Below are 144179 nucleotides of genomic sequence, written 5' to 3'. Positions count from 1 at the left end.
AATGAGGAAAAGGGATCGTATAACTTGTAAGGATTGCAAAGTTATACCGGGAGAGAGCTTGGCTAATCAACATCACTTGTTGGTGATGGATGTACATATCAAAAGAGTGAGAAAAAAGAACAAGACTTGGAAGTGCCCAAGGACTAGGTGGTGGAATCTAAAAGGAGAAAAACAAGCCATTTTCAAAGAGAAAGTAATCACCCAGTGTGTGTGGGATAGAGAGGGGGAAGCTAGCCAAAGGTGGGATTCCATGGCTAGTTGTATCCGAAAAGTAGCAAAAGAGGTATTAGGAGAGTCCAAGGGCTTTGCTCCACATCAAAAGGAATCTTGGTGGTGGAATGAGGACGTACAAACAAAGGTGAAGGCTAAGAAGGAATGTTGTAAAGCCTTATATAATGATAGGACTGATGAAAATGGTGAAAGGTGTAGAAGAGTGAAGCAAGAGGCGAAGAAAGTTGTGAGAGAAGCTAAGTTAACAACTTATGACGATATGTATAAGCGACTAGATACCAAAGAAGGAGAGTTGGATATCTATAAACTAGCTAGAGTAAGGGAAAAGAAGACAAGGGACCTAAACCAAGTGAGGTGCATCAAGGATGAGGATGGAAAGGTTCTTGCTACAGAGAACGCGGTCAAAGATAGATAGAGAGGTTATTTTCATAATATTTTCAATGAAGGACATGAAAGGAGTACTTCTTTAGGGGAGTTGAGTAACTCAGAAGAGTGTAGAAACTACTCCTTTTATCGTCGAATCAGGAAGGAAGAAGTGGTTGCAGCTTTGAAGAAGATGAAGCATAGAAAAACAGTGGGCCCAGACGATATACTGATTGAAGTGTGGAAAGTCTTGGGAGAGACAGCTATAGCATGGCTCACTGACCTTTTCAATAGGATTTTAAAAACTAAGAAGATGCTAAATGAGTGGCGAAAGAGCACTTTGGTGCCTATCTACAAGAATAAGGGCGACGTACAAAATTGCATGAACCATAGGGGTATTAAGCTAATGAGTCATACAATGAATCTCTAGGAGAGAGTCATTGAGCATAGATTGAGGCAAGAGACACGGGTTTCGGACAACCAATTCGGGTTCATGCCAGGGCGCTCAACCATGGAGGCAATCTATCTCTTACGAAGATTGATGGAAAGATATAGAGATGGGAAAAAGGATTTACACATGGTCTTTATAGATTTGGAAAAAGCGTATGATAGGGTCCTAAGAGACATTCTTTGGAGGATTTTAAAGAAGAAATGAGTACGAGTAGCATATATCCAAGCTATAAAGGATATGTATGAAGGAGCAAAGACTGCCTTAAGAACACATGAAGGACAAATCGAAAACTTCCCCATAACTGTAGGATTACATCAAGGCTCATCCTTAAGTCTTTACCTTTTTGCGTTGGTAATGGATGAGTTAACAGGACATATTCAAGATGATATTCCTTGGTGTATGCTTTTCGCAGACGATATAGTGTTGATAAATGAAACTCAGGAAGGGGTAAATGCGAAGCTTAACCTTTGGAGGGAAGTGTTGGAATCTAAAGGTCTTCGCCTAAGCCGATCAAAGACAGAATATATGGAGTGCAAGTTCAATGCAAATGGAGGCCAAAATGAGTTAGGGGTAAGGATCGGAGATCAGGAAATACTAAAGAGCGACCGTTTTCACTACCTATGATCTATCTTGCAAAAGAACGGAGAATTAGATGAAGATGTCAACCATAGAATACAAGTTGGATGGATGAAGTGGAAGAGTGCATCCGGTGTGTTGTGTGACCGCCATATGCCACTGAAGCTCAAGGGAAAATTTTATAGGATGGCAATAAGGCTGGCGACGCTGCATGGCACAGAATGTTGGGCGGTAAAGCATCAACACGCATACAAAATGGGTGTAGCGGAGATGAGGATGCTTCGTTGGATGTGTGGGCACACGGGAAATGATAAGATTAGGAATGAGGATATCCGAGGTAAAGTAGGAGTAGCTGAAATTGTAAGAAAGCTGAGAGAAAATCGGTTATGGTGGTTTGGACATGTGCAAAGAAGGCCTACTGACGCTCCGGTTAGAAGGCCTACAGAGGTTCAGGGCCGAAATGGGTAGAGAAAGACCTAGGAAAACTTTGGAAGAGACTCTAAGAAAAGACTTAGAGTACTTGGATCTAACGGAGGACATGACACAGGACCGAGCACAATGGCGTTCTAAGATTCATATAGCCGACCCCACTCAATGACTTGGATTTTTCAAGTCTCCAACCGAGAAGTTTTCCTCACTCGGGAAATTAAGGGAACACTACCTCAAGCTACATGCTCCACTCACAAAGCTTCAACATACAAGCTTCAACAAAAGAAAAATTCAAAAAACTTAGTGAAGAAGGCTTTGGTGTATTTAACATAATACGTTAAAATGAAGCAAAGCTTATTTATTGATATCTCCGATAAGTTACAAATATGTACATATACATGAGTCAAAATAAACAAACAAGAGGGAGCCTTCACAAAGGTTGCTTAGGAGAAGTCTCAACAGTCAGTAAAGCCTTAGAAAGAGAAGGCACCGGAGGGGGATCATTCGGAGCCTCAGTACTGGACAGAACCCTAGAAGGAGGAGGTATCAGAGGTTGATCATTTGGAGCTTCATTAGGCGGTACAGCCCCAGAAGACGAAGGTAATAAATGCCTTTGGAACAAACCCACAAACCTCTGATGATCAAGTAAAATCTGACCATCAGATTCCTTCATCTGGTCAAGCTTCCTCTTCATGTTTGTAGCATAGTCATGTGCGAGCCGGTGCAACTATTTATTCTCATGTTTGAGCCCTCTAATCTCCTGTTTGAGACTTATCACTTCAGCCGCCAATGATTCAACTTGGCGGGTTCGAGCAAATAGGCGTTGGGCCATATTAGACACAGAACCTGCACACTGAACACTGAGAGCCAGAGATTCCTTAACAGCTAACTCATCAGACCGTTTGGAAAATAGTCTGTTATCTTTGAAAGTGAGAAGGTTCCTGGCCATCACCGCAACGGTCATATCATTCTTCATCACGGAACCCCCAACGGTAAGAGGACTAGTAAGGGATAAGAAGGATGGGCACCATATGTTGTCTGGAGAAGGCGTGGCTGCCTCTTCAACAAGGTTCAAGTCAAAACGACGGTCGGAGGGGCCAGACATTTTCAAAGGTGTTGAAGAGAGAAGAGGTCGGACAAATCAAGATCTTAAAAGTGCAAGAAGAGAGCTTCTACTGATGGAGATTCAAGTGTGCTTTGGAACTTAATGCCAGCCTTTATAAAAATCTGCACTCAACGAAGCTTTAGAATCGAAGAGGCGTCTGCTCAGAAATCGAAAAGGCGTTTGCTTTCTCAAAAGTTGGGCTACTTAGAGACAACGAGAGCCGATCTCAGAAATCGAAGAGGCGTTTGCTTTCTCAAAGGCTGGGCTGCTCAAATACCACGAAGGCCGATCTCAGAAATCGAAGAGGCACTTGCTTTCTCAAAAGCTGGGCTGCTTAGAGGCCACGAGGGCCGATCTCAAAAATCGAGAAGGCACCTGCTTTTCAACCTTGTCAGCACCTGTCACATGCACACTCAGCTTTGCGAAAATTACGGGCATTCTGTCGAAGATTTCTGGTAAAGTAGAAAGCATGTGAATCTTACTGTTCAATCATCCACTTTCCACACGCAACATCAGCTCATGGGTACCACAGATAACTTTGCCAAATATCTCTGACAAAGTTTAGACACGTAAAGCTTACAGCTCCCATTACATCGCTATGACCAAGAAGGGTAAAAGAATAGCAAAGAAACAGCACTAACAAAGTTTAGACACATAAATTTTGAAGGTCTAGCTACCATATTATTACCCATAAGGGTAAAGGAACAGCACTACTACTGGATAATTGGAAAGTCCTTGTGTGTCAACCTTTGTGCTCTATGGCGAGGTAGACTAGCAAACATGCCCAACCTTTACTCACATTCGAGAAAACACTCCCAACAAGATTGCTTGCTCCAAAATCGAAGAGGCACCGCCCTCCGAATCTCGAGAGCCAGACTCCCAACATGATTACTTTCTCAAAAATCACAGAGACACCGCTCTCTGAATGTCGAGAGCCAGACTCCCAGCAGGATTGCTTTCTCAAAAATCGAAGAGGCACCGTTCTCTGAATCTCGAGAGCCAAATCCCCTACAGGATTGCTTGTTCGAAAACCGAAGAGGCACCGCTTTCTTAACTTCGAGAGCCAGATCTCCTTGGATAAAGCTTGTCTGTAATCTTCACACGCAACATCAGCTTTCCAGATACCACAGACCATTTTTTCAAAGTGCTCTGATAGAGTTAAAACACGTGATGCTGGCAACTCCCACTACCGTGCTATGACCAAGCAGGGTAAAGGAATAACATTACTACTTGTTGTTAGGGAGACTCCTATATATGTCAACCTCCATCCTCAACGGATAGGCAGACCTGCAAAAATGATCAACCCTTCCTCATATCTGAGAGGGCACTCCCAACGAAGCCTCTCGAAATACTCAGCTTTCTTTCCCCCCCCCCCCCGATAATACCTCTACAAACAAGCTACACCAGAGCAAGAATATCTCATATCATCAGGGTTAAAAGCAAAAGTATCCCATATCATGCTTTTTCCCTGTCTTTTCCTTTAGCCTTGTTCTTACCTGCAAGACGAGGAGAAAGAGAGTAATCAGTCAGCACTTGGAATCAAGCTTCCAGTCAGGAACTGACTGCCTGGAACCCCTTACCTGATTACTTACCTGGCATTGCTCTCGAGTACTCATCTTCAACATCTTATGCTTCCAGAGAAGATACCACATCTGCCTGAGGAACAGATAGGGCAAGTGAGAAAGATACAAGGAAGCATGTGGAGAAAAGCGTAACAGAACACGTGCCGATACATCCACTACTTTGTCAACAGCAAAAGTATCCCATATCAGCAGGGTTGAACGTATTCTAGATTTGATGGACTTGTTTTGACCATCAAATTCTTCAGTCGGCCTTATACTCTAGAGGAAACCAGAAAACCCTTCAGCCCAGTTCAAGAATAAGCCTGTGGAAAGTTACTTCTTCAAAAGTAAAAGTATATCATATCATCTCTTCTCCTTTTTCTTCTCTTTATCCTTCATGCTGTCTGCAAGATAGGGAAAATGAGAACAATCAGCCAGAACTTGAAATCAAACTTCTGATCTGGGACTGATTGCTTGGAGCTTTGATTGCTTACCTTGTATGTCACCTCTTTCAGCAGATCCCCTAGCTCGGCGACTTAGGGGACTCATACTACATGGTTTGTATCGTGTTTGACCAAGCCTGAAACTACAAGTAAGCTTCAAGTGAAATTGATACATTACCTTGTGCATCTCCACCAGTTAAAGATACCACCCTTGGATGGAGGAAGAGTACTTCCAGAAAAGATGTCACATCTACCTATGAGACAAATAAGGCAAGTGAAGACGATCCCACACTTTGGTACTTAGAAGTTTCATGATTACGTGATCATTCTCCGACAATATTTCCTAATGTCATTTGTACTAAATCTTTCACTTGTACTCACTAAAGGAGAGCTTAAACCTATGTACTTGTGTAAACCCTTCACAATTAATAAGAACTCCTCTACTCCGTGGACGTAGCCAATCTGGGTGAACCACGTACATCTTGTGTTTGCTTTCCTGTCTCTATCCATTTACATACTTATCCACATTAATGACCGAAGTAATCTAGCGAAGATCACAAACTTAATACTTTCTGTTGTACCAAAGTCCTCACTGATTTTGTGCATCAACAATCCTTAAGTCCTTACCTTTTTGCATTGGTAATGGATAAGTTAACAGGACATATTCAAGATGATATTCCTTGGTGCATGCTTTTCGTAAACGATATAGTGTTGATAGATGAAACTCAGGAAGGGGTAAATGCGAAACTTAACCTTTGAAGAGAAATGTTGGAATCTAAAGGTCTTCGCCTAAGCTGATCAAAGACATAATATATGGAGCGCAAGTTCAGTGCAAATAGAGGCCAAAATGAGTTAGGGGTGAGGATCGGTGATCAGGAAATACCAAAGAGCAACCGTTTTCACTACCTAGGATCTATCTTGCAAAGGAACAGAGAATTAGATGGAGATCTCAACCATAGAATACAAGCTGGATGGATGAAGTGGAAGAGTGCATCCGGTGTGTTGTGTGACCGTCGTAGGCCACTAAAACTCAAGGGAAAATTTTATAGGACGGAAATAAGGCCGGCGATGTTGTATGGCACAGAATGTTGGGCGGTGAAGCATCAACACGTACACAAAATGGGTGTAGCGGAGATGAGGATGCTTCGTTGGATGTGTGGGCACACGAGAAAGGATAAGATTAGGAATGAGAATATCCGAGGTAAAGTAGGAATGAAGGTATCCGAGGTAAAGTAGGAGTAGCCGAAATTGAAGGAAAGATGAAAGAAAATCGGTTACGGTGGTTTGGACATATGCAAAGAATGCCTACTGACGCTCTGGTTCGAAGATGTGACTACGGGACAGAGGTTCAGGGCCGAAGAGGTAGAGGAAGACCTAGGAAAACTTTGGAAGAGACCCTAAGAAAAGACTTAGAGTACTTGGATCTAACGGAGGACATGACACAAAACCGAGCGCAATGGCGTTCTAGGATTCATATAGCCGACCCCACTTAGTGGGAAAAGGCTTTGTTGTTGTTGTTGTTGTTGTTGTATTGTTATAAGGTCGAGGAGTGTAGCTGTAAAAGATCATCAAAATCGGAGCTAAAGTAACCGTTAAATTGTGATTTGTCGTTTATAACCGTTGAAAACTTTTGTTTTGTTACCTAATCTCTTAATGTTTGTTTTTTGTGATTTTTTACGTATGCAATCTTGGAGTGTGTACAAACAAGTTTGACGGTTGCATCGTTGAAAAACGCTTTGTAGAATGCGTATCGCATCAAAACAGTAGATTAAATAAACACTTAGTTAATTTTATACTTTCATTAAGTATAAAATAAGATTTTGTGGTATCTAGTAGTGTAAAATATTTTAAATTGAAGATCAAATTATTCATTACATTCTTATAGGGTCGAGGAGTGTAGCTGTAAAAAAATCATTAAAATCGAAGCTAAAATAACCATTAAATTGTGAATTTTTGTTTATAACCGTCGAAAACTTTTGTTCCGTTACGTAATCTCTGAATGTTTGTTTTTTACAATTTTTTATGTATGCAATATCGGAGCGTGTACAAATAAGTTTGATGGTTGGATCGTTGAAAAAAGTTTTGTAGAATGCATATCTCCGTTAGATTTGCCTAAATTTTGAAGTGGGAAAAGTAATTTGTGCTAAATTTTTATTTATATTTTTCGAGCATTGATTAGACAATATTTAGTTTGTGTGATAACATTTTCATTGTACAATTATCTTTTTGTTTCTTTATCGCATATTTTACATGGATTATTATCTATTAAACCAAAAGTGTTGTTGATGCACAAAATTAGTGAGGACTTTGGTACAACAGCAATTGTTAAGGAAGCAAACACAAGTTGTATGTGGTTCACCGAGATTGGCTACGTCCATGGAGTAGAGGAGTTCTCATTAATTGTGAAGGGTTTACACAAGTACATAGGTTCAAGCTCTCCTTTAATGAGTACTAGTGAATGATTTAGTACAAATGACATTAGGAAAAATTATGGGAGAATGATCTTCTTTTATAGAAGAGAGTTTCTAGCTTTGTTCTGACATTGACACATGTCGTGTTGTGATTAGCTTCTGATGTTGACACATGTCGTGTTATGATTGGCTTCTGATGTCGACACATGTCGTGCTATGATTGGCCTCCTGGTTGGAGGGAAACTCTTATGGGTCCTTGACGGTATAACGTTAACTGGTGCTTAGTAGTTTCGAGATTGGTAAAGAATGGTACAAATAGTGCTTCCTTAAGTTCCCGAGTGAGGGAAGCTTCTCGATTGGGGACTTGCAAGATCCAAGCCACTGAGTAATCATGAAACTTTTAAGTACCGAAGTGTGGTATCATTTTCACTTGCCTTTTCTGTCTCATAGGTAGATGTGACATCTTCTTTGGAAGTACCTTTCCTCTATCCAGGGGTGGTATCGTTAACCGGTGGAAATGCACAAGGTAATGTATCAATTTTTTAAGCTTACTTGTAGTTTTAGGTTTGGTCAAGCGCGATACAAACGATGTAGTAGGAGTCCCCCAAGTCGTCGAGCTAGGAGATTTGCCGAAAGAGGTGACAGACAAGGTAAGCAATTAGTCCTATATCAGAAGTTTGATTTCGAGTTCCGGCTTATTGTTCTGATTCTCCCTATCTTGCAGGCAGCAAGAAGGATAAAGAGAAGAAAAAGGAGAATAGATGATATGAGATACTTTTGCTTTTAAAGAAGTAACTTTCTACAGACTTATTCTTGAACTGGGCTGGAGGGTTTTCTGGTTTCCTATAAGGCCGACTCAAGAATTTGAAGGTCAAAACAAGTCTATCAAATCTAGAGTACGTTCGACCCTGATGATATGGGATACTTTTACTGTTGACAAAGTAGTGGATGTGGCATGGCGAGGCTTTGCTCTTTGGCGACGGCGTTAGCGAAAGGTTGTTGAAGATTCTCGAGCTAATCGGATAGGGTAACGATGTCGACCTTGGATTTAACTTAGACTCTTCCATCTGGAATATGCGGTTCTGTAGGAAGGGCGTCGTGCTATAGTGATCTGTTCCAACTCATCGTTGAACCTTCTACTTCAATCTTTTGCATCACATAAGTCGTGCGCAACCTTTGCATTTGAATGGTACTTCTTAGCGACTCATCCATGCTTGGCAGCTTCGATGTAAAGAACCAATATTGTATCAACTGTTCTAAGGTATTTACCGAAAGAATTTGCGACCTTGACAACAGTTGAGGATGAGTACTCAAGAGCAATGTTAGGCAAGCAACCATGCAAAGATTCCGGGCAATCAGTTCTAGATCAGAAGTTTGATTTCAGGTTCCGACTGATTGCGTTCGTTCTCCTTGTCCTGTAATTAAAATCAAGGGCAAAGGAAAAGACAGGGAAAAAGCATGATTTGGGATACTCTTGCTTTTAACCCTGATGATATGAGATACTCTTGCTCTGGTGTGGCTTGTTTGCAGAGGTATTATCGGGGGGAAAAGAAGCTGAGTATTTCGATAGCCTCTGCTGAGGGTGCCCTCTCGGATGTGAAGAAAAGTTGAGCATTTTTTTTATTTGCAGGTCTGCTTGGCTATGGAGGATGGAGGTTGACGCACATAGGGACTTACCTGTTATCAAGCAGTGGTGTTGTTCCTTTACCCTTGTGGGTAATGGTAGGGTAGCTGGACCTTCAAAATTTATATGTCTAAACTTTGTCAAAGATCTTTGGCAAAGTTATCTATGGTACTCGATGAGCTGATGTTGCGTGTGGGGATTGTCGACATATTTTACTCAGGAAAATCTGCTTCTCGAAATCCGAAAAGTGGTGCCTCTTTGATTTTTAAACAAACGACCATGATGCCCTTTCTTTTATAGGGGCACCAATTGTGTACAAAAAGTATGTTCAGAGAGTTATTGCCTGTAGGAATTTCCCCTTATTTTCGTACTTTAGAGATTTGTTGGACCTCATTTCTCCTTCATCATTTCTGAAAATGTCTGGCCCATCTGACCGCCGTTTTGACTTGAACTCTGGTGAAGAGGCAGCCATTCCTCCTCAAGACAACATATGGTGTCCATCATTCTTATCCCCTACTAGTCATCTTACCGTTGGGAACTCTGTGATGAAGAATGATATGACCACTGCAGTGGTGGCCAGGAACCTTCTCACTCCTAAAGATAACAGACTACTTTCCAAACAGTCTGATAAGTTGGCTGTGGTAGCCCAAAACTCCTCCTTCATATATATTTGTTATGATAGTTGTTAGGCCCAAAAAAGAGGAGGCCTAGGCCCTTTTTTTTTTTTTTTGAATTTTCGGAATATATATATATATATATATATATATATATATATATTTAAGCTTTATAGGTGAAGCTTTGTATGTGAAACTTTTGTGTTAAAGCTTTGTAGGTGAAGCTTTGGAGTTGAAGCTTTTGTAGGTGAAGCTTTAGAGTTGAAGCTTTGTAGGTGAAGCTTTTGTGTTGAAGCTTTGTAAGTGAAGCTTCGGAGTTGAAGCTTTTGTAGGTGAAGCTTTTGTGTTGAAGCTTTGTAGGTGAAGCTTTTGTGTTGAAGCTTTGTAGGTGAAGCTTTGGAGTTAAAGCTTTTGTAGGTGAAGCTTTAGAGTTAAAGATTTTGTAGGTGAAGCTTTTGTGTTGAAGCTTTGTAGGTGAAGCTTTAGAGTTAAAGCTTTTGTAGGTGAGGCTTTTGTGTTGAAGCTTTGTAGGTGAAGCTTTGGAGATGAAGCTTTGTAGGTGAAGCTTTTGTGTTGAAGCTTGTAGGTGAAGCTTTATAGGTGAAGCTTTTGTGTTGAAACTTTGTAGGTGAAGCTTTATAGGTGAAGCTTTTGTGTTGAAAACTTTGTAGGTGAAGCTTTGGTGTTGAAGCTTTTGTTGGCACCATAAATTGGTTTTACTTCACACTGTCTTGATCAAGAGTGTGTTTTGCTTCACACTGTCTTGATCAAGAGTGTGTTTTGCTTCACACTGTCTTGATCAAGAGTGTGTGAAGCTTTTGAGAATTGTAGTTGCCCTCCATTGATGAAGATCTTGTTGGCACCATAAATTGATTTTGCTTCATACTATCTTGATCAAGAGTGTGTGAAACTTTTGAGAATTGTGGTTAAACTCCTTTAATGAAGCTCTTGTTGGCACCATAAATTGGTTTTGCTTCACACTGTCTTGATCAAGAGTGTGTGAAGCTTTTGAGAATTATAGTTGCCCTCCATTGATGAAGCTCTTGTTGGCACCATAAATTAGTTTTGCTTCACACTGTCTTGATCAAGAGTGTGTGAAGCTTTTGAGAATTGTGGTTGAACTCCTTTGATGAAGCTCTTGTTGGCACCTTAAATTGGTTTTGCTTCACACTGTCTTGATCAAGAGTGTGTGAAGCTTTTGAGAATTGTAGTTGTCCTCCATTGATGAAGCTTTTGATTTCCACCATAAATTTGTTTTGCTTCACACTATCTTGATCTAGAGTGTGTGAAACTTTTGAGAATTTGTAGTTATCCTCTATTGATGAAGCTTTTGTTGGCACCATAAATTGGTTTTGCTTCACACTGTCTTGATCAAGAGTGTGTGAAGCTTTTGAGAAATGTGGTTGAACTCCTTTAATGAAGCTTTTGTTGGCACCATAAATTGGTTTTGCTTCACACTGTCTTGATCAAAAATGTGTGAAGCTTTTGAGAATTGTAGTTGCCCTCTATTGATGAAGCTTTTGATTTCCACCATAAATTGGTTTTGCTTCACACTATCTTGATCAAGAGTGTGTGAAGCTTTTGAGAGTTTGTAGTTGTCCTCCATTGATGAAGCTTTGTTGAATTTCCCAATTTCCCTTTTTCGAATTTTTTTTTTTTTTTTTTTTTTGGGAAAACTGGAAATTTGAAAATGTAGGAAAGACAACTTATACAGGCCACACCTTGTAGTAGTCGAAGGTTTGGATGAACCATATAAATTGAATTTGCTTCGAACATTCTTAATGAAGAGTGTGTGAAGCTTTCTACGAGTTGTAATGTTTGCATTGTTACATAGGAGAAACGTCTGAAGCAGATGCAAGAGGGCTGAATAGCTTGATCTTCGTATGCCATGCACTGAAGTTATTGTTGGCTTGCAATAAGACTTTGTTGGTGACTATAACTCTTGTTGGGCATAAGTGCTCCCCTAGTTGAGTTGTAAAGCTTGAGGGTTTTTTATTATTTGTGAATGTTAGGAGTTCACATGTACAAGTTGTACCACTCGTCTTCTAGTTGGTGGAATGAATGGTGAGTTGCTTTCATCACCTGGTTGGTGGTACAAAGCTGAGTTCCTTCATCACATTTCATCACCTGGTTGGTGGTACGAAGATCAATTCCTTCTTCACCTAGTTGGTGATAAGAGTGGTAAGTTGCCAAATAATATTAGAGTACGGGTTGTATATTTCATGCCAAATGGTCTTCATTACATAGGATGTCGAACGGCTGAAACTTAACACTTGTACAATGTGAGTTTACTTGTAATAATACTTCAAGCGATCAGCGTTCCATGGATGGCTAAGGGTCTTGCCATTGGAGCTTCTAAGCTTGTAGGAGCCAAGGCGATTGATGCCAACAACTTCAAACGGTCTATCCCAGTTTAGACTAAGTGCTCCTTCATTCGGGACTCTGTCGCAGAGTAATCTTTTCTTCAATACCCAATCCCCCACTTTGAAAGAACGAGGTTTGACCCTTGAGTCATAGTAGTTGGAGATGCGCTGCTTGTAGGCAACATTCCTCAAGTGAGCCTAGATGTCTTTTAAAGTTACAGGTTCCTTGATGTTGAGGATTGTTTGGATTTTCTCGAGATTAGTTCAATGCCTCATTGGCTAATCATGAAGCCCAAGAATTTGCCAGAGCCTATGTCAAAGGCACATTTGTTGTTGTGGTTCAACCTCATTCGATACCTCTTCAGAATGGTGAAAGTTTCAGATAGGTTAGTGATGTGTTGGTCATCATGTTTGCTCTGACTAGCATATCATCAACGTAAACTTCCACGTTCTTCCCAATATGTTCAGCAAACATTAATTGACTAGTCTTTGATAAGTCGCCCCTGCATTCTTTAGGCCGAAGGGTATGACTTTATAGCAATATAGTCCCATGTCAGTAGTGAAGGCTGTGTGTTCTTGGTCTGGAGGGCTCATGAGGATTTGGTTGTATCTTGAGTAAGCATCCATGAAGCTCAGGAGTTCACACCCTGCTGTAGAATCTATAAGTCTGTCAATGAGAGGGAGAGGAAAGCTATCATTCAGGCATCCTTTGTTTAGGTCGGTGTAGTCGACACACATTTTTCACAAGACTTTTTAGAGCAGGAGACTTTCTTTAGTCGGATTTTTCTTAACAAGGACCACATTTGCTACCCATGTTGGGTAATTGACTTCGCGGACAAAGCCTATGCCTTTGAGTTTTTCAACTTCTGCCTTCATTGCTTCGTATTGTTTAACGTCATAAGATCTTTGCTTCTGTCTCACCGACTTGGTCTTGGGGTTAATACTCAAACGATGACAAATGATATCGGGAGAGATGTCTAGCATGTCCTCGTATGACCAAGCGAATACCTTAGTGTTCTCTTGCACAAAAGAGATCAATGCCAACCGAATGGGTGGTGACAAGGTGGTGCCAATCTTCACCATACGATCTGGAAAATCTTTTGAGACAGAAACCTTCTTCAACTCTTCAGCGGGTTGTGCTTGTTGGGTGAAAGAGTCGTCTCGAAGATCGTCGGGTTGACGATTGCCACCGTGAATATCCAAGTTGGCTTCGTCCAGGCTGGTCTTTATGACTTGGTCATGTATAGAAAGGGTTTCTTTGGGCACAGGCAGGTGTTGTTGCTTGACTGAAGTATTGTAATATGATTGTGCACTAAGTTGATCTCCTCTGATGTAACCATTGCCATAGGGGGTTAGAAATTTCATCAACAACATATGTGTGAATACCATGGCCTTGAGATCATTTATGCATGTGCGTCCAAAGATGACACTGTATGTCGTTGGGCAATCAACCACCAAGAAGTTAGTGTTAATGGTAGCTGTGTAAGGGCTTATACCAAAGGTGAAAGGTAAGTGTATGCTCCCTAAAGGTTGCACGATAGCACCGGAGAAGCTTATCATAGGAGAAACCGAGCGATCAAGCAAGTGTTCAGCTATATTAAGTGCCATGAAAGCTTCAGCAAACATGATATTGACCGAAGCCCCCGTGTCTAACAGGATTTGTCGTACTTCAAAGTTGGCTATGTGAGCTTCCACGATCAGTGGGTCATTGTAAGGGTAGATGATACCTCTTTCTTCCTCGGGGTATAAACATATTGGATCCCAGTTAGGTTTTTGATACTTGCCTCCCCTGATGTTTTCCACGTGAAACACTTGGTGTCCAGGCCTTAAAGCTCGTTCACTATTTTTCATGGCTCTATTGGAAGATTAAGATATCGGTGTGTCGCCGCTTATGGAATATATCACATTCACTTGGCGTTGGTTACGATTATCCCTTGAAGGGTGAAGGAGGAATTGATCAATTTTTCCTTCACGCACCAAAGCTTCAATATGATCACAAAGGGTGATACATTTCTCGCCGTCATGGCCTTTATGCTCGTGGTAGCAGCAAAACGTGCCCTTGTTCTTCGTGGGCTTGTAACCCGACTGCTTTGGCATTGGCTCCCTGATATTGATATGTCTGTTGACTTGGAGAAGTATTAAGTAAGGTAGGGGGAGGCACCGCTGCCGTTTGGAAGGTTGAGGTCTTCTCATTTGGGTGGGTCTGGCTTCCACTCCCCACTTACTGATAGGGGATGGTTGTTGGGGGTTTTCCTTGGTATGTCCTCGCCTCGGCAGAGGCATGGTTGTAAGCATGTGCCATAACCTCAGAGTAAGTCTTCCAAGTGTTGGCATTGATCATGTACTTAAAGAAACAGTCACGTAAGCCTGCCGTGTAGGTTTTGAGGGCAGTCTTATCGTCTGCCTCGGCACAACAGGAATACTCATGGCTGAAGCGGCCAGCATACATACGTAATGACTTGTCTGGCTTCTAGCAAATAATGTACAAGTCATCCGCAGAGTGTGAGCGATCGGTCTGGAAAATGTGTTGAGAAACAAACAGTTTCCTCAATTCCTCAAATAAGTCTACCGTCTCAGGTGGAAGACAGCAATACTAGTTTAGAGCTCCGTCAGAGAGGGTGGAGGGGAAGAAAAGACATCACTATTTGTCGGTGTACATCCGATATGCCATGGTGGACTCAAAGAGGTTAAGGTGTTCAATCGTGTCCTCATTTCCAGTATAGAGTTGTAAGCCAAACTTCTGCTTTGTCTTTGCTTGAAGGGGGGTGTCGAGGATCCTCTTTATAAGAGGGCCAGGCCTAGGTTGGTTCCAATCATGTATCTCAGCTTGTCATTCGGCCTTCAACTTGTTTACTTCCTTAAGGAGCTGTGGGACAAGAGGGTCCTGAATGAAGTCATGTACCAATAGAGCTTTCTTTCATAAATCTCCATCTCCTCTTAGAAGTAGGAAGGTTTGATCAAGAGCATGTGATTTTTCCCTGGACTCGCCGTACTGACTTCCAAGGTATGTCTGTCAGAACATATCTGAGTCCCATATACCTTCGTGTTTCTCTATGACTTGTTGCCCCTTCCCTAAATTGGTAGCCGGCCTGGGACATGGGAGGGGACCGAGTCTTTTAGAGACCCTTAGGTCATTGATCTTCAAGCTTACATGGATGAGATTGTCTCGATGTTGCTTTAGGAAGTCTCAACAATCACAAAAGACGGCTTTCGATCATTCCACTTCTTCTGTAAGGAGGTGCTTTCCTCCACTCCTCCTGCTTCGGGTCAACGCAGCTGGGTTGAGATAAGTCTCATGTTGGTCGCCATTTCGATAAGTAGCTCGCTCCTCAATAGGAATACCCATGTTGAGGGCAAATGACCCTCGGTGTTAGGGGGCACCCAGTTGATGGTTGACTTCCACAAGGGTGATGAGCTCGTGTGTTTTAGTATATCTAGCCTCATGGAGCATCTCGAATACCTTGTCATACTGCTCTTGAAGGATCTCATTCTTCATCGCTATCTTATTGTTCTGAGCCTCCAGCTCATCGACTTTAGCCTGAAGAGCAAACTTTTTTTATTCCTTCTTTCATTGCTTCACACCAGGTGCGAGAAGGGTGTCATTCTGCGTGCTGTGGCTTCCTTTGCTCCCCATGTTGGAGAGGGATGCCTAGTCAAAAGAGAGTGTACGAATGGTGGAAACCAGCTTGACAAAGCTAAAGATAGTAGGAATAAGTACGATTCCCACAGACGGCGCCAAATGTTAATACACAAAATCAGTGAGGACTTTGGTACAACAGAAAGTGTTAAGTTTGTGACCTTCGCTAGATTGCTCCGGTCACTAGTGTAGATAAGTATGTAAATAGATAAACACAGGGAAGCAAACACAAGATGTACGTGGTTCACCCAAATTGGCTACGTCCACGGAGTAAAGGAGTTCTCATTAATTGTGAAAGGTTTACACAAGTACATAGGTTCAAGCTCTTCTTTAGTGAGTACTAGTGAATTATTTAGTATAAATGACATTAGAAAATATTGTGGGAGAATGATCTCCTTTTATAGAAAAGCGTTTCTAGCTTTGTTCTGACATTGACACGTGTCGTGTTGTGATTGGCTTCTGATGTTGACACGTGTCGTGCTATGATTGGCTTCTGATGTCGACACATGTCATGCTATGATTGGCCTCCTGGTTGGAGAGAAACTCTTCTGGGTCCTTGACGGTATAATGTTGATCGATGCTCGGTAGTTTCGAGATTGGTCAAGTATGTTACAAACAAGTGTAAAAATTATCGATTAAACCAAACAATTATTTATTTAATTTTTAAAAACATATTCTATTTAAATACATATTATTTATTTATTTATTAAACCAAACAATTATTATTTTATTTTTTAAAATCGTAACAAAATTTTGGGGGGGAATTTAAAATTTTTAGAGGGAATTTTGGGGGGATTTTTGTCTCCATTTTTTTTCTGTCGGTTATAACTGACAGTAATAAAAGGTTTAGGTTGGTTTTTATTTTAATAAAAACCGACAGTAATGAAAATATTCCAAAGTAAAACCCTTTCATCTCTTCCTTGCGCCGGTTCTTCTCCCTTCCCCATTTTCTCATTTTCACTTTCTGTTCTCTCCTCATTTACTCCCAAATTTCAACCGTACCCTCATTTATATAATCTCCATTGAGATTTTTCTTTCTAGATTCTCAACTGCGGACTGCTCTGCATGCTCAGCACAAATCCAAGACATTCACTAAGCCTGTTGTATATATATTCAGTATATATATTTAGTGATTTTCTGAAGAGTAAAAACGTTTTAGATTTGAATATATGGCACTGATGCTCTAGGAGGATTCATCTTCAATGGTGGTGCTCTGTCTTTGCATCTGAGTATATTTGTTTCGTAAAAAAGTTAAGGTTTCGGTCTCGGTCTTCCAATTCCAGTGAGATGGCGCATTGTGTACCTTGCTGTCGACCACAATCCTCTTTGTTTGATCTCCAGAGTTCCAGCCATTTAAGGTAAGCAATTTCATATTTAATAAAACGAATTAGGGATCACAGGCTTTTGTTAAAATTTGTTTGTAGTTAGTAGTTACCCGGCCGAAGGGTGATTGAAAAACTTGAATAATTTTGTGTTCTTTGTTTCAGTGGGTTGGATGCTATCGATGGTGGTGCTACGAGCGGATGTAGTAGCTCAGAACGGTTAGCACAACATTATGGTGTTGATGCTACTCAAGAAACCTCAAATACGGGGCAATAAGGGACAGCCCATCCCATGAACTCGTTGGACTCAAACGACCCTATGATGGAGGGTAGAAACGGGTGAGGGTTCGAGTTGGATAGTCTAGTCAGGACCTGGATTTCCCAACGGGCACAGCGCTCGACGTCTAGCTTGGAACGGAGGGCAGACTTGTCGACGACTTTGAGAGCGAACGGGCGACGGGCGGAGGGGTTAGACGACGAGTCGTGGACTAAGAAAACGGTGCTCATTGCTCCCTTGCCTAAGACTTTAAGGGCCCTTAGGTTTTCGAGATCAGATTGAGCTCCTACGAGGTTTCAGATGGTGAATGCTATGGAAAATGCAGAAAGTGATTTATATATTTTTTTTATTAATATATTTTATGTCGGTTTTATCCGACAATAATGCTTTTATTTATTCTTATTAATAAATTGTTTGTCGGTTATATACGATAAGAGTTTTGGCAGTTTTAGTATTTTCTGTCGGTTTTATCCGACATAAATTCTCTTATTTATTTATTATAACTATATATCATGTCGGTTATATCCGATACAATTTCTGTCGGTTTTAGAGTATTTTCTTTCGGAAAATTCATTTCCTGACGCTGGCAATTCTGTTGCTTATTATATCCGTCACTGCATCCATTTTCTATCGGATTTTGCTTAAAATCTGACAATAATATACATTTCTTGTCGGTTTTTGGACCGCCAGTTATAGATAATTTTGTAGTAGTGAGTGTTTGAGTTGTGAAGATATTCTAGGGCTTGAGAATGCCTTGAATATAAAATAATGAAATCTTGTATATGTTAGGCGTTGGGGGAAAGGTTGAATATACAATTGGGCCTCGGGGGAAGTACCTATATAAGAAAGTGGAAAGTAAGAATTTAATTCTGAAAATTTGAGCTTAAGGGCTGAACAGGAGTTAACTCATATTCTAAGGTATTTGGAACAAGTGGTATAAGCATGTAGGATGTGCAGGCTTTGGTGCCTTAAGTAGGTGATAGCGGGATTAGAAGGGAGTGAGTACATTCATGCATCTCATTTGCATATATATTTAAGCATTCGAAAGAACTATTACATTCTAACTATTATTTAATTGGTACTTTATGTCGTGAAGTAATTTGTGCACTATTTTATTCCGCTACGTATTTGATAAATCATATGTGGTAAACTCAAGCTTTTATTATGTAAGATTTTGTTTTATGGTGTACTGTATTTCAATTATAAATATTATTTTTTTCATCATGTCTTGGTTATAGAATTCATTTCTATAGCTAAGACATGACTCACACCCTAACTCATGAATAGTTCTCATTCGCTGGCCGAGACATGACAATATTAGAAAACAGAGACACATGTATCTTTAGGTTTTGAATTTTTTAAAGATAACTTAAGAACAAGAAGATAAGTGTTTTAAAAAATTAATCTCCTACAAGATAAAGTACTTCAAGAATTTTTATGTATATAGAAAATAATTTTTTTATATATAATTAATTTTTTATACTCCTAATCCTTACAATTATCCTATCTTATTCCTCCAAAATTTCTCATTTGGAGGGAAAACCTGCATTGACTGGTGATACAAGGAGAGCATTGTGCAAGAATAAAAATGAGCATGCTCAACCCACCAACCCACCCCCTCCCCCCCCCCCCCCCCGGCGACGTGACCATCTCCAATTAAAAACTAAAATTTTTAACCCAAAAAATTTAGGTTTTAACCAAGAAACAATTTTTCCCCTCCAACCCTTTTGGGTTAAATTTATAACCTGAGATTATTAAAGAATAAATATAGGATAATTTTGTTTCTTAAAGTAACTCTAAAAAAAATTATGTAGACTATCCTAATTTAATTTTATGAACATTTTACCCTGAAAATTTTTAGATTTCGATAAATATTAAAAAATCACTAAACCAACACCATGAAACTCGTGAAACACTATAAAAGAATATGAAACACATAAAATAAATTTTTTTAATTATTTTAGCCGTTGAATTTAAATTTGGACCGTTGGATCTTTTTTTTTTACCGTTAAATTTAATTATATTAGATCTTAATCGTTGGATTCAATAAATTTATAAATATAAAGCTAAAAGAAAAACATATATGGTAGGCCATTCCCACTAACCCAAGGGGAATATTGGCTCAAATTTGCCCCAGAAATGAGTTTTGGGTTAAAACTCATATTTTTCCCTAAGGGTTGGAGCAAGTTGGAGTAAATTTAGAACCTAAAATTTGAGTTTTACTCCAAGGGTTGGAGTAGGTCTTGGTGTAGATACTATTGTTTGTTAAAAAAAAACTCTTGTAAAAATGAGCATCCCTCTTATACACCAACAAACAAAAGAGAGAAAAAACCAAGTTTTTGTTTAACCCCTATCCTCCGTGAGATTACCCATCTCCTCCGTGAGATTACCCATCTCCTCCGTGAGAACCTTTTTCTCCCTTCTCCCTTTTGAGAGTATCCATGTAACATCCCACATCGCCCAGGGGAGTGGATCTTGTAAGCCTTATATGTATATTCCCATCTCTACTTAGCACGAGGCATTTTGGGAGCTCACTGGCTTTGGGTTCCATCGGAACCCTGAAGTTAAGCGAGTTCGTGTGAGAGCAATCCCAGGATGGGTGACCCACTAGGAAGTTCTCATGTAAGTTCCCAGAAACAAAACCGTGAGGGCGTGGTAGGGGCCTAAAGCGGACAATATCGTGCTACGGTGGAGTCGAGCTAGGGATGTGGTGGGGGCCCGAGCCGGGATGTAACAATCGATCTACTCTATTAGAACTTCTCCCCCTGTGGGAGTTCTTCTTCCTCAGTGAAGCTTCTCTCTCCCCTACAAGACTTTCTCTCTCCTCAGTGAAAAAGCAAACTGCCTCTCCTGCTAATCAAAGGAAAATCCTTCTTTCGGTCCTTGTTTTTCTTCTGTTGTCTTCAATTGTTATGCAGATGGTTGTAGCCTAGTAACCCATATGAGATAATTTGATAATTCACTTCAAATCTCTGCAATTGTCCACTCATTTTTGTTAATCTATAACTGCAAAGTTCTAGGGTTTTCTATGTTCTTGATTTTCTCGGTATCCTGGCCTTTGATTTATTGGGAGATAGTATCAGAATTTTTAAATGATGGGTATGCGTTTAATCAACATTTTTAGAGGTGTGAAGGTTGGTATTGGATGATTTTGACTCTCTGCCTTCTCAATCCTTATTATTTTTAAGCATGAATATAGTTGTGTGGAACTTCAGAGGCTCTGGCTGCACCAAATTTCATAATAATATTACTAATTTAAAGCAGAACCACAAAATGGAGAATCTTGCGACGTAATACCAAATTTTTCCATCTTACCATGATTGTGAGAAAAAAGAGAAATAAAATTGAGGGACTAAAGAATGACCAAGGTGAATGGATTGCAGACCCTGATGACCTGAAGAGTATTGTTGTGTAGTACTTTCAAACACTCTTCTATCATGGGCAATGGTCTAGACAGGTTACTTCTTTACCTAAACTCTTTCCTTCTATTCATTTGGACAATATTGGATCACTTAATAGAGAGATTGACCATGTTGAAGTTAAGGATAGCCTTTTCAGTATTGGAGGTACTAAAGCACTAGGTATAAATGGGTTTCCTGCTTGATTTTATCAAGTTCAATAGGGCAGATGTGCAAGTGATATTGTTGATATGGTTAAAACATCATTTCATACTTATACATTGCCTCATGGTTTGAATAGTACTTTGATCACTCTTGTGCCTAAAATTGAGAACCCTCAGATGATGCTGAACTTTAGACCAATTAGTATATGTTTCACTTTATATAAAGTCATAACTAAGATTATTGTAGCTAGGCTTAGGCCTCTTCTCCCTGAATTGATAATCCCAAATCATGCTAGTATTGTGCCTGGCAGACATATAATGGATAATATTCTCATTGCGCAAGTGATTCATTATAAGTTTAGAAAGTCCAAGGGTAAGAAAGGTTTTTTAGCTTGGAAAATTGATTTGTCCAAGGTTTATAATCGCTTAAATTGGAGTTTTATCAGTAGTGTGCTCTATGAGATTAGTTTGCCTAAAAGTTTAATTCATCTTATTATGGACTACATTTCTTCTGTTAAATATCAGGTATGTGTTAATGGTGAATTAACAGAGAGTTTTAAGCCTAGTAATGGTATCAAGCAAGGCAATCCTTTGTCCCCTTATATTTTGTACTTTGTATTGAGAAGCTATCTCACATTATTACTAATGAAGTCAATTCTGGTCAATGGAAATCTGTCAAAGCTGCTCAGTTTGGTCCTGGTGTCTCTCACCTTTTTTTCACATATGATCTTATGCTCTTTGTAGATGCAACCCCAAAAACAAGCTAGGGTGATGAAGAGATGTATTGACAAATTATGCTTAACATCTGGCCAAGCGGTTAACTTTGAGAAATCTATTTGTATTGTTCTCCTAATACTTGTGCAAATGAGGCTAGAGAAATTAGCGTTATTTGTGGTATTCCTTTGTCTGATAATCTTGGAAATTATTTGAGGATGCCATTGATCCAATCTAGAGCCCCTAAGTCAACGTACAAGGGTGTGATTGATAAAGTTCAGGGTAGACTTTCTTCTTAAAAGAGTAATGTCCTTTTAGTGGCTGAAAGAACCACCTTAATTCTCTATGTTGGGTTAGGTTTTGTCTTTAAATTTTTGAGCTTCGGGTCATAACCCGCCCACCCATGTGAAACAAGGGTGCAATTTGGTTTATTAATTCTCAGACCCGTCGGTACCCAACCCACCCTCAAGTACTTAGCACCTCAATTTACTACTTGGCTTCTTCATCCTATAATCACCTGCAATCTCGTATTAGAAGTTTGCACAGTGCTTCCATGATTTTTGTTGCTCAATTCATTGATTATCAAATCAAATCCATCTCTTTCTCCTTATTACTGCCAGCAAAAGAGCCAACTTTAGATTAATCGTACATATTGCCATATTTAATATAATCTCTCAAACTTTCTCTTAATTCCTCTCTGTGTTGCTGTCGTCCATGTCCAATGCTGTTACCCACAAACCATGAAACTTTCGGACAAATTGCACAACCCAATAAACCATCCAACCTACCCGCATATTGACAAGTTGGCAGGCTCAGTCTCTCTTGTCTGTGGCTCGGTCACTTTGGATCGGTCAATGGCTAAAGGCTCAACCCGTACTGCTCCGATTGATGCCTAGCCTACCTTAATCCAAGTTGTCACCTCTGCAATACATGTGTATTCTATGCAAACCACTATACTTCCGGCAAGTGTTTGTGCACATTTGGATAAGTTGAACAGAAACTTCTTTTGAGGGGACTCTGAGCAGAAAAAGAAAATTCATTTATGTCAATGGCAGAGATGAATCAAGCTTTGTTGGCTAAAATTGGACGGAGAATTCATGCTAAAGATACAGGTCTCTGGGCAAAAATCTATAAGGAGAAATACTTGCAAATGAGCTCTATTTTGGATACTAAATTACATGAGAAGTCTGACTGCTCCTACACTTGAAAGGATTTTTTTATGGAACTGATTTGTTGCGCAAAGGAATGAAATGGAGAACTGGGAAAGGTGATGGTGTCAAATTTTGGAAATGCCCTTGAGTGTTGAATGCTCCTTTAATTAATTATATTGATGCTAATAACTTTCCTGAGGAAGACTTTCCAATCTCTTCTATCTTTCGTGATGGTTGGTGGGACGTCAGTAAGTTAAGATTTGCTCTTCTAGAAAACTTGGTCCAAAAAATAATCAATTGGCCTGCTAGGACTATTGGTGTTGTAAAGGACAAACTTATATGAGGATGCACTTCATATGGAACTTTCACCATAAAGAGGGCCTATAAAGTGTTATATGATTGTGAAATAAGGCTTGCTTTTGATTGGGATTTGGACTCTCAAAATGCCCCCAAACTTAAATTCTTCCTCTGGCTCATTGGTCAAACTAAGTTACTTACTAATGAGCAAAGAACCAAAAGAAACCTAACTGTAGATTCCTCTTGCAATCTTTGTTCTTGGCCTTTGGAGACCATTCTTCATTTTCTAAAGGAATGTAGCAGAGCTCATTCTACGGATTCCACCTCAATTGCGCAATACTTTTAATTTGGACTTCAAGGCATGGTTGATGGCAAATGTGACATCCAAGGCAATGTGGTCTGACAAGATAGCATGGAATTGTCTGTTTGTCTTTGCTTGCTGGTATATTTGGAAATGGAAGAACCACCAGATCTTTGAATTGGATTTTTCTCTTCATAGTGATCCTAAAAAGGTTATTGCTGGAGCTGCCTTTGAATGGATGAATTCCCTTCTAAAAATTGAAAAACTACCTTCTCGAGTACATGTTATGTTGAAGTGGGAGCCTCCTACTTTTGGTTGGCACAAGGTGAATGTAGATGGATCTAGAAAAATAATTTCGAACAAGATCAGTGCTGGAGGAATTCTTTGTGACCAAAATGACGATTACTTGGGAGGTTTCTCTATTAATCTAGGGCAAGGGCAGATTCTAGATGCTGAAGTTTGGGGTATTGTATTTCGAACCCCAGCTTGCTATTGAAAAAGGCATATTTAAGTTAATCATTGAGATGAACTCTTCCTCTGCTGTATTATTGTTGAACCAGTCTGCCTGCATATGCTGTATTATTGTTAAACCAGTCTATGCAAGATACTTTTCACCCTCGTTGCTACCCTTTTGAAGAGTTGCAAGGATTTGATGAGACGAATTGCGCATTGTGAGCTAAAGCATATTTTTAGGGAATTGAACTGTGTTGCAGATCAACTAGCCAAATGGAGGTACAATTTGGACCTTTGGTTGTATTCTTTTCAATTTCCTCCCCCACGACTTATGCAATATCTAATAGATGATCTTGTAGGTGCCCATATGGACCGCTCTGTTATTATTAATGCTATGTATTAGTTTCATCTGGGGTGTCTTCATCCCCTTTATTCACCAAAAAATAAAGATTTGCATCAATGAATTCAACAAAAGTCTCAGCTCTCTATCAACCAATCAGCATTATCAAACACTCTTAAAGGTCAGCATATTATTTGTCAGATGAGACGGACAAACCAGCAAAATATTCCTAATTAAAAAAAAGTATTGTATGAGAGATTAATCCAATATCAAGAGAAAGTGAGTATGACTAGAGAAATGACTCTAATTATTTATTATGAATTTAATGTATTATTTATGTCATGTCTTTTATCAATTATTACTTTATATAGTCGCTGGACCTTATAGCTTTTAAGAAAACTTGCTATTTTATGCATTTCGCGAGGTTATTATCCAGTACATCGGCCTTAGTTGGATCCAGAGGATTTTATTATGTAATCGAGGTTTTATAGTAGTGCAAATTGAATTGAATACAACTAACTCGACCCAAATTTACAATGTTTTCGAATAAAACTTAAACAGATTGCTCAGATTCATTTAATTTAGCGAATGACTAAATGTTAATTTGACAGCAGGTGTGATAAAGTCTGATTTTCTCTTCCTATAGCTTATATGATTTTTTTGCTATAATAATAATAATATTTGTAGGATACATTCTTAAAAAAGAAATCAATTAAACAAATTTTCTTGATTCATAATTGATACGTTAATGGAACACACATAACAAAATCAATTAGAAAATTAATTGACAACACATTTTTTTCATATGTCAAAATTGGCAGCAAAAATTTCTATGTCAATCCATGTAGAAAGAGAAAATGGATTAGAAAATCAATTGATACTTTTTCTACCTTCAAATTTAATTGATTAGGCTGCGTGTCTCTTAACTTTGAATTTAATATTTCCGTTAGAGATGCTTTTAAGTTTTTTTTTTTTTTTTTTTTTTGCCCATTGTACTAATAACTGCGATAAATTTTACCTGAATTTATAGTTTGAAATGTCAAACTCAGCCATAATCAGAAAAAATCAAATTGATGGGATCCAATATCGTCCTAAGACCAAGAAAGTGGTTGTATTTGATATCTCCCATCCTCCCAAATCCCCAAGTTTTTGGTGTCAACAATTACACACTTTTAACACGCCATAAAAAATAGAGAACTTTAACAAAAAGCTCTCGGTATTGTTCATTTTACCCTTTAATTTGTCATTATCATTAAAACTCAAATTTTTCAAACCCTTTTCATTAATTTTCCTTAAAAAATATTCAGTCACCCACTAATCAATATAGCAGGAAGAAATAAAATAAAATAAAATTCAAACCAACGCAACACGCGACTGATACTGCGTTTGAAAACAACTCCCTGATTACTCACAGTGAAATAAGAGCGTGCTGTTCACGCGCGTGATGTATGATTCTCAACTGTCATAAGCTTCTCGTAACAAACCGAAGCCCAGAAGCCCAAACCCGAGGCCCAGTACGACAAGAACCCGAACTTCAAAAAGTTCTATTTCTGGGAGACCCCATCCGTTGGATGATGTCAAACAGTCTTCTTACTAGACGGTCGCGATCATCCCCACCTATTTGAATTCAAAAAAATGAAACGTTAGGATTCCGAACCTCAGGTTCGGATTCGAATTACATTTAGCCCGAAAGCCAAGAACCCCAAGAATGCTGCATTTTCCATACTAGACTTTCTGCAGAGTGTAGATTCTCTCTGCTATTCTCTATCTTCCCCCCTCTCTCTCTCTAGATTCTTGGTTTTCGGGGTTTTACAGAAAAACCCAGAAATATTATCGAGTATGTTATTGAATTCTCTCTCTCTGTATCATAAACTTTTGTGGGTTTTTTTCTTTTGGAAATGTTATGTGGTTGAATGTTTTTTTTTCCCGTAATTTGCAGGAAAGAAGAAATGGAGGACAGTGCAAGAACTGGATTGCATGATTTTGCAAGGGCTTCAAGAAAAGCAGAAGAAGCAGGTACGTTGAAACGTTAATTCATCTGCATTTCGATTTTTCAATTCGTTTGTTTGCTTGGTCAGGTCAGGATTGAAATTTTCATTTCGAATTTTCAAGAAAAAAGGATTTAAATTTGGAATTGTTTGTGGAATTAACTAATAGCAATCGGGTCGCGTTTCCAAGATTTGTACAAATTTCATCAACTAATTGTAATTCGGTTGTGTTTGAGTCAATTGAATTGTGGATTAATTTCTTGGATTGTAAATTCCGAAGATCAAGGATTTTATAATATTTTCTCTCCATAAATGTTCAGAAAACAAACCGGGACGTAATTATTGATTTTTTTCAAGAATTGTTCAAAAAATTTTACTTTCTTTAATTTCTGAATTTGGTAACTTCGACAGCTTGGAGGCGATTCCAAGCCGTTGAATGGCTTGAAAGCCTGGTAGGTCCACTCGGCGTACCAAAACAGCCATCGGAGAGAGACTTCATTTCTTGCTTGAGAAATGGTCTGATCCTGTGCAATGCTATCAACAAGATTCAACCAGGAGCAGTGCCCAAGGTATCACGTTTCAATCTCAGACTTTTTTTTTTTTTTTTTTCTGTTTGGTTGACGAAGCAAAGAACGTAGAGTAAAATGATATATAAGCAAAGTTTCTTTCTAGTTCTATCCAGTTCTAACTACTGTACCTCTTTTTTTAATTTATAATCATTACTACTTAAGGTTGTGGAGAGCCAAATGCCTTTGCAATCGTTAAGTCGGGAATCTCAAGCATTGCCTGCCTATCAGTACTTTGAGAATGTCCGTAACTTTCTGGTCGCTGTGGAAGAGTTGATGCTGCCTGCTTTTGAAGCTTCCGACCTCGAAAGGGTAAATCACTTGCTCATGTCTGTATTTTATGTATATGTCAACACTACTGCATTTTCACATTGTATGTGTTCATATTTGTCATCTCAGGAAGCAATGGAGGCAGGGTCAGCAGCCAAGGTTGTCGACTGTGTTTTATCCCTTAAATCGTATTATGAGTGGAAGCAGATGAGCAATGGGAATGGATTTACTAAATATGTGAAATCTCCCCTAGTTATGGTTTCTGCCAATAGACTGCATTCAAGGGCCTCAACTGTAGTCCCATCAGATTCTTGCAGGCACTTGGATATGTCTGCCGTATGTGAGAGACAACCACCTGTAGAGGGTGACAACCAGAAAGTTGAAGGTTTTATTGATTTCTCTTTCTTGAGAACTTTGTATATGGAGTTTAGTTTATATCCATACCCGGACTGGAAACTTTTAACAGAAATTACTTAAATTAATAACATATGCATAATGTTGATATTTGTTATGATCATCAATGAGGGAACATAGATATTTTTAGTAGAAATATTGAACATCGAACAAATAATAATATAATTAATCAGCAAACTCATTAATTGATGTAGCAGCATATAGTAGGATTTCACAAGAAACCTAGACTATTGGTACATTAATTTATTTTCACGTTGTGCTATGAAAAGATTACCTTGGATTGTGGACTACGTAGATTAGAAAGTTAATGAGAATTTCCTCTAAGCCAAGTATGGTATTTAGTGAAACCTGTATATGCCATGGTTACTTCTAGATGCCCCAAATAAAGTATCAGTATTGAATATATAACCTCAAAGAAGTAATGTATCATCATGTAAGTGTTCATTGATGTAGCTGTAGATTCGAGGTTTAGGGTTCTATTCAAGTTTTGATGTAATTTCTTTTCCAGGATGGTTGGCTATATAGTACATTAGCTGTATGTTTTGTGGTTATTTCAGATGGTAAGGGTTAAAGATAATGGATCATTATTGAATGATACATGTTCTATCTGTTGGTATGTATGTTTCACATCTGCTCCGAAAGGCCATCATTTTATATGGAATCCACAGCTTGGTATCTAGCATATTTGTAATGGTATTCAGTTTCTCTCTCTAACTCTTGTCTTTCTGTTAATTGTGCTGTAGTGGATTCCGTAGAATCTGTTGTCAAGTTACTTTTTGACTCTATGGTTGACGTAAAGGAAAACATTGATGACAACGTTCTTGCTTCCTACCATAGTGGAGATGTGGTAATGATCCCTCTCTCTCTCTCTCTCTCTCTTTTTATCCTTCTAAGTTTTGAAATAAAGAATGTTACTCTGATACAGTTAACAAATACTGGAATATGGATTAAATTTGAAGTCAACTTTCATCTATTTTAACCAACTTCTTCTGTGCAGAATGCAGTCAGCCTCTTACGAAGAATCATGAAAAGTTGTTTGGAGCAACATCTACAGAAGAAGTTTCCAGAGGTTTGTTTGATTTGAGTGTTACGAGATTCTTCAATTCTTTTCAGTTCGTAAATAAATTGCTAAGGTATGATGATGTATTAATCTTGTGAAACAGAGAGTCAAATAAAATGTAGAGGATATCCCCTGTTATTTCCTCTTTTCATAATGATAATACATAATGGGTGAAATTTAAGATGAAGTTGCTGTCTAGGAGGTCTTTCGGGGATATTGTTGATATCTAAATGGGATTTCCTTCTGCATCAACTAATGTGCATAATCTTGTGACTTCTTTTATGAACTTAGTATAGCTATTTGAAATGGTTAAGTTTATGTTCCTTTAGATCAGACCTCCTCCCCCTTCCCCAAATCCTGCTCACTCTACACTATGCCAATGTTTTTACTTACATGAAGTTGCTCTTAACTCAATACTATTCTTTTGTACAAACAGTTAAACTCTAAATTAGAAGAACCTTTGAAAGAAAAAAGGAGATCAACTGGCCTTTCAACAGCTATGCCTCTAGAGGAGTCATCTGCTCCTGGAAATTCCGGAGTATGCACCTTTGTCTGTTTTGGTTTTGCCCCTGATGCTTTATGGTATTGGATATTGCACTCAGATTTTTGAATTCCTACTAAATTCTGAAGTGTCCTTATCTTTTCTTTCAAATAGTGCTGCAGAGCTTGTTTAAGAAAGGGTAACTGCAACCACAGACTTCTATTCCAAACGCAAGAGAAAGAACTTGTGGTATGTGTTTATAATGTTAACTGTCTTCTAAATCTATTAAATTTTCAGTACAAAGTTTGCTTATATGAATCTCCATCATAATACAACACTAAAGCCCACAATGTAGTAATAGAAGAGCTCCGGGTCGGTCAAATAAAAATTCAATTTAAGTGAAATTACAGTTAGTTTATTATATAATTTTCTCCAGCAATAATAATATGGAAATGGTAATGTATGATTTTCAATTTCCAGGAACTCAAGGCCTTGTGGTTAAGTGCAAAACGGGACTTTGAAGACTTACAGACACAACTGAATAGTGATTTGAAACACTTGGGTATGTGCTGATGGAAGAATGTCCTAATGCTGTGCATTTTTACAAAGCTATATATGCACATAAATTTCTTAAAAGTTAATTCTGTTTGTGCTCTTTGTGGTTTCAGTTAATCAGGTGCAGGAGCTGTCAACTGCAGCACTCGGGTATTACAAGGTGGTGAAAGAGAATCAAAAGCTATACAACATGGTTCAGGATTTGAAAGGTTGCTACTTTTCCCAAACAAAAATGTTAGCTATGCTATCATATTTTTAGCCAACTACAAAAAATTGTTATCTGATCTTGGTTGAAACGTCTTCAGGTAATATTCGAGTTTACTGCCGGATTAGGCCTTCCTTCAGTTCTGAATCTGGAAATGTAATAAGTTTCATTGGAGAGGACGGGTCACTTGTGATCTCGGACCCTGCAAAACCCCAAAAGGATGGAAGGAAAGTCTTCCAGTTCAACCGAGTGTTTGGTCCAACTGCTAGGCAAGGTAGTATTACATCAAAACTTTTTTTTTTTTTTTAAATCTATTTTCATCATCGATCTGTTGCATACTGACTCTATTATACATTCATTTACAGATGAGGTCTTTAAGGACACTCAACCACTGATCAGGTCTGTGATGGATGGTTACAATGTATGCATTTTTGCTTATGGTCAAACTGGATCCGGTAAAACACATACCATGGTAAGATACAAGCCTGAGATTTCAGTTTGATAAATCTTTTGTAATGTTTAGGCTTATGTAGGAGGGAAGGAGTGATTTATTATTGGTTCTCATCTGCTTGCAAGCGTTTTTGTATATTATAAGAATGACACATCAGATTTGTGTATATACATTTTGTATCTTAACACAAGTTTTTATATTTTTACAGAGTGGTCCATCAGGAGGGTCAGCTGCGGATATGGGGATTAATTATCTAGCTCTCAGCGATTTGTTCCAGATGTCAAACAAAAGGAAGGATATCATAGATTATGAAATTCATGTCCAAATGGTCGAAATTTACAATGAACAAGTACGAGACCTTCTTGCAGAAGATTCATCCACTGCCAAATTAGAGATACGGAGCTGTGCTGGTGATAATGGCTTGAGTATCCCAGGTGCTACAATGCATTCAGTGAAGTCTACTACTGATGTCTTGAACCTCATGAAATTTGGTGAGATGAATCGTATGGTCAGTTCAACCGCAATCAATAGCCGCAGCAGCCGTTCCCATAGGTCAGTTTTTAGGACCTGTGGCTTTCTTATAACAAATTTTCTTATCATGCCATATCAGTTATTTTGTGCCCACTGATAGTCTTTGGTGTGTCTCTGCAGTGTCCTAACAGTCCATGTGCATGGAAAAGATACTTCCGGAGGTACTCTACGTAGTTGCCTTCATTTGGTTGACCTTGCAGGAAGCGAAAGAGTGGACAAATCTGAAGTTACAGGAGATAGGCTGAAAGAGGCACAGTATATCAACAAGTCTCTTTCATGTTTAGGAGATGTTATCGCAGCCTTGGCTCAGAAGAATTCTCACATCCCTTACAGAAACAGCAAACTCACACTTCTGTTGCAAGACTCCTTAGGTTTGTAATTTCTTGAATATTCAGCATTTCTGTCTATTATTCAGTCTTGTTATATTGGATTTCGAGCAATATCATGCCACATTGGGTGAGGAATTTGGTTAACTGTTTGCTTGGATTTGAAATGATGCCACAATATGATTGGTCAAATGGAACACTTTGAGGCTTGTTCTCGAGGAGTTTAACAATTAAATTTTGATATACTATGCACTGAACTAACTCAACCTTCTCTTTGGCTATGTACTTCAGGTGGACATGCTAAAACTTTAATGCTTGCTCATGTTAGTCCAGAAGAAGATTCCTTCAGTGAAACTATCAGTACCTTGAAGTTTGCACAAAGGGTTTCCACCGTTGAACTCGGTGCTGCTCATTCAAACAAGGAGAGTGGTGAGGTTATGAAACTCAAAGAACAGGTGAACAAATTTTATTAATTTGGTTTTTTCTGCCTAAATTTCACAAATCTGTTTTACTCTCTATACTTGGATTGGTCAATTGTTCTATCTAAATTCATCCTGAAACTTTAGAGTATTAGCAAAACATTATAATTGTTTATGCTTATGAATTAACACTTTTGTCGTGTTTCAAACTTTTCAGATTGAGAGTCTTAAGAAGGCATTAGCAAACAAAGAAGGTCAATGTGTGCCAAGAACAATGACTGAGAGAACTCCCCAACGTCTGAGAAGATTAAGCATTGAAAGTTGCAGCACTGTGAAAACCGAGAAGGCAAAAACCCCTTATATTCCAACTCGTTTGAGGAGATTGAGCTTGGAAGGTCCAAGATCAATTAAGAAGGATAATCTGCATATATCGCATGACATGGGGAAAATCCTAACATCTGAGGCAGTGACAGTGCAGGAATATGGTCAACTTCAAAGTGCAGCGGCAGTCACTACCCCATTGGGCCATTTCAGTAATGAGGATTCCACATTAGAAGTGTTTTGTCCCAAGGCTCCTCAATGTCCAACCAGCACTACCTACGGGAAGCAAGTGTTGGAACCAGGTAGTAGAACACAAGTTCCTTCCCTTCTAAAACCAACAACACCTGAACCTCGTCCCAGGAATCTTCTAAGTCCAGCAAGTGCTACATATCAGAAGCGAGTGTTGGAACCAGGTAGTAGAACCCAAGTTCCTCCTCCTCAGCGACCAACGACACCTGAGCCTCAGACCAAGGCTCCTCGTAGCCCAAAGATGGCTCCTCGCAGCCCAAGGATGGGTAGCTATCAGAAGCAAGGGTTAAAAGCAGATAACAAGACACAAGTTCGTCCCTTTCAGCTACCAACAACACCCGAACCAAAAAAGCATTCCAGAAATGAGGTACAGATTGTCATGCAAAGTAAGGTCACTCTTTCTACAGATTACCTGACACCTAATTTGACAAGTAGCACAAGTGGAAAAGGGTCTCAGATAAGGAAATCCCTGCGGACAATTGGAAAACTGATCAATGGCTCTGAGAAGAGGTGGGCGAAACTCATGTTTGAATTTTGTTCTCCTGATAGTCTAGGACGTTTCGCTATTTTTCAGTTTCTATACATTATATATGTTTTACATTGTTATGATGCCTCAAACATGACATACACGTATGAACATAAATCCCCACTAAATTTGCAGGAACCAGCAAAGTTTGGTGGAAGCACAGTCAAGTGTTAAATGCGCAACCAATATAAATGATGCAAATTCACCGGTAACAAATAGTGCAAGAACTCTGAGGCGGCAATCACTAACAGGCATTCCGCCACCAGGGTATGACAGACGATCATCTCTAGGAGGGAAGCCAACCGAAACTAGTACGTAAAGCTTATACAAGCTTCATTACATTCTAGAACAATCTTACCAGGTTAGAGCTTTCATATTCATCTATGATTTGAGTTTCTTATGGTGTTTCCTTTTGCAGGTGCAAAGGACAACAGAAATGCCAAAACACCTCCGCCAGTCCGTTCATCAACAAAAAGTAACAAGCGGTGGCTATAGATCATTTGATGCAAAGTGAAAATTTATGTGGTGCTTTGACTCGAAGCATTGGAATTCCGTCATAATCTGGCAATCGCCCGAAAGAGACTCGGTAACGCTTTGGCTCAAAGCATACTGAATTGTGTGTAGCATTCTGAGAATGCTTCAATGGACCCGAGTAAATGGGAAGCTAACATGATCTACTTCACTTGAGATCCCAATTTTGGCTACCAAATGGTTCATATATTGTCAAGTGATGATCCTCTTTGTAATTGTTGGATCCACATTGTGAATTTCTGTTAATGAAAGTGGTTCATTTTCCAAGTTCTCGTCTTCCTCGGTTCACTATTATTTGATTTAGGGAAATGATAACCCTCTCACACATCCATGTTTTTAGGCCCATTTGATAACTATTTCCTTTTTGTTTTAGTTTTCACTTTTAGGAAGAGGAAAAATAAAATGAAGAAAAGACGGGCGAGCAAAGGTGAAGGAAGAATGGTGGGAAGGAGGCAGAAGAAATGTACGTGAAAGAATACACTAAAAATGAAAACTAAAATTAAATTTGAATCGGTTTATCTTTTCTATATTCGTTCAGTAGTCTCTCCTCCCTCCTTCTCTCCACCCTTCATTCACTATTTCAATCCTCATTCCTTCATACACATTCCCTTTATGTGGTCAAGTGAAACGAACATCAACACTTTGTTGTTGTTTTCATTATTGTGGTCAAGTGGCACGACTCCTCCAAGAATTTACAAGCTTTAGTAATTTTCAAGATGATTTTCTTGGGCAACACTACTTCCAATATGTGTTTCCTTTAATTTTGGTTGCAACTTGGAACTAGATTTTTGCACAATGTGGAATATAATACTTCCTTCTTGAATGTGAAAAAGGGGCCAAAGCCCATGTGGTATAACACTTCCATAATGTGTATTGTATACCTTTTGGGGATTTGGACATGTGCACTTGAATTAGTATAAGTCTTCAAAATACTTGACATCTTTAAAAACCCAAGAGAAAAGGCATGATCTAGGTATCGAGATTAATATTTTATATCATGTGATTTAGATAGTGTGCTCTTTCCCTATAGTGGGGAGGGGAGGATTTAAACTTGAAACGAAGTGGATTTAGAAGAAAGAAAGAAAGAAAGAAAAAGAAAGAAAAAAAAAACTCTAGCAACCAGTACAATTCACACTTACAACGAGCACGTACTTGTATCCTAATTCTATATTTGTATGAACTGAGGAGGGGATCAACTCTTCACCTACCTCCATCTAGCTTCAATTATGCATTGAAAATTTCCTTGATTATTGTTATTAGACTTTATGTTTAAATATCGTAGATGACTAGTCCAAAACCAATTTATTCTCGCACCTATTAGTGTAAATATATCCCTGTATCAAAAAACTCAAACTCCTTAACTAACTGACATTGTATTTACTACTCAGACAAAATTCTATTATCAATTCCTGTAACAAGTCTCTAATTTTAAATCGACCTGCGATAATAAAAAAAAACTATTTATCAAGTCTATGTAATAAAGTCTGTTTGCAATCACAATCCAAATCGAAAATTTTGATAAATGGAGAGCCTAAATAAAATTCGGAAACTTGTATAGGAGATGTGAAATGATGCAAGGTTATCTGTAAAATAAAAAAAAATACAAGTAATGCTATTCATACCATGTTTTTATACTACATTTTTATGTTAACTTAGGTGGTGGTATCTGATATGGACAACCACATCATTTGAAAAATTTGCAAAACCCAAGAAAATGAAAGAGAATGACTTCTCATATACTATAATCATCATTTAATTAACTAATTTTTCTTAATTATTAATTTATTAAATAATGAACTAAATTTAAAAATATAATTAATTCAAATGATGTAGCTGTCCATATCAAATACCATCTAAAATGGTATGAAAATGTTGCACAAAAACATGATATGAATAGCATTACCGAAAAAATACACACAATGGCTAGTATTTAGTCAGGGCAATCTGATCCTCCTGTACGAGAAACTTTTCTAGGTAGCAGGAACACCAACTCACTGGTGACAGTTGGTGTTCCAGACCAATGAGCATCAAACACCTAGCCTTTTTCCTTTTAGTGATAGCTGGATTAATTTTTTTTTTTCAACTTTCAATTTCAGCCCTGTATAACTTATATAAAAAAAAAACTTAAATAAAAACAAAAAAACAGTTTACCCAGATTCCGATCCTCTGCACCCAACACCCTCACCCCCACCCATCCCTCTTTGCTTCTCACGGCCTCACCTGGTTCTCTCTCTCCCTTTCCCTTTCTTTCTCCTTTTCTCTTCCATTTTTTCTTTCGCCTCCTCTCTTTTACGCCGGATAAGGACATACTGTTGGAATATGAGTATAAAAACATGATTGTGGATTAGCTATTATATTGAATGAATTTTGAATGGAAAAGTCTTGATAAAGTGTTTGTGTAAATCCTATTTCTTGTAGGATTATGAGTGGTTTTAGTGTTCCTTTGGGAAAAGGTTTTGGATCCTTCTCGGATTGATCTTGTGCACTCATTGTGCAAAAGGGTTTCTGTTTTAGAGTCCAACACTAATTCTAATAGGAGAATGTGTTGGATTAATGCTGTATATAACCACAATCACTGCTCTTGCAAAGATACGGCTCATATTGTGTTGAATACCTATTGTTCAAAGAGCTCTCTAGTTTTGCTAAAGAGGAGAAGATTGTCTGGTGGTGAAGCTGCTATGGCTTCTTCGAGTTCAAGTTCTGCAGGTATGTTTTGATTGGTTTAATGCTGAGATTTATGGTTATGTTGTTCACATTGTTTGTTGGTAGTATTGGTGATTTATTGGCATATCTATGATCTGGCATGTTATTCTTACATGTGGTATCAGAGCCTGGACAGATTATTGCCATTAAGTTCGAAATTTTGTACAACAATTTGGACAAGAAACCATAATCTTAAAACCCAGAAACGCATAACCTGTTTTTGAGCATAACAGTAAAAAACGACACCGTTTTAAAAAAAAAAAAAATTTAAATTTATACCGTTATGATCGCCGGGTTTGCGTCTTTTGCTTTGCCTTGCATCTTTTCTTTTCATGGTCTCTGGGTATATGGCGATTCAATGAATGATTCTCTCTGATTCTTCTCGTGTCAATTTCATTCATTGATTTCTCCAAACAGGTATGTCTGCAATCTTGAAACTTGAATTTAGGTTAAAAAGCTTATTTGAACTAGAGAACACCGTATATATGCAAATTTGTTAGCATCTCGCCAATTTGAATCAAAATTATCTAAATGGATAAACTAAAGAATTATTTTAATGTTTCCGCTGCTAATTTGTTTTGGGTTTATTGAATTTTTTGATTTTCAATGCATGTGGTGTGATATTTGAATATCATCCCTTTCGAGCATGATTCTTGAATACAATCTTCTGTGAGTTGTTTACTCTATACATGGTTGTCTTTATTAAAGTTTGAGACCATGTGTATGACAAAATTGACTCATTATGAGGATTACATAGTGAAATAGATGGAAATCATGAATCCCGAAAAGATTCAATGTGATGATTTCATTGTTATCTTCTGCAGTTTCACTAAAAACAATGAATTTGGCTGCTGTACCTATACTCACTGGTGGGAGCAATTACAAAAAATGGAGAAGGGAAATGGAATTGCTCTTGACATTAAATGAGTATGATATAGCACTTGATACACCACAACCTGCGCCTCTTACTGATAAGAGTTCAAAGGCTGAGAAGGTTGAGTTCGAAAGATGGACAAGAGCTAATAAAGTGGCATTATCCATTTTGGAGAGCGGGATGACGGACACTGTTCGTGGAGGTATCAAAAGGTGTGATCTAGCAAAAGATTATTTCAAAGCTATTGAGAGCAAATTCAAGGAATCACAAAAGGCTGAGATTGCTCAGTATATGACCCTTCTCACAACTTACAAATTTGAAGGTGGTGGTTCAGTCAGAGATCACATTATGAGGATGACCGATGCGGCTGAGAAGCTTAATTCATTAGACATGAATATTTGTGAAAAGCAGCTAGTGTTCATGATTCTGCAAGCGCTTCCTTTGAAGTTCAGTCAATTAAAAGTCTCTTACAACACTCAAGATAAGTCATGGACAGTGGATGAACTGATATCTCAATGTGTTCAAGAGGAAAATCGACAGAAGCAAGACAAAGGAAAGGAAGCTGAGACCATCAATTTTGTGCAGACTTCTAAAAGGAGGGATCTCAATGCAAATTCTGGTAAATCTCCTCAATTCAAACATCCTGATAAATCTTTTGTGTCTGCTAAGAATTCCCATTCCTCTAAATCTAATAATCTTAAAGTTAAAACTAAAAACATTGAAAAGGTTAGGTGTCATCATTGCAAAACTAAAGGTCATTATAGAAAAGATTGTGAAATATTCAAAGAATGGCTTAGGGCTAAAGGTAGAACTAATGTATATGTCTGTGAGGAATCAAATCTCATTGAAATTCCGGCAAATTCCTGGTGGTTTGATATTGGTGCATCTGTGCATATAACCAATTCACTGCATGGTTTTGAAAAACAAAAACAAACAAATGATTATAACGTTTTTGTTGGTGAAGGAACCAGAGTTGTAGTTGAATCGATAGGGAAAGTGAAACTAAAATTGGCTTCTGAATTTGTGTTGGAACTGTCCAATGTTTTATATGTGCCTGCAATGAGAAGAAGTTTAATCTCTGCATCTAAGTTAGTAGCTGAAGGTGTTATTTTCATAGGTGATAAAGAATGCATCAAATTTTTTCGTAGGGGAGCCTTGATAGGAAAAGCAGTTTTGCATGATCAGTTATGGAAAATGCAGTGCACATTGTTGGACAATGAGTTAAGTGTTTTAAATACGACTGCCAAAAGAATGCAAAATTTTGACAACTCTTATATGTTGTGGCATAAAAGACTAGGACATATTTCGAAGGACAGGATCATGCAATTATCAAAATTAAATTTCATACTTGCTTTAGATTTTCATAATGCATCTGAATGCATTGACTGTATGAAGGGTAAAACCACCAACTTTAGGAAAATGGATGCCAATAGAAGTAAAAATTTGCTTGAGATTATACACACCGATGTTTGTGGACCTTTTCCTATCAAAACTATTTGTGGAAATTCATACTTTGTGAGTTTTATAGATGATTTCTCCAGACATGGTTACATATTTCTAATAAAAGAAAAGTCAGCAGTCCTTGAGTGTTTCAAAATTTTTAAATGTGAGGTAGAAAAACAACTAAACCTAGTGATTAAGATTGTTAGATCAGATAGAGGAGGGGAATACTTTGGCAGGCACACAGAAGCAGGACAACAAAAGGGTCATTTTGCACGGTTTCTTGAGCAGCAAGGTATTGTGGCCCAGTATACTACTCCGGGAACACCCCAACATAATGGAGTGGCTGAGAGAAGAAACCGAACCTTGATGGGAATGGTTAGAAGTCTCATTTCAAGATCTAAGCTGCCTGGTTTTCTGTGGGGAGAAGCATTGAGGACATCAAACTATGTGTTGAACCGAGTGCCTACAAAATCAGTGCCAAAAACACCTTTTGAGCTATGGACTGGCAGAACACCAAGTTTTCATCATTTTCATGTGTGGGGTTGCAAAGCAGAAGCTAGGTTTTACAACCCAAATGAAAGGAAGCTCGATTCTAGAACCAGTTCATGCTACTTTGTGGGATATTCAGAGAAATCGAAGGGTTTCAAGTTTTATTGTCCTCGAGCACAGACAAGAATTCAAGAGACTCACAATGCAGTTTTCTTAGAAGACCAAGATGTATCAGACTTAGTGCATGACACTTCTGAGTTTGAAGAATCAGAACAACTCGTTGGCTCGGTTCCAATGGCCTACAACCATATTTCAGTGTTGCCTAGAAATCAGACAGAGGAAGAAGATCTTGATGAAGAGATGACACATGAAATAGTTGCTGAAATACAAAATGAACATGGAGATACCTTTTCTGCACGAAATATACCCCTAAGTGCTCCAAGTTCTCCCATTGAGAAAGATACATGTCCAGTAAATGATCAATTGAATCTGAGGAAATCAAGTAGAGCCAAGAAACCTGCAATTTCAGCCGATTATGTCTATCTCCAGGAGGCAGAATTTGACATAGGTGATATAGATGATCCAGCCACTTATCAACAAGCAATTCAATGTTCTCAAGCTGCATTATGGAAGAAAGCAATGATGGAAGAGCTAGATTCCATGGCCAAGAACAAAGTATGGACCCTTGTGAACTCCAATTCAAATGCTAAACCAATAGGTTGCAAGTGGGTCTACAAAACTAAAAGGGATGCTGCAGGGAGCATAGAGAGATACAAGGCTCGGTTAGTAGCCAAAGGCTTTACTCAGAGAGAAGGGATTGATTACAATGACACGTTTTCACCTGTTTCTTCCAAAGATTCTATGAGGATCATCATGGCTTTGACATCTCATTTTGATCTGGAGCTACACCAGATGGATGTTAAAACCGCTTTTTTGAATGGTGATTTAGAGGAAGACATATACATGGTCCAACCTCCTGGATTTTCTGAAAGGGGGAAAGATAATATGGTCTGCAAGCTAAACAAGTCAATTTATGGACTTAAACAAGCATCTAGGCAGTGGTTCCTCAAATTTGATCAGGTAGTTACTGCTCATGGTTTTGTTGAGAACAAGATGGATGATTGCATATATTTAAAACACAAAGGATCAAAGTTCATTTTTCTGGTCCTATACGTTGATGATATTCTGCTTGCAAGTTCCGATATGCAATTACTTCGAGAGACGAAGACTGTTCTGAGTACCAATTTTGAAATGAAGGATTTAGGGGAAGCACATTATGTTCTGGGGATTGAGATAATAAGAGACAGGAAAAGAAAGCTTCTGGGGCTGTCTCAAAAGGGATACATTGAAAGGGTATTGAACAGATTTAATATGGAGAAATGCAATAAGGCAGATGTTCCAGTTAATAAAGGTGACAAGTTTTCTAGAGATCAATGTCCCAAGAATGAGAATGACGTCGAATTGATGAAGTTGAAGCCTTATGCCTCATTAGTTGGAAGCATTATGTATGCTAATATTTGTACGAGGCCTGATTTAGCATTCATTGTTGGAATGTTAGGAAGGTTTCAATCAAATCCAGGAGAATCTCATTGGGTGGCTGCAAAGAAAGTATTACGATACATGCAGAGAACAAAAGCTTATCAATTAGTTTATGGCAGAGATGATTCCTTAGAATTGGTTGGGTTTACAGATTCAGATCTTGCTGGGGACGTAGATGAGAGGAAATCAACTGGGGGATACATCTTTATGCTAAATGGTGGTGCTATCTCCTGGAAAAGTGCTAAGCAAACAATAGTGTCTACTTCTACAATGGAGGCTGAATTCGTTGCGTGTTTTGAAGGAATGAAACAGGCAGTATGGTTGAGAAACTTTGTGGCTGAGATGAGAATTGTTGACTCAGTTAAAAGGCCTTTAAAGATGTTTTGTGACAATAATGCTGCAGTGTTTTTCTCCAAGAACAATAAGAGAACTTCGGCTTCAAGACTAATGGATGTGAAGTTTCTTAAAGTTAGAGAAATGGTGAAGAAAGGAGAGATAGAAATTCTACATTTATCTACAGAGAAGATGATTGCAGATCCTCTTACTAAAGCTTTGCCAAACAATGTGTTTAAAGCACATGTTACTAGAATGGGAATTTTAGAAGCTTTTGACAAGTGGGAGTAATTGTGACCAGATTTGAGATGGCTTTGGAACTGTAGTGTTGCTTATGTTACTGCGGTAGGAGATTTCCTGAGTTAAGTTAGTTATGGTATACTAATATCTTGTCTTAGTTAGTATTTCAGTTTGTTTTTGGTTTTGATTTATATGAATTCAATTTTTCCGTATTGTGATTAATTGATTCAGATAGTTAGCATTGCAATAAAATAGTTTGAGTTTGCTAGTAAATCAGTTTGTGATTTTACTGAAGTATACTTTGGAACTGTTTAGTATATTGTTCTGTTATGGATGGTTGTCGTTTAAGCTGAAATTTTAACTGTGATTGAGTTGAAATTGGTTTAAATGAGTGGGAGTAATGAATTTTGGCATTACTGAGATTGTTGTCGTATAACTACAAAAATGCAAAATTGGATATGTTGTGATTCTTGGATAAAGTCTGAGATTGTACAGATAGAGTCCTGGAGTTCCATATTTTGATATGCATAGGTAATGTTGTATACGAGGTTAGAAGCCTTATTCTGGACTTAGTGATCACTTCCATGATTCATTTAGTTAATCATTGTGTCTTTATACTCAAGTGGGAGAATGTTGGAATATGAGTATAAAAACATGATTGTGGATTAGCTATTATATTGAATGAATTTTGAATGGAAAAGTCTTGATAAAGTGTTTGTGTAAATCCTATTTCTTGTAGGATTATGAGTGGTTTTAGTGTTCCTTTGGGAAAAGGTTTTGGATCCTTCTCGGATTGATCTTGTGCACTCATTGTGCAAAAGGGTTTCTGTTTTAGAGTCCAACACTAATTCTAATAGGAGAATGTGTTGGATTAATGCTGTATATAACCACAATCACTGCTCTTGCAAAGATACGGCTCATATTGTGTTGAATACCTATTGTTCAAAGAGCTCTCTAGTTTTGCTAAAGAGGAGAAGATTGTCTGGTGGTGAAGCTGCTATGGCTTCTTCGAGTTCAAGTTCTGCAGGTATGTTTTGATTGGTTTAATGCTGAGATTTATGGTTATGTTGTTCACATTGTTTGTTGGTAGTATTGGTGATTTATTGGCATATCTATGATCTGGCATGTTATTCTTACACATACAGGAGGTCAGCGACCTTACTAATTCTTAGATCGGAGATAGCAGATTTAAGAATTGCAGTTGCCGTTGACCATCTTGGGTCTCAGGCCGAAATAGGAGAAGGAGAAAACGGAGGGAAGATGAGAGAGAAAACGAGGAAGTAAGTGAGGAGCAAGGTATAAAATATCGATGATATCGGAAATATCGGTACTCCAAAAACACGGAAATTTCGATGGAAATATCGGGATATTATCAATATCTATAAAAATTGAATAAAAACCACCGAAATTGTAAGAAAAACTTGGAAATTTTTATTGAAACTTTGCAGGATGTTTATTTAGTCAATTATCTATTAGTTTATCATCAAAAATTAGAAGGAAATATATTGCATGATAGATATAACTGATTTAAATTAATTATATAGCGAGCTAGCAAATATTGTGAGTGTAGAAAATATGTAGTAATTAATGAAATAAGTTTAAACACACAATAATCATTTATATATAATGAATTAGTACAATATTTTACACTTTAAACATTGCATGGTAAGATACATGAGTGATTTAGCAAGGTCTAAAATATCGATAATATTGGAAATATCGGTAGTCCAAAAAAATATCGGTAGTCCAAAAACACGGAAATTTTGATGGAAATATCAGGATATTATGGATATTTTAGACCATGGTGAGGAGAGACCGGATGTCGCCGATGAATTCACTGACCCTCGCTGGAGGTGGGTGGTTGCTGGTATGGCAGCGGCATGGAGGGTTTTATGTGTTTGCTGATCTGAGTTACTGAGAGTTTTTCATATTAGGGTTAGATTAGGAATTGTATTGACATAGGACTAACATTTGGCATTTTTTTGTTTCAAACAAAAAAAAAGAAGAAATAGCTAGGTGTCAAATTGTTATTTGTTGGGAATGCCAACTCATTTAGTGTGCCGGGAATGCCACTGAAACTCCTTAACTAACTGACATTGTATTTATTATTTAGACAAAATTCTATTAACAATTTCTGTAACGAGTCTCTAATATTAAATCGACTTGCGATAATAAAAAAACTATTAATCGAGTCTGTAATAAAGTATGTTAGCAATCAAAATCCAAATCAAAACTTTTGATACATGGAGAGGCCTAAATAAAATTTGGAAACTTGTATTTAGTCAGGGCAATCTGATCCTTCTATACAATGTCAATTGCAAATTGTATGTGGTCCCCCCTGTATCTGCCACCTTGTGCAGTGTGTGGCATATCAGCTTTTCTGCCATTGACAAGGATTGTCTGCCCTCCACTTCCTACGTTCTTTCCGTGTTTTTCTGTTTGTGTGGTCACGATTAAGTCACGTCAATATTTTATATTATTATTCATTTTTATCTTATTATATTTATAAAAAAAATAATATAAAATATTAACGTGACTTAACTGTGACCACAGAAAATAAGTGGGCACCGAAAGTGGAGGGCAAACAATTCTTGTCCTTCTGCCATACTTCTACAAGGGTGTGTTTGGAAGCAACCCAATATTTATTCTTATCATAAAATAGGACTATGTTTTTATAATTAATTACTTTAGAAAAGAGAAACGATACACATAATTTTTTTTACATGTTCACAGATTTTTGTAGTGGTAGTTTAAATTTACATTAAAGTATGTCATTGACTATTACTGGGCATAATTAATTACGAATACCATCGTAGCGATATCTTAGTTCGATATTATAAGTCTATCGTCATAGTAATATTTTTGTTTGATATTATAAGTCTTCTTTATAAGTAAATAAAAGAAGTCCAAATTAGATTATTAGTTCTCGTGGTGATATAAAATTTAAAAGATGGTTTATGTGGTAAAAAAAATTAAGATATAAACTTTTGTAGTGAAGTTTGTTAAGAGTTAGGTCTAAAGATAAAAATTTCGTCAATTCTCCGTTAATTGTTAACACGAGAGAATCATGTTATGATGCTAATTTTATCTTTTTATGTCAAAATGGCCTCAATCTCAATGCAGTCATTTTTGTGCACAATGAAAGATGAATTTGCTCATCAGGGTAAAAGATAAAAAGCAGTTGGAAAAGCTGCATGGCCATTTTCAGTTCCAAGAAGAAACACCAGTATAACGTTCCCATAGCTTTGGCACTTGGTTTGGATGGATGCAATAATGCATTCTACTGACTATATTCGCAGGCATGGTGAATATCTACGACATATATATACATACATACATATATATATATATATATATATATATATATATATATGAATAACTCAAAAAAATAGATAGAGATCCCAGTTTTCATTATTGTTTCACATGTGATGATGAACTTGTTCGGTTGTTTAGCAAACAGAAAAACAATCATACACATGCTCGTATAGTGACGTAGCCACATCAATACAATTATATTGTCAAACTGTAAATCTGAATCTCGTGTTTATATGAAAAAATTGTCACATAAATACTTATATTATTAATTTGTAAATCTGAATCACGTGTTCATATGGGTATCGACTTGATCAAGGGCTCAAATCAATTCAACAACATAAGCATTTGATGTTGTCAGATTGGAAGACGAGAATCTTCTTATTTAGTCAATATTCTTAAGAAAATTAGCAAAAATGTAAAAGGAAGATTAGACAGTAAAATCTGGCAGTTTTGCTAACCTTGCTTAAGAAAATTTGTATGCAGAAACATTTGTTTAGGGATGCAGACAGAAGGGATTACAGGCTGCCTAACGCTGGAAGTATGGTGGGCTTAAATGCATAAAGATGTGTAGTTTCCAGTCAATGTTTTTGGCCGAATAAATGCATGTGCCAATCGTAGTAGATGCAAACCAATAATATTAAGGATCATTTCTCTTGCAGAAAATATAACTAGGGAACATGGTTAAATTCATAAATAGAATTGGTCTCCAGAGTTTAGACAAATAGGAGCTTTGATCTCGAGTATTGATCTTTAAATTTATCATTACATGGAGCAACGGTTCTTACGTATGATACTGTTAAATCTTTCATCCAAATTAAAAGGTTTAAAAAACTACCATAAGAGACGAAAGAAAATTGCACTTATAGACCAACAGACATATCCACAAAAGAAAATTGCAGAAAGAAACAAAAATTGGAGTCTTGAATTTTCAGCAAAAGTAGACATCAAAGAATAAGAAGTCCAATTAGTTTACAAAAATCACTTAAAAGGGAAAAAAGCTGCTTTTGAGGCAGAAAATTAAATAGTAAAAGTAAAAGGGAGCAAGAAGAAAAGAAAAAAGTTGCTCAAAAACATCTTGAGTATTTACCAAAATCAAGTGTCTTTGTGCAATTCTTAATGTACATAGGTCACATTTATGTCCAACAATAATCTTCCTAGTAGCCATTTTATGCCATCTACAACCCTCAAAATGATTTATGTAAGGTAAAAAATGTAAGTAAAACCATCAGAACTACCGTGATTGAAGATGGGGGTGATAGTTCAACCTGTGGAAGATGTAGCCGTAAGCACGAACCAATCGCTTTCGAAATCTTCCGAGGTCTAATCTCACAGTTTGGCCATCAAGATAGATTTTCTTTGTGTATTCCCATCCCATTTTGTTTACACTCTCTGGATCCCTAAGAACAGGATCATCCTTATCATATTTGGCGTATAACGAGCTCTCCCGGGTTAGAATTTGGTAGCCGATGTATTTTAAGCCGAGCTTCCTTGCAGGTTCCCCATAATACTCCTTCGCTGCCCACTCAGTGCCAAGGGGAACAACTTGGATAAACACAGACCCAGGCTTCATGAACATAAAGTGTGTCATGGCAGCACCATGAACCCCAATCATCACATCACTCGCATTAAGGGCCCGATAAATCTTTGCTAACTCTGTCGTGCGGTCAGGTCTCAAAACGTTAACTTCAAACCCAATTTGCGCGGCCATTCTCACCATTAAATTCTCATTTGTTATCGCTCTTGATCCATTTCGAGATATGATGACCAGTTTAGGCTTCTTGAACTGATCTTCTTGCACTGCACTCTCAGGTTCGAAAGAGCTTTTAGATGCCAAAGATGCAGAAAGCTTTTCCTGTGCTTCCCGTTCCTCGTCTTCAATAAGACTTTTAATTCGAGGCCAGTAGGCTCGGTCTAGAAGATTTCGAAAGTCAACAATGCTCACATTTCCCTCCATCAGTGAAGAATCCACAGTGAGCTCGTCGTGAATCCTCAAACCAACTGTGACCTCTGGGAAGCAATGAGTTCTTGTATCTCCACTAAAGTCTATAGGCGGATAATCTGATAGTTGAGAAACAATGTCACCATATTTCGTCACCCACCAATTATGGTAATCGAGAATAACAAAAACAACCTTCTTGTTGAAACGCTGGGAAGTAATGAACAATGGCATAATCCCATCATTAAATTCATGATAGACATTACCGGTATATCCCCCGGTTGAGAAAAACACTGCCGGAACATCGTGCTGCACATCACACCGGTGGTGCATGCCTAGAGTGTCTTTCTTCGCAATGAGCTGTAATTCATCAATGGTGTCCATGACACTTGTTTCCCATTTCCGTGTATACGGTTTGACCTTTTCATGCTCTAGTTCCCCTGTTCCATCTTCTTCATTTTCCTCAACAACATCAGAAACACGATTTTGGAAGCTACTTCCTTCTGTAGATCGGTAGAGGAAGATAGTGGAGGAAGCAGACTGTGTTCTTACATCCCCTTTCATTACACAAATATCTGAACGAATATTGCTTCGATCGCAACATATAGTTCCTGAAGGCACAGGGACAACTTTTAACTCATTTGTATTAACAAAATAAACATCAATTATCAAAAGCATTTGAAGTTTATGATGGGATTACAATCTCTCATCAAAATCAAAACACATAAGACAGAGAGAGAGTTCAAAAAACTCCGTACTAGATTTTATAAACCTATCAATATATTTTCTATCCTTCCCCATTTTTGTTCATTAATTTCTCCTTGTTTCCATTCCTTCCCCTTTATTTTTCATGAACCAAATTGGGCCTAAGCGAATGCTAAATCAAAACCCGACTTCAGACTTGGACGTAGCTAAGTTGGCTAGAGCAGCGTGCTATCGCTCTGGACCCAAGCTCGAGTGCCCTTCCGCTTCCCCTTACTATAAATTAGATTAGAATATCGCTCCAATAAAAGTGAAGACCTTTAGCAGTATATCAATTCTATTTGACAATACAAGATCAAAAGAGAAAGCGAAAGGCAGCGCACTCACCGTTAGAGATTGAAGAACACAAGGGAACATTTACATCCATATCTTCCACAGGTGTTGAATCTGCAAAAACCCAAAAAACAACACCACCGTCATACACATGCAGGAAGATAAGAACAAAGAAAAGAACATAAAAAGATGAGAGAGAAAGTTACAAAGGAGAGAGAAAGTGGTGGTGGAGCTGAAAAGATGAGGGGCTAAGATGAAGCTGCAAGAGAGGAAAGAGATGAAGAGGAGATAGAGAAGCTTGGGACTTGTTCTCTTGTAATAGTAACCAGAGTTTGCAAACTCCATTAGAAAGGTGGTGGTCTGTGATTCTTCATCTTCCTCTGCGGCTGCACAAGGCTTTTCAACTTTTCTCCACTGGTGGTGCTGGTGCCGCTGATACCGCGCCATTATTTCTTATGCACAACAAAAAAGCTTTGATCTTTATTTTTCCTGTCCCCTGCTTTTCTGCTTTCTGCGTTTTGTAGAGAGAGAGAGAGAGAGAGAGAGAGGAGAAAGAGAGTTTGATGGAGTGGGAACAAAACCCAGATGAGGAAATGGAGAGAGATTTTCAAATAGCAGGGAAAGCAATGCTATTTTCTTGGATTCCTCCTATATGTTTTAAGGAGAGAGATGGGAGATGGGTTTTGCGTTTTGGGTTTTTTATATGTTGAGTTTTGAGAATAATTCTCACGTTAATAAAAAGAGCGACCTTGCATAAACTTATAATAAATTGAACTATTTTTTATATTATTGATTGATTTTATGGTCGCTCAATTTTCTTCGTTGAGAAGGTGCTTGCTTCTTGCTTTCTAGAGAGAGAAAGACGAGTTGATGGAGGTGAGAAATGGAAAGAAGCTGTCAAAGGCTTAAATTGAGGGAGTCGGTCTCTGCAAAGTTTGGTATTTTCTATTTTAAATTAATATTGAAATTAGTAATTTAATATAATTAAATTAAATTTGGCAGTCAAATGCGTGTAACGAGCAGCTGCGGCTTCAGACTTGCGATGTAAAGAGATCTGTGCTTATTTTTTTTTTTCCTTCGTTCCTCCTCGATTGGCTGCGGCTACTCTTTTTTTCTGGCACTTCGTGTAACTCGTTCTCCGACGCGCTTTGTAACACGCGCCTTGGAGAGCTGTTTCCAAGTTGGCAAACTGGCCGCTGCTGCAAGCGTAAGACTCGGCAATCAAGATCTGACTGACCTCCTGCTAACATTTTGATTAAGTGATTGGTAACGAATTTTAGGTTGTACTTTATATAGTTTGTCTTAAGTGTAATTTTTGACACTAATAATACATATTATTGTAGTTAAAGAGATATTTAAATACCTTTATGTGCCTTTTCAGTCTAAAAAAAAAAAGTAAATTATATTTAGCACTTCAAAAATTTCATTCTTTTTTTCACAAAGTATTTTCTTTTCTAATTATAAAAAATTTGAAATACCAAATGAAATTTTTGAAATACTAATAATAATTCCCTAACAAAACAATTAACTGATCCGTTTTATAAAAAAGAAAAATGATCTGACCTCCTGCTTAGAACATGGTAGGATTGGCCACTAAGGAAAGAATTTTGCAGATAAACAAACATCATGGTTGCACGTTTGGACTTACATTAGAATAAGACCACGACACGTTTAAAAATAATAAAAAACAGCAATTAATTAAAATGATTCACTTATGTTATGTTGTTTGTTTGTTCAAATATCCGCGATATAATAATAATAATAATAATAATAATATAATCACATCATAAACATAGATTATTTCACCAACCAGATATTAAAGTGAATCAACTTAATAAAAGCTTATACAAATCAAATAAAGACCATACAATAATGTTGAAATTTTCAGGTCGACGAGCTGAGGGTTCATCCAACAACACCGATACTGTCCCCACTTAACCACCTGCACAATCCTCAGATGTGAGGTTTTATTACAAAAAGCCTCGGTGTTAGTTAGAGTGGGGTAATTCTATTTAAAGTGCTTTCTCTCTTCTCTTTTGGCCGATGTGGGACAATCAGTTCCAACAAATAATGATATAATCACGACATTATAAAAGATTATTTCAGCAAATTCATATCAAAGTGAATCATTTCAATAAAAACCAATACATAAAGATGGCTCTTTGCTTATCTTAGTAGCAATTGATTAGTGATTTTTTTACCTTTTATTTGTCACTTTAACCAACTCTCTTCAGATTTCCAATGTTCTAATTTTTTCTAATTTTTTGTATCTTTTGTTTTTATTGTACACACATATATATTTGTAAGAGCTGTTCGATTCTTATGCATGGAATATTTAGTATTAATTTATTGATTGCTTATTCTGCTCAATATCGTTGTATAAAAAAAAAAAACAAAAAAACAAAATGAGATTAGCTTATGTCCGACGCAAAGATTATGGTGCTGTGTGACAGCATAAATGCAGCTCCTCTAAATGGATTTGTGTCCTACAATAACTAATAAAGCTTTTTATGCAAACTTCGTATGCCTTTAATAGGCTCATTACTAATAGCTATTGACTAATATGAGCTTTTAGGGCAATTAGCTGAAATTATCAATTTTGAACATTAGATTGTAGAAATGATCAATTTTACAATATCGTTGTGATATCATCGTTATGCCATCAATATATGATAAAAATATTGTCGTTATAAAAAAACTAATCATTTCTATAACCAAATGTCAAAAACTAATAATTGTAGTTAGGCTTGGCAATTTATGACACGACCCGTTAACCCGACACAACAAGACAAGAAATTAACAGGTTATCGGGTCGACATGATAACGAATCAGGTCGTTATCGGGCAACCCGATAAGCACTTGTTAAGATAACGGGTTGGTCTGAGTACATACGTAGGTAACCCGATACACGATAAGCAAAATATTAATTTTATAATTTTATACCCCCTAAAAATACTATAATAATTATATATATCATATATATATTATATTATACATATCATATATATATATATATATATATATATATTAAATTTAGAAAATTTGGAAACAAAATGAGGTAATATATTTTTGGGTAAAAGACTGTTTACTACCCTAATGTTTCGTGGTTTTCAACATTTAGTACATCAAGTTTTTTTCGTCTCAGAGTCATACCTAAAGTGTAAATTTTGGGACAGTCTCATACATCCGTTAGTCAAACTGTTAAGTTTTTCGTTAACTGTGACGTGGCGCACTGAGTGGACGCCACGTGTCATCCACGTTTTTTTTTTTTTTTCTTTTTTCTTTCTTTTCTTTTCTTCTTCTTCCTTCTTCTTCTTCTTCCTCCGACTGCAACTTTCACGATAAGCAAAATATTAATTTTATAATTTTATACCCCCTAAAAATACTATAATAATTATATATATCATATATATATTATATTATACATATCATATATATATATATATATATATATATATTAAATTTAGAAAATTTGGAAACAAAATGAGGTAATATATTTTTGGGTAAAAGACTGTTTACTATCCTAATGTTTCGTGGTTTTCAACATTTAGTACATCAAGTTTTTTTCGTCTCAGAGTCATACCTAAAGTGTAAATTTTGGGACAGTCTCATACATCCGTTAGTCAAACTGTTAAGTTTTTCGTTAACTGTGACGTGGCGCACTGAGTGGGCGCCACGTGTCATCCACGTTTTTTTTTTTTTTTTTTTTTTTCTTTCTTTTCTTTTCTTCTTCTTCCTTCTTCTTCTTCTTCTTCCTCCGACTGCAACTTTCACGATAAGCAAAATATTAATTTTATAATTTTATACCCCCTAAAAATACTATAATAATTATATATATCATATATATATATTATATTATACATATCATATATATATATATATATATATTAAATTTAGAAAATTTGGAAACAAAATGAGGTAATATATTTTTGGGTAAAAGACTGTTTACTATCCTAATGTTTCGTGGTTTTCAACATTTAGTACATCAAGTTTTTTTCGTCTCAGAGTCATACCTAAAGTGTAAATTTTGGGACAGTCTCATACATCCGTTAGTCAAACTGTTAAGTTTTTCGTTAACTGTGACGTGGCGCACTGAGTGGGCGCCACGTGTCATCCACGTTTTTTTTTTTTTTTTTTTTTTTCTTTCTTTTCTTTTCTTCTTCTTCCTTCTTCTTCTTCTTCTTCCTCCGACTGCAACTTTCACGATAAGCAAAATATTAATTTTATAATTTTATACCCCCTAAAAATACTATAATAATTATATATATCATATATATATATTATATTATACATATCATATATATATATATATATATATTAAATTTAGAAAATTTGGAAACAAAATGAGGTAATATATTTTTTGGTAAAAGACTGTTTACTACCCTAATGTTTCGTGGTTTTCAACATTTAGTACATCAAGTTTTTTTCGTCTCAGAGTCATACCTAAAGTGTAAATTTTGGGACAGTCTCATACATCCGTTAGTCAAACTGTTAAGTTTTTCGTTAACTGTGACGTGGTGCACTGAGTGGGCGCCACGTGTCATCCACGTTTTTTGTTTTTTTTTTTTTTTTTTGCTTCTTCCTTTTGCTTCTTCCTTCCTTCCTCCTTCCTTTCCCTTTCTTTCCTTCTTCTTCCTTCTTCTTCCTCCGAAATTTGGGGAATGATTTTTTTTTTTTCTTTCTTCTTCTTCTTCATCTTCTTCCTCAAAAAAAAAAAAAAAAAAAAAAAAAAAACACTTTCATCTTCCCCCAAATTCGGAGGAAGAAGAAGAAGAAGAACGAAGAAGGGGAAGGAAGAAGGAGAAGAAGGAGGAAGAAAAAAAAAATTGAATCTGGGCAGATTCGGAGGAAGAAGAAGAAGAAGAAGAAGAAGAAGAAGGAAGGAGGAAAGAGAAAGAAGAAGAAGAAGAAGAGGAAGAAAAGATAAAAGTGTTTTTTTTTTTTTTTGAGGAAGAAGAAGAAAGAAAGAAAAAAAAAAAAAACAAACTTCCCCAGATTTCGGAGGAAGAAGAAGAAGAAGAAGAAGGAGAAGGAAGAAGAAGGAAGAAGGGGAAGGAAGAAGGAGGAAGAAAAAGAAAGAAAAAAAAAAAAAATATTCCCCAGATTTCGGAGGAAGAAGAAGGAAGAAGAAGGAAGAAGGGGAAGAAAGGGAAAGGAAGGAGGAAGGAAGGAGGAAGGAAGGAAGAAGGAAAAGGAAGAAGCAAAAAAAAAAAAAAAAAAACAGAAAGTTGCAGTCGGAGGAAGAAGAAGAAGAAGGAAGAAGAAGAAAAGAAAAGAAAGAAAAAAGGAAAAAAAAAAAAAAACGTGGATGACACGTGGCGCCCACTCAGTGCGCCACGTCACAGTTAACGAAAAACTTAACAGTTTGACTAACGGATGTATGAGACTGTCCCAAAATTTACACTTTAGGTATGACTCTGAGACGAAAAAAACATGATGTACTAAATGTTGAAAACCACGAAACATGAGGGTAGTAAACAGTCTTTTACCCTATATTTTTATATGGTATAGCATTATTGTTTTATTTTTTTTCATAATTATTTTGGTAAACTTCTCATAATTTGAATGGTTTATAATGTTTGGTTTTTCTATACTTAATTTATACAAAAGAGAGTTTTGAACCTTACTGAAAAAATCATCAACATAACTCATGATAGCAATAGATCAAGCTAAAGTTCCAAAAGAAAACTAATGAAAAAAGCTTCAAAACTTTTAGTTTTAACCAAAAATCATCCTATAACTTTATTTAATGATAAGAACAAGAGAAAGAAAACCAAAAAAAAAAAAAAAAAAAACCTAACTAAAGGCGAGTGCAAAAAGCACCCAACCAATCCTTTAGTTGCATAACCATTTGACATAATCCTAGCATATTTTATTCTTCTAAAATTAAAATTTCAAATTGAAATGGGTTCCATTCGATTCAAAACCACATCTGGGGCTGTATGGTTAGGAAGGAGTCGATCAGGTGTGGGGCAACATCATTAACAACATCTTTGGACTCATCACCCATTTTTCTAGTAATGGTATTGAGCTATTAACCATGCATGACTTTAACGGCATGGACGTTAATCTCTATCATGTTTTTTTTTTTTTAAATCTTTTTATTGCATTCTGGTGAAAGAACTTGAAAATCTGGGACAAGCATCTACCGTTAAGTTTCATAAACAATGTAGTATCGTTAAATTTCATAAACAATGTTGTGCCGTTAAATTTCATAAACAGTGTAGTACCATTAAGTTTCATAAACAATGTAATAAGTTTCATAAACAGTGTAGTAAGTTTCATAAACAATGTAGTGAGTTTTCATAAATAGTGTAGTAAGTTTCATAAACAGTTTGTGCGAGGGTGGTGTACTTGAGATGCATTTCCTCTAGCTCTAGAAAAGGACATCATATGGACTGAATTAAAGGGGTCGATCATCCTAAAATTAGGATTCAATGTTCGGGTCCGCACGTCAGTTTTTTTTAAATATTAAAATTATGTCTTTTTTTCATTAAAATTTAAGTTTTTTTGTCATTTTTATTAAAATTTAAGAGCTTTTCATTAAAATTTAAGTCTTTTTCATTAAAGAAAGTTATAGCATGATTTTTTTTATTAAAATAAACTTAGTCCAAGCCTTCTTCATGAAAGTTCTCAAGTTCCAATACAATTTCCCCATGATGATTGATGAAAATTGAAGGATTTTGTAAAAGGAATAACATGCAAGTTTTGAGTTTTATTGGCAAGGTTTTAACTTCTGAGAAAGGTTTCACAACCTTGAAAAGAAAAACTCATTTATTTTGCATATCCTTGCACATTTGATATTTTGTAGTAGACTAGTAGTGTATTGGTGTTTTTTTATTAGGTTCTTATTTTGGAGTGTAGATGTAGTACTTAACGACAAATGTATTTTTATGTTTTGAAGTAATATTTATGTGGTAATGTGGTATGTGCAAATTTAAGAAAAAAAAAATTAATGGGTCATAACAGGTCGGGTCATTTTACTCGTTGGGTAAAGTGACTCGACTTGTTAATGACTAGTTAAGATAACGAGTATGACACGATACAACTCGTTAAGATAACAAGTGTGGTTCACATTTGGGCTAGCAATGGGCTAGCAATAATGTGGTTCACATTTGCCTTTGGCGAAAATCGAACCTAAGACCTCTCACTTACAAGTAAAGAGGAATACCATTAGACCGTAGTACTAAAGAGGATCCCTATATGAAACCCCATCCCAATTAATTGTAATTTCATTTTAACAAGAATTATGAGATTACGATTTTGTCCCCTATCCTTTACCCAATTCGGTTTCCCTTTTTGGATTTCCTATAAATTCTCCCTCTCTTTTTGGCTACCATGTGACAACTCCCCAACCCCCATCTCTTTTCTCTCTCATTCTCTCTTCTCCCTTAAGTCACTCTCTCAGTTATTTCTCTCGCGTACAAACCCTATATCCCTCTCCCCGAACTACACACACACCCAAAGTTGACAAACAACTGCGATGACGATACCACCATCACCACCGGTGTCGACTTTCTCTCCATTATCCTCTGTGAAGCACAGAGAGCCCATGAAGTACATCAGCAAGCCCGTGGTTTTCAAGCCCAAAATTTGGCCGACTCCGGCCACCTCACAGTGTGTTATAGGTATGAACATCTTCCTCTCTTTCATAACCTTAATTCTAAGGCTAGATCGTAGGGTCTATTGGAGCACCGAAGTTGATTGGAGCTCGAGAAGTTCCGGTCTTCTCCCTCACCGAAACTAGGTCAGACCCAACCCAAATCCTTGCAAACTGAATCCCCTAGCCTAGAGTTTTGGGCCAGGCTTTCAAGCCCAAAGCCTGTGGAACCCTAAACCCAACCCACTAAACCTAAACCTAAATTGGGCCTTTGGGCCGTGTAGAACCAGGGCTTTCGGCCCACTGAGCCCAACCTAAATACAATCCCCTGGGTCGGGTTACAAGCCCAAAACCTTTAAGCCTAGTCTTTTTGAGGCCTTTGGGCCATGCAAACTAGGGCATTTGGCCCGTTGAACTTAAGCCCAAACCTAATAGGCCCAAGCCTAGGAACCAAGCCTAAGCCCAAGCCCAGAATCAGATCCAACCCAACCTAGTCGGATCCCAGGAACCTAGTTTGAGCATGGGTGCGAGTGAAGGGTTGCCGGTGCTGACGCGTGAAGCACACGCGCCGCTGTGGACTTTTCTAATGACCCATCTCGGCACGTGGCCGCCAAGGAAGCCACCTTACGGCGACGTGTGAGGGTACTCGATGTCCCTTGTTATATTTTTCGACGTCCTGAATTTGTTTATGACGTTCATTTTTCGAAATTCAATCGTTATGGTAAAGTTTTATAAATTGGACCTTTTATATGCTTATGTGCGATTATTAGCGATGATTCCGTCCACGGCTCTTCGACGACGGAGTATATGTGAGTGGACCCCTTCTAAAATGCATATTTTGCTATTAAAAATGCATTCATGAAAAGCACGATTTAATGGTTACGTTTTATGATTAAATTAGATTTTACTTTTTATGAGATATCATACTTTACTGAGAATATTTTGGAATACCATGCTTTATGGATTTTATGTTCTTTGTGGTATATATGATGGATGACTATATACTATGAAGATATTTTGAAATATGATGTTTGAGCTACTGAGCTCTGTTGAGATATATGTACTTCTGTTGGAAAGATTGTATTAAATGTTTTTGTGCTCATCTAGTAGTCACTATTCTGCCTACGAGCGTATGTTCTGCCTATTGATGTAAGTTTCTGCCATTGGGTGATTGTCCTACCTATGGGCGTATGTTTTGCTTATGGACGTATATCCTGCCAACGGGTGATTGTCTTACCTACGGGCGTATGTTCTGCCTACGAGTGATTGTCTTGCCTACGAGCGTGTGTCCTGTCTACGAGCGATTGTTCTGCCTATAGGCACGTGATGGAGAGCCTTCGGGCGATTTGATACCACTATTTAGCACATTATATATGATATATATTTTATGAAGGGTTTTATGGCATGCTAGGGTTTTCGGAAAACCTATCACATATTATATTATTAGTTTTGTTTGTACCATATTTGACCAATTCCGAAACTACTGAGCACCAATCAACGTTATACCGTTAAGGACCTAGAAGAGTTTCCCTCCAACCAGAAGGCCAATCACAGCGCGACACGTGTCGAAATCAGAAGCCAATCATAGCGCGACAATTGTCAACATCAGAAGCCAATCACAACATGTCAGAATGAAACTAGAAACTCTCTTCTATAAATAGAGATCATTCTCTCACAATATTTCCTAATGTCATTTGTACTAAATCATTCACTAGTACTCACTAAAGGAGAGCTTGAACCTATGTACTTGTGTAAACCCTTCACAATTATTGAGAACTCCTCTACTCCGTGGACGTAGCCAATCTGGGTGAACCACGTACATCTTGTGTTTGCTTCCATGTCTCTATCTATTTACATACTTATCCACACTAGTGACCGGAGCAATCTAGCGAAGGTTACAAACTTAACACTTTCTGTTGTACCAAAGTCCTCACTGATTTTGTGCATCAATATTTGGCGCCGTCTGTGGGAAGCGACACTTATTCCCACTCTCTTCAGCTTTGTCAAGGTGGTTTCCACCATTCGTACACTCTCTTTTGACCAGGCATCCCTCTCCAACATGGGGAGCGAAGGAAGCCACAACACACAGAATGACACCCTTCTTGCACCTAGTGCGAAGCAACGAAAGAAGGAATGAAAGAAGGTTGCTCTTCAAGCTAAAGTCGATGAGCTAGAAGCTCAGAACAATAAGATAGCAATGAAGAATGAGGTCCTCTAGGAGCAGTATGAGAAGCTCTTTGAGACGCTCCACAAAACTAGGCGTACTCAAACACGCGAGCTCGTTGCCCCTGTGGACATCAACCATCATCTGGGTGCCCCCCAACACGGAGGGTCACCTTCTTTCGACATGGGTATCCCTGATGAGGAGTGAGCTAGTCATCAAAACATTGATCAACATAAGACTTCTCTCAACCCAGATGCTTCGACCCAAAGCAAGAGAAGTGGAGGAAGACACATTCTTGCAGAAGGGTTGGAAAGATCGAAAGCCGTTTATCGCAACTGTCGAAGCTTCCTAAAACAACGTTGAGAGAATCCCCTCCACATATGCTCGAAAATCAATGATCCAAGAATTTCTGAAAGACCCAATCTCATCCCACGACCTAGGCCAGCTGCCAATCTAGAGAAGGAACGACAGGTCCCAGAGGAACATGAAGGTACAAGAGACTTTGAAGTGTTCCGACAGACTCGCCCTAGAAGTCAGTACGGCGAGTCCAAGGAAAAACCACACGCTCTTGCTCAAACTCTCCTACTTCTAAGAGACGACGGAGACTTACAAAAGAAAATTCCAGTGGTACCTGACTCCACCCAGGACTCCCTTGTCCTACAGCCCCTTGAGGAAGTAAACAAGTTGAAGGCCGAACGTCAGGCCGAGATACCTAACTAGAACCAACCCAGGCTTGACCCTCTCACAAAGAGGATCCTTGACACCCCCATTCAAGAGAAGACAAAACAAAAGCTTGGTTTACAACTCTATACTGGAAGGGATGACCAAATTGAACACCTTAACCTCTTTGAGTCCACCATGGCATATCGGATGCACACCGACGAAGAGCGATGTCTTATTTTCCCCTCCACCCTCTCTGGCGGACCACTAAACTAGTATTGCCGTCTTCCACCTGAGACAGTAGACTCATTTGAGGAACTGAGGAAATTGTTTGTCTCTCAACACATGTTCCAGACCGATCACTTGCATTTTGCAGATGACTTGTACACTATTCTCCAGAAGCTGGATGAGTTACTATGAGAGTATGCCTGTAGCTTCAGCCATGAGTATTCTCGCTGTGTTAAGGCAGATGACAAGATTGCCCTGAAGGCCTTCGCGGTAGGCCTACATGATTGTTTCTTCAAGTACATGATTAATGCCAACACTTGGAAGACTTACTCTGAGGTGATGGCACATGCTTACAACCACGCCTCTGCTGAAGCAAGGACATACCAAGGGAACACTCATATGGTTAACCCTTATCAACAAGTGGGAAGTGGAACTCAAGTTCTACCAAATGAGGAGATCTTGGCCATTCAGACACCCATTGCATCATCTCCTGCCTCATTTAACTACTCACTAAGTCACCAAACGTATCTGTCTCTTGGTAAAAGGAATGATTTTTACTCTCAACAAGCCCATTACAACAAGAGGGATAAAAGTTCATATTAAGACAACCAGTGGTGAACGTACTGTCGACTATTATGACTATGGGGCCAAGCCTCACTCTTTTACAGTGGAGAACTAGGTACTGAAGGAAATGCTATTATAAGAAGGCATACACATTACAAATGTTTTGACTCTCAACCGCTTGAGATCTTTTGTCACACAAGCCATCCGGAAAATATTTAAAGAAAAGGGAATTCAGACAACTTCTTCTGTGTCTTTTACGTTTCTAGCACTGGAACATTTGGTCTACGATGACCTACCCTTATATTCCAACTCAGAGCTTCAACATGCGTACTTTGACACAAAGTATGTGATACTAAGGGTTACAACCAACATGGTTCATATATCAAAAGCATGGATCCCTTCATGCATAGCAAAACATTCATAAGCATCACTCATATCAATCAACATAAACATCATACATTCCAACACATTCATACATAAACATCATACATTCCAACATATCTATACATAAGCCAACTGTGCTTTGAAAGGGTTCAACATACTTTGTGTCATTTGACACTTGCTACAATGTGCCTAAACACCTTACCCTTATTCTCACCAACCAGGTGATAAAATGTAAAGAAGGAACTCATCTTCATGCCACCAACCAAGTGATGAAATGTACAACCCATACTCTCCTTCATGCCACCAACCAGGTGATGAAATGTACAACCCGTACTCTAATATCATTTGGCAACTTGCCACTCATGCCACCAACCAGGTAATGAAATGTACAACCCGTACTCTCCTTCATGCCACTAACCAGGTGATGAAATGTACGACCCGTACTCTAATATCATTTGGCAACTTGCCATTCATGCCACCAACCAGGTGATGAAATGTACAACCCGTACTCTAATATCATTTGGCAACTTGCCACTCATGCCACCAACCAGGTGAAGAATGAACTCATCTTCATACCATCAACTAGGTGATGAAATGTACAACCCGTACTCTTTTTCATGCCACCAACTAGGTGATGAAATGTACAACCCGTACTCTAATATCATTTGGCAACTTGCCATTCATGCCACCAACCAGGTGAAGAAGGAACTCATCCTCGTGCCACCAACCAGGTGATGAAATGTGATGAAAGATGATGAAGGAACTCACATTCGTACCACCAACCAAGTGATGAAAGCAACTCACCATTCATTCCACTTACCAGAAGACGAGTGTTACAACTTGTACATGTGAACTCCTAGCATTCACAAATAACCAAAAACCCTCAAGCTTGACAACTCAACTAGGGGAGCACTTATGCCCCACAAGAGTTATTATCACCAACAAAATCTTATTGCAAGCCAATAACAACTTCAGTGCATGGCATACGAAGATTAAGCTATTCAGCCCTCTTGCATCTGCTTCAGACATTTCCCCTCTGTAACAATGCAAACACTACAACTCGTAGAAAGCTTCACACACTCTTGATCAAGACAGTGTGAAGCAAAACCAATTTATGGTGCTAACAAGAGTTTTATCAATGGAAGGTAACCACAATTCTCAAAAGCTTTACACTCTTGATTAAGACAGTGTGAAGTAAAACCAATTTATGGTGCCAACAAAAGCTTCATCAATGGAGGGCAACCACAATTCTCAAAAGTTTCACACACTTTTAATCAAGATAGTATGAAACAAAACCAATTTATGGTGCCAACAAGAGCTTCATCAAAGGAGGGCAACCACAATTCTCAAAAGCTTCACATGCTCTTGATCAAGACAGTGTGAAGCAAAACCAATTTATGGTGGCAACAAGAGCTTTATCAAAGGCGTTCAACCACAATTCTGAAAAGCTTCACACACTCTTGATCAAGACAGTGTGAAACAAAACCAATTTATGGTGCCAACAAGAGCTTTATCAATGGAGGGCAACCATAATTCTCAAAAGCTTCACACACTCTTGATCAAGACAATGTGAAGCAAAACCAATTTATGGTGCCAACAAGAGCTTCATCAAATGATTCTCAAAAGCTTCACACACTCTTGATCAAGACAATATGAAGCAAAACCAATTTATGGTGCCAACAAGAGCTTCATCAATGGAGGGCAACCACAATTCTCAAAAGCTTCACACACTCTTGATCAAGACAGTGTGAAGCAAAACCAATTTATGGTGCCAACAAAAACTTCATCAAAGGAGTTCAACCACAATTCTCAAAAGCTTCACACTTTTGATCAAGACAGTGTGAAGCAAAACCAATTTATGGTGCCAACAAAAGCTTCATCAATGGAGGGCAACTACAATTCTCAAACGTTCAAAGCAAATTCAAGACTGTTCGAAGCAAATTCAATTTATATGGTTCATCCAAACCTTCGACCACTACAAGGTGTGGCTTGCATCACAATCTCTTGCTCAACAGTGTGGAAGCAAAATTTGTATATGTTGTCTCTCCCACATTTTCAAATTTCTAGTTTCCCAAAAAAAAAAAAAAAAAAAAAAAAAAAAAAAAAAAAAGGGAAATTCAACAAAGCTTCATCAATGGAGGACAACTACAAATTCTCAAAAGCTTCACACTATCTTGATCAAGATAGTGTGAAGCAAAATCAATTCATGGTACCCAATAAAAGCTTCAACTCCAAAGCTTCACAAACAAAAGCTTCATCAATGGAAGACAACTACAAATTCTCAAAAGCTTTACACTATCTTAATCAAGATAGTGTGAAGCAAAATCAATTCATGGTACCCAACAAAGCTTCACTCATAAAAGCTTCACCAACAAAAGCTTCATCAATGGAGGACAACTACAAATTCTCAAAAGCTTCACACTATCTTGATCAAGATAGTGTGAAGCAAAACCAATTCATGGTACCCAACAAAAGCTTTAACTCCAAAGCTTCACCTACAAAAGTTTCACCCACAATAGCTTCACCTACAAAAGCTTAAAGCTTCACCCACAAAAGCTTCATCCACCACAAAAGCTTCACCCATAAAAGCTTCACCAACAAAAGTTTCACCCATAAAAGCTTCCCCCACTACAAAAGCTTTACCCACAAAAGCTTCACCCACAAAAGCTTCTCCCACCACAAAAGCTTCACCCACAAAAGCTTCACCAACAAAAGATTCACCCACAAAAGCTTCCCCCACCACAAAAGCTTCACCCACAAAAACTTCACCCACTACAAAAGCTTCACACATAAAAGCTTCACCAACAAAAGCTTCACCCACCATAAAAGCTTCACCCACAAAAGCTTCACATACAAAGCTTCAACACAAAAGTTTCACCTACAAAAGCTTCACACTATCTTGATCAAGATAGTGTGAAGCAAAATCAATTCATGGTACCCAACAAAGCTTCAACCTCAAAGCTTCACCTACAAAGCTTCAACCTCAAAGCTTCACCTACAAAGCTTAAAAAATATATATATATATATATATATATATATATTTTTTTTTTTTCTAAAATTCGAAAATTAAAAAATTAAAAAATTCTAAATTTCGAAAAAAAAAAAATTTCCCTAGGCCTCATCTTCTTTGGGCCTAACTTTCATAACACATATATATGAAGGAGGAGTTTTGGGCTACCACTTAGAAAGGAAAATGGTGAAGTTTTGTTACTTTAGAAGCTTGGCTACTAGTAAGACACCTTATTTGTCAACTTCCTCGACCGGAGACTTGGAGAACTCCTACCATATGTTATTGCACCTTGATACTCGAAAGTCTTACGACCACTTAGTGACTTGGATTTTTCAAGTCTCCAAACGAGAAGTTTTCCTCAGTCGGGAAATTAAGGGAGCACTACCTCAACCTACATGCTTCACTCACAAAGCTTCAACATACAAGCTTCAACAAAAGGAAAATTTCAAAGAACTTAGTGAAGAAGGCCTTGGTGTATTTAACACAATACGTTGAAATGAAGCAAAGCTTGTTTATTGATATCTCCGATAAGTTACAAATATGTACATATACATGAATCAAAATAAACAAACAAGAGGGAACCTTCACAAAGGTTGCTCAGGAGAAGTCTTAACAGTTGGCAGAGCCCCAAAAAGAGGAGGCACCAGAGGGTGATTATTCGGAGCCTCAGTACTAGGCAAAACCCCAAAAGGAGGAGGCACCGAAGGTTGATCATTTGGAGCTTCATTACCCGGTACAGCCCTAGAAGACAAATGCAATAAATGCCTTTGGAACAAACCCACAAACCTCTGATGATCAAGTAAAATCTGACCATCAGATTCTTGCAGCTGGTCGAGCTTCCTCTTCATGTTTGTAGCATAGTCATGTGCGAGCCTGTGCAACTGTTTATTCTCATGCTTGAGCCTTCTTATCTCTATTTGAGACTTATCACTTCAGTCGCCAATGATTCAACTTGGCGGGTTCGAGCAAATAGGCGTGGGGCCATATTAGATACAGAACCTGCACACTGAACATTGAGAGCCAGAGAATCCTTAACAGCCAACTCATCATACCGTTTGGAAAGTAGTCTGTTATCTTTGGGAGTGAGAAGGTTCTTGGCCACCACTGCAGCGGTCATATCATTCTTTATCACATAGTCCCCAACGGTAAGATGACTAGTAGGGGATAAGAAAGATGGGCACCATATGTTGTCTTGAGAAGGCATGGCTACCTCTTCACCAAAGTTCAAGTCAAAACGACGGTCAGATGGGCCAGACATTCTCAGAAATGATGAAGGAAATAAATCTCTGAAGTAAGGGGAAAATTCTTACAAGCAATAACTCTCTGAATGTACTTCTTGCACATAATTGGTGTCCTTATAAAAGAAAGGGCAACAGGGTCGTTGGTTCAAAAATCGAAGAGGCACCACTCTCCGGATTCCAAAGAGGCACCACTTTCCACACGTAACATCAGCTCCTCGGGTACCACAGATAACTTTGCCAAAGATCTCTGAAAAAATTTAGACACATAAATTTTGAAGGACCAGCTACCCTACTATTACCCACAAGGGTAAAAGAACAGCACCACTGCTTGATAACTAGAAAGTCCCAATGTGTGTCAACCTCCGTGCTCTGTGGCAAAGCAGACTGGCAAAAATACCCAACCTTTACTCACATTCGAGAAAACACTCCCAACAAGATTGCTTGCTAAAAGATCGATGAGGCACAACTCTCCGAATCTCGAAAGCCAAACTCCCAACAGTATTACGTGCTCAAAAATCGAAGAGGCACCACCATTCGAATCTTGAGAGCCAGACTTCCAACAGGATTACTTTCTCAAAAATCGAAGAAACACTGCTCTCCGAATCTCGAGAGCCAGACTCCCAACATGATTACTTTCTCAAAAATTGAAGAGACACTGCTTTCCGAATCACAAGAGTCAGACTCCTAACAGGATTGTTTTCTCAAAAATTGAAGAGGCACCGCTCTCCGAATCTCGAGAGCCAAACTCCCAAAAAAATTACGTGCCTAAAAATCGAAGAGGCATCGCCCTCCGAATCTCGAGAGCCAGACTCCCAACAGAATTACGTGCTCAAAAATTGAAGAGGCATCACCCTCCGAATCTCGAGACCCAGACTCCCAACAGGATTACTTTCTAAAAAATCGAAGAGACACTGCTTTTCGAATCTCAAAAGTCAGGCTCCCAACAGGATTTCTTTCTCAAAAATCGAAGAGGCACCGTTATCTGAATCTCCAGAGCCAGATCCCCGACAGGATTGCTTGTTCAAAAATTGAAGAGGCACCGCTCTCCGAACTTCGAGAGCCAGATTTCCTTGGATAAAGCTTGTCTGCAATCTTCACACGCAACATCAGCTTTCCAGATACCATATACCACTTTTTCAAAGTGCTCTGACAAAGTTAAAACACGTGAAGCTTGCAGCTCCTACGACATTGCTATGACCAAGAAGGGTAAAAGAATAGCACTACTACTTGTTGTTAGGGAGACTCCTATATATGTCGACCTCCATCCTCCACAGCCAGGCAAACCTACAAATAAAAAAAAAATGCTCAACTTTTCTTCACATCCGAGAGGGCACTCTCAGCAGAATCTCTCGAAATACTCAGCTTCTTTTCCTCCTGATAATACCTCTACAAACAAGCCACACCAGAGCAAGAATATCTCATATCATCAGGGTTAAAAGCAAGAGTATCCCATATCATGCTTTTTCCCTATCTTTTCCTTTAGCCTTGTTTGTACTTGTAAGACAAGGAGAAATAGAGCAATCAGTCAGCACTTGGAATCAAATTTCCAATCAGGAACTGACTGCCTGGAACCCCTTGCCTGATTACTTACTTGACCTTGCTCTCGAGTACTCATCTTCAACATCTTATGCTTCCAGAGAAGATACCACATCTGCCTGAGGAACAGATAGGGCAAGTGAGAAAGATACAAGGAAGCATGTGGAAACAAGCGTAACATAACGCGTGCCGATACATTCACTACTTTGTCAACAGCAAAAGTATCCCATATCACCAGGGTCGAACGTACTCTAGATTTGATGGACTTGTTTTGACCCTCAAATTCTTGAGTCGGCCTTATACTCTGGAGGAAACCAGAAAACCCTCCAGCCCAGTTCAAGAATAAGTCTGTGGAAAGTTACTTCTTCAAAAGAAAAAGTATCTCATATCATCTCTTCTCCATTTGCTTCTCCTTATCCTTGTTGCTGTTTACGACACAAGGGGAAGGAGAACAATCAACCGGAAGCCGAAATCGAACCTCCAATCCATGTTGCTTGCTTGGAAGTCTAATTGCTTACCTTGTCTGTTACCTCCTTCGGAAAATCTCCTAGCTCGGCGACTTAGGGGACTCCTACTATAGGGTTTGTATCGCACTTGACCAAGCCCGAAACTACAAGTAAGCTTCAAGTGAAATTGATACATTACCTTGTGCATTTTTATCGGTTAAAGATGCCACCCCTGGATGGAGGAAAAGTACTTCCAGAGAAGATGCCACATCTACATATGAGACAGATAAGGCAAATGAAAATGATACCACACTTCGGTACTTAGAAGTTTCGTGATTACTTAATGGCTTGGATCTTGCAAGTCCCCAACCGAGGAGCTTTCCTCACTCGGGAACTTAGGGGAACACTGTTTATACCATACTTGACTAATCCCGAAACTACTGAGCACCAGTTAACGTTATACCGTTAAGGACCCAGAAGAGTTTCCCTCCAACCAAGAGGCCAATCACAACGCGACACGTGTCGACATCAGAAGCCAATCATAGCGCGACACGTGTCAACATCAGAAGCCAATCACAACATGTCAGAATGAAACTAGAAACTCTCTTCTATAAATAGAGATCATTCTCTCACAATATTTCCTAATGTCATTTGTACTAAATCATTCACTAGTACTCACTAAAGGAGAGCTTGAACCTATGTACTTGTGTAAACCCTTCACAATTAATGAGAACTCCTCTACTCGTGGACGTAGCCAATCTGGGTGAACCACATACATCTTGTGTTTGCTTCCCTGTCTTTATTCATTTACATACTTATCCACACTAGTGACCGGAGCAATCTAGCGAAGGTTACAAACTTAACACTTTCTGTTGTACCAAAGTCCTCACTGATTTTGTGCATCAACAAGTTTTCATGAACTTTGGGGGTTAGTACGTTGTGGAATAACTATGTTTGTACTACTTATATATCAACTTGGTCCATTCATGTTTGTTTTGCGCCCCCTAAGGACATAGGAACAAGGCGTACCATTGAAGCTACGAGGCATTCCCCTACCAGTGACATCGTGTCATCTTCTCTGCTTTTGACATCACTTGTAATAGCAATTTATGTACATCTTCCTTTTGTATTCTGAATTAGATGTATGCTCTGAACATGTCATGCATTATCATTATCATTTTCTTAACGGCTGAATATTATTATATTATTTGGTTAAGGTTGTATTTGAATATTAAATTTATATGCATATTTCACATGTTCTCGGTATATGCACATTAAATGGCTTGCGTCACAATTGGGGTGTCGGCCAGCACGTGGCCCGCTGTCCCTCGGACATCGGGATCGGGACGTGTCAGATTGGTATCATAGCATACTTAGCACCTAATTCTTCCATTTGGTAATCATAAGCTTTCTTGTGGCCATAATCTTCGTCCTTCTAAATCTTATTTGCCTCTTATCAGAATCATGGATCCTGTTGGTGGGAATATACCTTGACGACCTCATTCTAGTCTAATGAGAGGAATTCAGCAGTTGACCTTCGCGCTACGAAATGCTTTTCCAGGTAGTAACATGCCGAGTTGTACATATATGGACATTGCTCATAGCCACGACATTACGGAACTTAATGTAGTTGGAGAGTGTGAGGAGGCTGAGGATTGGTTGGAAAAGATGGAAGACACCTTAGAGAGTATAAGATGCCCAACGTCTGAATGGGTGAACACTGTTGGTTACTTCCTTTAGGATAATGCGAGATACTAATGGAAGTTAGTGATAGTCTCTCGCCCTATGTAATTCTTTGATGACTTGGGCTACATTTAGGAGACTTTTTAGTGCACACTTTTTGAGCCCCGGTTATCAGTTGAGGAAAAGAGACATGAATTCCTAGAGTTTCTCCAGGGCAATCTGAGTATTACAGAGTTTGATAGCACTTTTCCGCACTTGTTGAGACACCATGAGGGAACCTATGGGAACCAGCGTGAGATGATGATACAACTGCATATTGCTATGAATAGTTACATTTGTGAGCTTTTAGCTACACAGAGGTATGCCTCCTACGAGGAGATGATTGAGGCGACCTTGAGGGTCGAACAGACGAGGTCAAGCAAACTTAGCAGAATCAGCTTCGAAACCAGAATCAGTCGCAAAACCAGAACCAGCCTTGGAGTCAGCGGGGTCGCGAATTCCAATCCCGGAGTATGAGGGAGCCTTCTACTTCTTCTCATTCCTTCGGCCCTAGACACTCTCAGTCGTTAAAGCGACATGGTTAGAGTTCAGGATCATCTAGTAAGGGCTCAGGCAGTAAGTCGATGAGGCAATCATTCAACCACTTTAATCCAAGTGCGAATTCCACTTACACACTAAATTAAGATATGTGGAAGACATGTGAATTCCACTTACACACTAAATTAAGATTTTAGTGTTTTGAAAGTACAAATTCATTTTTCTCCTTGTTCATTTGACAAATTGTGAGATCCCGTATTTTAGATATATATATTTATTGTATTTAAAAGAGTTTTTAAGGTTTTCCCTTTAGTACATTACGTACATGTGTGTTTTATACATAAGTAGATGTATGTATACATATTGTAGAGATTAGATTGGCGTGAGGTGGATTAAGTTTGGATGTGGCACATGCTAGAACTTGAGGAAGAAGTAAGCTGCTTTTCGAATACTCTAATTGCTGAGTCTTGGTAGCTATGATTTGTGTGGTGGCTAATTTGGTTTGTAGCTATCTTGATTAGGTTTTTGTAAGCACTCTAAGATGGTGAGTATTGATACCTAGAGGCACTGAGGTGGGTGTCATTAATTGGAGGTGTAAAGCTACAAGCAGAAGGTGGCAGTATGTCATGGTTGTAGACTTTCCACCTGAGTACTATAGCTGCTGACTGTTGTTCTCTTTTTGGCCTTCCATTTGACACCTGTAAATAAGTTTTAAGCCTATCCTGTTAAAATATATTTTACTAGTATTTGATTTATTGATCAAGTCTTGGAGCCGTCCTATTTCACTATAAATAGGAGTAGTGCCTTATCATTTTTTTTCAAAACGTGAGTGCACTGATGAATGCTAGGGTTCGCATGCAATGCATGCTTTGCAGCTCATGTGTTTGTGTTTGTATATATATATATATATATATATATATATATATATATATATGTTTAGAGAGAGAGAGAGAGAGAGAGAGAGGACAGAAGAGATAACACATAGAAGGAAGGGATTAAGAAATCAAATAGAATCAGAGAGAAGGGTGCTGAAATATTCGTATTTATCTTCCTGCTTGGGATGTCAGCCTGCAGCAGGGTAATGATTCGCAGCTCTCTTTGTTCTTTGCTTAGCTATTTTATGTAGTAAATCGTTGTCTTTCATGGTTACTTTTAGGCAGAAATTGCAAAACAAGTTTTATATGCAAGGGTTTTATATAATGCTGCCTATTTGATGCAAAACTATTCTATATAACGTATACCTATTTTTACAACTACAGCCTTTTGGTTTCAAGTATGGTATGATTAGTTTGTGTTAACTACATTGTAAAGATGAAGAAAATGAAGAACTGTGTATGAAGATTTACAGAAAAGGAAATTACAGAGAAAATAGAAAGGTCAGAAAGGTCTGAAAGATAAGAAGAAAAGTGCTGATTGTATTGAATGAATTGTAAAGTGTGATTACAAAGCTTTATAGAGTAACATTTCTTAAAGACTAAACTACCCTTCCTTATCTAGTTAATAGATCCTAACTATCAGATTCTAACCACCTACATCCAATTACAACTACCTCAACCACATAGGTTGACATGGCAGCAAGCATTCCCAACCATATATGCTGACATGGCAGCAGCCATTGCTTCATCCATCATATGTCTACACTTATCAGTTTGTTCACTATATAGTACTGGATAATGCAAAGCCTATTTTGATTTAAAGTGTTGGTCTATTTGTAATACCCTTATAAAACGACTTTTACAATTCCAACTCGGTTGGAGTATTATTTTGAAAAATAGTTCACACTGATACATATCAGGAATATATATATATATATATATATATATATATATATATATATATATATATATGTATATATGTATAATATGACAAAGCTTTTATGCAATTATATAAGCCAAAGTGTTTTGAGGAACTTGTATTATACAGTGAGCTATATATATATATATATATTGCTTATTTCCTAAATCCTTTTACATTCAAACGTCTTCTATTTCAGTTGCGTTATTTCATATCGACCAAAATGACTTTTGAATCAAGTGGTGTTAGATTAGTAATACCAAGTAGTCTAACTAGGGTTAGAGTTGTTATGCATTTTAGTGATTTGCTTGTACTTGTGAAATAGGAATTGATCACAATGGTGGTGCACTCTTGTAATAGAGAGTTGGTGCAATGCTTTGGAGTCCAGGTAGGGGAAATACGGCAGACCTTTACGGAGATTGGTGTTATTAAATTTTGTGAAGTATTATATTATTGTTAATATTGATTGATTGATTGAGATTGGATGATAATTGGTTATATGTGTATCATTGCTTGATTCGAATGTTCATAGAGTTGTGATTGTTAACTGTTGTTAGAATGTTGTTCATTGGTGATATATGTGGAATATGAAATGAGATTTGTTTATACCATACTTAGGGCCTCCGTATTTAGATTTCGTATAAATACTCGGGGGACTTAAATGTAATTATGTAATAAAGGAAGGGGCAAATATGTAATAAGTGAGGAGCCCTTATTCTATAAAATGACTCCTCGCCCTCACAATTAGAGGAGGCCAATTCTTAGGCCTAACTCCTCATCCTCTCAAAGCTCTGACTCTCATTCAAAGCACCCTCTCCTTCAAAATACTCTCAGAGAAATACAATAATCAGTGTGGACGTAACCCAAACATTGGGGTGAACCACGATACATCTTGTGTTATTTACATTTCTTGCAGATTCACGGTCGGATTTACGTTGTTCCAAGATCTTCCGGTTTTGTGCATCAACAAGATTAATTGTGCATCATTCATGATGTGTTATGCGATTGGAGTTTCGATGTTGAGGAAGGAATTCTGGAAATGAGGGTAGTTGGAAATGATCTTTTGTGTAGTTGAGCCAAACTCTTAGCAAGTACCAGGTTTCAGGTGAGCCCACAGTGCACATATTTTTTAAGGGTAATTCGGGACTGGCGACGAAGAGTTTAGGCAAGATGACTAACAAAAGGGGAAATCGGGTTGATTGAGTTACAGGGGTTAATTTGTATATTAGAACATTTGAACCACCACTGCAGAGGTAAAATGCACGGTATGGGACGTGCATGTCCGCGTGTTTTATTATATGAATTAACGGGTAGAGATTAAGAGTATTGTATTGCACTCATGCATTGTTGATGATAATGATTTGGTACTTGATTACATGATTTTATGACACTTAATCTAATATTGTCAATCTACTGTGGTAAGGTTATGTCCCTACTGAGCTGTTGAAGCTCACCCCTCTATTGTTATGCAGGTTTACTAACTAAACTATCAAAAGGGTAGACGAGATGAGACGAAATAGATGTGAGGCTAGAATTTGTATTTATTTATTCAGCCTTGTAAAGAATTCTCGATTTCTTTTTGATATGAAATTCACACTCATTTATTCCAGTTTTATTTTATTTACTTAGTTTTTAGTTCGCGTTTCGGATTCGGAGTTATTTTTCCTCCTACCCTGGGTCCGGAGCGTGACACAAATCTACCAAACTATCAATAGTACAACAACAACCAAGTCTTATACCATTAAGTGGGGTTGGTTGTATAAATGCCACTATGCTCGATTTTGCAACAAGTCTCCCGTTAGCTCCTAGTACACCATATATTTTCTTAGGGTGGTGCTATTCACACACCAATTTTTACCTTCTGCCACTACAAAAAAAAGTGATTATTAGGTGCGGTTAGTTAAATTAGGGGCGTTTAAATCAGCCCTTATTATGGGAACAATTTCTAGTTGTTAATTTTAATGACTAGTAGGGGAAACAACCGCCCCTATTGTCAATAAGATTTTAATTATTTAATACCCTAATCCAAATCCCCACTATTACCTTATCAATCGCCACTTTCTTTAACGGTTTACTTTTTGTTTTATTTTATTTTCTATCATTTAAATGTATCAACACTTAACCCTAGGTCAGATATGCATTATCTCTTCCTATATTAATTGTTCTTCTCTCCTGCTCTGTTTATACTTTGATTGATTTCTGAAGTTTATTATTCTTTCTTTTCTCTTGTTCTGCAACGTTCATATAGGTAATAATTTTCATTATTTTTCTTTACCCAGTTATTTTGATTTTGAGTTTTGTATATATTTTGTGCGATTACGTTATGAACCCAAGTTGTCTCTATTTGAATTTGAGCTTTCTCTTTTGTTTTTATATGTTTTGTTGGTTTTGTTTGGTATTCAATTTGGAAAGGGAGGCAGTATTCGAGTGCGTATTTTTATATTTGGGAAAATTTGTAACAATTATTATGATCTTGTGTTTTGTGTTTACAGGGAAGATGGAACACATACTTTTCATATGCATCAAGGGGAGATTGAAGACAGACTTTTAATCATGTTATGTGTTTGAATCAAGGGATTAAGTCTTTGATTAGATTAGATTTCGAGAGACCTTTTAGAGAACCTTATGTATTGGGGTGGATTTGTATGTATTCATCGTACTCCTATCATGTAGCATTTGTATCTAATCAATTGAAGAGTAACTTTAATATTAATTTGTTGGCAATAATTCTTGTTTCTTCATTTGGGTTGGCGATGATATTAGTTTTGAATAATAATTCTCGAAGAACTGAAAAGAATTATAAATATACTTGACTTTGAAAATGTGAGATACATATCAAATAATTAATGGTGGAATGGAAATCGTTTCTCAATTAAAACAATTTCCAAAATGCAATATGACAAATAAAAAATCAATTAAATTCAAATTATTAAAATAGGGGCCTTAATAATCGCCCCTAAAGCTTTCAACATCCGCACCTAATGTTTTTTCCACTACAAGAAAACATGGCTTTTGTGACGACCAACATTCGTCACATAAATATGAAAAATCGTCACATTTGACTATATGTGACGATATTTCAGCGTCACAATTAGTGTCACCTATACAGCATCACCGATAGTTTAAGTGACGAATATTAGAGTCGCCACATATTTTCCTTTTACGTGATGCTTCTTTCGTCACTTATTATTCTAACATGTGACGAAATTAGCGTCACAAAATACAAAATTCAATGACCTATGTTTTTTGTCTCATATCAGACTTATAAGTGATGCTTTTTGGGTCACTCAATATGATCCCAGAATTATATAATTACACTAAGTGACACTGAAATCGTCACATATTCTTCTGATGGGTGAAGCGGCTTATGTCACATATGTTATAATCAAATAACTATTTAGGAATAATATTTGACGAATCCATTACTTATTTGTGTTTTGTAATCTAGAATAGCAATTCATAACAATTATAAGGTAATACTTCCCATTTTCATTAATCAACAATTAAACAGCATAAGTTCGAATATGTTCAACAACTATACATCCAACAAAATAACATAAACATCCCAAAATCAATCTAACCCATGGTGACCTATCTTAATAATAGCAATTTGTGAAGAAGGGTACCAAGGCCTACATGGACCTTTTAAGGTACTAACTAACAAAAGAAAAGTCTAAGACACATTGAGGTGCTAACAAAAGGTCTACCATGTGCATACTTAACTAATACAAAAGACATAACTATCGAAATCATTCTTCTTCCGAGTCATGTTCTTCCAATTCTGGATATACATTTTCACTAGATGCACCAGATTCCTCCGAGTTGTTGTTGGTCTTCCCCTGACTTGCAGCAAAAAAAGCCATAATTTTTTATGCCAAGGTTTCATCATCATTTTGTAAATCCAACTGAGCTCTCAACTGTTCATTTTCCTGTTGCAATTTGAGGAAACCATTTGATAGAATCTTGATCTGATCTCTCAACTCAGTTAACTCAGAACTTGAAGCCATAGAAGAAACACAACTAAAGGTATCCGTACGAGGGAAAAGACCTACACTGTTAACAGATTTTCCCTTCCTTCCAAGGTTCTCAGCCATGATTCCAAATTCATCTTCCAATGGTACTTGTATGGAATCAAATATAGTACCCTCAGACGCTTTTTGGATTAGTTTCTCCCTAACTTCATTCTTCTTTTTCTTCATGTTATCCTTTCATATTAAAATACAAACAAATAAGTTTCTTTTGTTTCAAACAAATCAACCACAATATGCTTAAGAAAACACCACTTAAATACTTGGATGTGATCCTGAACTGATGTAGAAGCAAACCATTAGGTATAAACTGTCTTTACATATGATTTTGTAGTTTATGCTTCAATGTGTTTTACATAGGATTAGGCAACATACAACGTATAACCTTTAAAGTAGTTTATGTTTGAATGTATGTTAGGTATAACCTTGCATCTTCTAGCTAGTTGTATTAAGTTTTTTTTCTATTCAATCTTGCATGTTCACTTTATTTGTGTTTCCTAAGTTGTATCATGTCAAATTTGATTTTTTTTTAATCTCTATCTCCCTTAAAACGACACAAATGATAAGTCCGTGAATGACTTACATATTTGTCCCGAGCAACATCATTTATCCACTGACCATTCTTGTCTTTATGGAGAGCCCCCCAATTGTCAATCACAGATATTGGATTTCCTTTCTGCTCAATAATGCAGAAACATACATTAGAATATGTAAATTCCATAATGAGTATAATAAGTAATTTAATTTCATTACCATCTGGGCCTTCCTAGCATGTTGGATAAATGGCCTTGCCCTTCCTTTGTGGTGATACTTTTGTTTCTTCCTATTAACAACATTTTCCTTTGAAAGCTCCTACATTACACATTTGGTACATTACATATAAAAGAAGATTTAGTTAGCTATACATGTGTACAATTTGGAAAGTTTCAAGCACTCAAACTTGTCATATATAACGTCATGTATTTCAGTTGTACATATTCATTCACCTTAGAGGGCCATCTCACCTCACCTTCTATATTCTCTCGGTCAACAATGTTAGAAACATCACAAGCTAAGGAGAGAGAAACATATAAACACCAAGCTTAATGAAATTGAATGGAATGAAATTGAATGGAAGATACTCTTTCTTCTACCAAGGGCATTAGGCTAACACAGTTAGTCAGATGAGTATATGATAACCATTTTCAAACATTAAATTTTAACTCCAAATTACCTAAGTGTCAAGAAGTAACAATCAACAAACTTCAGATTTTTACTCAAAATTACCTAAGTGTAAAGAAGTAACAATCAATTTAACCACAAGGTGAAATTCATTAATACATGTTAGGATATTTTTATTTCAAATATGGCTATCGAAACTATTAGACAATATGGGGTGGCTGATGCTGCATACATATGGGGTGACTGATTATTAGACAATATAGGATGACTGATGCTGTATATATATAGGGTGATTGATGCTACATACTGACTGATTATTAGACGATATTGGGTGATTGATGTTGCATAACTGATGCTGCATACTGATTGATTAGACGATATGGGGTGACTAATGCTGCATATGACTGATGCTGCATATTCCTAATTCTAACCTAATTAAATAGGTGTTTGAGCAGATTTGAAAATTACAAGTAAAAAAGTGTGCGGCTGTTTGGCCAAGTAAGCTAAGATACATAAATCCTATCCTAACAAAATATAAATGTTATAGACAAACAGCATGAGATCTTAATCACACTCAAAGAAACAAAATTCATTTAAAACAAACAGTTGAAACACTAATCGGTGGCCTGCAAAATGACACTAAGCAGATGAGTTCCATAAGAACAAATCGGATGAATAAAGCCACCAACTACAAGACAGGGAAAATCTCAATAAATAAAAGGAAAATACGAAACAAAAAGTAACAAAGCAAGATGCATAAATTTTAGCCATAAATACTGAATTTAAAGAACGAACACAAAAAATGTCTATGCATTTCACTTTGTAAGGATTAACTAGCCTACAACTAAAATGAAAATGAAGAAGCATTTAAGGTAAGAGCTAGAATGCAAGAGCTAGAGTGTAGAATTGTAAACTTTATCACATAACCAATTCCAATGACTTTTTGGTCTCCCATTCCATACCATATCATTTGGAAGCTTAGCTTGTCCTCTCATAGGTGTTCCACATGACAAGTAGTGTAGATGCAACCGATGCCTAAACTGATAGTACAACTTTGCCATCTTCTTGTCAACATATTCAATAATCTTCGGATGGGATAAGTCCACAACAATCAATACCTATTGTTAAACATAAATATATGCAAGTGAGTGCTTGAAATTACAATGAATAAATTGAATTAAATTCAAAACTCACAAGCAACTTCTCTTGCAGTTTCTTCTTTTCTGAAGCTGGTACCTTAAACCATCTCTCATAGTAAATCGATGAATAAGTCCGAACAATATTCCCTATCTCAGAGTGAAAAACCTGACACAATTGGATCACTTGGAACTTGATGTTTAAAATCAAAGATGATTGACATCTTCAGCCCATTATTGGCCTCCAAAATATCATGGACGCCTTTCCCACATGACTTTCCACGAGTCATCTTTTTTGCAAAAAAATCAAAATCTGTTTCTAGAAAAATATACGTATCTTTAGTCAATGTAATGTGTTGTTTAAAACTACGTTAATAAGGAAAAATTAAATAATTGTAACCTTTCTTACCTGGGTTAGTGTTTGTTGGCGAATGTGCCTTGTGGTGATGGAAGAGGTGTTGGTGGAGGAGGTGCAAGTGCATCATTTGGAGGAAGAGGTAAGGGATCCCTCACCCGCTTCACCCTTTTTCCTCGCGGAGGTGCAGGTGGTGGTGGCGGCGGAGGAGGTGGCGAAGGGGGTGGTGGTGGCGGTACAAATGCATCATTTGGAGGAGGAGTTAATGGATCCCTCACCTGCTTCACCCTCTTTCCTCGTTGTATAGAAGTTGCCATCTAAATATGAAACATAAAAGTAAATAACACAACCAAAATATTAATATATACAAACACAAACCATTATAAGCATAGTGACTATTTGTAAAATGACAGGCAAATATATTTACTATTGTAGGATAATAAACATTAATTTATAATGCATAGATCTCACCATAGTCATCAATTGTAATCATCATTAGTATCATTGGTTCCAACATTCTCCTCCTCATCATCCTCTTTCTCGTCATTTTCTTCCTCCTCATCCTTATCCCTTTGTAGCCCTAGCATTCTTCGAACCTCCTCATTGTTAATATCAAAAGATTCAGGATCAACATCATCATCATTATGGACCCGCCTTGTAGAATTTTTAGTTTCATCTACATACTCATCATCGTCTTTGTCAGTGGCATTGTCCTCCTCATCCTCATCATCATCTTTCTCAGCAACATTCCAAATGTGTCTATGTTGTATCTTTTGCACATCTTTCCATGGATGACCCAATTTTAAGTCATCAATATAAAATACTTGAGGTGCTTGTTTAGCTAACACATACGGATCACCATCGTACCAACGATTATTTACATTCAATGATGTAAGATGATAATCCCGTATAATTTTTTTACCTTTTGTATCTGTATTGTACCAATGACATTTGAAAAGAATCACCTTAAAACCTCTAGTAAATTGTACTTTAATGACATTAACTAAGATGCCATAAAAGTTACATATTTCACCATTATGCAACCTCGGCGTCATAACCCCACTGTTCTGTGTTGTACGATTTTGATCAACATGTCTGACCAAATGCCGTTCATAATCCAACCTGTGTATTGGACAATACGTTGATCTGGACCTTGGGCTAATGAAAAAATCTTTTCACTAACCAGTCTAGGCTCTTGATAATACAATGACGTGACCCGCTGCCTAAACCATTCCGGAAACAACTGTCTATACCTTTGTTGTACATTAGCATGACTATCTCTTTCCAAAATCTCGATATGCTCAGTGCATAAATAAATAAAATGTAAGTGAAAGTTGTGGAATTATAATTATTTAAATAAATGTTTAACTATTACTATCACATACTTTCTGAAGTCTTCTATTTCGTCGCAATTATCTAAGATATACCAATAAGCCACTTCTATATATTCCCTTGAAAGTTGAACCATTACATGAGCACCAAATGGACGTGCTTTTTGAGGAAACACTGAAATGAGCGCATTGGGATTATTACCATCGTCGTTTCTTTCTGGTCGGGAGAATTCAATCTCAACTTCACATAAATACATTGAGTAAAACGTTGAAGACTTGTATGTCAAGTGTGCTTCTACAATAGAGCCTTCAGGACGAGCTTTGTTACGAACATATTTCTTGTATGAACCCAACAATCTAGATAAATGAACAATTGTTAGTACGTAGAAATAAAAAAACTTATGCAACTAACAGAAACATCATGGCCATTTACCTTTCTATAGGATACATCCATCGATATCTGACTGGTCCTGCCAATTTTGCTTCGCGTGGTAAGTGCACTGCTAAGTGAACCATGAGAACGAAGAATGCAAGCGGCACAATTTTTTCTAGTTTGCACAATATAAGGACAATGTCTTCTTCCAACTTGTCAAGATCAGTAACAGTTGTTGATGCACAAGACCGGAGAGGTCTTGGAACAACGTAAATCCGACCGTGAATCTGCAAGAAAGTAAAGAACACAAGATGTATCGTGGTTCACCCTAATGTTTGGGCTACATCCACACTGATGTTGATTGTATTTCTCTCTAACTGTATGTATGGGTTACAAGTGTGAGGGGGAGTCCCCCAGAGAAAGAGAGAGTTTGAGAGCAATGACTGTGGTGAGGATGATACCTCTGTTTAGGGGATGTGAGGCCCTTTGATTGAGAGGGTGATGATTCCCTTTTATAGACTAAGGGCTCCTCACTTATTACATATTTGCCCTTTCATTTATTATATAATTACATTTGAGTCTCCCAAGTATTTATACGAGGTCTAAATACGGAGGCCCTGAGTATGGTATAAACAAGAATCAGAGTCTTTGCACATATTTGTTGAAAAAAAACTAGAAAACTCAACAATTGGACCATAGATATGCTTTTTCAAATATTTTCGAATTCCCACAGGAAGCACATGTTGCATCAACACATGACAATCATGGCTCTTCAAACCAAATATACTTCCTTCATCCACATTCAATTTATGTGATATATTTGCTGCATAACCATCTGAAAATTTAATTGATTTCAACCAATGCAAGAAATCTTTACGCTCATATGGCTTAAATACATATTGAGCTAAAGGATTATCCAATGTGTTATGTGCATTTAGTTTCAAATGTAAACTCTCTCTAATATTCATGTCTTGTAAATCCATTCGTGCCTTAAGGGTATCATTCGACTTCCCCGTATTCAGCAATGTCCCAATCAAACAGTCAAATATATTATTCTCAATATGCATAACATCAAGATTATGCCGAATCTTCAATTTGGACCAGTATTCCAACTAAAAAAAAAAAATCTTGTCCAATTTAATTCTTCGGCATTCTGCTTCCTCTTCTTATCTATATTAGTACGATGTTTGCCAAGTGTACGAGGTAAAAAGGGAATCATGTTGATCAAGTATGTCATCACCTGAGAATTCTCTGGGACGATGTCTTATCTCTCGGCGATCATTAAAGAGTTGAGAATTTTTGCACCATGAGTGATTCATAGGTAAGTAACGACGGTGCCCAATATGACAATACTTGTCTCTCAACTTAGTGTAAGATCCATCCTCATTGCACACTGGACATGCCAACTTGTCATGAGTGCTCCAACCTGATAAATTTCCATAAGCCGGGAAGTCGTTAATGGTCCACATAACAGCTGCACGTAAATTAAATGTACTCCCAGTCATCTTATCATGGGTTGGAACACCATTTTCCCACAGTTCCTTAAGCTCATCAATCAATGGATGCAAATAAACATCAATTTCATTTCCAGGTGCTTTTGGTCCAGGAATTAATAAGGTCAGAAAAGAAAAAGGTTTTTTCATGCATTTCCATAGGGCAAATTATATGGAAATACAACAACTGGCCACATACTACACGGCGTACTTATATCTGAATAAGGAGTAAACCCATCACTCGCAAGGCCCAATCGGACATTTCGTGGGTCTCGAGCAAAATTAGGGTACATTTGGTCAAATTCTTTCCAAGCACTCGAGTATACTGGATACCTCATTGTGTTCCCATAATTGATTCTTTTCTCCTTGTGCCACCTCATGTCTTCGTTCGTATGTCTCGATATGAACAACCTTTGTAGCCTTGGCTTAAGTGGAAAGTATCGCAACACTTTTCTTGGAACTTTCTTCCTCTGCTCATAATGACTATCCTTATACCTTGGCTCATTACAGACTGGACATCTATCTTTCTTTTTGTGTTCTTTATAAAATAGTGCACAATCATAGTAGCAAGCATGTATATTTTCACACCCCAATCCAAGACTTTTCAATATCTTATTGCACTCACGAAATGAGTTAGGAACATTGTTAGGTTGGGGACACATCTTCTTCATCATTGTTAACATCTTATCGATTGCATTGTTTGTCATGTGGTTGTCAACTTTGGTGTGAATTAACTCCACGACGTATGTCAAAACTGTATATTACTTACATCCAAGGTATAGTTCCTTTTGACCTTCACCAAGCAACATCTCATAAGTATCAACATCCGTCCGCGCATTGGTCATATCACCACCCTTCGTATCTTCATCATCATCATCATCATCTATTCCTTCAAAGACATCCTCAATCATATTAAACATGTTGACATTAGAGTTACTGGTTGGCTCATTGTTCATAGATATCGAAGATTCTCCTTGCACTTGTTGGATATGCTCCCCATGATATATCCATTTATCATAATTCATATCCATACCGGAATTCAACAAATGGAGATGAACATCTTCAACTAAGTGAAAAAAATGTGTTGTGGCTAACTCTACAAGGACATGGTATTTGATTATTCTCATTCACATGGTGACAAGCAATGTCAATAAATGACTTGATCCTTTTTCAATATTTGGAACTAAGGCGATCCCGACTACGAATCCATTGTCAATCCATGAAATCAGATCACTTCAATCCTAGTATTGAGCTGCATACTCTGACATATTTCAATAGGTTGCCGTAATAGAAAATATATATATATACGAATATATATGTAAAATTGTTAAGATAGATGTATAATATAACAACCAAAAACGTCTAGAAGCTTAATTGAAAAATTCACATATCCCAACTCAACAACAACTAGATGCTAAAACAAACGTACTAGAAAGTAGAGAAATCATACAAAAATCACCATGCTAGATACTAAATTTGCAATAATCTAACATTAAAACCACCATGCTTTCAGCATATACATGCACAATACTTCATACTCATCATTACTATTCAAATGCAATGATTATTTGGCTAGCGGTAGCATTAATAATATGTCATTGTAAATTGGAAGCATTAAAGACAACATACCAACTTGGAGCTTTGGTCTTGTACTTAAGTAATCTTGACCTTAAGCACCTTCAATCCTGAAAATCATGAAAGTATAAAAATTTCATATATGTACAAAGATAAATGTGCATTAGAGTATAGTTAAATGAGAGCGCAATCGTAAGGTGCTATATGGAGTCCACTCTGCGACTTTTAATCCATCATCTTAAACTATCATATTCACCTTTTCCCACATTTCCTCTTCATGTCATTTAAACACTATTTTTTCCTCGAATCACAATGAAAAACTGATGCTACATACATAGAGGGTGACTGATGCTGCATATAACTGATGCTGCATACATATGGGGTGACTAATGCTGCATATGACTGATGTTGCATACATATGGGGTGACTGATTCTGCAACTGATTGATTATTAGACGATATGGGGTGACTGATGTTGCATATGACTGATGCTGTATATGACTAATGCTGCATATGACTGATACTGCATATGACTGATGTTGCATATGACTGATGCTGCATATGGATATTAGACGATATGGGGTGACTGATACTGCCAGATTTTATGTTTACTCTTTCCATGGGATTCTCTATTAAGTCTAATCCCTTAATTTGAGGAAGATTGACATTTAGATGACTTGTTGATAGTTGTATGCTAGCTACTTGTTGCACTCCCTTAATTAAGGAATGACAACTTTAAGGTTTACCGGGTTAGTAGGATTTGCCGAGGTAGGGTTGCTTGTAACCTTTGACCTCATTATATATCCCCTCTTGTACATTCAATCAATCTATGAAAAATACATTCAAACAAACTTAAAATTTCTAGAGAACTCTACGAGTGATTTGCGGAGCTCTACTGAAGAGATGTAAGTAGTTTTAATCATTTCTTATATTTATGTGCTACCAGATCTCCTACCATCACCCTTTTTCAGCTAGCCAAAACACAAGAATGTACACATCTAAAGAATTCCCAGCACAAGTAGCTAGTAAGAAACGGCACTAAGATCATTGTAGGCCCTACCCAAAAATTTTCAAGGCGAACCTAGTCTTGACTCTTGACAACACCTCTCTCAAGAAAGACAACATGCAACTTAATGGTTACAAACTTCCAACATTTGAACAAAAACAAAAAACAAAAAGATAACACTTAGTCAGGGGACTAAGAAAAAAATATAAAAACATATATTAACCACCAAGACCAAAATTTTGACTCTAAAGAGTAAAGAAGAATCAAGACTGGAACAGAAAACTCACTGCTTGTATAACTCTCCTTGAAGCAGAGAACAATTCACCAGCAATAGGATCTTTTAATGGAGGCTGTATATCTTTTTGATGGTATTTGAGGCTATATGTTTATTACATAGTAATTTGATTGCACAATAATAGATTTTTTGATGTGTTATCTTAATTTTTATTTTTAAACATTTTAACCTAAAAAAATTTAAATTCTAACAAGGTTAGATTTTATCATTTATCAATTATTGAATTACATTATTTTATCTCAGTCCCTTCTGTTAATTTATTTCTCTGATTGACACATTCTCCCTAAAAATAATATTTCATTTCACAGTAACAGTTTGGATTAAATTAATTTGACCAATTTGAACATTTCCCATTCTTCTTGTAATGAAAAGAATTTTATATGGCTAAAGGACCCAATTAGCCCCATAAAAGCATAGCCATTGACTTTCTTGAGGGCAAATCCCTTTGATAAATACATTGATGCTTAAGGAAGATTGCTGTACTAGTATTGATTTACAATTATAATATTTTACATAAAAGTCATATTCTATCAATGATGTAATCATAAGCTTCAACCAACTGCTTCCTAAACCTTATGAGATCCAATCTCACAGTTTGACATTGCAGATATATCTTCTTTGTGATTTGCCATCCTTGTTCTGTCACTTTAGTTGGATCTGCAAGAACGGGATCATCTAATTCATATTTATCATACAGTGAGCTTTCTGTGGTAAGAATTTCATAGCCAATGTACTTTAAACCAAGCTTCTTTGCAGGTGCACCATAATATTCCTCTGCTGCCCATGCAGTTACGATTGGAATAATTTGGATAAAAACTGAGCCAGGCCTCATGAAAAGAAAATGTGTCATTGCAGCTCCATGAACTCCTATCATAACATCGCTTGAGTTCAGGACCCGATAAATCTTCGCTAGTTCTGTGGTGCGCTTCGGCCTCAAAATTTCGACGTGAAACCCTATTTTCACAGCCATTTTCACCAAGAAGCTCTCATTCATTATTGATCTCGATCCGTTTCTAGACATGATCGCGAGTGTAGGCTTCTTCAGTTGATGTACTGTTTTATGCACTTTCATCCCCACTTTGAAAGGGATTTTCCATGTGTGGTACATAGACTCAAAGAACTTCTCTTACGCTTTACGTTCCTCCTCTTCACGAATTAGGGAATGGATTCGAGGGAGGTAAGCTTGGTCTAGAAGATTTCTGAAATCGATAATGCTCTTATTTCCCTCCATCAGTGAAGAGTTTATACTCAACTCTTGATGAATTCTCAAACCAACAATGGCCTCAGGGAAGCAATGAGTTCTCGTATCTTCATCAAAATCTATCATTGCATAATCTGACAGCTGTGAAAGGATATTTCCATATTTCGTGAGCCACCAATCATGTAAATCAAGAATGACAAACACAATCTTGCTGCTCAAGTGCTGGGATGTTATGTACAACGGCAAAATTCCATCGTTGAATTCATGAAAAAAGTTACCCGTATAGCCCGGCGTTGAGAAGAACACGGCTGGAACTTCATGTTGAACGTCACACTCGAGTTGCATGCTCATCAAACTGTCTTTCTTTGCAATGAGGTTTAATTCAGTGATGGTGTCCATCGTACTCTTTTCCCATTTTTGGGTATACGGTTTGATCTTTTCGTGTTGGAGTTCTTCGACAGTTTCTTCTTCTTCCTTCTCCTTAAGAATGCTTGCAACGTAATTTATGAAGCTAGTTCTGTGTGTGGATTTGTACACAAAGTTAGAAGAGGAGGCCGAGTGTGTTCTTACATCCCCTTTCATGATACAAATATCAGATCGGAAACTGCTTCTGTCACATATTATCATTCCTGTAGCCAAACGAGATATTGCAATTCAGTTTTATTATAGAACATAAAATATTACAAAAGATTTAAGTTTGGGAGATAGAGAAACGAGAGTTAGGTGGGGCTGCTAATAGGTAATGAGTTGTTCAAACTGAATACAACACTTTTTCTAACTCAGAAGGAGCGTATGATTGAAAAAAGAAGTGTTAGCCCACCAATAAGCTAAAGAAAAAGGAAGAAGAGAGTACTTACCCATAGAGATTGAAGAAGATAATTCTCTTGAATCTATAAAAACCAGTTACAACTACATGTTAATATAAATAAACTGGAACTACAAAACAAATTACAAAATAAAACCGACAATAATCACAACTATGTTTTCTTTGGAATTTGGCATCGAGAACTCAGCTCGTATAAGAAGCAAGTCAAGCCCAGCTCGAATTTGAAAAAGTTAAACAAGAGCCAAGCTTAAGAACATTGATATTCGATTTAGCTCGGCCTTTTACTAATAACTTGCAATCACAAGAATTTAAAATCACCAAAGGGCCCACTTAAGCCGTAAAAAAGAATAGCCATTAACAAATGTTTTTATTTTATTTTAAAAAGACAAGTTTGACAAATAAAGATAAATAAGAGTTAGGTCGGTCTGCTAGCATGTACCAGACAATCTCCACTTTAAATTGAATATTTAACAATTACACAAACAATATAAAGAGAATGGATAAGGAGAGTACTAACCCTTAGAGATTGAAGAAGATAATTTTGTTGAAGCTACAAAAACCAATCGCAACTACATGTTAAATAACAAAACAAGAATATAAATAAATAATGGAAATAGAATTCTAGGGAGACCAACACGAGAGAAAGACTTACGTAAAAGAGACAAACCGGTGTTAGAGTAAATGAGATGAGGGCTTAAAAATATGAAGTTACAAGAAAAGAGAGAGGAAGAAGAAAGAGAGAAACCTGGGCCTTTTTCTTTTGCAAACACAGAAAATTAGGAAGGTGTGACAATACTCTTCATCTTCTGTGAGATATTTCTGTTTGCATTTCTTCCTCTGGTGATTGCGCAGATATTGTACCATTTTCTTATGCCTAAGCTTTGGGTTAATGTGTAGGAAAGACACTTAAACCTAGACAAATGTTGATGATTTGTATACATATACATATATATATATATATATATATATATATATATATATATATATATATATATATATATATATATATATATATATATACAAATGCTTAATGCATGCTCTTCTTATTATAAGATCTGTATTTGTTGTTAGGAAAGACAATTACTATTAATTGGTGCACTAATTTGTCGTTCATATATACATTCTACCAAAAAAATAAAAATATACTATGTAGCTTCGGGAGAGGGAAATAGGGACTATTGGTGGGCTTGTGTTTTTCAGTACAAGCAACATTACTATATATTTTAATTTGGAAAATGCTGGGAAGATCATTTTTTTGTACTACCTTTTGTGTACTATTTTATGTGGCAAGTGATGTGTTTATACCATGAGAATTAATGAATTTATCTCATTGGATCACTTGGCACATAACACTAATGTGATATAGAAATGTGGTCTTTGTAACATTACTCTTCTAATTTACAGGAAAGGGAGAGCGGAGCGGGAGGGGGGGTTGGGGAGAGTTTGAAACCCAATATGCAATTGGTTAAAGAGGAAAACCCTAACCACTAGACCCACCACGTGTCATTTTTCAAGTCTTAATGCATAGATTATTCTTTCCCAATATTAGTCAAATTGATAAACACTAAAATTTACTGATGAGAATCAAATAGGTAAATGGTTTAAATTAGTGATCTATGAACGATTACTTAAAAATTATACAATCTACAATCTAGATTGCTATTCATTGATTTTTTTGCAGGGTTGATCGTTTAATAATGATCTAAACAATGACCATTTTAGATTACGTGTGATTAGCTATGTTTTAAGTTACTAGCACATTAGCGCTTGAACGCTCATGTATACCTGTGTGTACACATTTTGTTTATGCAGGAAGTTATAACTAATAAAATCTTAATGTATAAGCAAGCAACTCTGTAAATTGCTTGGATTAGTTTTTTTTTATTTTTAATGCATTTGATATTATCTAGATTAAGGGATGAATGAATGGGCTAAACTTTACAATGAGTTAGCCATAATAATTTGATTCGAATTTGCCTTTAGAGTTTAGGGTATGCCATCAAGATTGATTTAAATTAAGCACGCCCAATGATTGAATTTACCACCAACAAACCATCTAAAAAGGAAAGAAGACAAATCTATCCATAACTTATGTTTCAAAATAAACATGTTGGTGTTAGCAAGTTATGGGTGTGCTAGGCTATTAACCAATTGTTAATTTTGAAGCTTAGTTTAGTGGTTATTTGGTTAAACCTGAACAGTAACCTTAGCCTGCAATCAAAGCTATAAATAGTTCACTTGTACTGCTTAACTGCTATTCATGTGTTTGCTAATTTACTTCTCAAATACTGATTTCTTAGTAGCTAATTAATTAGGTATTCACCCTATTTTTTCAAGCCCAAAATTTTTAGGGGCGCTTGAGTATGAAATACTCTGAGTTTTTTATTTTGTTAACAAATGATATTATCTACACTAAGGAGGGAGAGGGTGAGCTTAGCCTCTCACTAGTGGTATTCCTTTTCACTTGTAAGTGAGAGGTTTTAGGTTTGATTCACGTCAAAGGCAAATTTGAACCACATTATTACTAGCTCATTGTGAGACTTAACCCACTCCCCCACCCCTTTAATGTAGATAATATCGTTTGTTAAAAAAAATATTTTTATTAAGACAACTAGTATTTTTATTGCTTTCGTTGTAAACTTCTTATTTAAGTGTGATTGTGTAAATCCTAGATTAGATTTAATTCTAGTTATTCTTTCATATTAAGACTTGTATTCCTTGGAGGAGAATGATTGCTTCTCTCTCTTATTACTATAAATAAAGGCATTGTGTAGGGGGAATAACACACAACCCTAAAAACACATCTCTCTATTTTTTTTCTGTGTGCCGCCGGCCCTCTTCCCCTGTTAGATAAAATAGGCCACAACACGTTATCAGCAAGATCATACCGTTGCACTTAGGAATTTGACGTTAAAGTTTTTTGCATCAAACCAATTCACCAATATCATCACACAATCAGGTTCTTCCAAAACAACTGTTTTTATCGCAATATTTTTGTAGCCCTAATAGCATGAACATTCACCATAATGCATGACCCAACTTTAGGTTCGAATTTTAGATTCAACATAACTTGTGTATGCATTATATCCATAATTGTTGAATTATGTGAATTATATTTTCCATGAATTGCATCCTATATCTGCTCATGCATTCAATTACTTGTCAATATGCATTGAATTATACTATGGAAATAAAGAAAAAAATAATTTTTTTTTCTAGGGTTCTTCAAACCCACACCTACGAGCAAGCCGAGACCATGGAGCCTTCTAGTCTCCAAACCCAGAACCTGACGCCATCACCGACTTCACCACTGATTTTCTGACAAAAGCATAGCCTGCAGCCATGCCCGGCCACCACGACTGCCTTTCTGGACGACCTGAACTAGTCCCCATCAAAATCGTGGCTAAGATTTTCGTAATCTTGTTGGAGTTCGAAAACCTTAACTCGAACCCAAGGTTTCTTGGTTTGTCGATGTCGCGATTTCACTCTCTGTCAACTGGGAAAAGGTTCTACGGTGAACCATAACCCCAGATTGTCGCCAGAAGTGACAGGTCCGGTGTTCTTCCTCGGCGAGCACACCTAGCACAAGGCTGGGATGTTTTTCTAGTCCAAAGACCCAGCCTTCTTGGGCTTTGGTTATTCTCGGCCCAATCTAAAATCTAGCATTGGTTTTTGGGTTTGCATGTTGCAGCCTACTGCAAACCTCATTCTTTCAACCCACTCGCAACACCAGCCCAATTGGGCTTTAGTGTCCCCATGTCCCCGTTGCAGTGGAACCCAGCCCACACGACTGATGTGGACTTCTTGTGCTGCAACACACCAGATCCCAGCCTCGCTAGTGCATCTGTGCTCCCTGCCACATTAGATCAACGCCCTCGCTTAGGCCTATTTTAGGCCTAGCTTTCCTTGGTAGCCCGTTTGCTACCTTGGGCCTGAAACCATTTGGCTTGATCCTTCCATTCCAACCCAAGTTTGGGCCTGGACCTCACGACTTAATTTTTTCCAACCCACTCGTGGGCTTTAGCCCATTATTTTGGGCCCCGAGTGTTTATTGCCTCTTTTTTTAGGTACTTTTGGGTTTTATAATTTTTTTCACCCACACTTTAATTTAGCCCGAAGACCAAATAATTAATTCAATTATAATTATAGACCTGAAGTTCTATTTGCATATTTTATTGTTGCATATTTTTGTATATATATTTGTGTTTGTCTGCAGGAACATATGAACCTGAAGTTCATAATTATTTCAAAACCTGAAGTTTCTAGAAACATGTCTTGTTTGAAAAGAAACATGTCTTGTTTGAAAACCTGAAGTTTTCCTTAAAAACATCACCCATGAAAACCCGAAGATTTTTTTCATGCAAATTGAAACAAATACATGTCTATTAGAACCTGAATGTTCTACTCTTATGTGAATGGATTGATATTCTTCTCCATCACACTAATCACATATTGTCCATTTATTTTGTGATAGGAACATGTCGAATTTGAACAAACTCGACTTTACCGCTTCGAAGGTCTCTGGAAGGAACTACCTCAAATGGGTCCAAGATGTGAAGCTCCACCTCATTGCAAAGAATTTGCGTCCCGCCATTGAAGATGAGACAGACAATCTAATTGGCGAAGCTGAGAAAGCCACTGCCATGATCTTCATCTAAAGACATTCATGACGCACTGCAAACCGAGTACCTTGTTGAGAAGGATCCACATGCACTATGGGTCGCTTTGGATGATCATTTTGATCACCAAAAGGACATCTTCTTGCTTGAAACAAGACATGATTGGTAGCATTTACGCTTCCAAGACTTTAAGTCCGTAAATAAGTATAATTATGAAGTTTGTTGAATCCGATCACTTCTCAAGTTCTGTAACGAGACCTTGACCAAAGAGGATCTCCTAGAGAAAATCTATTCAACCTTCTTTGCTACTAATATTGTCCTGCAGCAACAATATAGAGCTCAGAAGTTCACTAAGTTTTCGGATTTGATCTCTGTTATACTTTTCGCTGAAAAGCAGAATCAGCTGTTGATTTAAAATCATCAAGCTTCACCTACTGGGGCGACTGATGTGCCTAAAGCACACTATATCACAAGCAAGCACCCAAAACGCCAACATAGGCATGGTAGGGGTGGCCAGAAGCCACCACATCAAGTGGACGAACTGGAGAATACCAAGTGGAGGTTTCTAACTTTCAAGAGGCTATCACCCCTATGGAAGATTAGAATCTTAGACATAAACTATTTTTCTAGTTGAAATTTAGACATTGAGGCTAAATTCCACCTAGTGGCCGAACCCCTTGTGTTTTTGGTTTAATTTTGAACAATTTTCCTTTATGTTTGGATTATTTGTTGGTAATTTATTTTTGGATATTAAGTTTTTAATTACTTACCATCCTTGAATACTTAAAATTATTTTGAATGGATATTTGTTTTTACAACTTTTATGCATGTGACCGATTCAAATTAATTTTCATTCTAGGTATGACTAGCGAGGAAGTTAGTTGTTTAGCAGATAATGTAACCACGCACACCGTGTGAACACATCTACACATCTATTTCACAAACTTCATACCTAACAATGCACATATGACAACCCTCTCAGGCCCTTCCAACCTGATCGAATGATATAATAAGGCACGTATAATGTTGTCCAATGGTACAAGTTTGACCATTGATGAGCGCTTTATTCTCCACGTTTCGGAAGAATATTGTTGAGTTTTAAGGACATTAGAGATAATAATTACCACGCTGAAACCTATGTAGAAAACAGAGTTGAATTTTTGTGCATAACTTCCTACGAATATAGCCAGAAGCGTATTCTAAAGAAGATAAAGCATATCCCAAGTGGTTTGTATGCTACGACCATACGCCCCATAGAAAGCCACTATGTGGCCGGCTCTACCTTTAGGACCGCACACGAAATTACACTTTGGAATGATCGTTTGGGACACCTTAGACGAACAATGATGCGACATATCCTCAAATCAACACATGGGCATCTACTAACCCGAAGTTTAGGTTCAATTCAAGGAATCACATGTCAAACCTGTTCCATGGGAAAGCTTATTATCAAGCCTTCTTATGACAAGATTCGTTTGAATCCTCATATTTTTCTACAAAGGATTTACGGGGACATTTATGAACCTATTCACCCTCCATGTGGACCATTTAGATATTTTATGATTTTGGTTAACGCTTCCACACGTTGGTCACACGTGTGCTTATTATCAACAAGGAACGTTGGATTCTCCAAATTGTTGGCTCAGGTTATCAACCTTAGGGTTCACCACCCTGATTATCCTATCAAATCTATTCGATTAGATAATGCTGAAAAATTCACATTTAAAACTTTTGATGACTATTGCATGTCGGTTGGGGTTGAAGTTGAACATCCTATACCCCATGTTCACACACAAGACGGCCTGGCAGAGGCATTCATTAAGCGCTTACAAATGATTGCTCGATCGTTGGTCATACGTACCAAGCTCCCAATCGCTGCTTGGGGCCATGCAATATTGCACCCGGCCATATTGGTTCACCCGAGGCCTATTGTGATCTAACCATATAGCGTCATTCAATTGGATACTGAATACGAACCTGACATATCGCATCTACGCGTTTTTGGTTGTGCAGTCTATGTGCCGATTTCGTCGTCCTTATGTACAAAAATGGGGCCTCAACAAAGGATAGGAATCAATGTCGGATATGATTCTCCTTCGATTATTTATTACTTAGAACATTTGACAGGCGATCTGTTTACCGCTTATTTCACGGATTGTCACTTCTATAAGACAGTCTTCCCGTCATTAGAGGGAGATAAGAACATCAACGTTCTTGAAGAATGACACGAATTATCGTGGATGACTCCCACTTTGCCTCATTTAGATCCTCGCACCGCTCAATCTGAAACTGAAGTGCAGCGCATATTAAATCTTTAGAGCATAGCTCAAAGCATGCTAGATACTTTCATCGATCTAGTGCGAGTGACAAGATCACATATGCCAGCTATGAATGTGCCTGCAAAGATGGATGTACTGAATGTACAACAGACTTCCTTCCTTAAGGCCTGGGACACCAACCTTGCCAATCCACTTACATTAACGACTAGCCAATCATTTGCTCATTCACATAAGCATGGCAAACCTTTTGGTTTAAAGGATTCACAACCTTGGAAGAGGAAACCCACGGCACAAGCACCTAAATAATAGCTGACAAGTGTCAAGCTTAGAGCTTAGTTAATATTGTTATGATAAGTAGAGATAGTTAAAGGGTATTTTTTTAATAGAATAGAAGTTGAGAATACTATATAACCTGAAATGTATTGCTCTAAGCTTCAGTGTGTTGTTAATAAAAAAATATAATAAGTCTTTCTCTCTCTCTCTCTTCCGTCCTTCGATATCATCTCTCAGTTTCATAGATCTTCCATTATGCTAGTATTCTATTTCCTCAGAGATTAATATGGTATCATCGCCATATTTGGCTTGATGTCGTAGTTGGTCCTGAAGGTTCTTCTGCTACAATCATTGAAAGATATGGGTTCATCATTGCCTCAGAGGGTTGTTCGACGATTTGTTTCCAGTCTAGGTTTTGTGAAGCGTTCTTAGTGAATCTGTTATTCTCAGGTGATATCTAATTGGTTCTTGAGATAAATTTCTATTACGATTTCTGTGATTGATCTGTGAGTAATTGATTTGTTGAAGAAATATGATGTTTTTATGATGATTGTATTCGTGATGAAGTTTGGGGATTTGTCTTCTGATGAATGAGTTATGTGTTCTAGATTGTACTTGTGTTTAATAATTTTGTTGAATCTTGTGTGTTCCATAAAGTATCAGTCTTTCTTGGTAGAGTTTGTGTGATTTCAAGAAAGTATCAATCTTTCTTTGGTGTTGGGTGAATTCAAGAAAGTATCAGTCTTTCTTTCTTGTTGATAAAATTCGAAGAGTGTAAATTTCTTGGTAAACGGAAGAAATCGAAGAGTGTCAATCTCTTAGTGAAAGGCAGAATTATTTTTGTATAGAAAACAGTGTGACCTAGTTGGTTTGTAGTTAATCATGGCTTCACCGAAAGTGGATAGTCTTCTTGGTATGCTTACCATTTAGTTGAAAGATGACAGTTTTGCAAAATGGTATTTTCAGTTTGTGTCAGTGCTTAAAGGTTACAAGCTCTTTGGTCATTTCGATGGCACAGATGTATGTCCTCCGAAATTTTTCATTCATACAGATTTAGGCATAACTAAGGAGGTTACACATGCATTTATAGATTGGGAATCTATAGATATGGCTTTACTTAGTCTTCTTTTGGCTACCTTATCTGATGAAGCCATGGAATATGTTCTTGGTTGTAAGACTGTTGCTGATGCTTGGACCAATCTGGTAGATAGATTTGCTTCGGTGTCTAAGTCAAGGGTGAATCACCTAAAAACTGAGTTACATACAATCCAAAAAGGGACAGATACGATTGATAAGTTTCTATTAAGGTTAAAGAATATTAGAGATCAACTTAATGCAGCAGAGGAATTCATTTCAGATAATGATGTTATAATCGTTGGATTAGCTGGTTTACCTAAAGAGTATGCTATTATTCGAACAGTCATCTTGGCTAAGGAATCTTCTATTACACTAAAAGAGTTTCGTGCTCAATTGCTTGGTGCTGAAAAAGAGATTGAAGGGGACACTACTATCTTGTCTCAAAATTTGTCTGCCTTGTATATAAATAGTTCTGGTTCTAGTTCTAATTCTGGGACTTTTGGGTTTACTATATCTGGTTCTACTTCAAATCCTCAGAATCATAGTCATATTCCAGCAACTACAGCAGGTGTCATTACTCAAGTTCCATACCTAGCTCCACAGCAACTAGAATATCCTGTCCCACCTCTGTTTTATCCTTTGCCTCAACAACAAGTTCCGTTTTATCCACCACAGTTTGGTTATGGTTTTGCTGGTAATATGGGAGGTTTTCCACCTTCTGGATCTAACTCTCAGCAGTCTAACATCAATGGAGGTCAGTATGGTTCTAAAAACTTTCAGGGTTCAAAAGGATAGTACAATTACAGAAATAATGGTGGGTTCAAGGGAAAGAATTTTACATATAATGGCAACTCTACCTGGTCTGGGAACATAGATACAAGAACTAATGTGGTCATTGAGTGTTAAATTTGCAAGAAAAAAGGCATACAGCTACAAACTGTTATCACATAAATAACAACAATGTTTCTCCAATTAGGTTTCAGGTTGAATGTCAAATTTATGGTAAACGGGGTCATTCAGCTCTTGACTGTTTTCATAGAGGAAACTATTCATTTCAGGGTCATCCTCCACCACCATCTTTCAATGTCATGAGTGCACAACAGACAACTCAATATGGACTTGCAGACTCTTAGATTGTTGATTCTGGAACATCTCATCATATGACGGCAGATATGACTGGATTGTCACAAGTCATGCCATTTGAGGGATCTGAAAAGATTACAATAGGAAATGCTACTGATTTAGCAATTCAGAGTGTTGGTCATACTACTATAGAGACCGATAATCGTTCTCTTGCCCTCAAAAATGTTTTACACGTTCCTCAGATTGCTCGAAATTTATTGTCTATCAAACAACTATGTGTTGATAATAAATCTTGGTTATTTGTGATGAAACTAATTTCTTTGTGCAGGACAAGCGGACAAATGAGATATTATATCAAGGAAAGAGTAGGCCAAAAGAATTGTTCCAGATTCCAGTTTTTCAAAAGAGCAAGGGTTTACAATCTGCAGTTTCATTTCCAGCAGCTTTAGTGGGTCAAGTAGTGAAGTTTCAGATTTGGCACCAAAGGCTAGGTCATCCTACCAATGACATATTGTTTTCTATGCTGAAACAATCTCAGGTTCCAGTTAGTATAGACCATAGTCAAAGTATATGTGTGTCTTGTACCCAAGGAAAGAAGTCCAAATTACCATTTCCATCTAGGACTAATAAATGTACCTCACTATTTGAAAAGATACATAGTGATGTGTGGGGTCCTTCACCTGTAAAGTCTCTAGATGGTTACAGGTATTATGTACTGTTTGTTGATGAATATACAAGATATGTTTGGATATTTCCTTTGGTGAATAAGCCAGATGTGTTCTCTGTCTTTATCAAATTTTATGCATTTGTACTAAATCAGTTTGGAATATCTGTTAAATGTTTGCAAACTGATGGAAGAAGAGAATATATAAGTACACGGTTCAAGAATTATCTTGCTCAAAAAGGTATAATGCATATGGTGTCTTGTCCTTATACACCTCAGCAAAATGGGATTGCTGAGAGGAAACATTGACATATTGTAGAGACTGGAATTACTTTACTTACACAAGCTAGATTACCATCTGAGTTTTGGTATTTTGCATGTGCTCACTCAGTGTTTCTCATAAATAGGATGCCATGCAAGACTTTGAATATGGTATCTCCATTTTACTTATTATACAAGAAACTTCCAGACTTATAGAGTTTAAAAATCTTTGGCAGTGCAGTTTATCCACGAATTAGACCCTCCACTGCAAATAAACTTCAACCATGGTTTATGATGTGTGTTTTCTTGGGATACTCATGGGGATATAAGGGGGCTATAAGTTTTCATTTAAATACACGGAAGTGCATTATCTCCAGGCATGTGTTTCATGATGAGAGCACTTTTCCATATAAACTAGTTCTTCAAAATATATCTATACTTCAAGATAAATCAAATCAAGTGCAAACTTCTTTTGTGCTTATACCAGTACCTGTTTCTGCACCTATGTCTCAATCATCTGATCAACAATTTGTGAGCTCATCTGAGGTATCTTAATTGGAATTTACACAACCATTTCCTGTGAGAGAGTACAGTAATGACAGATTGCATCACAATGATGGAAGCATACAAGGAATGGATAGTGAAGGCTTGTCAGTTCATTCAACATCTTCAAGTCCTACTCTTTCTTCTTCAACTGATACAACTCCTTTGCTCCCTGTCCTAGATCCTACACAACTTCAGGTAATTTTACCTATTTCTCCAACATCATTTCATTCTGGTGTACATGTATTACCTATAAACACTGGTATACAAACTAGGCTTTAAACTGGAGCAATTTCTAGGACGAATTATGCTGCATATTATGCTGATTTGCTTGAATTACAGTCTCTGAATATTGACAATGAGTTTTCTGGAGGTTTTTCATTCCTAACTGATATACTAAATTCTGAGGAACCTAAAACTTTTAAGCAAGCATCTGCTCATCAACGGTGGCAGATAGCCATGCAAGAGGAGTTCGATGTTTTGACAGCACAAGGCACTTGGAATCTGCTGCCCCCACCAAATGACAGAGGTGTTATTGGTAGCAAATGGGTGTATAAGGTTAAGAAGAATCTTGATGGGACTGTTTCAAGATATAAAGCTCGGTTAGTAGCATAAGGCTTTACTCAAGAACTGGGTTTGGATTACTCAGAGACCTTTAGTCCCGTGGTTCGACATACAACTGTCAGATTAATTCTAGCACTAGCTGCTCAATTTGGATGGTCACTAAGACAATTGGATGTTAAAAATGCTTTTTCTGCATGGTGATTTGGAAGAAGAGGTTTATATGAAACAACCTCAAGGGTTTGTTGATTCGAAGTATCCAAACTATGTTTGCAAATTAGTCAAGTCTTTATATGGTCTCAAACAAGCTCCAAGAGCTTGGAATTCTAAATTCACAAGTTATTTGCCATCTCTGGGTTTCAAAACCTCTCTCTCTGATATAAGTTTTTTTGTGAGATTTGATAACAAAGATGTAGTTATACTTCTGTTATATGTGGATGATATAATCCTAATTGGTTCAAGTGAGGCATAAATTCCACGAGTGGTTCAAGATCTTGCAGAGGTATTTGATTTAAAAGATATGGGTAGACTCACTTACTTCATGGGCTTGCAAATTCAGCATCAAGAAGATGGGTATTTGTTTGTCAACCATTCTAAGTATGCAAGGGATTTGCTGCATAAAGCTGGTATAGAGAATTGCAAACCCACATCCACACCTTCTAAACCACATACACATCTACTTATCACAGAAGGGGTGCCAATGACTGATCCTACTAAATACAGAAGCATAGTAGGAGCACTGTAATACTTGACCTTTACTAGACCTGACATAGCTCATTCAGTTAATGTGGTGTGCCAATACATGACTAATCCTATTGAGATGCATTTTCATTTAGTCAAACGAATTTTGAGGTATTTACAAGGCACAATCACATGTGGTTTGATATACACAAACTGCACAGACTTCTCTATAAATGCATACTCGGATTCTGACTGGGGTGCAGACATCAGCACAAGGCGATCTATCACAGGTTATGTTGTTTTCCTAGGAAAAAATCCAATATCATGGCAATCTAAGAAACAACCAACAGTTTCTCGGAGTTCAACAGAAGCATAATACAAAGCACTAGCTCAATGTGCTGCAGATGTGTTTTGGATCAGGTCACTTCTCAAAGACATTCATTAAGTGTTATCATTTCCTAATTGCCTACACTATGATAACTTGTCTGCATTGGCAATCTGTTCAAATGCAGTGTTTCATTCAAAGATAAAACACTTAGACACATATTATCATTTTGTTCAAGAGAAAGTTCAGAAGAAAGACATTACGGTTCAATATATTCCCACTGAGGATCATGTTGCCGATGTTTTAACAAAGGGTTTACACAGTCCTGTGTTCATCAAATATTGTCACACTTTGACATTAGGTGCTTTGCGTACTGATGTATCACCTGCAAGTTCGGCAAGTTCGGCAACTTCTGCTTCAACAATCTCAACAGCAACACTCACTAATCATGTCCACTTTGTGAACCACGAGAACAATCTCAGCTTACTAGTTCCTTGCTGAGTTTGAGAAGGGAGTAATAGCTGACAAGTGTCAAGCTTAGAGCTAACGAGTTAGTTAGTATTGTTGTGATAAGTAGAGATAGTTAAAGGGTATTTTTGTAATAGAATAGAAGATGAGAATACTATATAACCTGAAATGTATTGCTCTAAGCTTCAGTGTGTTGTTAATAAAGAAATATAATAAGCCTTTCTCTCTCTCTCTCTTCCATCCTTCGATATCATCTCTCAGTTTCATAGATCTTCCATTGTTGCTAGTATTCTGTTTCCTCAGAGATTAATACTAAAAAGCCTACCGTGCATCTGATTGTCACTTACTTATTTTATTTAACTAATAAGGAAATTCTAGATTACGGAAGCGTCATTGAATAGATGAATCTACCTCTCGAGAATCGTGAGATTTCAGTCTATTATGCTAGTTTAGATGATGTTTGGTGTAGAAATTATATAATCGTCAACGATGCATTAGCATATGCAGTAGCTACTGAGATCATGTTGAATGACGACATTGAACCTCGTTTCGTTGATGAATGTCAATGTAAAATCGATTGGTCAAACTGGAAACAAGCAATGTAAGGTGAACTCGATTCACTTGTGAAACGTAAGGTGTTTGGACCTATAGCTCATACTCCTCAAAATGTGAGGCCTGTTGGCTATAAGTGGGTTTTCGTTCGGAAGCGTAATGTGAATAACGAAATTGTGCGTTACAAAGCTTGTCTTGTTGCGCAAGGTTTCTTACAATGCCTTGGGATTAACTATGACGAAACTTATTCACCCGTTATGGATGTGATTAATTTTTGATACCTTATTAGTTTAGTTTCCTAAAAACTGAGTATGCAGTTGATAGACGTAGTAACTGCGTATCTCTATGGGGATCTTGGTATGAAAATTTATATGAAAGTTCCCAAAGGACTTACATTTACTAGATCAAATATTTTCATACCCCAGAACATGCTCTCAATTCGGCTAAGGCGTTCACTCTACGGTTGGAAGCAATCCAGAAGAATGTGGTATAACTGTCTAAGTGAGTATTTGACTAGTCAAGGATATGTGAACAACGAACTATGCCCTTATGTGTTCAATAAGAAGTCACATTCCGATTTTGTGATTGTTGTTGTATATGTCAATGACATGAACCTCATTAGAACTTCTGAAGAGCTCACGAAAACTGTCGCGCACTTGAAGTTAGAATTTGAGATGAAAGATCTAGGAAAGACTCGATACTGTCTTCGTCTCGAGATAAAGCATCATTCGGATGGAATCTTAGTACATCAATTAAACTACACCCAGAAGGTGTTGTGTGCTTTAATGAGGATAAAGTGAAGCCTTCGAGTACTTCTATGGTCGTTCAATTGCTAGATGTAAAATGAGATCCCTTTTATCCGAATGAGGATGATGAAGATATTTTGGAGCCTAAAGTTCCTTATCTAAGTGCGATAGGCGCTTTATTGTACTTAGCTCAATGAACTAGGCCCGACATCTATTTCGTTGTTAATCTTTTGGCAAGATACAGTAATGCCACGCAAACACTGGACTAGTGTTAAAGACATTTTCCGCTACCTTAAGGGTACTACGGATCTGGGCTTGTTCTATCCCTATGGATCCTCGAGTGACGCCACACCCCCTTATCTCAATTTGATTCTCGCCTTGTTGGTTATGCCGATGCATGATACTTATTTGATAAGCACAAATCATGTTCTCAAACGGGTTATGTCTTTACTGTTGGAGGCACCGCAATCTCTTAGAGGTCAACTAAACAGACTTTAGTTGCCACTTTATCTAACCATGCTAAAATTCTCGCCTTACACGAAGAAACTCAGGAATGCTTTTGGTTGAGAGCAGTTATGGGCCATATTCAAAGCTCATGGGATCTTTACCCCATCATTGATGTCCTGACGATGATCTATGAAGACAACGCAGCATGCATCGAATAACTCAAGAAGGGTTACATTAAAGGAGACAACATTAAGAACATTGTGCCAAAGTTCTTCTTCTCACATCAATAACAAGAGCATCAGAAAATTGAAGTCACGCAAATCTGTTCATAAGACAATCTAGCCGACCTTTTCACCAAATCACTACCGAATGCGATGATTTAGAAGCTTGTTAAAGAAATTAATTGGTTTGTGTAAACTTTCTGAGTTGTAAAATTGCTTGTTCTCTTTAGAATTATGTCAAACTTAGGGGTAGTATCTTGAAGTATACTTGCTTGATCTTAATGTACTCTTTTTCCCTACGATTAGGAACATTTTTCCCACTGAGTTTTTGCTACCTAACTAGGTTTTAATGAAGCACCCACCTTGGGTTGATCATATCCCTGATGACGTCCCATAGACGTTTCATTAACTTTGCATTTCTCACGCATTTTTCCTTAGACTATGGGTTTTATCCTTACTTGAGTTCTTACCATAGCCATATGGTTTTTTGTGAGACTTACTTTCTTATGCCAGTTCCTACCTTATTGAGAATAGTGTGTTCCCAGAATCAGTGCCGACGAGTCGACTTCCTCAACCTCTACATGATGCCGAATCTACTTAAGTATTTACACACTCAAAAGGGAGTGTTGTAAGCTTCTTATTTAAGTGTGATTTTGTAAATCCTAGATTTGATTTGATTCTAGTTATTCTTTCCTATTAGGACTTGTATTTCTTGGAGGAGAAGGATTTCTTATCTCTCTTATTACTATAAATAAAGGCACTGCGTAAGGGGAATAACACACATTCCTCTACACAACTCTACAAAAATATCTCTCTTTATTTTCTCTCTGTGTGCAGCCGGCCCCCTTTCCCCTATCAGATAAAATAGGCCACAACAACATTGCATTTTTGAAACAAATATTGTTTTAATCAATAAAGTTACCCTCATGCCTTCACAAGGCTCCTAATTAGAAAAAAAATAATAATAAAATAAAAAAAATAAAAATCTTACTTCAGATATAATCGGCAATGGTTCCTTTTCCTTTTTTTTGAAGTGATTTCTGCACAGATGTTTTTTTTCCTCCCTTTAAAGTTTTAAACACCTATGATTGTTTGTGATTGCTTGTTTAAATAAATAAAAAGGCAATTAGCTACAATAAGCATGTTTTGACATCTGGTTGCATAAGTGATTTAATCAATGTTTATTATATCGTCATTATATCATTGTTGATTAGTTAAAAACTCTAAATAAAAGAGAATTAAGAGACAAAATCATACAATGGTGCGCAGAGAATGAGTATGCGATGAAAATTGTTAAACCTATCAACATTAGTTCAAGGAAATGTTGTTATACACATCCAATGAAAACTATGATCATGAGTACATGAAAATTTTAATTCAAATGATATTGAATTCCTTTTCAAATTTATGAAAATTGCAACCTTTACGGTTTCAAAATTGCATATTTAGCTCTAGTAAGGTTCTTCGCTTTGCATCGAATTAAACCACAAGTTTCACCGTTTGTGCGGGCCTTCGTCAATTCCTTTGAGTTTCATTCTTGCGAACATACTCCCCATGCATGATACTTAATACGCACAGTGCCTAATAACCATCGTTTACGGCTAAGGTTATTAGAGCATCTAATCCCATTTTCTCCCTTGGCTTTTGTCTCTTAGTGTCAATGTCGACCCAATAAATCACTTTCGCTGTTGGTGTTCTTTCGATCTCTACGCATTTTACCACTCCACCGAAAATTCCCTTTGCCCTTACCATACTCCAACTTGGTAGTTTCCATCGCTTGTCCAGGTTGAGCCCTGGGAGTTGAAGATGATCAATTATCTACCCAAGAAGATAGAGAGTCCAACATAAGAGAAAAAGTCACAAATAGAGTTAAACCAAGTAACATTGCAAAGGCATAATGATAGTCAGGTCTGATACTTCAAATAAACTAGAGTACATATAGGATACACCGGTGCTAAAACCTTTTCTCAAGATATCTTCCAAATTGTTGGGGTTATTGCTCCAAATGTTGTTCCCTAGTGTGAAACCAATTGGTTCCGTAGTTTTAGAATTCGCTGATGGTATAGAAAAAGAAAAAACGATTAAACAATTCTTAAACTATTTATTTTTGGTAAAACTAAACCATTTTTTGCAAGTGTCAAAAACCATGTACATATTCCGACAACAAATGATATTTATCCAACTTCCATGACCATAGCATGTAACTGTATATACCATGTCAAGTATATATCAAACCATTCAGGCATTGGCAATGCCAGGATTTTTAAATTATGGTCATAATATCAACAAAAAAATTTCATTAGGCCATTTTGTGGAACACCTGATAGTTGCCAATGGTTGCCAACAAATGTAGAAAGCTTATGCCAAAATATGTCGACAACTATTATTATTTGTAGAGGCTTGTCAAGGGTGGATGCAGGATAATGTATAGTAATGTTAAAGACTGCCAAGGCTTGTAAACTAAGGTATTTTATCATGCACATAGTGCGCACAATAGAGTTGCACATAAGAAGAGAGAAAATGAAGAAGATGATAAAAGAAAATTGAAGAAGTAGGAGAAGGAGGTTGTAATTTAGTTTGCCTTGACTGTTTATAGGGATCAAATACATTATACAAACAAATATACATGAGGGTTTTGAAGTTATTTAGATCAAGGACAATCAATGACCTCATGTTGGCTCCCCCACAGTATTCATGTGTATCTTTCAGCTCTACATTTGATTTCCGGTTTACGAATGTCGTGGCTTTGAAATAGTCAAATCTCCAAACTGGTTTGACTTGGGATAATGGAACTTCTATAGTCACTAATCGTTCTTTGCAGAAATGCTTGTAAGTATAGATTATAAACACAAAACTTGTCAACTATGGTTTTCAAAGAAGGCTCTGTTACAACAACCTCGTGTAAATGTCGTGCTATACCATGATCAATAGTAGCATGACATGTTGTGGCATTCCACGCATCATAAAGTAATCAATTTCGTCAAGTTTATTGTATGTTAGATACAGCCACAATCTAAAGTGAAACACCCCAACCCTATTTTTATTTAAAAATTATTTTAAAGCCTTAATTGGTGAGCCCGTGGAACCCACCTTATTTTTCTTTGTAAGCTTCCCGCTCATTATCTTTCTTTCACCCGAGCTCTCTCTCCCTCGTTTCTAGGGGTGGGTTCAAATAACCGAAAAAAACCGAAAACCAAACCGAACCGAGGCCGAAAAAAACCGAACCGAAAAAAAACCGAACCGAAACTGCCAAACCGAACCGAACCGAATCTGGCTGGTTCGGTTTCGGTTTTTAAGGTTCGGAAACCGAACCAAACCGAACCGAACCGAACAGATATATATATTTAATTTTGTTTTCAATATTATAAATAATTTAGTGATACAGTCATAACAAGACATAACCTGTTACCAAGTTGGTTTGCTTGAAACTTTTCAAGCCCCTGTGCATGGGTTCCTCTTGCCTCCAGGGTTTCAGAAAAGTTTTTTAGTTTTTTTGAGCAATCAACAACCTTTTAACTTAAAATTAAATATAAATACTTAAAACCTGCTGCTGTGAGGAATCGAACCCCTTCCGTCCAGGGGGGGATAATTCCTTCAAGGCCAACTTGACTGTAGGCTTTGTGTTGTTATAATTGTACCAGTAATATATTTATAGGTTTCTAATATTTAATGCTTTATAAAATTTCTTAAGATTAAAAACCCTAGCCGTCACTCTCCCAATCCCATTTCGGTTTTCCCTTTTCTCAAGCACTCTCTCCCCTCCGCTATTTCCTCTCTGCCTCTCTCTCTCTCTCTTTCTCTCCCCTTCCTCTCTTCCTCCAAATCACTATCTCTCTTTGTGGATTTCGACGGTAGCAAAGAGGAGAGCCAAACCACAGTGGCAGTGGAGCAGTCCAGTGGCACAACATGGGACTGATGGGCAGTTGACGGCGGACGAGGGCAGTCATTAATCGTTGCAGATCCATGATCCATGGTTCTTTGTTTTTGTGTTGTGTTGTTGGTTAATTTTCGTTTGCAGATTTTTTTTTTCAATTTCGTTGGTTCTGAACTTCTGATGAATTTGATCTGTAGCTTCTAAATTTCATGGTTTTGCAATTTGTTTTGGGTATGCTGGATTTGGTTAGGTAACTTCATTTATGAACACTATTAGACTATTAGTTGAGGTTTGATTAATTTGTGAGAGTACATACGGTTTGATTAATTTGTTTTGGGTATGCTGCTACTGAAGCCTGGATTTGTTGTGGCTGTTTTGCATTTTGTGGAGGAAAAAAAAAAAAAAACCGAAACCGAACCGAAAAAACCGAACCGAAAAAAATCGAAAAACTTTTGGGCCGAACCGAACCGAACCAAAATTTCGGTTTGGTTTCGGTTTTGGCAAAAAACCGAACCGATAAGAACCGAACCCAGCCCTACTCGTTTCTCTCCTTCTCGCCCTCCCATGAGCACACACCCACACTCGTGCACTCACATACCCACCACCATAACCACCTAGCTATGACACCACCATCACCTCTGGAACTTTCTTCTCTGTCCCCCATCTCGGCGAAGCACCGGGACATCCAGAAAACACCTAAGTCTCCCCCGACGACTCCGGTGACTTTCGAGACAATTTCCGGTCAAACCACGGCGAGTTGGCTAGCATGAAAGGTATCAATCTCTTCATCTCGCTGAGAACTACAACTTTCCTTTTTGTTTCACTCAATTTCGTTGAGTATTGAAGAAGTTATACTCATTTGAATCTTACCCAGTTTTCGGCGACCTCCGAGGCTTTCGAAGCATTTTCCAGCCAAAACACGGCGAGTTAGATGTCATATGAGGTACCATTCTCTTTTTCTCTTCAAGGGCTACAACTTTCGTTCTTGTTTCACTTGATTTCGTTGAGTTTTGACAAAGTTATGAGCGTTTAAAGTTAGGGAAATTATGGCCGAATTCCGGCCTTCTTCTCCGGCGAGACCAAGAAACCAAGGCCTTCGGGCCTAAACCCATTCAAACCAGGCCCTTTGGGCCGTGCTTAAACCCAACCCAACTCCTTTTATTTCATTTTGTTTCTATATATTTTATTTCAAACCCAAAACAATTGGGCTGGGCTTTCAAGCCCAATACCTTTCAAACCCTTTTTAGTTCAATTTATTTTGTTTTGTTTTAAAACCCTTAGGCTTAAGGCCTTTGGGCTGTATCTGTTGAGGGCCCTAAGCCTAACCCCAACCTTTTTAATTATTTTTGTTTATTAATTGATTTTCAAAAAAGCCTAAGGCCTTTAAGGCATTTTCCTTTAGGGCCTTAGGCTCGTGCATCCTAAGCCTAAACCCTTTAACCCTTCCAACCCTAAACCCTAGCCGACTCAAGCCTTCTTGTGGAATATTCCATTAGGGAATATTCCATGAAAGAATAATCAGTCAGGAAATATTCTCTGGAATATTCTATTTACGTTCACGAAAGTTATCCAGGATCCTTATTAGGGTAATTCGACGTTCTGAATCCATTTCCAATGTCCATTTTCCCAAATTCAATTGCTATTATATAGTTTTATTTATTGGACTCTTTATGTGCTTAGGGACAATTATTGTGGCTTTTGCATATTCGTTAGCTGCACGGCTTTTCGATGGCGAAGTACTGTGAGTGGACCCCTTCTAAAATTTACATGATTTTATAGTTCAATTGCATAAATGAATAGCATGTCTTACGAGTTTATATTTTGATTTTATGTTAAGCATGTTTATTGAACATGTTGATTTTCGTCTCGTGTTTTTGATGAAGAATTAATTGTTAGCCTATATTGAGCTATATTTTAATATATCGTATTTTTTATAAAAACCATGAACTGGTAGACTATCTGATGGATGACGATAGGATGCTAGAACATGTTTTAGAAACCCCTCTTTATAGTATAGACGATGGATAACATTATACTATGAAGTGGTTATTTATGAAAGGCGTAACTATTTGTGCGTACCTAGTGGACACTATGCCGCCTGGGGCGAGCATTTGGTGTTGGCAGTTAGGCCGGGAGAAATAATCCCTAGCTACGGGCTGAGGGACATGGAGCAGGCATTGGGCCGGGAGTTGGTAATCTCTGGCTACGGGTGTAGAGACCACGGAGCAGGCAGCACACCGCGGTTACGAGACAATTTACGAGATGATACACGCGATGATTTATATGATGTTTTTTCCGCGTTATACCTGTCGAGATATTTTATGGCATGCTAGAGTTTCTGAAAACCTATCACTTATTATGCTAGTAGTTTTCATTATTAAAAATTGGGGGTTAGTATGTTCACAACTGTTTTTTTTATTATGTATGTATATAAACTTGGTCCACTCACCCTGGTTTTGCGCCCCCTTTCAGGATTTAGAATCGAGGCATACAATCCCGACGTCAACGCTTTCGCATTGGCATATTTGAGTCCTCTCGGTGTAGGATCCACATCCTTTATTTATTCAATTTTATATTAATTCTTTTAAAACTCTTGTTAGTTGTATGCTCCGAGCACGTTCCTAAATTTTTAATTCATTGTATTTTAAATTCATAACCCTTATTTATTTTTTATTCTTAGTTTTTGTATCAATTAATGGCTTTCGTCACCCTTAGGTGTCGGCCAGCACGTGTCTATCCTGGTATTCGGGGAATATCAGGGTCGGGGTGTCACCAAGTCAAGTAGTTTAATTCAATTATGCTCTTATATAATTGAAAGCCAAGAAGTGTCTTGTGGGCTCAGTCCGCATCATTTTAAAATTGATCCAAATTGTCTAATTTTTAAAAATCGATTCATAGATCATCCTTGTGAAAAATTTAATTCATTATGAAACTATTTAGCTATTTGATTTTCATCAAGAAATTTCAGTATTAACCAATTTCTTTCGTCACACAATCATTTTTTATTTAACCAATATTTAGCAAAGATTATCTATGAACCGAAACTTGAAAAAGTAGACAGTTTGGATTGTTTGAATACGAAGTGAGCACACCAACATTCCCCATTTCCCGCTCATAAACCTCCCTGGTTTATTAGATTATGCTCTATATGTATTGATATCTCTAAAGCAGAGTGAGCATCAAGGTGAGTATTTCACTTTTATTATATTCTTTAATAAAGCTATAATAATAGTATTTCAAGAAGATAGGGTGGATTATTATAAAGTATTGAAGGTAAACAGAAATGTTATGAAAGACGATATAAAGAAGGCATATAGGAGGTTGACCATGAAATGACGCCTTGACTAGTGACTAAAATTGTCCTAACGAGAAAGAAGTAGAAGCCAAATTCAAGATCTCAGAGGCCTATGAGGCATGTTAACTTTCTTTCCGGTACTTTTGTCACATGTTAATTCTATATGCATATTTGGTTACTCTCAAAACAATTATGCATAATTAGAAAAATAAATTAGAAAAAAAGTAGAAGAAAAAAGATTGTGTTTATGAGGATACTTGCAAAAAATTTTGGACGTAGTACTTTTGAATTTGGGTCATCAGGACTTGGCTACTCAATGGATGAGTAGAAGTTCCACTCAAAATTATTCGTTGCCCATTTATAGATGAGTATGACTTGGCTACTCAACGGATGAGTAGAAGTTCCTACTCAAAATTGTTTGTCACCCATTTATAGACTTTGTGTTTATGATAAAAACTATTCATATTATAAATCACTATATAAATGTCACATCTGCAAAAAAATCAATTAAAACTAAAGTGGTTTAGTCATCGAATTGTATAAAAATGCTGAACAACATCGTTAAAAGCATTACGGACCAGTTTGCGGAAGCTGGGGCCTATCCTGGAATTTATCGTTTTATATTTATCATCTACAAGCTTTTATAATGATGAGCATGCGGCTCATTGGTTAGTGGGTTTTTATTCCAAGTGTTCCTGGGGTCGAGACTTGCTAGCGTATGCCACATCATTTAGATTTTTGTCTTCTTTTTAACCATATAACCAAGCTCACTTTTTTATTGTTCTAATTTCCCTTCTATAAAAATTAATGTAGATGTAAATTTCCGTCATCTTCTTCTTTGATGAAAATGCACCTACAAAATAATTACCGAAGAATCTCCAATGTCAAAGTTAGAATTATGAAAATAATGTATTTAGGAGTTTATGGGTAGCAAATGACTTAATATTTTAGTGGGATGAGATGGGTATTTATAGGAGGGTGGTGGAGAGTGGTTGGCCATATATGGTGTAATTGGGTGAATAATTGCAAGATATTATGTTAAATAATATCTTACAATTAACATGACAACTATTCATAAATTAAATAGGAATTTTGGGAGTTGCATTTTGAATAAAATCAATAAGGGATTGATGAGGAATGATGAGAGGAATATGAAATATTCCATATTGATCACCTTTGACTCTTCCTTGATTTATTGTCTGTTGCATGCACTTGGGAATTCTGGTGTGCCTTGAGGATAATCTCATATTTTTAACCAAAAGTGCACGTGTCACATTATTTTTTGCTCCAAAAATGCCCCCATACCTGTTGGGCTACTCGCAAGAAAGAGAAGTAGGTATAGGGATCTCCAACTGCTTAGGGAAACATAAGATCGTTTCCTAATTTAATGCAGACTCCCACTTTGACTTGGAATTAGATACTTCTAGGAAAGGGAAATAAATTGCCACCAAAGCCTATTTAAGCTTACCTTAAGTAGGGGATTAAATCAACTTCAAATGGTAATTATTTATCCCTACAAGAAAGGGAAAAAGCTAGAGAACATTTGTTCCCCCTCCTCTAGCATTCTTTTTCCCCTACCCATGTAAAGAACTGTGTTCCGTTGATTTCTTTGTCTTCTCCGCACCGCACCAAGGTAAGAAAAAACTTAACTTTCTTTGTCTTTTTCTTGGGTAGTGATGCCGTGAAGCAACCGTCGGGGTGGTGCAGCACGTCGGCTGGCAGGGGCCAAGAATCGGCTTGGCATGAGGAGAAGAGGTGGTGTGGCAGGTGCTATGGCTTCGACTGTTTGGCATGGCTGGAGCCAAGGGCAGGCTCAGCATAGGCTGAGGAAGTGGCGTAACATGGGCCATGATTTGGGCTGCTTGGCTTAGTTGGAGCTAAAAGCAACTGTGCTGCCTCATCCGCGTTTTAAGGCATTAGGGTGCAATGCTGGTATGTTAGCTTGCTTATTGGATTTTCAGTTGAGAAAAAATCATTCGACTGCTTCCGGAAAGCTTGACATGGAGCTATTTCCAGGTCTGGGTCAGGAGATAGAGTGAAGTATCCAACTGTGGCTAAGTCTGGATTGGTTTCTGATAGACTCACCACTATGAAAAGTAGGGGAGGAAAGTTCATCACTTGGAAAGTGGATTCAGCTATTACAAAGGCGTCAAAACATGCTCCTTCTGCTGCAACCACTTTTGTACTACTTGCCAAGAAGGAGGAAACTGCTTGAGTTTGATTTTTCAGCTACCACAAATAGAGAAACCGAGGATTGAGCTGCCAAGATCAGAGCCGCTAAAGATGAAGTGTTCGATGAGCAAACTACTGAGTGCGAAGTAGCTGCTGAGGGCAAGATAGCTGCTAGAGAGCCCAAGGTCACCCAAGCTGCTTAATGAGTAATTTGCTCTATTTAGCTTATGTCGGATTTTGGCGACCTTCCTATAAGTTTATCAATTTGCTAGAAATTTAATAAATTGCTTTCTTCACTCTACTTCATCTTCGTTTTTCTTGAAACTTTGCTTGCTTGAAGTGTTTTGCAAAACTTTTAGCCATAGAACCGTCGGTTGGGCACGTTGCTTCGAAAAAAGTTGACGATCCCACATAGTCATTATGGCCATGAGTTTTGGCTTCTTGGATTCAAGTTGTTGAGTTCTTCGTTGGCTGCTGCCCCTAACCATTTGCTACTTAGCTGATTTTCGAGTATTCAATCATTTGAGCTGTATGGCCTGCATCACAACATGATAAAGATATGTGGAATATGAAAATCATTAACTAATCACATCAAAATGAGTAGTTGTGTGGAAATTTATGGGCAGTTTGCCCCATTCCGTTGAAGAATGAACCTAGATGGGTGTCGGAGAATTAGTTTATCATCTCGCACTGGAGAGCATACCCAGATTAGTGTCGAAGAATTAGTTTACCATCTTGCATTGGAAATCTTACCCAGATGGGTGTCAGATAATTAGTTTACCCTCTCGCACTGGATAACATACCCAGATAGGTGTCGGGAAATTAATTTACCTTCTTGCACTGGAGAGCAATTAGTTTACCTCATCGCACTAGAAAGTTTACCCAGATGAGTGTCTGGGTAATAACTAACACCTTCGCACTGGAGAGCAATTAGTTTATCCTCTCGCACTGGAAAGCTTACCTAGATGGGTGTCAAGGAATTAGTTTACCCTCTCGCACTGGAGAGCATGAAAGTTGTTGTTGTGAGTGCAATTGAGGAAATATGGACTGTTGAACAATTAAAATAATCTTCAGCCTGTGACGTCTTGTTCGACGATCTGCTTAAGACTTTAAATTGCTTATGGAACCCGCGTAGGGGTGTAAGTGAGGAACGCAGTGAACTGCTCCCAGACGTTCTCCTAGTATTACGTTATCCTTAGATGTTTTGTCGTGTACTCTTCTGAGGCTTAGTTGGGAGTTATGGAGCGAAAGTCAACTTAGTGAGGAACGGCAAGGTAAGATTGGCACAGCTGAGAACCGTGGTGATAGATCGAGGACGTCTAGGAGCCTCGCAGCATGTTTCGACACAGCTAGGAGATGTGGTACAAGATAGGCACGGTTGTGAGTCGCAAAGCAGGTAAGCGCGACTGTGAGCCCAAAGCTAGGGCTAGCTTGGACTAGGTTATGTGCAGCAGAAGAAATTGGACCGCTAGGTCTGCGGTGTTTGGCTATTGGCGATGTGCTACTCCAGTATTGAATCTTCTAGAGTGATGAGAACGAAACTTGCCCCTGGTGTGCCATTAGGCTAAGTTGCTACATTTCTCATAACAAAAGTAATCTTTGTATCCAAGGATGTATGTGGGATGGTTCCATTTGCTTGAACTTGTCAATTAAAGGTGACCTGCTTATGTTAGCCATGTCTTGCCAAAGCGCCTCGTCAGTAACTTTGTCGCGTTGTAAATCGTGAAATCATTCAGTCAGGAGCCTCTTAACTTCTTCTTGAATATGTCTCTATTGGGGCAGCAGAGTTTCTGGTTGCCACCTGTTAGTCTAGGCTGTTATTCCCTGTGTTCGGCTCGTCTATGTCGCAGCTACAGTGCATGTGGTACGTTTCTAGCAAGCGAGCGAGTTACTCGCAGGCTGCCGATTGAACTGGAGCCGGATTGAGTGATTGCTTCTCACCGTCCACTATGTTGCCTACTCCGATGTGAGGTGGATTATGCTTCTTGTGAACCTAGCTGCAAATGAACACTTAGCTTAGAAGGCTGTCCATGTTGATTATCGGAGTGTGGCCCCAATCATGAATGTATGCTAGTTCATAGACTTAACCTAGAGTGCACTAAGACTAGAGTATACATTATCCTAGGGGCCTAAGTAAAAGTGTACATTGCTAGAATGCTCGGTTCGTGGCTGGTCAAGAGGTTGCTTCTGGGACGCTGCTGGAGATGATCGTTGTTTGTCCTTGTCCTGCTTCGAGACACCTTGTCTAGGGCATGCCGCATCTCGGTACGCTGAAAAAACTTATTCACCAAGGTAGTCTGATGCACGAGAGCACTCGTCAATTATATGACTTGTTAAGACAAGTGTTCTTTGCCATGCAGGATGGAAGAGCTTAGATGGTACGTTTCTCCATGGGTGGTAGAAGTGCAATAGACTTTGGGTGTAAAAGTTGAGCCAAGATATGTCAAATCTGCAAAAAAATTAGGGCGTAAATACCCCCGGTTCAATTGTCGATCCAAAATCTAAAGCCGAGATGGTTGAGCTGGTCTTGGACCAATCGTGATCGCTAGGTGGACTGTGAGAGTGGGTTAGGCTGTGGAAATGGGCCAAGCCACGTGCAAGGCACGTGGGCGCTATGCAGTCTGGCCTGCTTGGCCTTGGGCCGAGGGTGCATTGGGCTTGCGCTGGGCTTAAAGTGTGTTAGGCTCAAGCTGGTCTTGGGCCAGCAAGTGTTGGGCTACTCCATTTGCGGAAATTATTTTGTCTAATTTCTTTTGTATGGCTTAAAGGCGCCTCCTAGTCTAGATTTCTGGCTCCGCTAGTGTTACGGACCATCTATGTATTTTTTACAATAGACTAACTAATCGACCTAAGTTTTAATTCATTTTTTGCACAAATGATCTTTACAAAGTGATTCATAATATGAATGATCCTAATCATAAGCACACTGCTTTGTAATTTCAACACGAAGAATTTTGAGTAAGAGTTCCTACTCATCATTGAGTAGCCAAACATTATTCCCTAAGAGGTCATCATTTGATGGAGGGAGGGACGTTCGGGGGATATGGAGGAAACATAGTATTTATCGATCATATAGTTAGGGCCTTACACCAGTGAGCAGTGGAGAGGAAATTGCCTTGCAGCCCTTGAAGAGCTGGGGGTTCTCTTAAATACAGTATAAATAAATAACGAAGGCAGAAGAAATATTTATTCACAAGAATGAAGAGTTGCCTCAAACTTCATGGTATATACAAATTTTTTTAAGTTACCTTCTTCAATCCTTAATGTCTCGACGTTATACATGTTCACCAATTTTTACCACATATGTATGAATCTACAACTTACAAAATGAATGACGCTAGTTTATTGTTGTTCGAAATGCTCAGTCATTCTTTCAGTGGTGTAGTCATAAGCACCAAGCAACTGCTTCTTAAATCTTGTGAGGTGTAGTCTCACAGTTTGACCTTCAAGGTAAATCTCCTTTGTGTGTTGCCAACCCTTTTTGGTTACACTAGCTGGATTTTTAAGAACAGGATCATCTTTGCCATACTTGTCGTACAACGAGCTCTCTGTGGGAAGAATTTTGTAGCCAATGTAGTTTAAATCAAGCTTTCTTGCAGGTTCCCCAAAGTATGCCTCTGCTGCCCAACTAGTTCCAAGAGGAATCACTTGGATCAACACAGAGCCAGGTCTCATGAACAGAAAATGTGTCATGGCGGCACCGTGAACCCCTATCACGACATCACTCGAATTAAGAACCCAATAAATCTTTGCCAACTCGGTCCTCGAATCAGGTCTCAGAACTTCAACTTCAAACCCAATTTGCTCAGCCATTTCCACCAACAAGTCCTCATTGGTTATTGCTCTTGATCCGTTTCTAGATACGATCACCAGTTTAGGCCTCTCTAATTGATGTGCTTCATGTAGTTTTTTCTTGATTTTTAAAGATCCTACCGATGCTGGAGACACAGAAACAGAAAGCTTCTCTTCTGCTTCTTGTTCGTTAATTAGACCTATAATTCGAGGCCTGTACGCCCTGTCTAGAAGATATTGAAAGTCGAAAATGCTCCTATGTCCCTCCATCAGCGAAGGATCCACAGTGAGCTCGTCGTGAATTCTCAAACCGACAATGGCTTCAGGAAAGCAATGGGTTCTCGTATCTGCACTGAAATCTATTACTGGATAGTCTGATAGTTGTGAAAGAATGTCTCCGTACTTCATAAGCCACCAGTCATGAAAATCAAGAATGACAAACACAACCTTCTTTCTCAGTTCTTGAGAAGTAATGTACAGTGGTATAATCCCGTCGTTGAACTCATGATAAGCATTGCCAGTATAGCCAGCCGTTGAGAAGAACACCGCCGGAACATCATGTTGGACGTCACACTGATGTTGCATCCCTAGAGTATCGTCTTTCTTTGCAATGAGGTCTAATTCAGTGACGGTGGCCATGGTACTTGGTTCCCATTTCCGAGTATACGGTTTGATCTTTTCGTGTTGAAGCCATTCCCCGTTTTCCTCTTCATTTTCCTCGACGATGCTCGAAAGATAGAATGTGAAATTACTTTTATCTCTGGACCTGTAGACAAAGATGGAAGAGGATCCGGAGTGTGTTCTTACATTTCCTTTCAGGATACAAACATCTGATCGAAAATTGCTCCTATCACAAAGTATAGTTCCTGCACCCGCAACATATATAGTTAGTGAAAGTAATTGCAGATAGAAGAAAAGGTAGAATAGTCACGTGAGAAAATAAGCAAGTACACTAATACACCTAAGTCAAGCAAGTTTTACATACTAATTAATGTCATTACAAATGGCAATTACTTTCTCATATTTTTGATATTTTGGGATAGGTCAGTCTGTATTAAACAATGCATTGTAGTTTCTGTTCAGTAATTCTGTGAACTAAAACTATCTTTGTTGTAGCTGTAATTTATCATAATTAAAAAAATTATTGAACTTTAGTATGATTATTAGTTTTACTCATTTTTAAATTATTTTTTACTGTCATTTTCAACTTGAAAATATTTTGTATCAAGATAATTGCTTATGACTTAGGACTCGTTTGGTGAACTAGATGAGATTGGGCGTAGGAATAAAATTGGATTAGCAAGGACTTGTAAGACAAAATTTGTATTGTGGATTCATAATCAATCATGTACAATCATATTCATCTCACATTTTGACACAACAAACAAGAAATTGGACTTAAGTACATTTTAATTGGTCACAACCTATCCTAATCAACCTACCAAACAAGTCCTTAGGATTTAGCCCCGAATTTTGTGCTCCGCCCAAACTCGAGACCCAAGCAAATCCTAAGTTAGAAGCTCTACCACAACTCAAAGAAAAAAATATTCGTAAACCCTAAAACCAAACCACCATGAAACCCTAGCACTCATTCTAAAATAATCAACCATGCACAAACTTACTTTGTTAAAGCCTGAAATAATCAACCCCAAAACCTAAAAGCACACCTAATTTCAAGTCATTTTATTTACAAAACTAATATTATAAATCATGATGCTAAAATCTAATTTAGAGGGTGAATCCAAAGAAATGCATGAATTAAATTTTAAGAGTGATTCTATTTATACACAATATTGATGGCTGGATATCTTTTTTTTTTAATAAATCCAACGTCCTTATTTTATTTATTTTTTCATTTACTTTACTTAATATTACATATTTTATGAGGTGAACACCGTTTTTTAACTGGCTGCGGGTTCAACTGGCATGCTCAACTTGCAGGCTCCATTCATTTGACTTCAACCCCGATAATCAATGGAGCAACTGGATCATATCAACTTGTGGCGGTTCAACTGGAGCTGAATTAACTATAAATTCATTAATTATAATAATTAGAATGTAGGGTTTGGGTTCGAATTGACCATTCACCCCCGTATGAGTTCCACCCTTACAATAAAATTACAAGGAAAGAGAGAGATAGCAGATTAAAAATCAGAGAATTTAAATTTTATCAATATTATCAAAATTGTTTCATATTATATTTTTACGTTATTTTATTAGGAGTTGTTATTAGTGATTAGCAATAACACTCGTTATTTTATCTCTTTTTCAGTATCAACTTGAGTATAATTGTTACTTACAATAAAAAATCAACCCTTTAGCAGTACACTACATAGTACAGATAGTAATACTGTTTAATTAATAAAACTTTGCAAGGTATTTGTTAACAATTTAAAAACACAAACAATCGATCCTAATAGAAGCCATAGAGTAGCAGAGAGCTCTACGTACCGTTGGCGATTGAAGAACCCAAGGGAGCGTATACAACCATATCATGAGCACCAAGGCCTACAAAAGCAAAGGGTACATATTTATTCGTGAATATAGCGGAAAATAAAAACTAGAGGATTCAACTTAAAATCAATTAGCAATAGATATAGAGTCTATCTATTACTTTCCCAATGTGAGATAACTCTCAGAAAAACTGCAGAAGTTTTCAAAGGCAACCTGGAAATCAAATCATTTTCTATGGCTACATCTTAAAAGGGTACTTGAAGACGGAAAGAGGGGGGATTAGGCCATGTAAAAACGCTCTTCTAATAAATTATTGGGCCTGACACGTGAATAGCTTGGTTCTGATACCATAAAAGAGTAAGAACACCCTACTCAAAATGAATTGCATATAAATGGGGAGACCCAATTGCGATACTATATAAGCTAGGGTTTACATATGGGGTACTAATAATCTCAGCATACAAGAAAAACTTAAAGATGCAAAAAGAAACATCAAAATGGGAAAGCAAAGAGAAAAACTTACGTAATAGAGAGAAAGTGGTGTTAAGGTAGAAAAGATGAGGGGCTAATATGAAGCTGCAAGAAAGGAGAGAGAGGAAGACGAAAGTGAGGAGCTTGGGCCTTGTTCTTTTGTAGAAACCAGAGTTTGAAAACTCCATTAGAATGCTCTGACACTCTTCATCCTCTTCCCCTTTTTTCCTTTGCTGGTATCTCTTGTAGTATACCATATTGTTCCTTACTCAAATAACAGCTTAGAGAGAGAGGGAGGGAGAGAGAGAGAGAGAGAGAGATATGAACTTGGTGTGTGTTGATTGAGAAGATGTTTCTTCTCATATATAGCTTCAACTACAGGAGAGAGAAAGATTGAGAGAGAGGGGAATAAGAACAAAAAGGGTACGTGCTGTCAATAAATGAAGACTAATTCATGCGAACAACTTACATGGTATATATTGTCACGATAAAATAAGGATACATAAACAAAAATGTACATACATTTTTATTTCATTGACAATAGTTCATGTTCCATATATATGATCTTCTACTGATTTAGTGGTGGTGCTTTCTATTTGCGGTCTCGTCCATGGAATAATTAATTAATAATAAATATGTAGAATAATGCAACATGTTATATATTAATGTAGTCAATTATTTGCAGTCGTTTTTATTTTATTTTAGTGAAACCTTAATATTGTTGGACTAGGCATCCTGTCTAGATAACTGAAAAAAATTACACGTTGAGAATTAAGTTTAATATAAAGTAGAGGTAGTGGCTGCGTGAACCAATGTCGAGAGACAAATAAGGATTCCGTAGCTGTGTGCTTAGAACTGGATGACATTACATATTATAGATTGACTTTGCATTGGCTTGGTAGTTGGTACTTTTTTAAGAAGTATGACATAACATAATTTGAATTATTTCTTTCCCATTAGATGCTCGCGACTAACATTAAAATAAAATTCTAAAAACTTAAAGTTAGATATTTGTAGATCAACTCTAACTCAAGTTGTAATACATTCGGGTGATTGTGATTGACTCATCGAAGAATTTTTGTGTGTATCTAAAATACTCGCTACATGGTATATTTTTTTCATGTGTTATAATATAAGTGAGCATGAAATGATTGATATGTCTCATTTTCAGAATATATTATTACACCTGCTATACTTTGAGTCGAATTGTACTATGACATTGTTCCAAAGTATACAGAAAAAATTCTCCAATATACAAAATATTTAGTTATGTATTTATTAGTTTCCAGTCAGAATTGGTCCTACTAACGAAGAATTGCCTTTAAGGGTGCTTTTGATATGCGGAAATGAATTCATGGAAAATAATTTTTCATGACCTTTTCTAGATAATGGGAAATACATTTTCCTATTACCATTTTTCGTAAAGATAGGAAAGTAGATATAAATCTAGAGACAAGTTACTATTTTTATTTTTTAATAGAGATAAAATTGGAAAATAAAAGTATGAAAATTAATTATTGGCCAAACTCAACCTAAGCTTCAACTCTCTATTATTTTTTGTTGAATCGTTATCGTATATGAGATTTGAACTGATAACCTCTTTCGACAAATGAAGATTAAATTTGATTTGACAAAATGGTCATTTGGCATTTTATAGTGAACTCCGACAAGTCTTTTATTATTTTATCAACTGTTGTTGTATATATGCAATGGTCATGCAATATTATAAAAAATAGTAATCAATCACGTACGTGAGGGGGCACATTGTCAATTGCTGGAGTAAATCTTCTATGCAGTAAGTTTGCAAGTAACACATGAGTTTACACAACTTGCGGCGTGGGAAAAGTACAACTTTGTGGCTGTTTGTGAGCTTTTCGAGAGCAAATCTCTATGATAAGTTACTTAAGCAACTTGCTCGCTTTGATGAAGACGTACATGATGTGATAAAGCACTAACAAAGCTAGAGATATAAAGCACTAACAGAGCTAGAGATTTTTCAATATGACCAGAATCAGAGCAGTACGTCATATGTTATTATACAAGTGGAGAAAACTTAGGAATTTTATTTTATTCTTTTCACTTGTATAAGGCTTTGTAACCAAAATGATCATTGAGATTTACATAATTCTTCACTTTGGTTCCTGAGATTTGAAATCAATAGAGTTTCGGACCACCATGTCCATTTAGTTATTATCTCTAAACAACCATAACTCGAGTCTTTGAGAAGACCATGGTATAAAATATCGATAATATTGGAAATATCGGTAGTCCAAAAACATGGAAATTTCGATGGAAATATCGGGATATTATTGATATCGATAAAAATTGAATAAAAACCACGAAAATTGTAAGAAAAACTTGGAAATTTTTATTGAAACTTTGGAGAATGTTTATTTAGTCAATTATCTATTAGTTTATAAAAAAATAGAAGGAAATGCATTACATGATGGATTTAACTGATTTAAGTTGATTATACAGCGAGCTGGCAAACACTGTGAGTGTAGAAAATATGTAGTAATTAATGAAAAAAAGATTAAACACACCATAATCATTTATATATAATGATTTACTACAATATTTTACACTTTATACATTGCATGGTAAGATACATGAGTGATTTAGTACCACATAAAGTTCCTATGAGGTTCAAAATTTTCACTATCTTCATCATCTCTATGTGTGGAGTAAGTTTATTATGAAGAGTATTCATCAAATGATAAATCCCCAAAATAGTTTTGCATGTAATTGTTAACATGACACTCATATAAATATAAATATTTTAGCATATTATCACTAAAACATAAGTGATATATGGTGGTTACGGTGTTGGAGGAGTAAAATGGGAGGGGTTCAAATGCCCTTTGTGTTTTTTTTCCCTCCCTTTTTTCCCTTTTTTTTCTTCTTTTTCTTTTTTTTTCCCTTCCTTTACATCGATATTTTTTATATTTTAGCGATATTATACCGATATTTTGACAAAATATTGCTGAAGTGTGAGCGAAATTATCGACATCGATATTTTCCGATATTATCGTCGATATTGTTGATATTTGTACGATATGTACATGGATATGTTTCGAAATATTCTCGATATTTCGTCGATATTATCGATATTTATGACTATGGAGAAGACATAATTAATAGTTTGGAAGTGCTTAATCAACAACTACCTATGAAATGAATCCATGTACTACTGATCAAAACTAATTAAGATGACAACTGTCAACTAATGAAAATGATATTAAAGTATGCTTTCACTTTCACATTTTCTATAGACCTCCAATTCCCAAATTAACTCCTTTTAGACAAGCAAAATAAAGGTTGTACTTGAATAAAAAAAAAAAAGTTGATATGAGGCTTCAAAGCTCAATAGATAACAGTAAAAACTTAGTTTATTATTTGTCCAGTTCATCAATTAATATCATGAAATATTGATGATCTAACTGATGTCTAATTTTCAAAATGTTAGATAGTGATTTGAAATATTTCAAAGGCTGGGACCAATTTAGTTTTCATTTTGTGTACATTTTCTTGTAGAATTCTTCTACATCTCTCTCACAGTCATTCATCAAATCTTCTTCTTCCACCGTCTCCTTCATGTGTTTCACCTTCATAAGTAAAAAAAAAAAGAAAAAGAAAAAAGAAAAAGGGTTATCAAACAAGTTATTAAATAAATGTGAAATGATGCATGGCACTACAAGAAGGACAAAAATTTGAAACAAGTTTATACAATATTTCTTTTGTAGTCCGGAAAATAAACAGTAAAAATTAATTCTAAAAATTGAATACTTGACCATAAAAAATCTAACGGTGAAAATTATTTAAAAAGTTAATCCACTCAATACTTGGTAGGATGGACTACTAAAGACAAACCCATATAAGCTGCCATGTGGTGGAACGCAGACCCAAGAATAATCTGTTTAATGACAGAACTTAGATACAACTTGAATTTAGTTTAGTTAATTAGCCAACTAATTGACTCTTAAAAAAATATAAATAAGTTTGTTTGTTTAAAAGGTACTTACAATTTCATTAAGCTTGCTGGCTGATGGCTAACCAAACAAGCTAAACAAATACAACTTTTATTTTTTGTTTTTCTTTGTTTAATATTGTAGACAATTGCAACGACTGATTGTATTCTTTTATTTTTGTTGTTGTGAATGCAGAAATTTTCATCTCATAAAATAATATATATATATATATATATATATATATATGTGTAAAATAGATGACAATGTTGTAGGTATAATTTACTGAATAATTATGGAGGCCATAAAGAGAGAGGGTGTGGCATAGAGAGAGAAGAGAGATGTGTAATTGTGAGGTGTGTTCTATTCCACCCCATTGTGCTTTTATTTATAGTAGTAGGATAGGTAAAATCCTTACCCTTTTATGATTACAACTCTTAATAGGTAATCAACTCTTAATAGGAATATATGAGATATTCCTAGATTCACTAGGATTTACACCATCACATTCCTAATCTAATAGGACTGCAACACTCTCTCTTGAGTGTGTAAATACCCAAGTAAATGGTGCATCAGGTCTTCAATGATGAAGTAAGCACAGTTGATGAAGTCGTCGGCACAATGAGAAAATGTGAATCTCAGATCAATGGATGAATGCATAAAAAGTAAAATTCACAAAACCTTGCTATGGTAAAACCCAAGGTGGGAGAAAAACTCATAGTCTAAGGAGAAAAGTGAAAAGTTGCAGTAAGTCAAAACTATACGTCTTTTGGATGCAAGTAAAATAGCTCACAAGGGTATGATCAGCCCAGGATGGGTGCCTCGTTAAAACCTAGTTAGGTATCAAAAGCCCAGTGGGAAAAATGCTCCTAATTATATGTAAAAAGAGTACATTAAGATCAAGTGAGTATGCTTCCGGATACTCCCCCAAGTTTGACATAACTTCCAAATGAGAACTATAAGCATTGGATATGTATAGTTAGGCATACCAATTCCTCGAACAAGCTTTTGGAAGGTTGACTTTGACAGTGATGTTGTGTAAAGGTCGATAAGGTTGTCTGGGATCAGCTTACATGACTTTAATCTCCTGACGCTTTGCTAATGTAGATGTGGACGCAAGATGTCTTGGCGTTGACTTCGTTGATGTATCATGTCTTGGTTGGGTGGATACATACGACGTAATCTTCATGGATCGTTGTTGGGACTCAACGATAGATGAAAACAACAAGTACTTCGAATATGCTCAACAAGAACTTCTACCCATGTCTCACTTGTGATGTAATGAAGTGAGGTGAGTCTTGGAACGATTCAAAGATTTTGCAACTAAGATCATATCGTGGACCTCCAAGATATAGTGATATCCCTAACGGTAAAGACATAACCATTTGGGGATTTCGCCTTGTGCGGGTTTGATAAGTAACCTACGTCAACATAACAAACAAGGCAAGCATCATTCTAAGGATCCAGGGAGGGGGGTTGGATCCGCTCGAGATGTAATGGGATTTGCCCTCATAATACTTTCAGGGTACGTCTTTAACACCAATTTAGTGGTTGAATGTAGATGCGGTGCTGCATCCCAACAGCAAAGGAGATGTCCTGTCTAATACAATGAGCTAAGTACAACGAAGTGCAAAGTTGAACTTAGATATGGAATTTTAGATTCCATAACCTCTTCAAGGGTCTCATTTACATATAACGTATGACGATCATAGGTATACTCAAAGTGTAACACATTCGGGGTGTAGTTCGATTGGTAGACCAAAATATCATCAAAACAATGCTTCAACTTCAGGTCAAGGCATAAATAAGTTTTCCTAAGATCCTTCATCTCAAATTCCGTCTTCAAGTACGAGGCAGTTTTCTCAAGCTCTTTTAGAGTCTTAGTGAGATTCATGTTAACGACATAAACTGTAACTCTAGTAATTCAAAATAAGACTTCATAGTTTAACACGCAAGGGCATAATTCATATCCTTGAATGATCAAATAATCACTTAAACAGGTATACCACATCTATTGAATTGTAAGTGAACGCCTCAAACAAGTTAAAAAGGTGTTCCATGGTTTGGAACTATTTGAACCAGTCCATGTAATTCTTCGGGAACTTACATGTAAATCTCCAAGTCTATATCCCTATGGAGAAAACACTAACCACATTTCATAATGTTGCTATTAATCACATGACGTTTGAGAAAAACCTTGCGCCATAAGACGTGCATCATATTGCACTATGTCATTCATCTCGTAACGCTTCCTTTCCCACTTGTAACACAATAGGGTTACCTTGGGCAGTGTAGGAACGATGGGTCCAAAACACACTTTGGTAAGGAATTTGACCCGGATTGTAATTTCGGTTGTCCAATCAGTTATACGTTGTAACTTAATTAACGAAACACAATTCAATATCGTCGCTTTTCATTTATGTCGGTAACTACCATATAAGTGAAAACAACATCGATGGTAATCTCATTTCCATTCCATTTAGCTCATCCAAACTAGTATACTGGACCAAGAACTTCAAGTCTCGGGAGTAATTTGGATTAATCTCATGAGGTGGAAATGATTTAAGACAGCGATTAAGTATGGATTCATTGTTGTGTCGTGTCTTCCCCTTTTAGGGAAGTGAATCTTACAAATCGAATGATCTGTCGTGCTCTAGGCCAAGACAGATTGATTGGCTATCCGTCGGTGTACTGGACCGTCCAACAGGGCAGTATACCTTCCAGGGATGTTGACTAGACGTCTGTTAAGTACGTCTATCCTTGCAGATATGTTTGCAGCTGGTATATGATCTCGTCACTTTAGCTAGATCAGAGGAATGCGTCTAGAGCCACATTCTGAAAGCTAGAATTTATCACACTTGTGCGGTATAGGGATCAAGATGAGACATAATGGGCAACTTCCACATAAATTTGTGCCGTTCTCCAAGAACGTTGACGTTCTTATCTCCCCCTAACGGTGGGAAGACTATCTCATTAAAGTGACAACCTGCTAATAAGCTGTAAAGAGATCGCGTACAAGGGCTCGAAGAGAGCTAATGTGAAGGACAATCATAATCGACAAAGATTCACATCTTTTTTTAGGACCTATATTGGTACGTTGCAGTGGTGCAACTTGGTACATGGAATGCACACCCAAATGTGTAAATACGAAAACATCAGGTTTGTACCCAGTAACCAATTGTAACATCAAAATGGTTGGGTGGCAATAGACTTCAAGAAGGACTAACATAATTGCGTACAAGATTGCATAACCCTAGGCAGAAATTGAAAAACTTGGTACGTTTACCAAAATTCGAGCGATCATTTAAATTGCGCTTTATGATCACTAGGCGAGGCTATTTGGGGTGAACATGGGAATTCAATGTTCAATTATAAACCCAAAATACATGCAATACTTTATCGGAAATCGTCGATATAAACTCTCCGGCATTATCCAGTCTCCCGGACTTTAAGGGATAAGTATGGTGGTGAGCCCTTAATCGGCCAGGAGGTTTAGCAGCAATGTGTGTAGACAAATATGTGACCAGTTTGTCGATTCATCAACCAAAACCATAAGTATTTATATGGTCTGCATTTTGGTTAGATTAGTCCATATATATTCTCTTGAATCCACTGTGAAAAGACAGTCATTTAGTATCTTTGCTAGGGGTGATTTAGAAATCAAATTTTCTAAAACAAGCAAGTTTTGGCAAAGTGTGCTTGTAGGCACAAGATCTTTACTTCAGGTAAGGAGATGCGTCATAGCATCATTGTTCGACGTAAGTGTCCCAAAAGATTATGCCAAAACAAGTAAACTGCTCAAATCACCCGACTCTAGGCCGGTCACATGTGCAAAGATATTTCAGCTAGGAGATAACCTATTGGCCCCAAATCAAAGCTTTAGGCTCATTTTTGGATGTGGTGCAAAGAGATTTCACCTTTTTTTCTTCAATGGTTTCATTGATGATCATTGTTCTCTCGAATATCCTTAAAAACTCAATGACAGGGATAATTTAAGGTCCCTTAAATGGTAATTCAATACCATTCATACAATGAGGAGTGTGCTAATGCTCTTAATCAGGTTGGATAGACTTGAAGTCGTTGTTAGAGATGTGATTTAGGTGTAAAGTTAGTGTACGTAGTATCGCATGCATCCAGACAACTAACTTTCCCACATTCCTACCTAATCATGTGTTTAATTGAATTGGGTCACATGTATTAAGAAACATGATTCAATTAACTCATATTCGAGGACAATATCAATAAGATTATCCATAAGTAAAACAATCACCAAATGTGAATCTAAGAACATGAAAAAATGTTCACAAAGTAAATGGTTTACTAAGGAGACTCGACCAACAAGGTCATCCATGTCAAAATTCTTCTCTTTCAACGATGTTTGGTGGAGCAAAATTAGTCTCACAAATTGGCTACGAGAATGGTACTCCTCAACAACATTGGTAGGGGTACGAACTGGTGCATAACCAATGATCTATTCAATTGAGACAGAAGTAGATTCTGCATGGTTAAGGTTTGGTAATACTATCCCTTATTCTTGAAGTTTTAGGTCTTAGGTACCAAGGATCATGCTTCGGGCATGATGCCACACCTTGGCAGGCCCTGATTCTACCATATGTTGTAAAAACAAACTCAAAATTGGATTATGAGAAAGTATGCCATTCGGTGTATCCCTACCGAAGCAGTGCATCACCATTCGATAGGCTTTGACCGAATTGGGTAGAGCCATTCGATAGACTCCAGCAGAACTGAGTTTATACTATTCGGTAGACTCCAACCAAACTGGGTATATACCTTTCTCTCACGTTTGTGGTAGTAATCAGATCCGAGAATTTGGTAAACTTCCGCTTTCTACACTGCTGCTTCAAGGGCAAGTTAGAAACATGGAAGGACGAGAAAAATATTCTCTTAGTCAAAATTTTATCAGATTTATAAACTTTAGAATCGTACTCATTCATGGACGTAATCATGGTTTGCTTCAGGCAATGTCTTGTACCCCACATAAAGTGGTTTATATTAGAAACGTCCAAATAAGGGAAACCGAACTTGTGACAGTTCAACAATCCACTAATTTGGAGGGAACAATAATATGATTAGTGTTATGGGAATGAATCATCCATAAGCATCAAAGTTAAAACATTCGAGTTCTAAGACATGGTTTTCATGAAAAACGTCGGGTTTTCATGGGTGTATTGTTTTATGAAAACTTCGGGTTTCAAAGGCACTAAATTTGAAACCACATGTTTAATTTAGTTGATGAATGTTTAGTTCATAAAAGAGTGGTTCATGCAAGAACACATAATGCAATATGCTGATTTAAGTGTAGTGGATTTGAGTTTCTTCGGGAACTCAAAGTATAAAAATAAATTATTGAATCGTTAATGTCCAAAAGTGATCTTCAAGTCAATAATTTTGGATTCATTATCAAATTAATGGACCACAGATCACTTTTAATTAATTTAATAGATTGAGAACAAACGGGGTAGATCATAGAAGCAAAAATAATGCTAAAATAATAGCATTGGGTCGAAAATACCACAGCTCAAAATTAGGCTGGGTGTCATGAGCATTGGGCACAGGTGTGGCTGCAATAGTAGCCTATGGGGTGGCTGCAATAGTAGCCTATGGGGTGGCTTCAGGCCACGGGCTGAGTGACAAGAGCCCAGCAACTAAGGCCATAACGCAGGGGTAGGCCCAGAGGCCTACGGGTGCGAAGGAAACCTCAGCTGCAGCTGGGTTTCTAGTTTGGGCCAAATGAGGGCACGAGTCAGGCCTAGCGAAGTGTTGGCCTACGAGTTTGTGCGTGTGAGGACTAAGCCTAACCCCGTGGGCTGGCTGATTGAGGCACGGGCCGTGGTAGTGGCAAATCCCAATAGCAAACTGTTGGCGTAGGCCGAGGTGAAAGGGGACTAGCCCAGCATATGCTTGTGTGGGTCGGGGCTGCAGGCTCGTGGTAAGGAAACCAAACCAGGCACACGGCATGGTTGTCCACATTATGCTGCGAAGCCTAAAAGCTTCGGCAAAGGTTCGAGATGTCAAACGACGTCGTGTCAATGAGGGTTCCCACATGACTGGGCTTCATGCCAGCATGGTGGTCTTTGTGGTAGTGCCATGGCGGTGGTGCCGCAAAGTCCCAATATCCTTTTTTATCAAAATTGTTAGGGTTTTACAAACCCTAAATTTGCTTATGAATATGCTTTGATTCACAATTCCCCAAAGCAATTTAATTGTGTAATGAATGAAACAAATATATATATATATATATATATATTAACAAATATATGAACAAATACAATATATATATATATATATATATATATATATATATATATATATATATATATATATATATATATCGGAAGGTAAATATAAATGTAGGGGGTTCATGCATCATGGAGAATGTTTTCATACTTCATGGTCATTTCAAATATCTTCCTTTATTTTAAGCGTACATAATTGACAGAAAACAACAAAAACCTTTGAATTTGTTGAAGATTCTTCTTGGAAAGCCGTAATTTCATCTCCAATGCGTTTTATCACGTTCAACACAAAAAAAATAAGTTGAATCAATAGCATGTAGATCAATTTAATAAAATAATAAATTAATCATAAAAAGAATGATTAAAACGTAATACTACCCTGATTTAAGAACAAACTCTGTTTAGCGCAGCGTCAAGAGCATGCTGATAACATGTTGTACGCATAATTTACTGAACAATTATGGAGGCCATAGAGAGAGGGAAGGTGCGGCATAAAGAGAGAAGAGAGAGCTGTGTAATTGTGAGGTGTGTTCTATTTCTCCCCATTGTGCCTTTATTTATAATAGTAGGATAGGTAAAATCCCTATACCCTTTTAGGATTACAACTCTTAATGGGCAATCAACTCCTAATAGGAATATAAGAGATATTCCTATATTCACTAGGATTTACAAAATCACATTCCTAATCTAATAGGACTGCAACAGACAAAACGATCTCCAAAAATTTTTTTACAGATAATATTTAGAAAAGATGATAAGAGAATATATGTGACAGCCCTTCCCGAAATATTTAATCGATGGTGTGAAATGTCTATACTGCCCTTAAACGTTGTGTGGTTGTGTGTGTAAATGGGCTAAGTTTTTCTTTGTTTTTGTTTGGTTGCCCAAATCTCGACCACACACACGTGTACACACCCGTTGACCCTCTCTCCCTTCTTCCCTGTCGGATTTTCTTCCATTTTCCGTACAACCCATACGATCATCATCCAACCAACTCCATCTCTCACAGATCGAGTTCGTGGAGATCATTTTCGAGTTCCTTGCAAGCTCAGAAGTAGAGCTATACCATTTGTTTGGAGGAAAAACCTCAGAAACCTAAAAAACCAGAAGTTCAGGTGTAAGGTATAGTGTGTCAAGTGTGATCGTCAAGGTTTTCTTTGGTTTTAAGTCTCGATAAGGTATTTACACTACTTCTTTAGTGATTTGGAGTAGTTTTGGTTAAATTTGGATGTCGAGATAAGCTCATTAGTGGGATTACAGGTGTAGCTGGAATTTCGAGGGATTTTCCAATGACTTTTCGTTGAAGTTAGGACTCCAAAGTGGTAAGGTTTTGTTCCTCTCACCCGAGCTTCATTTTGGTACAAATTTCATGAGTTTTGGATGAAAAACGAAGAAAATATGAAGTTTAGAAAATTTTCCAATTTCCGATGACACAGATGGCGGACGATGACGGAATCTGGGGACTCGCCGAAGAAGAAGGCTAGTATTCCGTCAAAGTTGACGGAATATTCCTAACAGCGTTTGGTATATTTAATGGTATATGCTTATATTTAACGAAATATTCCCTAACACCGTTAGGGAATCCGTTTGGTGTGCCAGGCACGTGCCTACGCATGGCCACGTGTCTGGCTGTGCCTTGGCCGACGCGTGAGGGCGCGTGGGTAGTCACAAAATTTTAAAAAAAATATAGGGTTGTTTGTTAGGTTGAGTAGATCACGTTGGTATATTCAAACACCCCAATTGAACAATGTATGAGAAGTTATTACCTAATTTTGGTTATGTGCTTTAAAATAGCGTTTATATAGTTGTTTCGCATATAGGTGAGACCTATCCTGAGGACGAGCGTAATTAAGTGAGACTTGGGGGCTACGACCTTTCCACATATCAATGAGTGGGTTTTTGGTTTTCAGTATATACTTATATACTTGGTATTTTTCCCAGAAAATGTGTTTAAATGAAATTATGTCTTGAAATGCCATGCCTATTGATTTATGCTTAGACTATGAATTTGTATGGTATGCATAAATGTGATTTGACATTGTGGACGCTGAGGTAAGTACCAGGTGAGTTGTAGATTGTTTATGTAAATGATGATTGTGTGAAATGTGTTGAGAGCTCATAAACCTGCACCCTGGTGTTAGTTCTCCCGTCGATGGTTAGGGCACAGTCCTTCACATGATGTTCACCTCTCGCACCATACGCTCACCTTGGATCCAAGTTAGGTGCACAGTCCTGTCGTACATACCACTATAGGTGGTTCTGACTCGTAGGTGACCCTCGATTATTCGCACAGTCTTCACGTGATCGTAGTACTATAGCGTATTTATTTACACCTTGTTCTGTCCTACATACCACTATAGGTGGTTCCAACTCGTGTGCAGGCATACTTGTTGAGCTATAGATTCAGCCGTACAGGCCACTTTAGGTGGATCTGGCTGATATGTTATTTCTCATGAGTTATTTCACTTGAGTTACTTATTCAGTTATTTGAGATATTTGGCATGGCATTCTTTTGAATATCGTTTTTTGAGCATGGTTTTGAGATATGCATATATTCTATTTTCTGGGAAATTATACAGGTTTTACAGCGAGGGGTTACTATCTTTGATGTTGAAATGGTTTTGGAAAACTTTGTTTTTGCCCACTCACACTTTCTGTTTTGCGCCCTTCTTGGTTTTAGGTAGGAGTGCTTGTTGGTGGCTTACGAGGATTTGACGGAGGTTCTGATAGATTATCACCAGTGTAGGATCACCTTTGGATGTTGTATAATTAATATTCGTCATGTTGAACTATACTTAGGCTACTTATGTTCTGGTTGTGCAATCACACTTAATATCGCACTTACACCTTACCTTATCTAGTGCTCTAGTTGGTTTGGTTTTTGTTTATTCGCATTCCTTATATTAATATTGCTTCCAAACTATGCACATGGCTACGTCACCCTCACGTTATGGCCAGCATGCCTCGATCTAGGTCGGGGTGAGCCAAGGTTTGGTAGTCCTGCATATCTTGTGAATGTTCTAATTATTTTGGTGTCTTATGTCAGAATTATGTTGCCTTGTAAAGAGCCACGTCCTTTCGCTGAGTCTGGTTTCCTTAATATAGCTCAGTTAGGGGAAGCTATAGCTAATGCCATTTAGTTTTCATTTCGCCCTCCCCAAATGACTTCTCTAAAGGCTGTGTATAATTTGAAGTTGAGTAATTTCATGGGTAATGAAGGGTCTAAAAGAACAGAGAAATGGATTAATCATCTTGAGAAGACTTTCTGTTTGATGCATAGATAGGGAAATCTTCTGGAGGATAGGTGGGTTAAGATGCCTACCTGGTTTTTAGGTAAGCAGCCTGCATCCTGGTGGAGACATGAGTCTTATCAGTTATCACCAGAGGAAGCTACCGTTGGGAAGTTTTTAAGCAGTTATTTCAGAAGATATTCATTCTTCCAGAATATATAGATCGCAAAAAGCAAGAATTCACGCACTTAAAGCAGGGAAAGATGATAGCTAATAAGTATTACAGGAGGTTTACTGATTTATCTCGCTATCACCTAGAGGTTGCTACTAATTCGATTGAGATGCTCCGTCATTTTAGGTTGGGTTCTCGAAAGAAGTGGCGTTCTATGGTGACCACAACTTCATGTGCTACTTACCAGGAGTTTTATGATATTTTGCTACAAATTGAAGACTCAGAGAATATGCCTAGTGAGAGTGAGAAGGAAGAAAAAGATGGAAATCAGAAGAAAGATGATAAAGGTAAAGGTCAATTATCTTTGGGACATCATAAGACTCAGAATTTTAAGAGATGTTGAGCTAGTTCCAGTTCTTCAAGTGGGAGTTGGGGTTCCACTAGTGAGATGAGAAGTGGTAGATTTTATGGAGATCCTCATCTCAGAGGCAAAGAGATTCTGGTGGGGTGCACCTTTTTGTCATAAGTGTAATAATCGGCACTGTGGTGGGGAGCGTAGGCGAGGCAGTAGCGGATGCTATACTTGTGGTCAAATGGGGCATAGGGCTAAGTATTGTCCTTAGAATTAGCAGAGGCCCCAACAGTCTTCCTTACCACCACCACTGTCGAGCCAACAAGTTCAAGGATCTAGTAGTTATGGTCAGACGGGTCACGAAGGTGCTTATCATTATCAGGGCGATGTAGCTTTTTATTCTGCAAGGCAGTATCAGTACCCACATGACCCGTATTAGCAGAGTTGTTATCCTCAGTATCCTGGAGGTTATATGCTATATCCGTCGTATTCAGCTGGTGGATCTCAATGGTATCCTGGAGGACAATCCCAGCACATAGAGGTTGCTTCCAGTACTGCGGGATCATCGAGACAGCCTGGTTAGCCAAGTTAGGGGCGAGGTGTGCCGGGGTGAAGTAATCAAGCTAACAGAGATCATGGAGGACGACAGCAAGCCCAGGGACATATTCACCACATGACATTGCAGGATGCTCAGAATAATCCTGATTTGATCATGGGTATGTTAAATATTCTTGGCCATTTTGCTAGAGTATTAATTGATTGTGGTGTTACACATTCTGTTATTTCTCATACATTTGCTCAATTGACACAACCTCATCCTACACCTCTTGGATATGATTTAGAGTTTGCAATGCCTAGAAGAGAGAGATGTTATGTTAGTTACGTATATCCAGAATGTCCCGTGTTAGTGGAATATGTAGTTATGCCAGCTAATCTCGTCCCGTTAGATATTGTGGATTTTGATGTGATTTTGGGCACAGATTGGTCGCATTACAATCGTGCCAATATAGATTGCTACGGGAAAACAATTATTTTTTATCGTCTTGAATTATATGAGGTTACTTTTGTGGGCGAGCGTAGTGGGGTGAGGCATGGTGTTATTTCTGCCATAAAAGTTAAAAAGTTGTTAGAGAAAGGTTGTCAGGGATATTTGGCTCATGTAGTGCTGAATGATAATGTTCCTAGCAATATGGAGGATGTGCAAGTAGTCAAGCATTTTCCTGATGATTTACCTGGATTGCCGCCAGACCAAGATGTGGAGTTCACTATTGATTTACTTCCAGGTACAGATCCTTTATCTTTAACTTCTTATCGAATGGCTCTTGCTGAATTAAGGGAATTAAAAATCCAGTTGCAGGAATTAGTTGATAAAGGTTTTATTCAGCCTAGTACTTCACCCTGAAGAGCTCCAGTTTTATTTATGAGGAAGAAAGACGGAACTTTGAGGCTATACATTGATTATAGGCAATTGAATTGGGTAACAATTAAAAACTATTATCCATTGCCGCATATAGATGATTTATTTGATTAGCTTCGAGGCGCCTGTGTGTTTTCTAGGATTGATTTGAGGTCTGGTTACTATCAATTGAGGATTAAAAGAGAAGATGTTCCTAAGACAGCTTTCAGGACTTGTTATAGTCATTATGAGTTTCTTGTGATGCCATTCGGGTTAACTAATACACCTGCAGCTTTTATGGATTTGATGAATCGAGTATTCCAGCCATATTTGGACAGGTTTGTTATTATCTTTATTGACAATATTCTGGTATACTCTAAGTCTAAATCAGAGGATGTTCGACATCTTACTTAGGTGCTGAAGAGATTAAGGGAACACCAATTATATGCTAAGTTTAGCAAATGCCAATTTTGGCTGGATCAAGTGGCATTTCTGGGACATATCATATCTGCTCAAGGTATTCAGGTGGATTCTCAAAAAGTGGCAGTTGTTGAGAATTGGGAGCAACCACGGACCGTCACTGAGGTACGAAGTTTTCTTGGCCTAGCTGGTTATTATAGACGGTTTGTTAAGGATTTTTCAGTTATTGCATTACCGCTGACGAGGTTAACTAGGAAAGATGTTAAGTTTGAGTGGGATGATAACTGTGAGCAGAGTTTTTAGCAGTTGAAATATTGTCTCACTCATGCACCTGTTTTGGCACTTCCAGATGATAGTGGTAATTTTGTGATCTACAGTGATGCTTCCTTGAATGGTCTGGGATGTGTGTTGATGCAGCATGGTAGGGTGATTGCTTATGCATCGCGACAGTTGAAGCCTTATGAGATGAATTATCTTACTCATGATCTTGAGTTAGTAGCTATCGTCTTTGCTTTGAAGATTTGGAGATATTATTTTTATGGTGAAAAATGTAAGATCTTTATGGATCATAAAAGTCTTCAATATCTTTTCACTCAAAGGGATCTTAATCTTCGACAACGAAGGTGGATTGAATTGCTTAGTGACTATGATTGCATGATTGAGTATCACCTTGGTCGTGCAAATGTGGTGGCGGATGCACTTAGTAGGAAGCCTCAAGGGAGAATTAATGCTTTGTACGCTTGTCATGTTCCTCTTCTTGCGGATTTGAGGTCCACTAGAGTGAAGTTAGGAGTGGAAAAATGAGAGGAAGCCTTACTTGCTAATTTTCAGGTTAGGCCAATATTAATTGATCGAGTACTCGAGGCTCAAATGAATGATGAAGAAATCCAGGAGTTAATTGAGGCAAGAAATCAAGGGAAAAAAAAGATCTTAGAATTCGGGAGATTGACAGCATGCTTATGTAGGAGAACAAAATGTACGTGCCAAACAATGCGGAATTAAAGAAAGAAATTTTGGATGAAGCACATTGTTCGACTTATGCAGTGCATCCTAGAGGTACTAAAATGTATCATACCATTTGACCATTTTATTATTGGCCAAGTATGAAAAGAGAAATTGCTGAGTATGTGAGTAGGTGTGCCATTTGTCAGCAGGTCAAAGCTGAAAGGAAAAAGCCATTGGGATTGATGCATCCACTTTCCATTCCACAGTGGAAATGGGAAAACATTGCCATGGACTTTGTGTACAAGCTTCCCTGTACACAAAATGGTTATGATGGAATTTGGGTGATAGTTGATCAGCTTACTAAGTCAGCACATTTTATTCCAGTGAGGGAGAAATATTCTTTAAGCTGATTAGCTGAATTGTTTATATGGAAAATCGTTAAGTATCATGGAGTTCTAGTTAGTATTATCTCGGATTGGGATCCTAGATTCACTACATTTCAGAAGGCTCTTGGTTTGAGGTTACTTTATAGTACGACATATCATCCCCAGACAAACGAACAATATGAGAGAACTATTCATACACTAGAGGATATACTAAGACCTTTGGTATTGCAGTTAGCCACGACTGGCATCAGCGGTTAGATTTGATAGAGTTTGAATATAATAATAGCTACCATTCGAGCATTGGTATGTCACCTTTTGAGGCACTTTATGGAAAATCTTGTCGTACATCTTTATGTTGGTCAGAGGTTGGTGAAAGAGTTTTGGTGGGCCTTGAGATTGTGAATGAGACTACTCAAAATGTTCAGGTAATTAAGTCTAAACTGAAAGCGGCCCAGGATCATCAGAAAAGTTTAGCAGACAAGCATGCCACTGATCGGGTGTATAAAATTGGAGATTGGGTGTTTCTAAAGTTGTCACCATGGAGAGGTGTTGTTCGGTTCGGGAAGAAAGGTAAGCTAAGCCCTAGGTACATCAGACCGTATCAGATCACCGAGTGAGTCGGTGAAGTTACTTATAGGCTTGAGTTACCTCTCAAGTTGTCTAAAGTGCACGATGTGTTTCATGTCTTTATGCTTCATCATTATGTTTCAGATCCGTCACATGTGATACCTCCTCAACCATTGGAAATTAATCCAGATTTGACTTATGATGAGGAGCCAGTGATGATTTTGGATTGGAAAGATAAGGTTCTAAGGAATAAGACCGTGCACTTAGTGAAAGTTTTGTGGAGGAATCACTCGGTGGAGGAAGCCACATGCGAGATAGAAGAGCGTATGAAGGAAATGTATCCACGCTTATTTTATGGTTATTAATGGTTGTGTGAAATTTCGAGAATGAAATTTTCTTAAGGGGGTAGGTTATGACAGCCCGTCCTGAAATATTTAATCAATCGTGTGAAATGTCTATATTGCTTTTGAACGTTGTGTGGTTGTGTGTGTAAATAGGCTAAGTTTTTCTTTGTTTTTGTTTGGTTGCCCAAATCTGGACCACACACACACACACACACACATACCCGTTGACTTTCTTTCTCTCTTTCCCTCTCGGATTTTCTTCCATTTTTTGTACAACCCGTACGGTCATCATCCAACCAACTCCATCTCTCGCAAATCAAGTTCGTGGAGATCATTTTCAAGTTCCTTGCAAGCTCAGGAGTAAAGCTATACCATTTGTTTGGAGGAAGAACATCAGAAACCCGAGAAACCAGAAGCTCCAACGTGAGGTACAGTGCGTCAAGTGTGATCGTCGATTTTTTCTTTGGTTTTAAGTCTCGAGAAGGTATTTACTACTTCTTTAGTGATTTGGAGTAGTTTTGGTAAAATTTGGACGTCGGGATAAGCTCATTACTAGGATTACAGGTTTAGCCGGAATTTCAAGGGATTTTCCTACGACTTTTCGTTGAAGTTAGGACTCCAAAGTGGTAAGGTTTTGCTCCTCTCATCCTAAGCTTCATTTTGGTACAAATTGCATGAGTTTTGGATGAAAAACGAAGAAGATATGAAGTTTAGAAATTTTTCTAGTTTCCGGTGCACAGACGATGGACGGTGACAGAATCCGGCGACTCGCTGGAGAAGAAGGCGAATAATCCATCAAAGTTGATGGAATATTCCTAACGACATCAGGTATATTTAACGGTATATGCTTAAATTTAACGGTATATTCCCTAACGCCGTTAGGGAATCCGTTTGGTGTGCCAGGCACATGCCTGCGCATGGCCGCGAGTCTGGCCGTGCCTTGGCCAGTGCGTGAGGGCGCATGGGTGCTCGGAAAATTTTTCTAAAAATATGGGGTTGTTTATGAGGTTGAGTATATCACATTGGTATATTCAAACACCCCAATTGAGCAATGTATGAGAAGTTATTACCTAATTTTGGTTATGTGCTTTAAAATAACGTTTATATAGTTGTTTCGCATATAAGTGAGACCTATCCTAAGGACGAGTGTAATCAAGCGAGACTCGGGGGCTACGACCCTTCCACATATCAGTGAGTGGGCTTTTGGTTTTTAGTATATACCTATATACTTGGTATTTTTCCCAGAAAATGTGTTTAAATGAAATTATGTTTTGAAATGTCATGCCTATTGATTTATGCTTAGACTATAAATTTGTATGGTATGCATAAATGTGATTTGACGTTGTGGACGCTCAGGTAAGTACCAGGTGAGTTGTAGATTGTTTATGTGAATTGATGATTATGTGAAATGTGTTGAGAGCTCATAAACCTACACCCCGGTGTTAGTGCTCTCGCCCGTGGTTAGGGCACAATCCTTCACGTGATGTTCACCTCCCGCACCATACACTCACCTTGGATCCAAGTTAGGTGCACAATCTTGTCGTACAGACCACTATAGGTGGTTCTGACTCGTAGGTGACTCGCGATTATTTGCACAGTCTTCACATGTTCGTAGCACTAGAGCGTATTTATTTACACCCAGTCCTGTCGTACAGACCACTATAGGTGGTTCCGACTCGTGTGCAGGCATACTTGTTGAGCTATAGATTTAGCCATACAGGCCACTTTAGGTGGATCTGGCTGATATGTTATTTCTCATGAGTTATTTCACCTGAGTTACTTATTCAGTTATTTGAGATATTTGGCATGACATACTTATGAATATCGTTTTTTTGAGCATGGTTTTGAGATATGTATATATTCTATTTTCTGGGAAATTATACAAGTTTTACGGCGAGGGGTTACTATCTTTGTTGTTGAAATGGTTTTGGAAAACTTTGTTTTTGCCCACTCTCACTTTCTGCTTTACGCCCCTCCAGGTTTTAGGTAGGAGTGCTTGTTTGTGGCTTACGAGGATTTGACGGAGGTTCTGACAAATTATCACCAATGTAGGATCACATTTGGGTGTTGTATAATTAATATTCGTCCTGCTGGACTGCACTTAGGCTACTTTTGCTCTGGTTGTGCAATCACACTTAATATCGCACTTGCACCTTACCTTATCTAGTGCTCTAGTTGGTTTTATTTTTGTTTATTCGCATTCCTTATATTAATATTGCTTCCGTATTGTGCACATGGCTACATCATCCTCACATGACGGCCATCATGCCTCAATTTAGGTCGGCATGTGTCAATATATCATTTCAATTATGATATTTGTATCATGAAATAATGTCACGGTAGTGATAATAGGGACTTTCCTCCTTATTGTAAATGAGGAATGTATTATCATTATTTTGTTTAGAGAAATATAACTAACACTCCAAAAATCTAATTGTATACTAATCATACAAATATATATTTTTTTTAAATATAAAAGTTTCGAGAGCAATTAAATTTTTAAAGTGCTAATAATAATTCTCTTATTTTAATGACTTCCATGTTGATCCTTTTAATCAAATTTCAATCATTTGGTGTGAATGGGGATCCTTAATTTTAATTCACGCGATCTTTTTAATAAGAAATTTAGAATGCTTTCAGTCATCTGCTTTTAGGGAAGGCTCCACATTATAGTGAACCCTAAAAAATAATTGTTTCTTTTTGGTTTTTGGCTTGCGAGTTGAGATGATATCATGTACTATTAATTAAACTAAAACTCAATAATGCACTCATTTACGTCTAGTAACACTTTTTTATTACATGCTATATGTTCTACAGTAATCTACTATACAAAGAGAAGGAGGAATTTAGATCCAAAACGCAGTGAATTAAAGAGAAAAATTATAATCACCAAAACGATCGGATAATTTTACAACTTTCAAATATTGTTTTATTTTCCGGTCTCTTTCAGGCCAGCTGGTTAATAATTCAATACGTAGACAAGCTCTGCATAATATTGTAAATTAACAAAGACTCAAATGCATTTTTTTGCCAAAACTATAATAAAATAAAGTGAAAAAAGAAAAGAACTCAGATGCGTTTAAAACAATTTCATCACGTTGCCACCAGTTTCACCCTCACCAGTTTCACCCTCACCAGTGCCACCATCCTCGTTACTGCAACTATCACTATCTTAAAATTTATATTACAAATAGGATTATTATTTCAATTATTTGTACCAGACTTTTCTAATATTATCTTTCTAAAAAATTATTCTTGGATTATACTATCAGAAGCATTCTCTGATTGTAAAAATGCAAAATTCTATTTGTCATTTTTGTTTTACAAAATAATTCTTCAAAAATCGTTTTGTTATACATTATCAAATGAACTCTAAGCTACGATACTTCTCTCAATACATATTCATTCTATTTCTCTGAATCCATTTTCATCTTACAATGTAGTTTGATGATCGGAATCACTTATTTTCTAAAACATGCTTTGAAGATTGTATATTAAGTAATTAACCTGGAAATTATTGAGCAATTTTCATGATCTAATGATTAGTGGCTAAAACCCAATGAAACCCAAGAATCTACTGGCGGGCTGCAATTGAAATTCGCAGTAAAGAAGTCAAATTGAGGTGAATACAGAGAAGCTGACATATCTGTATGTAGGTTTACCTGGGGATGGAATGACGTAATCTGCTCTTGGTATGGGATCGAATTTGAATTTGGAAGTGGAGTGGTCGTCTACTTCTTCTCTGGTTTTACGTGACGATTGATAGCAAGAGGGAGTTGGAAAAACGCTTCGCGATGGAGTCCAGCGTGTTGAGTCGAGTAAGGTTTTTTTTCTGTTTGGATGTCAGTTTTGTACTTGGATTTTTTACCTGTTTCACGCATTCACTTCACCACATAAATTTAATTGCATGCTCCCCAATTTTGTGCCACTAATTCACTATAATGTATTTAGGTACAAATATTTTGGTACATTAATTTAGTAAAATATATTGTGATACAGATGTTTAGGTACACTAATTAGAGGAAGTAAAATAAATATAATGAATTAAAATGTGTATAATAATAAATAATTTTAATTTTAATGTAATGACATTAAATAAGATATCTATTAATTATATAAAAAAATATAATATAAATTTGATTTAAGAACACATTAGAGGACTAAAATCAATATCTAATCTAACATCAGGTTTTTATTGAAGTTTAATCTTCTTTAAGGATTAAAGTTCAAAAACCCCTATCATATACTAGCCTCTCTACATGTGTTTACACGCCCGAGAGAGACATTATTTTAACCACATGTGCTATTTGCCCCTGAATGTCATGCGTGTGCAACCTATTATATACTAGCCTCTCCATATACGTTTACACGCCGAAGGGAGACATTATTTTAACCACAGATGCTATGCCCCTGAATGTCATGTGCGTGCAAAATGCTTTTTCTTAATCCCACGCGCCATGCACGACCTAAGTAATTATTGTTTAAATATGCTGATCGTTTTTCTTGTTTTTATTGCATTTTTATTTTATTTTATTTATCTATAGTAGTCAGCCCGAGCCTAACGTATTTAGAAGATTTAAATTTTTTTTTAACTAAGTGCATCCAAGGCATGTCCTGAGTCTTAATAAATTTGAAATTTTATACATATTACGATGTAAATTATAAAAAGATATACAATACAACAATTGCTCCATATAATTCTAAATAGTTTTACTTTGATAGCTTAGAAGTTAGAAAATGGTATAATTGAAGAGAAAGCAGCCATAGATTTCTCTCCCTGTGAGACGTCTTATCGGCCTTCAAATCGTATGGAAAGATAGCCAATATCTGCAACGAAATCATGGTTTATGTCGCAGCAAGGGCGTTGCTTTTCACCAAGAAATTTTCCAGAGCATCAAATGATTCTTTGCAATCCTTCTTCGTAAAGCTGCAAAGTAACACAGCCATAACCACGTAAGTGCTCATTACGATAACAACTAATAGAAACTAAAAAACTGATATAAAGCAAAATTTAACCAAAAAAGGAATTGAAATTAAGGAACAAAATATTTGAACACAAATTGAATGATTTGAGAATATAAGTGCGTCTGTGAAGTTTGCAGAACACATCAACTATCTATTTTCTCTCTTTTGATATTTTCATTTGCTGCAGAAATTTATTATTTAATTTAAAATATTGCGTTTGTTTATTTTTATAACCCGTTAAATGACTAAACGATTGTCATTTTAACTTACTTTTTTAAGAGATAACCCCTAACATGATGTTGTATGGGATAAACAATTACAGTCATCAAGCCGCGTTTCATTATGAAAATAAAATGATTGGCAAGAAACGTACAAAGAAAATGCACTTGATTGTCCTAGGGTTTTTCGTTGTAATTTTTTATGAACATTACCGTCATATGGGAAGCAGTTCAATTGCAAACAAACTATGTTAATCTTACTTTGAATGTTGTTGGGTCACTTTTTTAGAGAAGGCTCGGTCGGTTGGACTTGTGCCGAAGAAGGTGAAGTAAGTTTTCATGTCCTCCATTTTTTGAGTTGTTGAGAACTAGGCCTAAAACATCTTGAAAGAAAAAAGTAATTTCTTGGGAATGCTGTGTAAAATAGATGACTAAATGATTTCCAAATTGTTAACTTTTTAAAATTCACATCTGGCTAGAATCTAACCTAAAACCTCTCACTTACAAATGAAGATGAATATTACTAGACCATAGTACTAAGTTACGGCACAATTAGATTTTTAAAGTACCAATAACAGTTCTCTCGTTTTAATGTCTTCCATGTTGGTCCTTTTAATCAAAATTCAATAAATTGGTGTCAATGGGGATCCTTAATTTTAATTCACGTGATCTTTTTAATTAGAAATTTAGAATGCGTCTAGTCATCTGCATTTAGGGAAGAAACACGTGAACTAAATCTAAAGTTGGCTCCACATTATAATTAACCCTAAAAAATAATTGTTTCTTTTTGGTTTTTGGTTTGAGAGTTGAGATTATATCATGTACTATTAATTAAACATAAACTTAATTATGCACTCATTTACGTCTAGTAACTTTTTTTATATTACAAACTATACTCTACGGTAATCTACTATATTACAAAGAGGAGGGAGAGAATTTGGACTCGGAACGTAGTAAGTTGAAGAGAAATATCATACTCACCAAGACAATCTGCTACTTACAACATTCTTATTTTGTATATTTATGATTTAACACCGTGTCTAAATCATCTTGTTAACAATTTAATAGCATAACATATTAAATTGTCTAACACGAGAAGAATGTACGCTTATTTGACTTTGTTCTTATTTGATCTACTGACATTTAAACTAGTTCTTCCCTCTGTGAGCTTTCTATATTCGTTTATCAAAAACAAAGATCGGATCATTTTGCAACTTTCGAATATTGTTTTATATTCCGGTCTCTTTCAGGCCAGCTTGTTGACTAATAATTAAATATGCTCTGCATAATATTGTAAATTAACAAACACTTAAAGGCTTTTTTCTTTTTTTTTTCTTTCAAAAAAATAAAATAAAATAAAATAACTCAAATGGATTTAAAACAATTTCATCACCACATGCACCCTCGTTGCCACCAGTTCCACCCTCACCAGTGCCACCATCCTCATTACTACCACTTTCACTATCTTAAAATTTATATTACAAAAAACATTAATACTATCCACGAATAGTATTATTATTTCAATTATTTGTACCATACGTTTCTATTATTGCCGTTCTAAAAAATTGTCCTTGGATTAAACTACCACAAGCATTTCTCTGATTGTAAAAATGCAAAATTCTATTTGTCGTTTTTGTTTGACAAAATAATTCTTCAAAAATCGTTTTGTGAAATGTTATTAGACGGACTCTAAGCTAGCCATATTTATCTTCGTACATTTTTGTTCTACTTTTCCCGAATCTATTTTTATCTTACAGTGTAGTTTGATGATCGGAATGACCTATTTTTTAAGACATACGACTTTGAAGATTGTATATGAAATAATTAACTTGGAAATTATTTAGCCATTTTCATGATTTGTGGGCAAAACTAAAGAATCTACTGGCGGGCTGCAATTGAAATTCGCAGTAAAGAAGTAAAATTGAGGTGAATGAAAAGAAGGTGACATATCTATGTGTAGGCTTACCTAGGGAAGAAACGGCGTCGTCCGCTCTGGGTGTGTGTGGGATCGAATTGGAATTTGGAAGTGGAGTGGCCATCTACTTAATCTTGTCTGGTTTTACGTGATGATTGATAGCAATAGAGAATTTGAAAAACGCTTCGCGATGGAGTCCAGCGGTGTTGAGTCAAGTCACGTTTTCTTTCTTGTTTGGATGTGTCAGTTTGTCCCTTGGAGTTTTTGACCTTTTTCCCGCATTCACTTCACCACATAAATTTACGTGCATGCTCCGCAATTTTATGCTCTACTCTTCAACTCATCCAATCCATTACTTTAATTACCCGTTTACTAATGCATAATCAGATAAGTGAAATTAGACGGAGAAAGAATTAAATAGAGAAGAAAATAAAATCTAAATTTTCATTAAATGACTTGTTTGGAAGTGTTTTTAAACAGACTGAAAGCGCTTTTGGTGAAATTGTTTTTTGAGTTCCAAAAGCACTTGAAGTGCTTTTTGCAAGAAAGAAACACATAACTGGTAGTTCTTACAGGAAGCACTTCACGTTCTTTTTCAGGATTCACTTATATTTTTACTCATAATTGGTTCCAAAAGGCATTCAGTCATTTTAAAAACACTTTCAAACAAGTCCAAAGTTGTTTACTAAAGTTTTCTGAAATTAGAATAGAAATGATATTATTTTTTGCTTGAGGAGTCTCAATTTTGATTATTATATACTAGTCTCTCTACACGCGCTTATGCAAGCAAGAGAGACATTTTTTAACACAGGCTCTGCTTGCCCCTGAATATGTGTCACGGGAGTGCAAAATGTTTTTTTTTTTTAATCACACGCTTTACGCTCGACTTATAAATTATTATTGTGAGTTATCAATGCTGATCGTTTTATCTGTAGTAATCAAACGGACCCTAAATATTTATAAGTTTTGAATATGTTTTTTTTACTAAAGTGCATCCAAGGCATCGTCCCGAGTCTTAATTAATTTGAAATTTTATAATGTTTTACTTTGATAGCTTACAACATAGTATAACTGAAGAGAAAGCAGCCATGGATTTCTGACGTCTTGGCCTCCAAATCGAATGTAAAGGTAGCCAATATCTGCAACGAAATCATGCTTTAGGTCGCGGCGAGGGCTTTGCTTTTCACCAAGAAATTTTCCAGAGCTCAACTGATTCTTTGCAATCCTTCTTGTTCGTAAATCTACAAAGAAAGTAAGAAACACAGCCATAACCATATAAGTGCCTATTACGATAACAACTAACAAACACTAAAAACCTAATATAAACCAAAATTTAACCAAGAAAGGAAATGAAATTAAAAAAATAAAATATTTTAACACAAATTGAATGATTTGAGAATATAGGTGCGTCTGGTAAGTTTGTAGAACACATCAATTATCTATTTTCTCTCTTTTGGTATTTCATTGCTGCAGAAATTTATTATTTAATTTAAAATATGGTGTTTGTTTATTTATTTTATAACAGTTAAATGATTAAACAGTTTTCATTTTAACATACAGTTTAAAGAGATAACCCCTAACATGATGTTGTATGGGATAAACAATTACAGTCATCAAGCCGCGTTGCATTATGAAAATAAAATGATTGAAAAGAAATGTACAAAGAAAAGGTAGTTAACATTCTCTTGAAAGAGACGAGAAAAAGTATCATAGGAGGAGAATTTGGAAGAAGAAGCACCTACACTTGAGCTAGTCCTAAGCATCTCCAATAATACTAGTTAAATTTTTGTTATTGTAGCTAACCAAACGATCGGAATGTTAATTTGGCTAGTCAGCACTTCCAAAAATACTAATTATTTTAGCTTAAATTAAAAAAAAAAAATATATATATATATATATGTATATATATATTTTTTAACTTAACAACCGAAACCCTTTTTCGTTTCCTGAATCCCACAAACAATGCAATTATATTTTTTTTTAATGTTTAACAAAAATTTAACTTCCCCTTCTAGCTAAATATAGCTAGTTACTATTTACAAAGTTAAGCTAACGAGTCATTTAGCTAGCTCGTTAGAGTTTTATTTTTCTATAGTTTTATTAAAGTAGTAAAAAAAAAACCTCATTTAACTGATGGAGATGCTCCATCTAAGCGATGCTTAGATTTGAGTTCATCATCACTTTTTTTTTTTTGGTCCCTTTTTCAATTCAATCTTTCTCCCAAAACTGCTCCATCAAGAATATATCTATTTCTCTATATCTTAATGTAGGCCGACAACCAACATGCACCTGATTGTCCTAGGGTTTTTCGTTGTAATATTCTCTTTGCTATAAAAAAAATAAAAAAAATAAAAAAAATAAAAAATAAAAAAATAAAAAAACATGCACTTGATTTTGATGAACATTACCGATATATGGGCAGCAGCTCAATTGCACCAATTGCAACTGCAAACGAACTATGTTAAGTTCTTACCTTGAATGTTGTTTGGGTTCACTTTTTTAGAGAAAGCTCGGTTTGATTTGTGCCAAAGAAGGTGAAGAAGTTTTCATGTCCTCCATTTTTTGAGTTGTTGGGAGCTAGGCCCAAAACATCTTAAAAGAAAAAAGCAGGTCCTAGAGAATGCTGTGTTCTTCTTCTAAACAACTAGTATTTGACCTTCATGAGGGTTTCTAGCAGCTTTGTAAATAGTTGGAGATGACGAGTTGATGCTGAAAAGGCTTGGTATGAGAACTTGAGGTGCAAGTGTTAAAAACTCACAAGCGTAGCAAATGAGAGTGCGTGAGCTGATTATGCTTGAGAACTTAAAAGGTTAGGTTAAGGCTATGCAAGAAAATCTTGAGGTTATGCTTGTGGTTATGGGTTGCAAGGAAAGTGATAGAGATTTTAGGAAGAGAGAAGATTATGAAGACATAAATTAACCACATAAAATGGAAAAAGGACATGTGGACTTTTCGTTCAATATGACAAATTACTCTTGACATCTTAAGTAGACCACACCGGACTTAAGGGCTAAGCATATATCTTGGGCCTTCGGGCTCATACACATATCAAGACGTCATTCGGGCTCATGATATTCCGCTCTTGCCATGTTACCTTTCCCAGCTCAAGGAGAAAGAGGGAGATGTCCAATGCCATAATCCATCCAACCCAAGAAATGGAGCCCAATCCAACGAGAGCCCAAAAGAATACGTAGGCATGTCCAAACGGTTGCCGTCACGAAGGCTTCATGACCTTCCTACCAAAAGTCCCTTGAATGCTCCTCTCATCTTTCTATAAATACCCTCCTCTCCCCTCCCCCTTTCCCCTTCCTCCTCCATTTCAAGATCTTTCCATCTCAGCTTCACCCCAAACAAGAGACAACCATACAATAACGCCGAAGGAGTGAAAATCTCTCATCCTTCCAATTTTCTCACCTCCCAAACACCATTTTCCCGATAAGATTACTGTGTAATTATTTATACCTAAAAATGTCCGATGCCTATTGCTCCGACTGCAAGCGCCAGACGGAGGTCGTGTTCGACCACTCGGCGGGTGATACCGTGTGCTCCGAGTGCGGTCTAGTGCTCGAGTCTCATTCCATTGATGAGACCTCGGAGTGGCGTACCTTCGCCAACGAGTCGGGCGATAACGACCCGGTCCGTGTTGGTGGGCCTACCAATCCCCTGTTGGCCGATGGCGGGCTGTCCACCGTTATAGCCAAGCCCAATGGGGCTTCTGGTGAGTTCTTGTCTTCGTCCTTGGGCCGGTGGCAGAACCGTGGGTCTAATCCGGATCGGGGCTTGATAATGGCGTTCAAAACCATCGCTACCATGTCCGATAGGTATGTGATTGGTTGCTGAAATACTGGGGAAATTGATTCTGGATTAGATTTTGGGTTGTTTGAGGGTTGAGGTCGGATCGGAATGATTACGACGACGACGATGACGACGACTTGAAAGGAAATTGAAAATGAATGAAAATGTTTAGTTGAGGGCTGAACAATCAAGTAGTGTGAGTTTGTTGAAATTAATATGATAAGGTTAGGGGTATTGTCGAATTGAGTTTAAATAAAATATGAAAAATTGATTTGTTAAGTTATATTTTTCATCATTTAGCTGACTGAATATAGGATTGATTTTATTCTTGTTAAAAACAAATTAACAAATTGATGCGAACCTGTCTTGATAGAGGTTTCTTATGATGATCATGCTACTTATTTCATGAATCCGCATCCATAGAAATATATGAGGACATGCAAACATCCTTCTTGAGCTTAGTCTAAATGTAGAGGCTCATAGATTCTCATGCTCAATTTGTAAAGATACTTCTAGTAGAACTTACTAATCAGCTATTTGGTTGGTCTAGGACTTAGCACCTATACAATGCTAATCCAGCGAAAAAAATAAGTTCGATGGTTCCCCAGCTTGAATGATCATTTGTGACTAATAAAAGAGTAAGAATGTTCAGATATCACTATTTTGACACTCATTAGTGAGTGGTTTTTGTTTTACCTTTTCCTATGTTTAATGCCTGCTTCTTTCCTTCCGTGAGATTTGG

The 144179-nt window shown here is 37.3% G+C and overlaps 5 protein-coding genes and 1 long non-coding RNA gene across 6 annotated transcripts in view; 3 read left to right on the top strand and 3 right to left on the bottom strand.

Annotated features, from left to right (window-relative positions):
* The first annotated feature begins 25877 nt into the window (after positions 1 to 25877).
* LOC103424350 (kinesin-like protein KIN-14L) lies at positions 25878 to 33386 on the top strand. Its single transcript, XM_008362438.4, has 19 exons — positions 25878 to 26063; positions 26166 to 26242; positions 26626 to 26783; positions 26946 to 27092; positions 27180 to 27435; positions 28208 to 28311; positions 28462 to 28533; positions 28961 to 29062; positions 29180 to 29254; positions 29486 to 29567; positions 29674 to 29769; positions 29866 to 30039; positions 30131 to 30237; positions 30425 to 30768; positions 30868 to 31118; positions 31365 to 31528; positions 31710 to 32572; positions 32724 to 32899; positions 33007 to 33386. The coding sequence occupies exons 2-19, from the start codon at positions 26176 to 26178 to the stop codon at positions 33081 to 33083; spliced, it is 3315 nt and encodes a 1104-aa protein (XP_008360660.3). The 5' UTR covers positions 25878 to 26063; positions 26166 to 26175; the 3' UTR covers positions 33084 to 33386.
* Positions 33387 to 45137: 11751 nt separating this feature from the next.
* LOC103424349 (xylan glycosyltransferase MUCI21-like) lies at positions 45138 to 47906 on the bottom strand. The gene is made up of 3 exons (XM_070812335.1): positions 47233 to 47906; positions 47081 to 47140; positions 45138 to 46602 (listed from the first exon to the last, which is right to left on the bottom strand). The coding sequence occupies exons 1-3, from the start codon at positions 47471 to 47473 to the stop codon at positions 45287 to 45289; spliced, it is 1617 nt and encodes a 538-aa protein (XP_070668436.1). The 5' UTR covers positions 47474 to 47906; the 3' UTR covers positions 45138 to 45286.
* A 34239-nt stretch (positions 47907 to 82145) lies between these two features.
* LOC103454452 (xylan glycosyltransferase MUCI21-like) lies at positions 82146 to 86996 on the bottom strand. The gene is made up of 5 exons (XM_070811699.1): positions 86939 to 86996; positions 83684 to 83716; positions 83334 to 83455; positions 82763 to 83267; positions 82146 to 82678 (listed from the first exon to the last, which is right to left on the bottom strand). Exons 1-5 carry the CDS (start codon positions 86994 to 86996, stop codon positions 82146 to 82148), a joined length of 1251 nt encoding a protein of 416 aa, XP_070667800.1.
* Positions 86997 to 102171: 15175 nt separating this feature from the next.
* Positions 102172 to 104935, top strand: LOC139191603 (uncharacterized). Its single transcript, XR_011575697.1, has 4 exons — positions 102172 to 103099; positions 103201 to 103269; positions 104007 to 104067; positions 104799 to 104935. It is a non-coding gene; the product is annotated as an uncharacterized lncRNA (long non-coding RNA).
* Positions 104936 to 110954: 6019 nt separating this feature from the next.
* On the bottom strand, positions 110955 to 114927 carry LOC103425267 (xylan glycosyltransferase MUCI21-like). Its single transcript, XM_070812540.1, has 3 exons — positions 114563 to 114927; positions 114037 to 114093; positions 110955 to 112451 (listed from the first exon to the last, which is right to left on the bottom strand). Exons 1-3 carry the CDS (start codon positions 114765 to 114767, stop codon positions 111136 to 111138), a joined length of 1578 nt encoding a protein of 525 aa, XP_070668641.1. The 5' UTR covers positions 114768 to 114927; the 3' UTR covers positions 110955 to 111135.
* Positions 114928 to 142867: 27940 nt separating this feature from the next.
* LOC103454431 (transcription initiation factor IIB-2) overlaps positions 142868 to 144179 on the top strand; it is a 5569-nt gene continuing 4257 nt past the window's right edge. Inside the window, exon 1 of the mRNA XM_008394018.4 lies at positions 142868 to 143463. Within this exon, the coding sequence (XP_008392240.2) occupies positions 143111 to 143463 (353 nt within the window). The 5' untranslated portion in view covers positions 142868 to 143110. The remainder of the gene's footprint in view (positions 143464 to 144179) is intronic.

This window comes from Malus domestica, chromosome 14, assembly GCF_042453785.1.
Source record: "Malus domestica chromosome 14, GDT2T_hap1".
NCBI classification, from domain to species: Eukaryota; Viridiplantae; Streptophyta; class Magnoliopsida; order Rosales; family Rosaceae; genus Malus; species Malus domestica.
This window is presented reverse-complemented; position numbering and strand designations above follow the sequence as displayed.

What these genes read in the sequence shown, in the direction of transcription:
- LOC103424350 (XM_008362438.4), top strand. Translation starts at nt 26,176, where the DNA reads ATGGAGGACAGTGCAAGAACTGGATTGCATGATTTTGCAAGGGCTTCA. An exon ending in AAGCTTCCGACCTCGAAAGG is followed by an intron (nt 27,093 to 27,179) that starts GTAAATCACTTG and finishes TTGTCATCTCAG; the next exon opens with GAAGCAATGGAGGCAGGGTC. An exon ending in TGACAACCAGAAAGTTGAAG is followed by an intron (nt 27,436 to 28,207) that starts GTTTTATTGATT and finishes ATTGTGCTGTAG; the next exon opens with TGGATTCCGTAGAATCTGTT.
- LOC103424349 (XM_070812335.1), bottom strand. Translation starts at nt 47,473, where the DNA reads ATGGCGCGGTATCAGCGGCACCAGCACCACCAGTGGAGAAAAGTTGAA. An exon ending in CACCACTTTCTCTCTCCTTT is followed by an intron (nt 47,141 to 47,232) that starts GTAACTTTCTCT and finishes GGGTTTTTGCAG; the next exon opens with ATTCAACACCTGTGGAAGAT. An exon ending in GTGTTCTTCAATCTCTAACG is followed by an intron (nt 46,603 to 47,080) that starts GTGAGTGCGCTG and finishes CTGTGCCTTCAG; the next exon opens with GAACTATATGTTGCGATCGA.
- LOC103454452 (XM_070811699.1), bottom strand. Translation starts at nt 86,996, where the DNA reads ATGGCTGCAGGCTATGCTTTTGTCAGAAAATCAGTGGTGAAGTCGGTG. An exon ending in CCACACACAGAACTAGCTTC is followed by an intron (nt 83,268 to 83,333) that starts ATAAATTACGTT and finishes GAACTCCAACAC; the next exon opens with GAAAAGATCAAACCGTATAC. An exon ending in AATTCGTGAAGAGGAGGAAC is followed by an intron (nt 82,679 to 82,762) that starts GTAAAGCGTAAG and finishes TGCATAAAACAG; the next exon opens with TACATCAACTGAAGAAGCCT.
- LOC103425267 (XM_070812540.1), bottom strand. Translation starts at nt 114,767, where the DNA reads ATGGTATACTACAAGAGATACCAGCAAAGGAAAAAAGGGGAAGAGGAT. An exon ending in CACCACTTTCTCTCTATTAC is followed by an intron (nt 114,094 to 114,562) that starts GTAAGTTTTTCT and finishes TTGCTTTTGTAG; the next exon opens with GCCTTGGTGCTCATGATATG. An exon ending in GGGTTCTTCAATCGCCAACG is followed by an intron (nt 112,452 to 114,036) that starts GTACGTAGAGCT and finishes TTGCGGGTGCAG; the next exon opens with GAACTATACTTTGTGATAGG.